Raw genomic sequence first — 107912 nt, 5'->3', positions numbered from 1 at the left:
TCCACTCTCCATTCACCAGAAATGCTTCTTGCCCGACCCCCCACACCCTTTTTTTTTTTTTTTTTTTATAAAGAACCTGCTAATCCTTAACAGATTGATCCGAGTTTTATACTTAGATGAAAGTTATCCATTGACAGAAAAGTTTGAAACTGTTGAGACAGGCCTGACAGCATTGAAGGCGGGTAGAAGTTAACAGGCAGCCTTTAGACCGAAATGTGTTTTTGTGGGTTTTTTTTTTTTTTTTTGAGGTGCACGGGGATCGTAAGTATCTGTTTTGGCAAATAGTTAACGCAGGGACACTGGGCCATCCTTAGGACGCTGGGACACCTTGAGACTCAGACCAGAACCCTGTGACCCACCTTTGCACTTCAGAGTTCGGCCTCAGGGAGTCTGAGCCTTTTAAAATTTCATTTCAATATATTTTTATTGATTTCAGAGAGAGGGAAGGAGAGGGGAGAGAGAGAGAAACATCAATGATGAGAGTCATGGATCGGCTGCCTCCTGCGCGCCCCCTGCTGGGGATCGAGGAGCCTGCACCCCGGGCATGTGCCCTGACCAGGAATCGAACCCGTGACCTCCTGGTTCATACACAGGTCAATGCTCAATCGCTGAGCCATGCCGGCCGGGCTGTTCATGCATCTTTAATGTGTGGTGCACGCAGGTGATTCGTTTCTGCAAAACTGTGTCTGGGGCAATTGGTAAGCTAGTCACTGTTGAGGAGGGACTAACCACCACCACAGCGGCAGTCCCCTCTCCTCCGAGTCTTTCCCTTAGCATGTAAACGTGCTCATATATGTATATATAAATCCCATTGAACAGCATCTCCCTTTGACCCAGTAGATATAAATCCACGACATGTTACCCCTGCCATGGGCCTTTCTGGGTTTATTCTAGTTGATGTGATATGATAGAGGCACCTTGGTACCCAAGCCGCGCAGCAGGGGTGAGGACGGGACCAGAGCACCCGTGCGTCTGGACCAAGCTGAGATCTAACTGTTCTTTCCCGTAAATCTGCTGCGTTCTCAACCGAAAAGACCCCGGGTAACTAAACTGCAGACTCTCAAATCGTGCTACCCAGGGCAGCATCTGAGGGGTTGTTCCCCGACATATGTCGTCAATTTGGCTCAAATAAATTCTTATTTAAAAAAAAAACACAAAAACACAAAAAACAACAGCAATGTACCCGGGATTTAAAACTCGCCATTTCGTCACCATCGTGGAAATAATTGTTTCAGGCAAAAATCATCAGCCCATGAGAGAACTGGCTGGTGGAGGTTTCACGAGGGAGAGGACAGTTACCCAGCCTCAAAGAATCTGCCCGTGAGATAGTCACGGATTTCAGAGGGAACCCAGCAGGCACCGTCGTAATCAAGGAATCACAGTGAACAGCACCAGTGATGGACAGAGGGACACATGACGCACTGAGGACACAGCATCTCTTCTGTGGTGTGCCTGCCGAAAATGCGTAGCCCGAACCTACCGTGGCAAAACGGCAGATACACCTAAAACAAAGAAAATCCTACAAAATAACTTGGGTGGCTGCGCCCCCAGCTAACACCCGGCTGCAAGAGAGTCTGAGCCGGAACTACCGAGCCAAGCTCCTGCCCAGCTCCCGACCCACAGAATTTGGGGGGGGGGGGGGGGCAACTTGTCCTGCAACAAATGTAACACAATGCTCTCCACTTCTGTACACATTGTGAATTCTCCACAATAAAATGTTTCAAAATCACAAGCCAGCTAATTACAGAGGATCCGTTGAACAGAATTCCTTTATTCTGGTCAGAACAGACAAGAGGTTAGAATGACAGAGAGGAAGGAAGAGCTTCCAAAAACTCACTGCTTTCTGTATGCCTCCCTGTCTCTTAGGAAAAGGTTATCGTACGTTACCTCAGGGAATCCTATTTTAAATACCTATCGGGCAGAAAGTATTATTCCTATTTTGCAGAATAAGAAAATCCAGAAAAGCGATGCTCGGAGAAATTACCGAGTGGCTCAAGCTACTCAGTGGTAGAGGCAGGACCTAGGGAGACTTTTCCTTCCACCGCATCTCAAAACCCTTTCTGGCCTTATAATTTCTCCGCCTAGCCCTTTGGGGACCAAAGCTGCCAAGGTCCAAATCTATATGTTCTGTGCATCAAGAGCATCTTCCATCTCTTGCAAAACGACTCCCCTTTTCCCACCGACAAATGCAGCGTCATTTCGCGCCACCGCGGACGCTAAGCAACCAGGCTTTGCTGCGGGAAGGCAACGCGACAGGCGTGCAGAGCTGCGGCTCGCATCCCACATCTCTGCGCAGCTCTGGATGGGGCTGCTCTTCGGGAACTATTACTCCAGTGGACAGCGGGCCAGACTCTCCAAAATCTCCACTCCTCTTGTTTCCAAAGCTGAATGGGCAGGTGCAGGGTTGTCCAAACCAGCAGAATGATACACTGTCTCCTTCCATGTTCCCAAGGGTGCAACTGTGCAACTGAGTATCGTATCATCATTTAAGTCACCCAAATGAACTCCCAGATACAGTGTTACAAAGAAAGCCCTAATAGACTTTTTTTTCCCCCCCAGTGTTTTAAATACTCCTTTTCTAACAACAAAACTGGACGTTCCATTTCACGTAATTATAATCTTTTAGGCATTTGAACAGACTGTCTTATGTTCGCAATTGAAACAAATTTTCACGGCTACCCTCATTTTGCAAACAAGACGCTGGGGCCCAGAGAGCTTATGTGACTTGCCAAAGGCCCAAAGGCAGGGAGCGGCAGGGCTGGGACTCGGACCACATGCCTGGCTTGATTCCGTCGGGTTAGGGTGGCAAATGAGAACATGCCATTTTCCCATATCTGGGCCAAAAAGACCCACTGAAGGGCGGAGACGGACGCGGACGACACATCCAGGACGCTCAGGAGTTTCGTGGGGAGGGCAGGGGTACAGGTGGCCGAGATGTCCATACCGCGGGAGGAAAAGGAACTAGGGACTCTGGAGCTAACTTCCAGGACATATTTCTCAGGCTTAAAACAGGCGTGACCTTAGAATTGTCCTGAGAAAAGGCAGAGCAAATGAAGTCACATATAAACTGTTTGTCCTCAAGAGCATGACTATTGGGCACAGAGCACAGCTTTGGGTTAAGGGACACTGACTGATTAGCTGACACTGCTCCGCTCCTCGGGCTGAGAAGCTTTTCTACGGGTCACACTTGAAGATCTATTAAAGTCACTACGTATTTTCTCAAAAACTGACCTCGCCCGGCCGGCGTGACTCAGTGGTTGAGCATCGAGCTAGGATCCAGGAGGTCGAGGTTCGATTCCGGGTCAGGGCACAGGCCCGGGTTGCAGGCTCCTCGATCCCCAGCAGGGGGCGTGCAGAACCCTTCATGCTCTTTCCCCTTCTGCAGGCTCATCTGTGCACGGTGACCTTGGACAAGACATGCACCATGACCTTGGACAAGACATGCACGGTGACCTTGGACAAGACATGCACCGTGACCTTGGACAAGACATGCACCGTGACCGTGGGAGCCATGTGCTGAAGACGGCAGAGCCACCAGCTAGAAGGAGCCCGAGTCCCTAAGTCTCCACTTCGAGAAGAATCCTCCACTGAGCGGGGACACTCATCTCAAACTTTACATGGCTGAGAAACTCTTACCAAGGCTGAGGCTTCTGTATCCTTTCGGGTTTGTTACAACAGTCAGCCTATCCTCACAGGAGAAGGAACTGACTTAGAACCATACCTGGCAGGCGGAAAGCATCCAGCACGTGATCCTTTTATTGTTACATCCACCTTAGCTGATTTCTAGGTTAGTGACCCATGTTTTAGTAGGTTACAGTATAACAAGCCAGAGGAAAATAAGTGTCTAGAGCCGATCCTAGAAAAGCATGTTTGTCCCACACAACCCGACGCTCGGCAGGGCACCGTCCAATGCAGACGCCCTTTCATCTGTAAGGAAAGGTAACCCATCTCCGCAGACTCCTTCCACGCTTAGCAAGGACGAGCTGAATCAGCCACCAGCACACTCCTCGGGTCCCCAGCATATCCATGCTCTGTTGGTATCACTTCTCCTTCAACACCCTGGGGCCTCAGGGCCACAGGGAAACACTGTCCCAGAGCACTACACAGGGACCTCACCATGCGTGACCTTCATAGTTGGAGCCCTGTGCCTTACCTTAATCTTTTATTTTTATTGGAATGAATTCCACAAACACAAAAATCTCAGGGCATTTGTTCCAGACATAAACTACTTCCTCCAACAGCTATCTACTTCCTTCTCCAAGCTCTACCTTCGCCAAGGTTCTTTAACTAATCCTGCTGACTCAGTTGGGAGAAATTCTCAGCAGCGTGTGCTTGTGAGGAAACTGCCCAGTCAGAAGTCCAGAGGGCACCCAGTCCCTGATGGGTGGGTGCTTGAGGTGTTCAGTGTGTCAGGCATGGGCCAAAGCTGGACAGGAGCTGGAGCCACATCAGGCTGGGATCTGCAAGCCAGGGCAAGGAGTCTGGACTTGGCAGTGGGGAGCTACAGAGGGCTCCGGGCAGAAGGCAGCATGACTGGGTTTGCATTGGGTCACTCTGCTCCCCGTCTCTGAGGCTCTGCTTGTAGAGCAGCAGATCTGGGCCTCTCTGCACGTGAGGACTGACTGCCTGGGAACTAAAGAAACGAAATCTGAAGATACGTTCTTCAGAACAGCAGCTCAGGGGGTGGGGCAGAAATTCCAGACATTGTTGTCATGAGGGAGAAAGCATCTGGTTGCACAGGTGCAGAGAAGGCTAAGGACACTGGGGAGAGTGGCACGGCCCTCACGCCACCATTTAGAAACTGCTCACTCCAGTCCGGTCGGCATGGCTCAGCAGTGGAACATCAGCCTATGAATCGGGAGATTGCGGTTCGATTCCCAGTCAGGGCGCAGGCCCGGGGTGCAGGCTCCTCGATCCCCAGCAGGGGGCGAGCAGGAGGCAGCTGATCAGTGACTCATCATTGATGTTTCTCTCTCTCTCCCTCTCCCTTCCTCTCTCTGAAATCAATAAAGACATATGTTTAAAAAAAAAAAAAGAAAAGAAACTGCTCACTCAAAGCAACCTGGAGGGGAGGAGCCTGCCTGCAACTCCAACTGACCAGCGCCTGCATCCTGGGAGGACAGGTTCGGGTCACTTAGCCCTGGCCAGAGAGACCCCCTCCAGCCAGCCTGCAGGAGTTGCCCCAGCAGTAACCAGACTCTCCCCACAGCAAAGCCAGCCCTAGAAACAGCTGAACCTAAACCCAAACCATGTGATTACCCAAGAGAGTCCCTGTGGGAGCTGAAGCTGTCCTACATGGCAGAAATATCCTTGGCCTCTCGAGACAAACACAGGCTTTTGGCACCAAGAACCGCCTTTTGGTTTACAGGCGGGCGAAGCAGTACACCCCTGTTTGTTTTTCCATCACCAGTATATTTAGCCGCACTGAAAGGGTTATAACTGAGCTTCCCTCTCCGACGAGCCGGTGGTGAGAAAGCAATTCTGATTAGTAAGCAAAAAAGGCAAAAAAAAAAGAAAAAAAAGCAGGGCGCCTGTCACTTCTAGGGCCCCTTCCCGCACCGTCTTGCATATGCTCATGTCACATGCCAGGAACCGGGGCTCTCGGGCAAGTTGCATGATTTGCCTCAGCTCACATTTAAACGATGCCAAGGCCTGGATTTGAACCCAAGTCTTCTGACTCTAACTCCCCTGCCCTCTTTGTACCACAGATTTCTGAATGGGCCCTGGAGAATCAGGGGGCAGGGAGACACTCACAATCAGAGGCAAGCCTACCGCCTAATGAGTGCATCCCCCGAAAAGAAGGCTGATCTTACATCTGCACGTTACTCACAAAAGCCAAGCGCAGCTCCCCGCCCGCAGTGAGCACCCACAAGCTGTCCACTTTAAGGCTTTGTACACTTTTCTAACTGCATTTTTATTTCAGTAAAAAATGTTTGCAGCCCTGGCCGGTGTGGCTCAGTGGTTAGAGCACCAGCCCGCAGACTGAAGGGTGTCGGGTTCGATTCCGGCCAAGGGCACACACCTCGGTTGCAGGCTCAATCTCCAGCCCCGGTCGGGGTGCGTGAGCAGGAGGCAACCCATCGATGTGTCTCTCTCACATCGATGCTTCTCTCTTTCTCTCTCCCTCCCTCTCTCTCTCTTCCTCCCTCTCTCTCTCCTTTCCCTTCTCTCTGAAAAGCAATGGGAAAAATATCCTCAGGTGAGGGTTTTAAAAAAAATGTTTTCAGTAAACAGCAATGAGAATAGGACTTTTTTTTTTTCCCCCACTTTTTTTTTTTAACATATCTTTATTGATTTCAGAGAAAGGAAAGGAGGGGGGAGAGAGAGAGACAGAAACACCAATGATGAGAGAGTCACTGATTGGCTGCCTAGCCCGCAAACCGGGCGTGTGCCCTGACCGGGAATCGAACCCCGATCGCCTAGATCCTAGGTCGATGCTCAACCGCTGAGCCACGCCCGGCTGGGTGAGAATAGGACTTTAAAGTGTACATAATTTATATCCTCAGCAAGGTAAGGGAGTTTGTTGCCACCAAAAAAAGCCACGAACAGGCCGTCATGAAGAAAACAGACCATCAATCTTGAGCACAAAACCTGTCCAGCTTTAAAACTCAGTGGGTTAGAGAGCTGAGCAGACCTTGAGGGATGAACCAGGGAGCTGGAAGACTGCACTGAAAACTGCCCCCTGGCTGGTGCAGAGAAGGGAAGCGAGAGGACAGCGAAGGGACATGGGGGGGAGACCAAGAAATGCCCAAACCCTGTCATTTGGAGGGAGCTGCAGAAGACAGAAAATGAAGAAATGGAAGAGCGACATTTGAGGAAACAGCAGCTAAGTGTTTCCTAGAACTAAACAACAAAACTATTTTAAAAAATCATTTTGAATGGCAGTTATTTAAAGCAATCTCCACAGCGGGAGGCAACACACCACCATGTGATGGGAAGCTCTCCCCCAAGTACGCCACTCAAGTAACTATGCAATTTAAATGATTCTGCTTCTTTTCGGTAGTTTTCACGTTTTCGACAACGAGCGTTACTGTTATAATGACGATAAGGAAAGTTTACTTTTATGAAATGGTTCCAGAGCCAGGAGACCAGAGAGGCGTTTTAAAGAAACCTCTCACCCCCCTCCTCTGGCGTCTGCACTCGGCTATTACAGGGAACCTGTTTCTGGAAGTGGTCACTACAGACTTGGGCAAGTCACTGGATCCCCTTAAATTTCTGCTCCTTTCGGTTTCCAAAAGGGAAAATAAAATCTGTCCTTTTTACCTCGAAGGCATTTGGGGAACATTAAATGAGATGATGTATAAAAACAGCACTTGGGCCTGGCCAGCGTGGCTCAGCGGTTGAGCATCAACCTATGAACCAGGAGGTCAGGGTTCGATTACCGGTCAGGGGACATGCAGGGGTTGCAGGCTCCTCCATCCCCAGCAGGGGGCGTACATGAGGCAGCCGATCAATGACTCATGGATTTTTCTCTCTCTCTCCCTGTCCCTTCCTCTTTCTGAAATCAATAAAAACATATTTAAATAATGATAATAATAATATTCCATAGTCATCTTCACGTGTGTCATGCTTTTTTTTTTTTTTTTTTTTAAAGCCAGGTAGGTGTGCTTAATGTACAAGCATTAGGCGGATGCGTAGAGCACCTTGGATTAATTAATAGTCTATAACCATTGCTGGTGCGCAACTTCCAAGAACCTATAGAAAGAGCCCAACTTCTGATCATGAGAAAAAAAGGTGGAGTTTTCCCGTGATGTGCGGGAGGGGCGGGGAAAACCTCTTCACCTACGTTTCGCAATACTGAAGCCTTCTCACTTGCATAGGGGCAAAGCATTATGACTCCTGATAGAGGTTTAACAGAGAAAGCGAACCAGACTATCGCTCTCAACCTTGGGAGGTCCAGCAGTCCTCAGTGAAAAACAGACGCAGGTTAGGTTTGTAAATGACAGTGAGAGGGATGATCTTCCACCGACTGCCTGTGGCCATTCAGACCTTTTGCCTTCCCTCATTTAGTAAAACATAAACAAGGCGTAAATTCCAGCTGTACTATCACAGATCCGAGAACTGGAAAACTGCCCCTGTGCGCCCTACTGAATATGCTTTCTCTTTTTTAAAAAAATGGTCGTCCTAAAAAAATAAATAAACACCAAAAAACAACTCAGCAAAGATTAAGCTCCAGAAACTTTGACAAAACGTAGCCAAGGCAATAGGCGCTGGAGAAGACATGCAATTAAAAAAAACAAAGTCACAATGTGTCTCACTAGTAAGAGCGCTTAATAAAAAAGTAACTTTGTTCTGGTCAATGTTTCAAACCCTGCGTTCCTGGTCTACTTTGTAATTACATGCACTTTAAGTGCATGTTTGCTAAGAAACGCGAACCTCAAACACACGTGCAATGAAGCAAAGCTGATGTGGCCGCAGATGACATGTTAATGGTCCCCAAGCAAAAGGAAAACCCAGCGGGACGGCGGGGTGCGCCCGCTGGCTGCGCGGGGCCGGCTCCCTCCCCGCCCCTTCCCGCCACCAAAAGAGCAAAGTCCACGCTGAGTTAAGGGGGGAAGGGGGCGTCCCGCTCCCTGGGAGGGACCTGACTCAAGCGCCTTCCCGAAGTTCACAGAGGACCCCGAGGCTCGGGATGTCGGATGGGTCCCGAACACTGTCGCCGCGGCTCGGAAGGACGCGTCCTTAACCAAACGGCACCATCAGAACCCGGGACCCTGTGGGTCCTCCCCGCACTGCCCCGCAGGACGCCCATCAAAGTCACCCCAAGCTGGGGCCCGGGCACCCCTGGGAAGTTCCCGCCCGGCCCGTGCCCTACCTCCTGGAGCTGTGCCCCGACGGCGCCGCCGATCATGGCCAGGCGGCGCGTGTCCGGGATGGGAGCGGCGCCCGGCGCGTCCTCGGCCTCCCTGCCGCCCGGGTACACGGTCCTGCTCTCGGAGATGTGGATGCTCGGGGCGCAGCCCATGCTGGCGGCGGCGGGGCGGACACGCTGGCGGGCGGCCGTTATCCGGTCAGCAAACGGTCAGCAAACGGCCCGCCCGGCGCCTCGCGGCCGCCGGGAGCGCGGTGGCATCGCCGCCTGGGCGCGCGGCGGGGGCGCCCCGCCGACCATGCCCTTCCCCGGGCGGTGCCCCCGCCCTTACATCGCCCGCTCGGGCCGCGCTTCCGGGGACTTCGGGGAGGAGACCTGCGCGCTCCCAGCCCCGGTCCCAGCCGCGCTCCAGCCGCCGGGCCACCGGCCCCAGGGACCGCCCCTGGCTGGACGCTCGCGCCCGGTGAGAGGCGGGGATCGCGGGTCCGCAGCCCGGGCCGCGCCGTCGGGAACCGCAGAGGCGGCCGCGCTCTGGGGGCCTGGGCGGCGGGGCTGTGGCTGGGGTTTGAAGGCCGCGCGCCACGCCCCGCGCCAGCGGGAGCCTCCTGTGGCCGGGGTCCCCGGGGGCACCTGGGGCGCCGCCCCCGCCCCCCCGCGCCGCCGCACTGGGCATGCGCGGCCCCGAGAGGCGGGGCGCCCGGCCGCAGCCTGCGGCAGGGACCAGACGCGCCCAAGGCCGGCCCGCGCGCGGCGAGGGTGGTGACCTCGGGCCGCCAAAACCCTGATTGTAACCGGGAAATGGTCCGTCCCTCTGACTCCAAATCGCTCCCCTGAGTTTTACAAAACAGCCCCTCCCGTTTCCCGTCGCCCCGACCTAAAAGAAGCCTGAATTCTCCTCTTAAGATGGATTTGAGGAGCGCCCGGGGCTCCCGCATTCTGGGCGCCTTCCCCACCCACAACCTCCCCTTACTCAGAACTCTGGTGGCCGGAGCCTGGCACACCCACTTCGGACCAGGGGCAAGACGAGCGGGCTTCACATCCCAGCTCTGTAGCTTAGCAGCTGCGCGACTTCCATTGGGGTCAAAGAGGCCGGTGGGAGGACCCCCCTTTGGGGTGGCGGTGAGAGGGCCATGAGGGTGCCCTGCGCACCACCCCTGGAGCCAACCTGGAGCACGAGCCTGGCCGCACCTGCAATGCTTAGCCGGGCCTCTGCTGTGCAGGGAGAGACCCGTGAAGACCCCAGACTGTACCTTCATTCACCCCTTGACCACCTTGCTGTGTGACCTTGGGCAAGTCACTTAACCTCTCTGTGCCTGGAGGGCCGCAACCCTAACGTCGCATCCCAGAGCGGCCCACCTCGGACCCACCCCCACTCCCGCCGCCCAGCCACTGGGGTCCACAGAGACCTCCACAGGGCCGGTCCCTTCCTTTCCCCTCCACGCCTTTCCTATCGCGGCCCTGGAGAGGCTCAGGTGCCAGCCGCGCTCTGGCCTCCCGCCAGCTGCTGTAACGACCCAACCCAGGGGCGTGCTCGGGGCTGGAGTCCCCGCTGCAGCGCTGGCGCTGCGGCACAGCTGGGTGCTGGTGGCTCGGGCTCCAGGGACCCCTAAGAGCCGCAGCGCCGGTGCCCCTCGAGCCTCAGTCTTGCAGCCGAGGTGGGAGGTGCGAGGTGCGAGGTGCGAGGTGCGCGGTGGCGGTTTCCCCACAGGGGCGGGGCAGCCTGCGTGGTCCACCTCGGTTACCAGCCGGGCCGGCTCCCGCCCGGCCCCGGCCTGCCCAGAAGCCTGGCCTTGAGGAGTCCACTGACCTTGCCTCCCCTGCGGCTCCGCGCGGCTCCAACCCTCTGGGCCCTCCCCCCGCGGCGCCCCGGCCTCGCCTTGGAAATCCTTGAGCCCTGCGCCAACTGGGGCGCGCGGCTGCTCGCCCCGCCCCCGCGCTGGCCACGCCCACACGCCGTGAACCCGCTGGGCACCTCGTGGGCACCCCGAAGCTCTGCTGCACACGGAACACAGCCCACTCCCCCCGTCCATTCCCGCTGGGCCTGGGAACCCCCCAAAACAGAGCGGCTTGACCCCCGCGCGGCTCGGAGCTGCAGCGGAGCGTTAGCTGCTTTCAGCGGGGGCTCGGGCCGGGTCGGCGGCGCTGGGAAGGGAGCAAACCTCCGCCCTCCCGCAGTGGCTCCCGCAGGCGCCTCAGCCCTCAGGGCGGCCTCCCAGCGCCCCGAGACTGGGAGATTCGGGCACCGCACAGCTCGGCTCACCTGTAAGCCCCAAACCTGGTCCCCCTCCACACCGCTCCCGCCTAAGCCGGCCTGGCTCCCGGGGGTCTACCCAGGGGTCAGCACTCAAGGACTGGGCGCCTGGCACCCCGTTTCCTACCCCTCCCCGTGCCTTCCCCACTGAGCTGGGCTGGCAGCACCCGACAGTGGGGGAGCACCTGCGTCCCGGGGTCTGAAGCCCTGCTTTCCTCCTCGTGAATAAACCTAGGATTCACCATCTCCCTCCCTCCCAGGGATTAAGCGGCCTAACTGCGGTCAAAGGCCTAGAAATAACCACTGAGCCGCGCACCTTAGCTCCCCTCCCCCCCGCCATTCCCCACCCCCTCCTCCAGGCTGGCCTCCGGGCGGGGAAGTGAAATCGCCACAGAGGAAATGAAAACATAGCGAGCCTGGCTGCGGGACTGAGAACCCCTGCCCCTGGCCCCCCCCCCCCCGACAAGGGGGACCTAACCAGGCGCAGGCGCAAGGCCTCTGCTGACCACCTCCACAGTCAGGGGCCTCCTAGCGCCACTGCTCTGGGCGCTCCCGAGCCTCTGGTGAAGTGTTTTCAATGGTCCAGCCCTGCTCAGACGAGGGAGGCGCTGGTGACCCCCTCAGGCCAGGACCCTAAGGAGAGGGCAGCGCCCCTGGGGCAGGTGGGAGGGGCGGGGAGCCGGTGGCAGCGCCGGCCTCAGCTGCGCACCGGCATTTCTCTCCTGCTTGGCTCCAGACCTTGGTACTTGTGGCTCACTTAGAGCCTGGGACTGACAAGCCAGTGTGGACCCCCTTCCTCAAAATGACCCTATTATCTGTAATCTCAGGCTCCCCCTGCTTCTGACAAACCGCTGAGGTCACATCGGCTGGATGGGCACAGCCAGGACCTCCCAGGTCCTCCAGCCCTCGGCCCTTCCCTTGGGCCTCCCCGGCCTACTGGGCCTCTCAGCCACTCAGCCTGTGGCCTCCAGCCACATGCCACCTGAAAGAGCATCTGGCTTCTGGGGAGCAGGGGAGAAACACAGGGTCCCCTGGTCTCCTGGGAGGAAGACAGCAGTGTGTCAAGACAGCTCCGAGAAGGGACCTGTGGCAGCGATGACTCCTGCCAGCCCGACCGTTAGGCTCTCTGCTACACACTATTCCTTACAACGGTCCCACGAAGTGGTTACTATACCCCCCACTCCTCTACCCCCGCCCCCATTTTACAGATGAACACACTGAGGTGTTCTGCAACCAGGGCTGATGCTGGGCTTTAATAAAGCCCAATACCCATCCCTTATAAAGACTCTTAAAAACAGAAGGGTGGTTCTTTAATACAATGAAACATATTTATTTCCCGCTTAGAGCTTTCTAGATATTTAAAAGGGAAGCCCTACAGCACAACCCAGGGCTGGGACTCAGCAGGTCTACATCAAGGAGTTTCCCAAGGCCAAGAAGCACTTGACGGGAGCATAACTAATGGACCCGGAGATAAGATATAGGGCAGCCCCTGTCGCTGCTGTGACCTGGGATGGTCTAGATGTTCTGAGGACAGTGAGACAGAACTGAGCAATTCAAGCACAGACAGTGGAACTGGAGATAAAATGTATCATTCTTGGCAAGTAACATAGTGTTGTATCCAAGACACTTGAAATCAACTCCAAAGTAATTGAGAGGAAAGATTTCTCTAAAGTACCCAGATTCAAAGTAAAAAAGTAACACTGTGGCCCTAGGTGGTTTGCTCGGTGGTTAGAGCATCGGCCTGCGAACTGAAGGGTCTCGGGTTTGATTCCCCGTCAAGGGCATGCACCTGGGTTGCAAGCCCGATCCCCGGCGCAGGTCGTCACCCGAGCAGAAGGCAACCGCTGGATGTGTCTCTCACATCAATGTTTCTCTCTGTTTCTCCCCCTCCCTCCCACTCTCTCTAAAAAAATCAGTAGAAAGAAACAGTTGAGGATTAGCAACAACAACAACAAAAAGTAGCACCATGGACCGTCTGTGACCAGTCAGAAAAGCCAACGACAATAGTGACACCAAGTGCCAGGCACTGGGTTGGCCCTTATGTGGAAGCCAACTTCCCCAGCCGGGATCTCCGTGGTAGTCACAACTCACATTTTGCCAACTCTCCCCCCTCCACTAATGCAGCCCTCCAGCCTCCTGCAAAGCTTCGCCCGGAGTGTCTGCAGGTGGCTATGAGGTGACGGGGGAAGATCACCCCACCACCGCCCTATCACTGGGCTCCTGGCTCTGCTTCCCGGGGCCCTGGGGTCCTCAGGGTGCTGAAACTCCTCTGAGCTCTAGGCACAAGTGGAAAAGACGCTCTGACAGGGTGACCAACTGTGTCTCTGTTTGCCCAGGACTCTCCCGGTTTTAACACTGAAAGTCTTCACTCCTGGGCAAACCAGGCTGGTTGGTGACTCTGCACATCCTTCATGATCCGCCCCCACACCCACATGCACACACACGATGTTTTACAGGGTAAATATCTGGGCAACGAGCCTTCCAGCTTCTGAACGTAGACTTTCTCTTGGGGACTCAAGCTCATGCCCACCTCTGGGCAGAATGGAGAGAGAACAGAGCCCTGTGGCTTCCCCATGCTTCTCCCTCCCACGACACACACGTCTCCTCCCACTCCTTCCACCATGCTGCCAAAGTTTAGGCGACACCTGGAGCTCCCTCTACCCAGAAATGGCCCCATTTACCCCCCCCCAAAGCCCTATGAGGTTGGCACTATTATCCCCACTTTACTGAAGAGGAAGTGGAGGCTCAGAGAGGTTAAGTAACTTGTTCGACGTCACACAGAAAGCAGAACCAGGGTGCAAACTGTGCCCTCTCTGACACCAAAGCCCAACTCATCTCTACTGGGCAACAGCTTCCATGAAAATAAGCCTTGGCAATAATGAGTTACATACGGGACACTGAGGAGCCGCCCATCGCTGGTGCTTAAAAATCGAAAAGCGAAACATGATATACCCCAGAGCCACTGAAGGCTGCTTCGTTCCCAGGACAAATGTGGTGCAAAATGCAAAGCAGCACCCGGGTGACCAAAAGCACACAGGGCCTTTTAAATGTCAGCCGCAGCGATCATGAGTCACTCATCTTAAAGTCCTTAATCCAGAGTCACCCTCCTCTCCCCCGGCTCCTCCTCTGATTCACCGCCTCATTTCCGCTGCCCTGAGTTGCCTGCCCAAAGTTCTGGGTCTCAGGCCGCCCCTGGGAAAACTGACATTCTCTTTTGGGGGAGTGCATCCTGTGTAAGTGTCCCCAAGCCTGCTGGCAGGGGGAGAAGACTTTGAAGGGAGGAGACTCTGACCTAAGTGGCAATATAGCTGGAAAGAGTCAAGGTTGCCCAGTCGGCGTGGCTTAGTGGTTGAGCATCAACCTGGGATCCAGACGGTCAGGGTTCGATTCCCGGTCAGGGCACATGCCCGGGGTGCAGGCTCCTCGATCCCCAGCAGGGGGCATGCAGGAGGCAGCTGATCAATGACTCTCATCATTGATGTTTCTCTCTCTCCCTGAAATCAATAAAATATATATATATTTATTTTTTAAAAGAAAAAAAAAGTCAAGGTACCAGGCTGGGCCACATGGTAGCCAGGGTCTCACACTCATCCCTTCCCAGACAGACTCTATTGAGCGTCTAGCATGTGTGGGCACTGGGCTGGGCCCTGAAGATGGGATGACGGCTGCCTCCCGCCCCCGAGTTCATAATGTGGGGCGGGAGACAGGCAGTGCTCAACTTCACAAGGGTGTAATTACAAGCTGATGAGTGCTGTGACGTGCCCGGAGCTCCGAGTGGGTGTCACAGCAGGAAATGACTTGATCATGGACAGAGGGCAGTGAGCACCAGCAAGTTCTGTCCTGACCTAAAACACAAGTCCACGGCTGTTTCTCATGCCCAGCACCCATCGATTCTTCTTATAAAGACAGATTTTCTTCTGGGAAGCCACAGTCACCCCTGGTATCCGCTCAAATTATTCGGGGGGTACATTCAGCCTGTGCCACTTCTCTGGCCACAGAAATTGATTTGCAGACGGGCCCGGGAGCCAATTCAGGGTTAACGAGTGTTGACAGTGACGCGTGAACCCCTGATCAAGCCGCACCTTAAGTAAGACCATGCTTGGACTTTACAGCCTTAATAACAAAAAACTTCCTTCCACGTAAGCCTCTTTGGGTGTAATTTTTTGTTTGTTGCAACTGAAAATGTCCTGGCTGAGCCAGGAGAGTGAGTCAGAAGCAGTGAGATAAAAATTCAGGAGAGAACATTCCAGGAGGAGCCAAGAGAAAGTACAGAGTACAAAGGCCTGGAGTGAGCACAAGGAGCAGGGTACGTGCAGGGATTGAGGCCCTTTTGAGCAGCTGGCCACTGTGCTGAAAGCTCTTTATTTTAATATATATATATAATGTCTTTATTGACTTTAGAAAGACAGGGAGGGAGAGGGAGAGAGAGAGAAACATCAATGATGAGAGTCATTGATCAGCTGCCTTCTACACGCCCCCTGGGGATCGAGGAGCCCACAACCTGGGCATGTGCCCTGACCGGGAATCGAACCCGTGACCTCCTGGTTCATAGGTCGACACTCAATCACTGAGCCACACCTGGCCGGGCTCCCTAGGACTGTTTTGAAGCCGGGCTCTCTTTCCCCTCACAGTGCTTGCTCTTGGATCCTAACCAGGTCAGACTCATGGGGCTCGAAGTGACAGCCCAAGAGCTCACATCCCCTCTCCCCTAAACAAGGCTTACAGCCCAGCTCACTACTCTGTGCGTCAGCCAAGGGGTTTCTGTTGTAAGTCAGAGAATCAACTCTGCTACCTTAAGCCAGAAAGGGGCTTTGGGGAAGAAAGACACAGATGCTTTGGGCTACACGTAACACAGCGGCAATAGGAAACACAATTATTACGCAGCAGGTCAGGCAACAGGTGGTCCAGGACTGGCTCAGCAGCCTGATGAAGTTATTTTGGCCCACCCTTGGAGATGGCCTCATGGTCCCCTCATCCCTGGACCGACAGCCCACCCTTAGTCTAACTCACAAACCCAGACAGCTCCTGGGTCGCAGGGGTGTGCCTGAGGCCAGTATTTCTAGGAACGGCAATATTTTGCTAGAAACAAGGCCCTGGGGGCCTGATGCAACCACCCCCCCCCCCCCCCGGGGTAGCTTCCCTTCCCAAGGTAACCTCTGAGGGTACCTGTGGCAGTAAGTCCCCTCCAGGGTTGCTCAGCGGCACCTCTGGTGCTAGCACTCTCCTGAGGGTTTAGGCTTATGCAACTTTTTCTAGGATTTAGCCGTTTTCTCTTTGGTCTCTATGCTCCGTGTCTGAATGGATTTTGTGCAGCTCATTTTAAGTGGATGAGAAATGGCGAAACAGCCAGGAGGGGAAGACCAGAGCAGGACAGAGGGCCAGGCTCTCACCACTCCTTTAAAAAGCAGCAGCTTTCAAATTGTATCACTTTGTAACTTGATAAATGTCTAACCACTAATACAACAGTGAATGTCAACTGTAATTGAAAAATAAAATAAATAAAAACAAACTGCTTTTTAGGAATTTGGTCAAAGGAAATGAGAGCAGGGAGCACTGTGCCGTTGGAGAGGTGAGATATGGCTGCCCCTCACTCCCAGGGCAGCCCTGAGGCTCCTCTATGGAAAACACTGGACATTTTCAGGACTAACCCCCCCAATGCGCGCAGTGGCCCAGTAACAAAAGGGTCTCTAGCGCCCCGGACACAGCCAGTGCACCCACCCCACCTGGTGGAGGGAGGGAAATTGCAGCCGGCGTTGTGGGAGCTTCTTGCAATAAGGACCCTGCTGGAAAGAGCTGCTACTTGGCTCCTTTGTTGATACAAGACAACCCTCAGTCTCACCTTTCTCTCCTTCCACGCGCTCCATGACCAGACATCTCTGATCCCTACTCTGGAGCTGCTTCAGGTGTCTGGTCCTGTGTAATAATAGCCCATCCCTAACCTGGTCGCCTCTGACAACCACCAGACTGGGTGGGGTGCCAGAGGGACGGGTGGCTTGTCTCTGTCCGTGATGTCTGAGGCCTCGGCTTGGGAGACTAGACTGGCAGGGGACTGGGACCACCTGGAGGCTCCTTCGCTCATACCTAGCATTTTGGCCGGATGCCCTGAGGGCTGGTCTCAGCTGGGATTATTGACTCCGTGCCTACCTGCTACCCTCCGTGTGACTCAGGTTTCTTCACGACTGGGCAGCCTCGGGGTGGTGATACCCCTTACACTGCGGATCAGGGAGCCAAAGTTGTCTGGTCTTTATGACCCAGTGCTATGGGCTGAGTACATGTGTCTCCCCAATTTCACATGCCACCTTCCAGGTCTTAATGGTTGGTCTGGGGGAGGGCACGTGACTCTGGAGAACCAATCACACTCTTGGGGATCTGCTGCTGCTGTTTTTTTCTCCCCTCTTCCTAACCCAAGGCTCCCCCATCCCCAGGGTGTTGCCAGGTGGCCTCACCTTCTCCTTTGTATTCTAACGCCAAGGAGCAGAGCTGGGAAATGGGAGGGGGGCCTGGAGGATGAGCCCCTTCACCCAAGGCAGGGGTCAGCAGACTGCAGCCTGGGGGCTGGCCACCTGCCTTCGTAAACTCAGCTTTTTCTGGAACATAGCCATTCTCATTTGCTTAAGAATTGTCTTAAGTTGAGTAGTTGCACAGAGATAATAGCATATGGCCAACAAACACCTAAACGATCTACTTTCTGGCGCTGTAAGAAAAAGCTTGCTGACACCTTCATCAAGGGCATGATGCAGATGCGGTGACTTAAAACAACAGAAATTTATTCACTCACAGTTCTGGAGGCCAGAAGTCCGAAATCTACAGGACACTCCCCGTCTGAGTCCTTGCCCATCCCCTCTGGCTTTTGGAAGCTCCAGACATCCCTTGGCTTGTCCCCATGGGGGGCTATGTTTTGGAGCTGATGGCTCCAGTCTCTGCTTCCATCTTTCCATGGCCTTCACTGTGTGTCTCTGTGCCTGTGTCTCAAATCACCCTCCCCTTTCTCTATAAATCACTGGATTTAGGGCTCACTCTATATTTAGCATAATCTCATCTTGAGATACTTCATTGAATTACACCTGTAAGACCCCATTTCCAAATACATTCACCCTCACAGGTACTGGGGTTAGGACTTGGACACATTTTTGGGGGGACATAATTCGACCCCCTGTAACATCACATTACGTTTAGTCCCCGACAGTGGTGACACACTGCTGGCTCTGAAAGGGTGCAATTCAACTCCACAGGGATTTGCCCAGCACATTTCATGGGCCCAGCACTGGCTGTATCCTGTGAGAGGAGACAGAGGTATTCAGCCCTGTACCCACAGGGCTTACAGTCTTCTAAGGACATCGGCCACATGCTGATAGAGCAAGGGGGTCCAGGGAAGGAGGGCAGGGAGCCCTCAGCCAGCTCAAGATCCAACAGTCATGCAAGGAAGGGATCAGGGTCCAACGCTGGGAGATGGCTGTGTAGTCTCATGGCGGGAAGGGGGCTAGGGAAGCCCGGGTGCTGTCAGATGTGAAGGGGAGCAAAGAGGAGGGGGAGGTGATCCTGAGAATTCACATTGGGGAGGCAGGAAATAGGGGAGCAGTGCGAGGGTAAGGACTGTCCTTCATTCACATACAGGCCCTCCCAGCTTCCACCCACTCACCCCACCACTCCTGCCCAGTGTGGCTCCCCGAGAAGAGGCCAGGAGAGGGAAAGGTGGGGGGTCAACTACCTCCTGAGGAAAAAGAGCAGCCAGGAGGCACAAAAGTGCGCTGTCCCCACTATGCACAGATCGTGTGGTTGTAAAATCGGCAGCAGTTGTCCAGGGCCTCTGGGCTGAACTCGGGGCTGGTGCTGGAAAAAAGCAAAGTCCTGAGCTCCAGGACTGGCTCTGGGGCCACTGAAGGCTGTGCAACCCTGGGAAAGTCTCCCCTGGCCACGCTGACCATAGCCACGCCACTTCTATCCCTTGCACGGCGCTCAAGGCCTCCCGCAGGCACTCACCTCTGGAAGGCCTCTTGGCAGCACTGATACACCTCAAAGCTGCTGCTGCTGAGGGTCGTGTTCAGGAGACTCGTGCAGTTGACCTCAGCCCCCCAGGGCACATAGAGGATCCCTATGCAGGGAAAGCAGCCCCTGAGCAGTGTCTCTCCCCCAACTTCCCACCCCCAGGGGCTTCCGAAGAGGCCAGAGCCCCATTGCCCAGCCCAGCTAGAAAACCCATCAGGGACTCACCTGCAATGCAGGCGTTCACCAGGGACACGCAGGCCCCAGTGAACAGTGCCCGCAGCACAATCTGGGAGAAGTCGCTCTTCCGTTTGGGGGCCATGGACGCTGCAAGAGGACAGGACTGCTCAGCGCCAGGAGGCCACGAACCTTCCTGCCCACATTCTGCACCTCTGGCTGCATGTGCTCCCTCCCCTTCCTCTTCAGGGTGGCTGGGGGGATGGGCGTTGTCCTCATGACACTGGCTGAGTTGGGGAACTCAGGGTTACCTCCTTGGCCTGACGTGGGCCGCTGAGTAGCACCCACAGCTCCCCACACACGTCCCCAGTGGCGGACGTAGGAAAAGAACATGAGTCTGGAGCCAGGCAGACCTGGGATTACGTACAGGCCCAGCCATTTACTGGGCGGGTGACTTAGGTCCTCATTTCACTTTTCTAAGAATCAGTGTCCTACTCGGCCATTGTGGCTCAGCGGTGGAGCATCGACCTAGGATCCAGGAGATCCTGTTTCGATTACCTGTCAGGGCACATGCCCGGGTTGCTGCTCGTCCAGACAGGGGGCGAGCAAGAGGCAGCTGATCAATGACTCTCTCATCATTGATGTTTCTCTCTCTCTCCCTCTCCCATCCTCTCTCTGAAATCAATATATATAAAAAAGGATCTGTGTCCTGCTCTGTAAAATGAGGTGGTTACACCCAGGCAGGGGGACTGCGGGGTGGAAATGGTTGCCGTGGAGAGCTGAGAGCTGGCGGAGCACTCCTCCCCAGGCCTGCCTGTCCACTGTGGGTGTGGGAAACGGCAGGCTAGAGTCTCAGGGGACAGGCCAGCACCACACCTCCTGTCCCTCCCCAGATCCCTGAGCCAGGCTTGGCTGGGCCATTCCCAGAGGCAGAGAAATCATGGAATTCCTGGGCTGGGAGGAACCTCCATGGTCACCTCACTCAGGCCTCAATTTATACAAGGGGGGCGATTGAGGTCTCCAGATCCCCGGGAAGCTGTTTCACAGCCAGGTATAGTGTCCAGGTCCCTGATGGTCCAGGAGCCCGGAGGTCCCCGTAAGACTCACTCAGGCCTCCCAGCATGATCCCAATGGAGCTGAGGTTGGCAAATCCACAGAGGGCGTAGGTCGTGAGGATTTCCGCTCTGACCTGGAATTATAGCAGATGAATGAGGAGAGGCTCCCTCCAATGGGATGGGAGCACCTTATACCACCCCACTCCCTGGCTTAATGTCATCCACTTGCTCTGCGGCTTTGACCTTGGGAGCACTTGGTGCTGCCCCTCCCAGGCCTTGCACATGCACCTCAGATGCCCTTCAAGCTGCTTAGCTTAACTACCAGCCTTTTGGGTGTGACCCAGGCTTGCTCATTCCTACCACGCTCTGCAACCAGGGGCACTTGGGTGAATGACTCTCCCAACACTCTGCAGTCTTGCATTTCTGTCCCCTGTGAGCCTCTCAGGCTGAGGGTGCCCTGACCTGGAATCGAACCCTGACCTCCTGGTTCATAGGTTGATGCTCAACCACAGCCCTGCCGGCCAGGCAAGCTTTTATGGTTTTAAAAATAAATTTTAACAGAAAGAAGCAACCCCTGAACTTAATGCAATATGACAGTTACTATGGTGGTGAGGTCTCCCTACCTCACTCTCGGGCTCACTGGAGGCTCACACCTATTCCTTTGGGGTTAGATATGGCAGGTGTTATCCCAGTTTTCCCATAGGAAGGGCAGGGGGCAGCAGCTGGCCCCAGGCCAAAGAGGATGGAGGCCCATCTCCAGCCACATCTCAGATCATCTCCAACTAGGCTCCTTCCCCGCACCTCAGCCTCCCGAGGTCTCCAGGTGATGGCCGAGAGGCCCGCAGCCAGCTTGAGCCCAGGGAGCAGGGAGAGCAGCCCTGTCATGCCCTCACCTCAGGGAGGGGACCAGGACACTTACGGAGATCCACTGCTTCTTGCCACCGACCCACTCCTCAACCCCTGCGAGGCGGCGCTCCTTGTACTGGGAGAGCTCCTGGTAGGCCACAAACTCATTCAGGAACAACTTGATCCCCAGCAGCTCCGCCACCACCGGGCAGTCCTCCCAGGACACGCCCATCAAGAAAGCCACAGGGCGTAGGAGGTAGGAGCAGAGGAGCTGAGTGAGGCACAGGGGAAGAGGCTCTGCTGGGACCTGGGGTCCCCTGGGCTCTGCTGGGTGTCCACCCACCACCCACTGCCCAGGACGTCCCCTCCACAGGCGAGTAGGCCGGCCGGCTGTACCTGGAAGCTGAGCCCCTGGATGTCCACCATGTTCCCCAGCCAGGAGAAGGCGGAGTTGATGAAGGCGAGCACCGCCAGGAAGGCGATCAGGTTGGCTGCGATGTTGGCAACAACCTTCACGGAGACAGCGGCTCCACTGCTGGCGGCTTCCAAGAGGTTCTGAGCATCTCTGTGGTTGGGATCAAGAGCCCTCTTATTGGCCTGTCCCCACACACAGAGAGGCCTCTCATCCTATGGGGGTCGGAAGAGAACCCTGGACAATGTATTTCAGAGCCCAAGGTCCTTGTTTTCCCTCTGACACTCAGGGAGGGGAGGGCTGGTCCTGGCACCAGGATGAGGCCCAGGCTTTCAGGGCAGAGCTGCCCAAGACAGGAGCCATTAGCCACGTGTGGCCTTTGAGCACTTGGAAGGAGACTGCTCAGAATTGAGACATGTTATGAGTGGAAACTACACACTAAGTTTTGGAGATTTAGTACAAAAAAATCAATATAAAAACAATCATTTTATACAAATGTTGAAATGATAATGTTTTGGATATACTGGGTTAAGTAAAATATTTTCATTAAAATCGCTTGTTCCTTGCCTGCTGGAGTGGCTCAGTGATTGAGCATTGGCCTATGAACCAGGAGGTTGCAGTTCGATTCCCAGTCAGGGCACATGCCTGGGTTGCAGGCTCCTCGATCCCCAATAGAGGGTGTGAAGGAGGCAGCCGATCAATAACTCTCATCATTGATGTTTCTCTCTCTCTCCCCTTCCTTCCTCTCTCTGAAATCAATAAAGACATATTTTAAAAAAGAACTGGAGTCCACGTTTCCTAAGCGAAGCCACAAAGAGAGTAATTTAAGGAGAGAGGTGGGCCTGGACCTGGTGGGAGGGCAGAGAAAATGGTACCGGGGCTGTCCCCCGCCCCTGCTCCTGCCCCCCCCCGCCCCTCCACCACTAGTCCCTCTTGCAGGCCCTCCCACTGTGCTCACCCGGAGCTCAGTTTCACTCCGTCCTCACTCCTGAACCTGGACTCCTGCACCTCTGGGTAGACCAGCTTGGAGAGGGCCAGAGCACAAGGGGCGGCCATGACAGAGGCGGCGATCAAGGAGGCGGCGTCAATCTGCGAGAGTGAGAGTGGGGGTCATGGGGGGGACATGTGGGGGTCGAGAATGCAGCCCAGGGCAGCAGGAGCACTGGACTCAGCCCCACTGGTGTGTTACCATCGTCAGAACTGCTGCCACCGTTATTAATTCCAACACCTCTCAGAAGCAGAGGCTCACAGGCTATCATGTGCAGGACCTCATATTGTCCCCAGTGGGTCTGTGAGTCAGGCAGGATGGGTGCAGCTGACCCTGAGCAAGCTGAGTGGGGTTAGGGGTACCGACCCCCCGCATAGTCAGAAATCTGCATATGCCTTTTGACTCCTCCAAACTTAACTACTAATAGCCTATTGCTGACCAGAGCCTTACCAACAGCATAGCCAGTTAACAGATATTTTGTATGTTGTATGCATTTTATGCTGTATCCTTACCATAGAGAAAAGGAAATATTAAGAAAATCATAAAAAAGGGAAAATGCGTGTACAGTATTTGTTGAAAAATCTCCGCATACAAGTAAGTGGACCAGTGCAGTTCAAACTCACGCTGTTCCAGGGCCAACTGTAGTGCTGGACAGCGCAGGTCTAGAAATACCCAGATATCAGCAATCGGAGGGTGCAGGGCAAAGGGAGTGAGCAGCTGAGCAACAAAGAGAAGGGAGGAGGAAGCAGGGGGACCTTCTGGAATCCAGGGGCTGAGGGCAGCGCCAGGGACAAGGTGAGCAGGTGCCTGGGGGGAGCGAAGGTCTAGAGGCTGCTGCAGTGGCGGCCAGAGGCCAGGTGGGGGCAGACGAGAGCTGCTTGGAAACCAGAGCTGCTCTGTTAGGAGCTTTTCGCTTGGGCCAGCTGCTGGTAGCCTTGGGGCTGCCAGACCCACCACAGGCTCTGGATAGAGACCCACGGCCACCTGGCTGATCCTGGCAGCGTCTGCACAGCCTGCAGAGCGACAGGGAAGTGGGCACAAAGGCCCCTCCAGTGGGGAGGCCCTGCTGCCTGGGGTGAGCTGGACTCCTGACTGGAGAGCAGGACCAGTTGCAGGCAGATTGTGGAAAAGGGACAGGGTTCCTCCAGGATTTCAGTCTTAAGCAGCAGCCACGCTCATCAGTAGAAAGAATAGCACCCCTTCCCCCCCCACCCCCATTGTTTTTCAGAGAGAGTGGGAGGGGGAGACACAGAGAGAGAAACATCGATGTGAGAGAGACACATCGACTGGTTGCCTCCTGCACTCGCCCCAGTCAGGGCCGGGGATCGAGCCTGCAACTGAAGCACGTGCCCTTGGCTGGAACCCAACCCAGGACCCTTCAGTCCTCAGGCCGACGCTCTAACCACTGAGCCACACCCACGAGGGCGAGAGGCCTTCTTGAAAAGCTGCGCAGACACCTCTCTGCCGGGCAGCTCTGTGGGATGTGGGGCTGAGCTCACTAGAGCAGCCCAGTGTCCTGAGGGAGGAAGCCCACCCCTCGGCCACCCTCTCGGACAGAGATGAGAAGTGGAATTTGGGACCTGAGAAGAGGACCGTGGGGGTCGTCCCGTCACGCCCTGACCCATACACATGCAACGTCAGGGACAGTGAAAGACAGGCCGTGTACCTCACTCGAGGTACTCAACGGCGTGGCACTGGACCGAGAGTCACTCAACTCACCCTTTACTGCTTGACATTTAGGGTGTTCCTTGTTTTGTTTTTCTAGTGCAAATAATAATGGACTTTTGCATTTTTTGACCACTTGGGGAAATATTTCTGTATCATAATATCCCTAACTGGATCAAAGGGAAGTATTTAAAAACAGACTGATAGATGTTTTCTGAGAGGGTTTCAGCAAATTACCCCCCCCCATCAGGTGTGTGTTCCTACCCCAAAGGAGATGTAGGCACCCAGCAGGGAGCCGGCAATGGTGGCGTAGCCTCCGGTCATGACAACGTGGATTTCAGAGAGGGTCATGTCTTCCAGGTAGGGCCGGATGAGCAGAGGAGCCTCGGTCTGCAAGCAGGAAAGATGTCAGATAAACAGAACTGGCCAGGCCGACACAGGTGCCTGGGGAGCTCCCTCCCAGGCCTCCCCAGGAGCGCGCAGGTCATAGCGAGTGCTGGGGGTTCCAGGGGGAAACAGCAGGTGGGGTGAGGACTGCGGTCAGTGCTTCACGGAACCTCTCTAAACATCAGTTTCGGCCTGGCTCTGTGCAAGGACACACACCTCCCCCTGCCACTGGGCCTGATAATGCTCCCGTGTCACCTGCCCACCACATTCAAGCACCCCACCACGCACCTCATGGTTGTCACTCACAACCTTCTGAGAAAGAAGAGATCACCCCCATTTCTCAGGAGAGCAAACAGAGGATGAGAGAAGTTCAAAGAATGACCCCTTTTCATGCAAAGGGCTTTTAATGAAGCCTGGGGGTTGCCGGAAAGAAAGGCACGTCTATCTTTTGGGGACTCAAATATTGGACAGATGAGCTGGGATCCTGGAAGGTCTGCAGAGATTCACCTCAGGAGGGCCAGGCCTCCTGAAAGGGACACAGGCCTGACGGTTCCTTCAGAGCAACCTTTACTTTGAAAAATACATTTTCAGAAAGAGGAAGGAAAAAAAGAAAAGAAAAAAATGTAGTGGAAAGAACCCTGGTCAGGAAGGAAAAATGGGACTCTAAGTCTTGGATCATCTTATGGGGTCTTAGTCATTCCCACCCCTGAGTCTCAGTTTCCTCATGTACAAAGGGAGCAAGTTGGGCTCCATCGCTAGGGTTTGTGTGTCTCTAAGCTGATGAAGGCAGCCTGGGCCTGGAGCAGTACGAGGTGCCAGACAGGCACCACCCTCCCTGGCACGGCCCAGATGTGCGTCTCTGGGGCAGCCGCCTTTGGTGGCCCTGGGAGAAGGCCCGAATGGCTCTCCCACCGCCTGAAGCAGAGCTCCAGGGACCCGGGGCAGCTGCCTCCTCGGGGGGCTGCCGATGAACACGGGGGTGGGAGGAGGCAGGACGCACCTGGCTCACAAAGATGTTTCCAGCCACACTCAGGGTCTCCGTGGCCGTGGTGCCCATGGTGACCTGCATCAGCCAGGCAATCTGGAAGCAAGCACAGTGCTCTCTGTGGGCCGGCATCAGCAAGCGCCAGAGGCAGACAGAGCCAGGGGTGGAATTACCTTACAAGTCTTCCAACTCCCACCCAGGTAGGCCCCCCTCACTTACGTTTCATCCAAAAGGCCCATTCAGCTTCCCCCCTCTAAACCTCCACTGATGGGGGCTTACCACCCATGAGAAAAGGGTTCCTCGTCAAATATATTAGAGAGTTACTGTACAGACACACCTTGGATAACTAATACATATTAGCTCAGGGAAGGCTCTGAGAAGTCCCACGCGAAACTCGTTTAAATTTGTTAGCTTCAGAAAATCATTTGACCGTGAGATCCCTTTACCGAGTCATGTTTATTAACCTGCTATGGAAATAGTGTTTCTTGCAAAAGGCTTTGGAAACACTGCATTAGAAAGTCTTGCTTTCAATCCAGGTGAAATCTGTTTCTCTGGAATTCCTCCTCGCTGCTGGTATCTCTCAGGCTGCCCCTTCCCTAATTTTCTGGAAGTGTTTGGAGACAGCTGTCCTACGCCACCCTGGCCTTGTCTTCCCCAGGCCCATCATTCCTGCAGCTGGTCTATGGAGGGTATGGTGTTCGGCCCTTTCACTCTCCCATAGATGGATCAGTTTGTCCCAGCCTCTGGTTAAATTCTCCAGATTTCGGTGTCATTGCCTCCCCCATGCCGCACTCTGGGAAGTCCCGGCATAACCACAGGCAGTTCTGCACTCCAGGCCCCCACCTTATGGGATGGGTTTATTCTGCGCTCAGTCAGCTAAAGCTCAGAATCCTTTGCCAGGTCCAATGCTGTCTCCTGAGTCCTGGTTTTGTGCAGCAGGTTTTATGGCGATAAGCACAGGATTTGGCATTTACAACGGCTAAGTCTGGCCAACGTCGCCCCCTGCTCCAGACTTGCGAGATCCTTTCGGTATAAACTATCTTTTCCTCTAACATTTCTTCTCAGTGCAGCCTCAATTCTACAAACTTCCTTCCCACCAAGATTCCCTTGGATTTGGGTGCCATTTCTGCTTAGTATCATGACAAGAGACTCTGTGAAAAGATGTTTGGTTAGCAGTAGATCTGAGAAAGTGTAGACCCTGGGAGCAGGGGATTCGGGGAGTGTCCAGGCTCTCAGAGCTGGGGCTTGGGGGAGGGTTTGCGCTCTGGGAGCAAGGCATTCTGGGAGAGGGCGAGCCCTGGGAGCAGGTGTCCCTGGGAGGGCCCAGGCCATGGCATTGGGACTCACCTTCAGGATCAGCCACTGCATGAGGCCCACGTGGTACAGAATCGACATGACACAGCTGAAGAAAACAATGATGGGCAGGACCTGCCAGGAAAGAGCAGGGGCCCCGGGTTAGAGGCAGGCGGGTGGCGGGGGACCAGGCAGGGCCCCAGAGACATGAGACAGCCCTCTCCCACCGAGGCTCTGCCACTCAGAGGCCTGGCAGGGTCAGGGAAGAGCTCAGAATTTGGGGCTCGTCTGCACAGAAGTACAGTCTAGGCTGAGGGGCGGGCGGATGCAATTCAAAGGAAACTGCCCTGAGTGAGAAGAGCAGTGACAAAGGCCAGGGCCCAGGGGTTATTGTCACTAAGAGGTGAGAGGGCAAGGAGCAGTGCATGGAGGAGGCAGAGGAGAAACAGGGAGGCTGGAGGGAGTCCAGGAGACCAGGGCAGCTGTGCCAGGTGCATGAGAGGTCTAGAAAAACAAGGACTGAGACTGGCCCTGGGCTCCTAGCGACTCAGCCTCCCTGGTGGCCTAGGTGAGAGAGTGTCAGACAAGGGGTGGGGACAGAGGCCGCGGTCAGTGAGCCACGGAGGAGTGGGACAGAAAGAAGTAGAAACAGCAGAGCAAAAGCACTGTGGAGAGGCCTGGCTGTGTGGGAAGGACGAGGGGCTGGAGCCGAGAGAGGAGGAGAAGGGCTGCTTTTGGTTTTAAGAAGAGAGACTAAAGCAAACCAATGTAGGCTCTGGTTTAAAATGCTTGGGGGTGACAGAACGGCCCCCCGTGAAAACAGAGACTGCCCCGGGCAGCTGCCCTGGAGATGAAGGCTGCGGGGTCTGTCTGGACCTGCTCCACTTGACATCTGTCACCCCCTTCGCTGCAGCGGGGGGTGTCACCTGACAGGGAACACGGGCACTGGCTGGACAAACGCTTTCCTGTCCCGTGACTCCCCCTGACTGCCTGGTGCTGGGCACGCCCCAAGCAGGAGGGGTGCTGACATCATTCCGCTGTCCCCTGGAGTAAAACGCACCGAGGGTCACGTACTGTCTAGATAGCGTGTCCAACGTATCCTGCGAGGGGATGGCTCCGCGGGCTGGCAGGGCCGCAGAGGAGGCCGGAGCCAGGGGGGGAGTGCCCGGGCGTTGGACCCGACTGCAGCAGCCAAGAGACATTTTCTCTCTGTGGGATGGGCATATGGTGGAAGGGAAGCTGTGTTTTGGATTAAATGGTGACTGTCTGGGGTGGGAAGATGGATGGAAGAGAAAAGAGGTGGCCCCGATTTTCTAAGGTGGGACATTTATTTATTTATTTATTTTAATCCTTACTCCAAGGGTATTTTTTCCGTTGCTTTTCAGAGAGAGTGGAAGGGTGAGAGAGAGAGAGACATCGATGTGAGAGAGACACACTGATTGGTTGCCTCCTGGGACCGGGGCCGGGGATCGAGCTTGCGACCGAGGTATGTGCCCTTGATAGGAATCGAACCTGGGACCCTTCAGTCCGCAGGCTGACGCTCTAATCACTGAGCAGTACCAGCCAGGGTGGGACATTTAATACTAAATAAGGCCCCTGAGGCCAGTACAATCTCCCAGCCAGGGAACTTCACTGCACAAATGGGGACACTGGGTTTGGGTGATGTTGGTTACCTGCCCAAGGGTCACAGACCTGCAAAGAGACAGAGCACCCCCTGCCTGGCTGCCAAGACCCTGCCATGACCCTGAGGAGCTCTGCTCTGTGCCAGCCCCGGGGCCTCACCTCTCTGTCTTCAGGGGCAGCATTCATCCCCTCCACGGGGCAGCCTGAGCCCAGGGTATAGCTGCCCCAGTAATCCTGACCACTGCTTTGTGGAAACTCAGAGCAGGCTGGGCTTGCTAGTAGCAATATTCACCTTTAACTCAGGGGAGATGTACCTTCTAGCTCCTCTCAGCCAGTGGTTCTCAGAGTGTGGTCCCTGGACCAGCAGTATCTCCCGAAAATTCATTAGAAGTGTAAAATTTGAGCCCCACCCCCAGTTTCAGATTCAGGATGTCCTGAGAATCTGGCCCCTCTAGATGCTGCTGCTGCTGCTGCTGGGCGGGACACCACACACTGAGAGCCACACCCGCCAAGCAGACCTCCCGTCCTCACCAGGAAACAGGTCCCAAAGGCAGGACTAAATCTATGTGGACAGGACCCTGCTGCTTCTGCTCCCTGGGGGGAGCTGAGCCAGGGCTGGTGATGACTTCCTGAGGCTGTCTGGGCAAATGCTCACCGCCCCAGCCTCCACAGCCCAAGCCCAAGCGCTGCAGACAGAGCCCTGTCACCAGCCCCAGGCAGCAAGGAACCGCAATGACCCAAAGCCAGAAGATTCCTGAGACGTAACTGCTGCGACACCACCAGCATTACAGAAAAGGGGGTAAACTGGACATGCCTCTGGACTTCCTGCTGACCTCACCTCCCAGCTCCTTAGGCCTGCCTCTGCCTGTCCTAGTCTCCTTCAGGGACCTCTGTGGGGGCCACGCTCTTACAAGATCTGTCCTAGCTCAGTTGTCCCATCTCCCTCCTTTTCCATTCCAACTTGGTCTTCATTTACTTCCCAGCCCTTCCCTTGAAAATGGTGCTGCCCAGGGGGTGTGGCTCAGTGGCTGAGCCTCGACCTAGGAACCAGGAGGTCGCGGTTCGATTCCCGATCAGGGCACAAGCCCGGGGTGCAGGCTCCTCGATCCCCAGCAGGGGGCGAGCAGGAGGCAGCTGGTCAATGACTCTCATCATTGATGTTTCTCTCTCTCCCTCTCCCTTCCTCTCTCTGGAATCAATAAACACATATTTTAAAATAATAATAAGAAAATGGTGCCAAGGTAACCAGTGGCCCCTTAATTACTAAATCCAATCTGACCTTTCAGTCCTTATCTTACTCGGTGTGTTTTCTGTCCTTATTTTACTTTTCTAATTTGATTTCTTTTTGCAAAGTGTGGCACCGTTGCCCGTTGGGGATTGAAGAGGCTGCCTGGGGCAGATACTCCGAAAGCCCTGGGAGATGAGCACACTTTCCCTCACCCCAGGGGTTCTTCAGGAAGGCGGTGTGAGCAGCACTGCAGAGCTGAGGAAGTGGCTGCATGTTGGCGAAGGAATGAGGGAACTCGAGCTCCAGGTCAGCCAGACCCGGGAAGGATGTGGGAGCCTGGGGTCGGGGAGGCCCTCGTGTGGGTGGAAAGTTACCAGGAGGGAGAGAGAGCCAAGGTGCAATGACTCATCAAAATGACACAGCCAGGAGGCAGCTGCCACATCAACTGTGCCGCACTCCAGGCTGGGGGGCGGGAGCTGAAGAAGCCTCCTTCAGAGACTCGGCTTCCTGGAGGAGCCATGAGCTGATTGCCGCCCAGCAGGAAGCCGCTTGGATTCTGAAAATCTGAGGGAGCTCGGAGGAGATTTCCCCCGGCTGACAGGGGCCAGAGGCCTTGGACTAGGGCCACATGATTCATGGAAAGAGGAAAAGAAAGCTCCGGAGTCCTCTCTGTGACTCAGCAACAAAGCCACTCCCACACTGAGGACAAGTCTCCAGCCTGGCCAGTGTGCGTGTGTGTGCGTGTGTATGTGTGCATGGGTGCATATATGTGTGTGTATGTGTGTGGGGGTATGTGTGCATGCGTGGGGGTATGTGTGCATGTGTGTGTGTGTGTGTGTCAGTGCATAATGCAGGGAGCGGAGCTGTGAATGAAAATTTGTGCTTAGTGTATCTTGTGAGAGAGCAAATTCTGTGGCCATGGAGCATTTGCCTTAAGTCTTCCCTTACCTGACCCATCTTTGCTCAGAAAGTCACTGGCTCATCCACTGACCAGGAGTTTGTCTATAGGATAGGGCCTCGCAGGGGCCAGGGAACAGTTAGTGTTTGGCGGGGAAATGCTGAGTCTGGTTAATGACAAACCCACCTCCCTTGTTTTTTCTCTCTTGACAGAACATCCGATCTCGAAATCTTTAGCATGGATGTGATTGAAATGCGTCCTGCCGCAGTTAGGTGTGCTCTCTGGAACGGAGGCATGATTTTACTGACTTCTACTTAGACTAGGAAAGGAAACATCACTTGACTGGAAGTTCAGTGACCCAGCTCTGGGCTTGGCTCTGCCCTCACTCACTGGGCCGTTGTGACCAGGTCACTGCTCCTCTCTTGGCTTAGTGTGACCACCAGGAACATAAAGGGGAGACCCAAGACTGCTGAGCAGCCTCATAGCCTGGCGGTGTATGAATTCATGGTTCTAAAGGGTGGTTAGGGGAGAGATGCAAGGGGCAGACGTGTGGGTGTTTTTCCAGAAAGGGAGAGAAGGTGAAGAGCGCAGTGAACGTAAGTGGAACCACACTGTGGAGCTGAGCAAGGCCACACCCCTCCCAGGGCCTGAGGCTGAAGCATCATTAGCTTCAAGGACTCCCCCACCCATGCCCAGGCCTGGCCCACACAACTTGCTCTGACTCCCCCGCTAGCTTAGCCAGAGGTATCTGGCCTGGCAGAGTTCAAGAAAGGCCTCATGGGCTGAGAGTCAGCTGACCTGAAAAGCGAACACATCCTTGACCAGAGTTTCCCCAAACACGAAGCTGGAGCCGGCCTCGGTGTAGCTCAAGAAGATCTGAAAGGATTGGAAACAAAGCAAAACAAAATCCACAGTGAGGCCAGGAAGGAAGGAGGGAGGAAACGGGCAGGAGGGGGGCTGGAGGGATCTCTGCGGCCTTCCCCACAGCCCGTGGGGAGAGAGGACACCGAGGCTATGAGCCTCCCGCCTCTGGACAGGTTGGTCCAAGGACTAGTCCCCCCCCCAGGCCTTGGCCTTATACGGGCTGGAGCAGCACCTGGCAGCATGTGGCGTTAAAGCCTCATTCACGGCCACTCTCTTATGCACACCCTTTTGATAAATTTTAAAGAAATGCTAGAAGATGAGAGTGGTTTCTCCATTCCCTGGTGCCCAAGATGCTGGGGGCCGCCCGGGCTCCATGCACACACCTGGATCTGGTTGCCCAGCCACTGGAATGCAATGAATCCAGGTTCTGTCCTGATGACAAGGAGTCCAAGTACAAACTGTAGCCCAAGACCCCAGGACACGGCTCGCCAAGATACCTGCCACCAACGTAGAAAGGTCCTAGTGAGCTTAGCTCCTGGGGGGCCCACAGGGAGCAGGGTGGGGTGAGAGCAGAGGGCATGGGACTGCTCTGAGGGGCTACCGGGCTTTGGCCTATGGGATGGGGGCTGGACCTGGCCAGAGGTCTGGACCTACTGCAGGTGGTCATATCCTTGGATTTCATCATAGGCCACGCTCTTGGCAGCAGTGAGCCTGGGGCAGTTAGCAGGAGTGGACGAGATCTAACCGAGGACCTGTGTCAGCCTCAGCCAGCCTTGAGCATGCCATGGCATTTGGTCCTGGGTCATTGCTGGGTGGGCAGAGTTGTGGCCTCAGGGTCTAGCCTCAGTGTAGCCTCTGTCTGCCTGGAGCCTCTCCCCATCCCTCCTCCATAGGCAGGGCCCTCAGCTGTCCTAACCCCACTCCATCAATGGCCCCACTCCAGCAGTGGGGAGCTGGACCCCTCTTAGGGGTGATCGCTGAACTCAGATGTGCATCAGGATCTCTGGGAGACCTGGGTGGAGCCTGGGGAAGGTATTGGCCACACTGTGAATATTGGGGTGGTTGCCCCACTGAGGATGCAGAGGGAGAGAAGGGGCTGAGACCCACTCATGCCTGACAACTAGGCACTCACTGCGCAGTGATGCTTTGAGCAGGCAAAGAGGATGCTGATAAACACACAGATTCCCGCAAAGGACACCAGCTGCTCGGGCCGCTGGGCGGTGTCCAGAGCCAGCCACAGGACTAGGCCCAGGATAGCAGTGAGGGCTAGACCCCTGCAGGGGAAAGGCAGGAGGACCTCACCCTCAGCATCTCCCCAGCCCCACGCAACAGATCACCAGGGAAAGCCCACCCAGAGCTGGCAGGAGTAGAGGGAGCTGTGTGACCTTAGGCAAACCACCTGCTCTCTCTGAGTCTAATCTCACTGGGAAAAGGAAGCCTAAGACTCCCCATTTCTCAAGGTTGGGAGACAATCTGTGGATTGTCTTTTCACCCTCTTGATGGTGTCCTTTGAATCAACAAATGTTTAGTTTGTATATAGTCTAATTCATCCGCATGTATTTTTAAAGAAAACGTTGTATCAAGGCCTCAAATAGAAACCAGTGCCAGTGATTTGTCATAACTAGAGGACGACGGTTAAAAATAAACCCTTTTGTAAATCTGCTTAATAAAGGGGAGGCAAAAGCAAACCTATTTGTAAATAAGACCAAAAATGTGTTCATCTAAGGAAACTGGTGTGAAAACCAAGGGATCCCAAACCGTTGTTCAGGGACTTACATCAAAATCCCTGGGGGCCACCTAGAAGTAAAGACACCTGGGCCCATCCAGCCTGCTGACTCGGACTCCAGGGGTGGTCCCCGCCGCCGTGTGTCTCACACGCGTCTCAGGGGATCTGACAGGAGGCACTGACATGGGCCCTCCCTGCTGGGCTGGGCTGGCATCTCTTACTTTGGGAAACTGCTGAGTCCTGTCCTCTGCTGTCTCAGTCACCTGTTGTAACTGGGGCGGAGAACCAGACAGGTACTGGCAAATCTCCAACGACTGCTGCCACCTTCGAAGCCACCCAGCAACGCTTGCCTTGGGGCTTTCAAAAGGCAAGCAGGGTGGGGTATGTTCCCCATGGCACAGGACCTGTCTGGCGGGACGGACTGAGGCCCTCCTCACCCAGCTTTGGCTGTGACCCCAGAGCTGACTCCATAGGCCCTCAGCCGATGTGCCCGGCTCCTTCCCACCCCGCCCCACCTGGGGGCTGTGAGCTCACTCACCTCTTAAACCAGAGGTTCAGGCGGGAATGCCTCAGAGGCCTGACACACCTCAGCAGTTTTGGCCCCAGCAGCCTCTTCAACAGGCTGTGGGCCAGGAAGGCCAGGACCACACAGGTGAGAACAAACAGAGCCAGGGCCCTCTGGAAATTCAGGAGGCAGGCAATCAGCAGGAAGGCGGCGTATGCTGGGAGTAGGTGGGGAAAGTACAGAGCGGGGTCAGTGATGATGGCATAGGCCCCTGCAGGCCCCTGCAGCTCCGCCTTCTGGCTCCGCCACTCCATCTGGAACTTGGAGGGTGGGGATTTCACCCAACACCTCTGAGCCTCGCTTTCCTTACCTGCAAAGGTCAGTCACCCCTCCCGTGCTGGGGGGTTGTTATAGTTAACGGACACGTGGTGTTTAAGGGCTCTACAGACTGTCCGCGCGAGCAAATGTGAGCGAGGGCATGTGTTAGGAGGAAGCCAGAGAGCAGGAATTTCCCAAGCATCAGAGGAGTGGCTGTGTGGCCCTCCCGGCCCACAGTGGCTGAGCATCAGAGTCCCGGACCTAACTAGGTTCCACGCAGGACAGAAAGGAGTAAGTCTGTTACGCCGGGAAGGTGTATGCTCGCTTGTGCCCAGATCCCATTCGGAAATATTGAGCACTGACCATTTTCTTCTTGGAATCTCCTTTCCCCACTTTGCCCTTCTCTCCTCAGGGAGCTAACCCAGCCTGTGCTACGCCCCAAGAAAGGAAAGTGATAGCAGGTAGCAGAGGGGGAAATCTCTCTTCCTGGCTTATGAATTTCAAAAGCCAGGGCCCAAGAACACTGGAAAGGACGTGCAGCCTTTCCATTAGATAAAAAGTGCAGGATCAGCCCAGCGGCGTGGCTCAGTGGTTGAGCATCGACCTATGAACCAGGAGACTGCAGTTTGATTCCAGGTCAGGGCACATGCCCAGGTTTCGGGCTCCTTGATCCCCAGCAGAGGGATGTAGGAGGCAGCCGATCAATGACTCATCATTGATGTTTCTCTCTCTCTCTCCCTCTCTCTCCTCTCTCTGAAATCAATAAAGATGTATTTTAAAAATGCAGAATGAAACATTGTAAGTGTGAGCTCTACATCACCCCCTCTGCTACCAGACTACTTGGAGGACACTAGTTGGAGGGTCCCTTGGCTTTCTCCCACCCTTATGTAAACTTCCTCATGTTTCCCTCTTTAATCTCAAATGCTGCAGACTATTGTGCTCAGAAGTTTTTTTCTCAGTCTCAACGAGCTCTTGCTTTCAGGTACATCCTCTGTTTGGCTCAAACAAAGTATAAAAATTCTCCACAGGTTCAGATGTTCTCACTTCAACACAGCATCAGCCCTTTCCCATCTGTCCAGCCTTGTCCTTTGGCTCCTGGTCTCGAGCATTAACCTCTGGACACACTAGACTGCTGACCAGCTCCCTGTCCACACCCTGCCCGTTTCCACCTTTGCTCCTGGGGTTCTTCTGCCCAGAGCACCCTCTCACTCCTTATCATAGTTCCCCTACACCTGGCTAACTCCTGCTCAACCTATGAGACTCAGGTGCCACCTCCTCCTGGAGGTCCTCCCTGATTACCCCATCCCTCCTTGGTGCTCCCAGAGGGCATGCTGCACGATGTGCACATAGTGGTTGCCCTCTCCCTTACTAATTAGAGTGCCCCCGGAACAAGATCTGGTCCACCTTCATTCTGATGACCCTGCTTCTGGCATGGGAGCAGCCCAAGTTGATACTCAACAAAGCTCTGCTGAATTATTGGGTAAGTGAATGACCCTGCCCTGAGACATGGATGGCTGGGCTGGAGGTGACTGAAATGGGGGTGGGGGTGGGAGGGGCTGGGGCAGGAGGGTCCCTGGTGGGGCTGGGCTCCAGGCTCACCAGTACAGAGCAGGCCTGTGCAGATCCATCGAAACAGTTGTCTGTGCTCCCTGCAGAAACGTCTCACTCTCAGGGCTGGCTGCAGGCTCTTCCTGGGGAGAAGACAGGAGGGTCCATGGGGGGGCCCCAGACTCCCATCCCCATGAAGATTCTCAACACCTCCAGGTGGAAGCCACCTGGGTAAAATGGGGACACAGAGTGAGCCAGGCACTGGCCTGGGCATCCCACAGGGCTGGAGAGCAACCCCAGCCCAGAGAAAACCAAGAAAGGGCTCAAGCCATTCGTGCCTTCCGGTGTCTCTGTGCCTCCGCCTAGAGCAGCAGCACCTCCCCGTGAGAGGGAACCACCTGCCATGAAAGGAAGGACTTTCCACAAACAGCAACCACACCACGTGCACAAACCCTGCTGGCTGCCTCCCTCCCCTGCCCCAGTCCCACCGGTCCAAGGAGCAAGGTGGAGAGGCTCCCGGCGCTGCATTTCCTTCCTGGGGACCTGGGACACTTGTTATGGAGTCGGCAGCTCCTCCCCGAGAAGGTGTGTGAACAGCCCAGCCTATGCCCAGCAGCTGTGGCCCCACTGCCTTTCAGGCCCAGTGCTAATGCCAGTTCTTGCCTGGTCATTTGGTTACTTGCTATCCTGGCTGCAAAGGCTAGAATCTGAATTGCCTCTGGGGTCCCACAGGCTGAGCACTCAGAGCTCATTAGGCATCAGCTGCTGTTTTAAGGACCCTCTCTCTGTCCCTACCTCCCACCTCCTAAGTGCCTCTTTCCCAATCTCTCCCCAAACCCAAGACAGACAGATGGAACCCCCCACCCCACACCACCCTTCCTGTTCTCCTCACCTCAGGACTGGCCAGTGAGGACCCCAGCGGGCCTAGGTATTGGGAGGCCGAGTTCTAGCCTCCTACTTGTTGCCTGTGTGACCCAGGCCCAGCCCTTTCCGTGTCTGGACCTCAGCCTTCCCAGGTGAAACGAGGGGCCTGGCCAAGTCCAGGGGTTTTCAAACTATGCCTCGAGGTTCCCCAAGAGGCCCAGAGACCGAATGTGGAGAAGGCACATGGGGAAGTTGAGAGGGAGGACCAGTCTGGTTTGGGGGTCCCATCCAACTTCAACCAGAGCAGCCCCACAGCGTATTTTGGAGATTCCAATGGCATCTCACTCTGGCTGCTCCCAAGCAGGTTGGGAGCCTCTGGCCTGGGTCACCTCTGAGGCAGAGGCGAACAGAGTGTGTTGATCGGCTAAAGCATGTCTCCTTTCTTCAGCAAAGCTTCAGGGAGTTGCCTTTCTACCTGGGGGAGGCCAGGCTCCCATCCTTGCTCCCCACCCCTGCTCCCCCTGGTAGCCTCCTCCCCAAGCCAGCCCACGTGCCCTCCTGGAGACCACCTACCATCCTGAGAAGGGCTCCTGGCCGGCTTTGTCACAACTCTTCCTGTCCTCTGCAGGGCTCAAGTTACTGTCCGGGGTTTGGCCTTCCTCCTAAAGCCACCAGAGAGTGACCACAGTGTATCTGCCATCCCAAGTGAGAACTAGAGCTGGGGACCGGGAGTGGGAGAGGCCCTGGCTACCACCAGGGTGCCCACAGGCACCTCAGGAGTGGGCGGAGGCTGGGCTTTTGCCCAGGAAGTAATTAAAGAGCAACTTAAACTCTGAAGAGCATGCATTGAGCACCTACTGTGTGCTGGGCTCTAAGCTAGACACATCCTGCCCTCAGGAGCTCATGGTCTGCGTGAGGGAGGGACACTCAGCAGTGCCTGAGCTGTGGCTGGTGGGGAGTCCCAGGCAGGGCCACCCGGTTGCACAGCCCCAGGACACCAATGACCCCACAGTCTGTGGAGTTGTGTTCTGATACCTAGTGGGGTTATTCTTGCAAATTACAATGTGAAAGGAGCACCCCGGGTTGCGCAGTTGGTGAAGGGGAGGGGATGTTGGGAGGGAGGAGTGTGACATTTTAGGCTCCGGAGCTCCAGGCGGCAGGCTCCGACCTGGCCATTCCTGAGCAAGGACAAGCCTGCTAGCTCCTCAAAGGCTGCGGCTTCCCCAGGGACCCCCTCCCACCCACCCCCATGTGGTTTCTCCTTCACATCTTTGAAATCAGAGCCCAATGGCTCTTCTTGTTGAGACCTCCCCTGCCTTTCAGACCAGGGCAGGCCCTGATGGCCCATCGTGGGTCCATAACAAATGTTTAATGAGTGAAATAAGGGGTGCTCTGTGCTGAGGAGGCCAGCACACTGGGAGCAGCAGGGGGGAGGGCTCAGTCCTAAAGTTTAAAGAGGTGAGCAGGGAGTGAATGAAGATGGTGAGCAAAGGTCCTTCCCACTAGGGGGCCAAACGGGAGTGGGGAAGGGCACAGACCAGGCTCTCCAAGACCTCGGCCCCCATGTTGTCCAGACCATTGGCCACGGATGCAAGAGAGATGGACTCTTTTGGTCTTGGCGTGTTGACCTCCATGGGCCAGGCCTTCCAGCTGAAAGACAAAGTCAGGGCCCAAAGCTGAAAAGGGGAAGCCAGGAAGGACCCAGGGAGGGGCCTGGAGAAGGAAGATGGGAAGGGAGAGGGGCTGGCCGGGGGGACCAGGCCCCTGGCACAGCTTATAGCTCCCCGGAGCGCTCATTGTGGCTGGCGGCCACGGCCGTGATTCCCCCGAGACAGAGGAAGGCTTCCCTTCCCGCACTCACTTCTGTGACAGGCGAGTTCTCAGAAATCTGAGAGGCCAGGTGGAAACAGGACAATTCTGCCCACTTCACAGAGAAGGAAGGATAGGAGTTCTGGCCCAGCTGGTGTGGCTCAGCGGTTGAGCATCAACCTATGAACCAGGAGGTCTCGGTTCGATTCCAAATCAGGCACATGCCTGGGTTGCAGGCTCCTCGATCCCCAGCAGGGGGCGTGCAGGAGGCAGCCCGTCAATGATTCCAACTCTCATCACTGATGACGTTTCCCTCTCTCTCCCTCTCCCTTCCTCTCTCTGAAATCAATAAACACATATTTTTAAAAAAAGAAAAGAAAGGAGTTCTGTGTTGCATGTATGTGTACCTGATTCGGGTATTTTTCTGAAGAGAGGCCCTAGCTTTCAACGCTCCCCACGATGCTTTAAAGCCGTTGCCATTAAGTGAGATCTTCACTGTATTGCATTGTTGTCCCACCGCTGAAAGCTGGAGACACAGTGTCTGGAAGACTTCATTCCAGTCCCCGTATCCAGCTGTACCTGAGATCAGTCCCAATCTTTCGACTGCGAGAGCCAGTACAAGCCTTTTTCTTTTCTTTTCTTTTCCTGAAGCTCAGTTCATAGGCTTAAACTCACCTGTAAATATAACCCCTAACCCCGGCCAGTCTGGCTCAGTGGTTAGAGCATTAGCCCGCAGACTGAAGGGTCCCGGGTTCAACTGCGGCCAAGAGCACGTACCTAGGTTGCAGGCTCGATCCCCGGCCCCGACTGGGGCTCATGTGGGAGGCAACCAGTTGATGTGTCTCTCTCACATCAGTGTTTCTCTTTCTCTCTCTCTCTCTCTCTCTCCCTTCCACTCTCTCAATGAAAAAATATCCTCAAGTGAGGACGAAAAATGAATAAATAAGTAAATGAGAGCCCTAAGACCCCATCTCTCCCCACTCCTGTCCCCTCTCTTTTTCTTTCCCTTGGGAAGCAACCTACACCATCCAAACACCAGCCTGGTTAAGCTCGCACACCCAGGGGCGTGCACACTTGCGCGCACCCAGGAGCAGAACAGGTGTGCAAGTGCACACACAGGTGGGGCCTGGGGAAGCCCAGCTGCCCCTGAACACACAAGCACACACACACGGCTGCACAGAGGGAGGCAGGGTCCCCTTCCTACTCACGTACGTTCAGTGAACGAGCCACTCTCAGGGACGGGTGGAAGCGAGTGTTTCTGTGAAGACAAGCTGGGTCTGACCTGCTTGCACTTTGGCCTGTGTTCTCATTTCAGTGGAAATTCCTGGGCAGAGTTCAGAGTTGATGCAGGATAAGCCTCCCACCCATCTTTATCACGGCATAGGCGGGGACCCCAACCTCTTTCGGGGAAAAGGGGAACAGGGCAAGAGGGTCCCACACTAGGCCTGGCCCACTGAGCTCTTGCCCTATCACTTAATCTGCCTTCCTCCTCTGAGATGCTCTCCTCTCCATTTTCCTCTGCTCCCAGATACAGCCACCGCTTCCAGGAAGTCTATCCTGATTATCCTCACCCTTCCCACTGCCCCTCCTGTGCCCTCCCTTTCCCCTTGCCTTCAGGGCTACTCTGCATCTCAGACAACACCTTTGACCTTGTATTTCACCTCTTATCCAGTTTCCGGTAATGATAACAGCAATTTATTTTCCTGAGCTTGAAGATAAAGGACAACAGGGTAGCTGTCACAAACAGTAAAGGCGTTTTAGGTCTAAGCATTCACGCAGTCCTGCCAACAAAACATAAACCACACGATTTGCCCTTTTGTTCCGTTTTTCTCTTTAATTGACACCTAAGCAACCACGTGCAAAGTCAAGGGACCAACCCTTTAGTGTTTCAGTCCTCGAACTAAACGTTAAACTTACCTGAGAGGATTAACAACATCTCTTTAATAATTAAACACACACACTCAGGGCATAAACACTTCCTGGTAACACAGGGTACAGAGCTACCTGCATGTGCTGGTTGTTTATTTTGTTTGTTTTGTTTTGTTTTTTTAACCCTCACCTGAGGATATTGTTTCCATTGCTTTTCAGAGAGAGTGGAAGAGAGAGAGAGAGAGAGAAACACTGATGTGAGAGAGACATATCCATTGGTTGCCTCCCGCACACGCCCCAACTGGGGCTGGGGATCAAGTCTGCAACTCAGGTACATGCCTTTGGATGGAATCGAACCCGGGACCCTTCAGTCTGCAGGCCAGCGCTCTAACCACTGAGCCACACCGGCCAGGGCAAGTTCTGGCCATTTTGAAAAATTGGAGAAAGATGGCTGGAGGGCGGGGATACCTCCTCTTTTTAAAAACGTTGTTTGGTGGTTTTTTTTTGGTCTGTCATTGTGATTACCAAAACATTACTTGAGCATTGTTAAACACTTAAATATTATAGAAATATACAAAACACAGGGAGTTAAAAACGCCTCTGATCTGGACCTCTGGAGATGACCACTATGGAGTTGGTGGCATTTTTGTCCAGGCTTTTTTCCTAAGTGAATATTATTTAACGTTAATCATTTTACAAAAGGAGCTTGGGCTATACTAGTTTACAACCTTGACATCTCCGTGTGCTCTGATCTCCAAAGCAAGGATTTAAGAGGCTGCGTGTCATGAGATAAAACCCTGAGCTTGGAGTGTAAAGGTCTAGATTCATTCCTGTCTCTCGAAATGAGCCTGTTTCCTCATCTGTAAAACGGCGGGGGTGGGCCATGGGTACCTACCTCTTACATAAATATTCATGAGGACTAAGTGAGCTAATTCTGGTGAGGTGTTTGGCAGACAGCCTGGCCCCAGCAGGCTGGCAGGTGTCATCACTTTCACAGGTCCCATCTCAGAGCTGTCCTGACACATTCCTCTCCTCCTTCAGGCCAGGAGACCCTGTGTTTCTCCTCTGTTGGCCCTGCTCAAGGAGGGATGACCAGTAGTGACCCTGGACCCCAGAAGCCAGATGCTCTTTCCAGGTGGCATTTGGCTGAGAGCCACAGTCAGGAGGCCCGGTAGGTTAAGGTGAGGCCACCAGGGAACAACTAAGAGCTGGAGGACCTCAGGGGTCCTGGCTCTGCCCTGTTCCTGGGCCCCCTGTGGCCTGTTTCCAGAGGAGGCTGCTCCTGGGAAGTTGAGCTCAGATGCCTGTCCCACCCACCGGATGGTAGAGTGAGGCCTAGGACTGAGCCAGGCAGGGTAATGGGTCCAGGACAGAGGGAGGGGAGGACCATATTTATATATATTTGCCACCAGGCCAGGGGAGTTTTCCCCAAGCAGTTCGGAGATCACTGTTTCCAAATAGTTAACTGGTTACTCCTTTGTGAAGGATAGTCCCCTTGTTATTTCATTTTCTATCCTTTGTGCCTCTCCATCTCTTATTAGCTCTTTAAATAATGAGAGACCGAGATGTTTCCTTTTCAGCTGGATCCAGGGTAAGATGTTCCACAAACCAAAGTAGTTAACTCATGTCACCCCACTGAGTTCAAAGATATCAGTGGTGGCTTTTATTTTTTATTTTTTAATATTCTTCTTTTAAATAGAGATTTGATATATATATATATAAATTTTTTTTATTGATTTCAGAAAGAGGAAGGGAGAGGGGAAAAAACATCAATGATGAGAGTCATTGATCGGCAGCCTCCTGCACGCCCCCTGCTGGGGATCGAGCCTGAAACCAGGGCCTGTGCCCTGACCGGGAATCAAACCGAGACCTCCTGGTTCATAGGCCGATAACCAATGAGTCACACTGGCCGGGCAGGACCTGCCTACTTTTCTCCAAATGGGAAGAGATAAAAACTCTCAAGATCACATGTGGTGCAATGGGCTACAGGAGGTGGTGCTCACACCGGCACAGATTGGATGGACTTGTCCTGTAAAGGGCTTGCGGTACACAGATTCTGTCAGAAGTGCTGTCTACATCATACAGCAGATAATATACAAGTGACAGCAGGCTGCTCTTGCTCTGGTAATGCCTCAGAACCGGAGCGGTGCCAGGGGGCGCCTTCGGGGACCCTGGCTGGGGAGTCAGTATGGTAACAGAACACTCCAAAGATCACTAGAAACCAGTAACCGGGACAAGCTTCGGAGGGGGCACCTTTCTGGGCTTGTGCAGTTTACTGACTGGCTGTGAAAGTTTTAAAGAGGCTCTTGAAATGGCACCCAAAGGTGACAACACCCGAGCTGACAAGCTGGTCCGTGAGTTATGGGGGAGACTGAGACAGACTTGGCCTGTGGGGTTGGGCTATGGCATCTAGATTTGGCGACACGATTTACAAGGAGAAACGAGGATCTGTCAGTAACGAAGGTCTAGCGAGAGCTGCTTGAGTTGCCATCACCAATGACACCGGATCTATGGCAGGAATGTGTGTTAGTAAGAAAATAAACAGAGCTGTTGCTGCTGGAAACGTTTCCCGAGTCGAAATTCTCTCAGTGAAACTTCTGGCATGTGTGTTGGATCACTGGTCAAAAGGTCACCTGAGAGCATTGTGTCCGGAGCATGAGGGATGCTTCAGAGCAGGTGGTGCACTTCTTGGGCTGCCAAATTTCAGCCAAAGCATCAGGTTTCTCTCTGCTAATAAATGTCACCCAGGAGGAACTGAAAACCAGAGGCGTTATTCCTGCACTATTTGTCACTGGGAACCAAAGGGTCAGAGGGCAGCACTATTCCTGTTGGTTTTTAAATGGTAAACTGCTAAGTTGTTGCCATATTGACAGTGAGAACTTGGTAACAGGTAAAGTGTTTCTAATTGAAATGCTTTCCCTTCTGGCCCTGGCTGGTTTGGTTCAGGGTTAGAGCGTCTGCCCTCAGACTGAAGGGTCCTGGGTTGGATTCTGGCCAAGGGCACGTACCTCTCGGTTGCAGGCCCAATCCCCAGCCCCCGGTCTGGGCACATGAGGCAGGCAACCAATCGATGGGTCTCTCCCTTCCACTCTCTGAAAAGCGATGGAAAAAATATCCTCACCTGAGGATTAAAAAAAAAAATGCTTTCCCTTCTGTATACAGCCAGCGTTAGATCCTTCAGTGCTATACAGCCTCTAATTACTGAGCTTGCTCACACACACAAAAGAAAGGAAAAAAAGAAATGTCAGCCTGTTTGAACCCACAGGGCATGTGCCATGCTGGGCCTGGATGCACTATTCAAATCATGAAAAAGCAGTGGCCAGAGGAGTTGACCAGACCATTACCTCAGCCCAGGAATCCACATATCATGTCCTGTTGTAACTCTACCATCCAGGTATATGCTGCAAGTGCCAGGGTCCTCCTCATGTGTGGTGTGTCCCCTGAGGCTGAGTGTCTGGCAGCTGCTGCCCCTCGACGCCCTTTGGAAATAAGAGGAAAGAGCCGTCTGAGAACCACATCGGTTCTGAGGTCAGAGGACAGTGCCTCTGACAGGCTCCAGACCTCTAGGTGTCAGTAGGTGCTCCCTACCCAGAGCTGGCTCCAGCCACATAGCCACAGCCTCCTGAGGACAGATGCTCCTGTCTGGCTGAGCTCCACCAATCTCGTGTTTGCCTTTGAGCTTTAACAACGGAGCTCAAGTTTGCCTGGTTGGATGGGACACACTCCAATCTCCAAGAGGCAGGTTCCTGAAGCTGTAGGAGTTGGGTATCTCTGTAGGACCTTCTGTCTCAAGTAAAATACAAACGAGTGACCAGCAATGGAGGCTGTGGGGCAGCCTCACAGAGACCAGAGCTGCAAGAGCCAGAGAGACCAGTGCCACGCCCCCAACCCCCTCCCCAGACAACTACAAACAAGCTGTTCTTGTTTTTCACTTCTGGTAATAACCTCTTTAAATAAATAGGTGAGAGACGGATAGGTGAACAGGTGGGTAGATGGATAGATGGACAGACAGACAGACAATACATATAGATACTATTCTTTATTTTCAACTTTGACACCACCTGTTGACTCTATAAAAAGAAAATTTAGTTGTCTGATGTTCAGCAACTGCGTCATTACTTTAGTTCTACTCATGACGTCACACGTGGGATCAGTCGTTTCTCCTGCTTGGGTTGACAGGACGGTGCAGAGGAGCCTAGGTTCTGACGCCATCCTAGGGCTGCCACGCCCACCCTGGATGGATCACGTCCAGGTCCACTGCCTACACACCTCTTTCTGAGGAAGAAATAACTTCCTCTTGCTTAAGACCCCCGTCATTTGAGGGCTTCTATCATTTCCAGTTGTACGTGCTCCTCACCGATGCGCCACTGCTTAGGGCTCAGTGCAAATGTCCTTCCATGGCCTGACCCGCCCCTCTCTGGCTGGACTTCCTCCTGCAATAGCACAGTCCTCGTTGGCCACACACAAGCTCCCACCCTGTCCTCCGCCATGACCTGACTCAGAGCCCTCTGCCTGGTACGCTCTTCCCCTGCCCCTGACCTACATCCTTCCGATCTCAGCTCAAGTACCACACCTTCGGATTACCCCCAAGACGCCCCCGTCTAGTTTGGGTCCGACCTCCTGCGGTGCTGCTTTGTGGCACTTGATAGTGTATTTGCCATTGTACGCTTACTGGTGTGTTGCTTAACGTCTGTAGCCCCCACTAGACTGTAAGCTCCACGAGGGAGGAATGTATGTGTTTTGGTCACTATTACATACCCAGGACATACAATTATCGCAGATACAGGAGATCTGTAAGTATTAGTGAAAGGATTATTTTATTTCATTATTTTTCAATTCTCAGCCGAGGATATTCTTTCCAGTGCTTTTCAGAGACAGTGGAAGGGGAAAGAGAGAGAGAGAAACATCGATATGAGAGACACATCGACTGGCTGCCTCCCGCATGAGCCCCGACCAGGGCTAATTGACCACTGGGTCCCAGGAATGAAAAAGACCAGACACCCCCTAAGATGTTACCTAGTTATTGCCATGACTAAAGACTTCTGGGTGGGCAAACATCTTAAGATGCCAAGTAGAGTCGAAATCTCCCACTTAATTTCCAGGCCTTCAATGGAGAGGAAGTCAGTATCTTTGAAGAGAAACCGTATTTTAAGACTTAGATCATACTGTAAACTTTCTTTGCAGCCTTCCCCAAAGGGATATGTTTGGTCACTTATCTGGGAACTATGGAAGGAAAGGGTCAGCACCCAAACCTGGGGAGAGGGGTGTCCTCTCGAGGGCACTGGCTCTAAGCTAAGTTCAATTTCTGGGAATAGAAAAGCACATGGCCTGCCAAATCCATGAGGATGATTCAGAGACCAAGTTTTATGCTACAGAGGAACCTCAGAGCCAACGAGGGGTTGAGTGTATAGTTGAAATGGATATATTTTGAAAAAGGCATGAACCCTACCATGGCTCTCAGGTCTGAGGGGTAAGAGCGACTATAGGGGGACAGGACAAGTACAAGCCACTAGAATACCCCTCTAGTGAAATGGTAAATCAAAAGTAATACCATGTTCCTGGGGAAACTGGAGACAACAGTGTTACTACCAAGGACTTGAGAGAAGTCAGAGTGATTCCTACCACAGTTCAGCTCAGCCAGGGCAAGACATAGGTCTTAGGACGGCTGCAAACTTTCTAGTCATGACTCCAACTGCAGGCGCTGATCCAGACGGTCTTCTTGCTAAAGCAAATTCATCCAGCTCCTGGCATCTGGTATAAATCCTCTGACCTAGTGAATTCATTTTCCTCTCTATTTTGAAGAACAGAACATCAAAAGCATTTCATCTTCATCTGGCAGGGCAGAGGTACTTAGCTGCTGACCTGGCTTAAACATACAGAGTACCTTAGCTGTCCAGCTGTGCGCCCCTGCCTGGCTCACAGGGACCTTGACCTCACCACCACTGAGTTCCATCACTGACAGCATCTCCAGTTTCCCTAGATGCCTTCGTAAGGCATTTGTGAGTCAGAGGTGGGAGAAAAGTGAGATTAAAATGCAAAGGCCTATCCCCGTGATAAGTCCCTGGGGCCGGAGGGGTCTGTTGAGGTCAGAATGTTTCCTCCATAATGTAGAACAAATTTTGAATCCCTTACCACTAAGGCCCAATTCTGGTAACAAGTGTCACTCTGGGGCATCTTGCTCCAACCCACTTACTGACTGACCTAGAAAGGCCACCATCTTTGGGTTGGGCCCAGAGCAAGTGAAGGCTCTTTAGTAGAAAGCCTTTAGAAGAAACGGTTCTGCCACCAGGCCACGTGGCCTGGCAGATTCAATGATGCTGAGGCATCCGTCTGTCCGAGGCATAGGGAGCCATTTGGAGCCTGTGGTGGAGCAGGGTGCTCTACAAAGCTGTGGCAAGTACTGACTAGAAAAACACAGCACGAGAACCCAGGGTTGTATGTGGAAGTCGCAGTACATCAGATGGGAGGAGCAGTGTGTGCGCATGTGTGTGTTGGGGAGTCCTTTGTCGTTGCCCACCAAGCCTTTTCTACCCTCCCACTCTCCACCTTTCTCTGGTAAGAATCCCCATCCTTTGGAAAACTGCCCTTCTCCTACTCCACAACGCCCTGAGCCCCAGGCCGGGAATCTGAAGCTTGAATGGAGGGAGACCCACTGGGACCAATGGCTGATTGGGGTTCATCTGACAACAGCAGTAGCTCCTGGGAGGCAAGCTCTGGAGCTCCCCTAGGTCCCCTCTTCTCAAGGCTAATTGTCCAGTATTCCTCTGTGAGCTTCCCCAGTGCTCTTCCCATGAATCCTTTTTTCTTAAGTTGGTCCAAGTCCACTTCTGTTGCTCAAAAGCCCAATGGAAAGGGTCTCTTTTGAGACTACATCATAATGTTTGATCCCCAACAGCTGTCAGTTCAGAGTCTGGCATAAAGTAGGGAGGTGCTTGCTGTATGTCTGCTGAATGCATGGATGAGTGAATATAGGATGGAAGGTATTCCAGCTCTAGTTCCCCAGGGCAATCTGGACAGGCAGGCTGGTGAGAAGGGGCACAAGAGGAGGTAGAGAAGTACACAGAAATGTCAGTGTGGAGGGACAAACGTCAGGCAAGGAAAAGCCCAGACCATGGGGGGAAGGGAATGGGCTGGGAATGAGAAGCCTCCTGCTGCTTGGGAGGCAGGAAGTGGTCAGTGAGTGGCTGAGAGGCAGACACTGGCTGTCCCCTGGCTAGTTTGGCTGCACTGGAAGAAGCCAGACAGTGGCGTTTCCCCGGAGCGCCCAGTTCTGCTTTACCCTCATGGGTTCCCTCTTCATGTCCCTCTCCCAAATGAAGGAACAATTCCAATCTGGCCCCAGGTCCACAGACACCCTGCTAAGGGGCACAAGCCATCAGCCCACTTGCACAAGCAGCACAGACTGTCCAGCTGTGGCCACAGAAGGCTCAGACTAAATGTCAATCTATGAGCCAAAACATGTATTCATTTTCCCAGTGGGCCCAGGGACTGACCGTAGGTGGCCCTTGGAGAATCTGCCTGGGGAAAGGACCCTGAGCCCATACACCTACAACACACCAGATGAGGGTGAGCAGGAAACACAGTTGCTGCCTTTATTGCATTCCACAGGGAGGGGCTAGCTCCAGACCCACCCCACCCAGGCCTCCAGGCTGGCTCTCAGGAAGGACATGGCAATTCCCTGGGAGCCCATATATGAGGTCCCAGGGCTGGAGCTTCAGGATCCAGAGCTAATGGTTGGGCAGGTGTCCTAAGTCCCAGGTACAGAGATACCCTGCATCCCAGCGGGTAGATGTTTACATTGTTCTTAGAACGCCCATGCCATTTCCCTGTGGAGAAGAGTCCCAGTCCTCCGTCCTGGCCAGGAGGGTACATGAAATTCACATGACCCCCCTCCCTTCAGTATGGAGGCATGAGGTCCCTCAGAGTCCACACTTTCCCTCTGGCAACAGCTGCTGACACAACCCTCACCTCATGGTCAGAGGAAGAGTGGACTGGAGTGGACTAGAGGCCAGAGGGTCTGGGTCCTGGTGGGTAGGTTGGTGGGGTCAGGCTAGAAAAGCCATCAGGCAAGAGGACAAGCAGAGTCAGTGCAGGGCAGGCAGCAGGCTGCAACTGGGCTGGAAGGCAGGGGTGTGGATGGGGTGCAGGAAAGCACGGAAGCAGGCAAGTGAGTGCCTGAGTGACAGGGAAAAGCAAGAACACGTCACAAAGACCACGGCCCAAGGACTGACCGGCCCATGGGGCTCGGGACAGGTGAGATGCAGGGTGAGCTGGATGAATGAGGCAGAGTAGCCTGAAGGAGGAGAGACCCTGAGAATCACATAGCAGGGGAAGCTTGGAACCCTGAGGTCAGGCAGCGATAAGGCTGAGCAAGGGCAGAGGGTTAGTGCTGGGCTGCATGCCCGGGGGACACTGCTCACGGCAGGGCCTGGCTGGGGCAAGGGTCAGGGTGCAGGACTCATGCAGAGGACTCAGGGAGCCTCCAGCAGTGGCCAGTGTAAACTTCAAGGAGGGCCTCAGCCCCTGGGGCACTTGGAGGTGGGGCCTGTGGGCCCTGGTGACATGGCACCAGGAGAGGCCACTGGGTTGTGTGCCATGCACCAAAGCCTTCTGATGAGGAGCTGAGAGAAGGCTGTGTAGAGAGGCCCCCAAGTGGTGCCTGCTCAGTGCGCCTTCTCCGGTTAGTCTGTATGGGGAAAGTCTCCATCGGTTCGAGCTGCTTCCTTGTTGGTTTGCTGCTGGGTGGAAGCCCCCAGCCTCCTGTAGGGGCTACCGCGTGCCCTGGGCTTTGGAACCCCCCTCTTGGATGGGAGGCTGTCCCAATAACTGGGTGGCAACTGCCCCTGAGGCCTGAGGAGTGGCTTTAGAGCTTGGGGTACTCTTCCGGATGCCCTGGGGACTGGGGAGGCCTTTCTTCTGGGGCTGAGGACTCAGTTGGGGGCCCTTCCTGCCGGCAGATGGACTCTTGGAGCCTTTGGCCTTGGCTTGGGAGTGGGCAGCCTCAGGGCCCTTGAGGGGTTTCAGCCCCAGCATCTCACAGAAGGTGTTGCACTGGTGGGAGGAAGCAAACTGGTCCAGCAGGGCAGGGAAACAGCTCTCCTTGAGGCCTTGGTATCTGCAGCCAAACAGTAAGAGCTGAGTTGGAGTCCCACCCAGGCTGCTGGACCTTGGAGGGCCAGCTTTGGGATGGCCATGGCCAGGGTGTTGTGGCCAAGGTACATACTACCCTCCCTGGGAGTGCTGGGGAGTCTACCCGGTGCCACTCCAGGTGGCAGGACCTAAAACCTCTATTCTAAACTGAGGTCGCAATAGGCCCTGGTGCATGGAACTCATCATGTGGGACACCGATTGTGTGAGGATGACCTGCCTTGTCAATATAGATTAGAGCAGACTCCAGGACACCACTGCTCACTGCCCTTGCTCATCTGTGCTGTGATGAGCTTTCCCAAGTGAGAAGAGGAGGAGCAGGTGCAGTCAGAGCCCAGAGCTGCAGGTGGCCCTATATGTGGGCGTTGGTGGCTGCTGGTCCAGATCTGGGGCAGGGGCACAGTGTGTGGGGGCCAGCAGCCCCTGGGATGCTACTACATGGCCATGGGAGCACTGGGAGCATTCGACCACAGGCCCAGCACCACGGGGATGAAGAAGCAGAACTCTGACATGTTAGACCCTAAGGAGGCTCTCAGAAGGCATGTGTCCTTAAGAAGTACTCACCCTCGCAGCTTGGTGGCAATCTGTACATCGGTCATCTTCCAGTCAACCCCTGAAGAGAGAGAATGTTGGGAGTTGAGTTGACGGCAGCCTGGGCTGGTCATGGGCCCCCGTGTCTCCTTTAGATGGAAACTTGCCAGGTCTCAGAGCACATCTTCAGGCTCCTCTCGCTGGGTCATCACCCCTGGTCTACCTCACAGGCAGTGTGGGCATGTCTGTGTTAGTAGTAGTACTAATGTTCCCATTTTTATAGGAGAGGAGCTAGGTTCAGAGCTGAGTAACTCAAGCAAAGTCACATCTATTCATTTATTCAGTAACTGAGCATTTTCAAATAGTCGGTTGGGTAGCATTCTTTTAGAAACCTGCCTCTCACTAACAGAACTGAGAACCACTGAGTGGCACAAATGTGGGCTTGAGAGTCAGACAGACCTGGGTTTGCATTTCAGCTCTGTCACTTGTGAGATGTTTGAACTTGGCAAGTCACTTACTATCTCCACTGAGGAAGTGGGAGTGACACTGCCCATCTCGCAGGGGTATTGAGAAGATTGCAGAGCATCTGGGACTCTAATTTAGTGTCTGAAACACAGTAATTATGCAATAGATCCTAATTTTGTGATGTCTCTTTCAGCATTTACCACATTCCGTTCTGCATTATAATGATGCTCCCTTACACCTGCACAGAATTTTAGTTTGCAGAAGGCAAATAAGTGAAAACAAATACACCTCAGTTAATCCTTGTAACAGTCTGAGAGCTAGGCAGGAACAATGTATTATTCCTGGACAGGGAAAGGGAACTGCAGCACAGAGGCATTAAATGACTAAACGTGTCCGAGCTCCAGTTCTCTACTCTGTACAACAGACCCAGCTAGAAAACAATGAGGCCTAGACTTAAATCTGATTTCTTTAACTCTCAAGTCTTTCTATTATATCATATGTCATCTCATTATAGAAACTAGTGTACTTATCACAGCTTCTTAAGGACAATGACCATTCCTAACTCACCTTTTATCTTTCCAATATTTGGTAAAGTTAAATGAATGGATGGAGAGACGGAAGGAAGGACCAATTTACAAGTTTACAAATAGAGTGAGTGACAATGGCTGAATGTGTTACTAGCCCCCCCCCAAATATATGGAGCTATAAAAACAATACTTATTGTACAGTTTAACCCTAGTGAAAAGCACATTTAAGCCAGTTTCTCTCTGGCTTTGGTTTCCTCACTTATTTACACCAAAGGCTGTATGTAATAATGTGGGATGTTCCCAGCAGTCCTCTCCTCCCACTGTAGACAGTTTTATCTGCTCCTCTCCCTGCCCAGTTCTGTAGAGAGTAGGTCTGGCGAGGATGGTCGGGGAAGGGAGGATTCCTGGCCTTTCTTTGCCAGGGAAGAATCTGAGTAATAGGAGAAACAGGAAGAAGCCAGACGGGCTGTGTTGATTACATGATATATAAAGCTAAGGAGGGTGGAGGGGGCGGAGGAGAGGGAGGAGGAAAGAGGGGGCGAGGGGACAATAAAGCTCTAAGCTGGGATGTAAGAAAGAGTTGGGGGAGTGTGGGGAGTAAAAGTCCAGAGCAAAACTGCAGGGAAGGGAGATTTTGAAAAGGTGGTTGGGGTTTTGATTAGGTCCCATGTAATGTTTTTGAAACAAATTCCTTTAAAATTTTAAGTGGAGCCTGGAGTGCATGCCTAGGCTATAGGAGGTATGAGGCTTGCACATGAAATAAAATGGTGCCTGTCTGATCTACTTCACAAGGCTACTGCCAACAGCACAGGAGAGTGAACACGCAAGCGGGCTGTAGACCAGTACACACGCGCCCTCCTCCGAACCCAGGCCTGTTTTCACACACGTGCGAGCACCCTCACACCCTCACACCTGTCAGGTCTGTGACCAGGAAGCTGCCATTCGTCCACAGATACAGCCAGTGCTGGAAGGTCTGGCACTTCTGCACGGCCTCTGAGCTGGCCAACGTAGGCCCTGCAGCAGAGTCCCACTCCCGGGAACAGTACGGCTCCAGGGGCTTGCCCAGGTCCTCCTCCAGCGTGGCATATGGGATATTGTTTGCAGGCCGGTAGATCAGATACAGTGGGACGATCCTAAACACAGTTTCACCCTGCAGTGAGCAGGAAGGAGGGTGGCAGAGAGCTCCCCCTCCATCTGTCCTGTACTCTTGGATCTAAAAGGCGGGCCCTTCTAAGGAGTTTCTAGCTCTGGACTGGAGGGCAACAAGCAAGGGGAGCTCTTCCCTGAGTTCAGTCACTAACTTCACAGTCCTGTCCATTCTCTGAGGTCAGGGGGAGTAGAAACTGAACCATGCTATGGTCCCAGGAGGACTCTGTGCTTAAGGGAGGGACTTCAGCCAGCATGTGTAAAACAGAAAGGATCCCTCTAGAGAACATTCAACTAGTCTGTGGCTCAGTGCCAGCCAGACCCCAATATTCAAGAATAGGCATTCAGGCATCAAAGTGGAAACAATGACCACTTGGAGCTGACTCCTACAAACCCACACACTCTGCCCTCTGCCAGCTACCACAGAGGAGTCCTAACCAGTGTGAGGAGGAGCTAAGCCTCGCTCACCACCTTCAGAGAGGCCCAGAGTCTGCTGTGCCCAAACCCTGCAAGTAGGAGAAACTGGACAAAGAGCTGTGAAACTGGGGTGGGTGAGAAGAGACTGAGACCAGGGCAGAGGCTTTCCTAAAGCAGGCAGTGAATCCTGGGGTCTTTGTTTCTAGATTTTGTGGGACCACCAAGCTGAGCACAGGGTTGGCTGTGGGCCCACGGGCACATGGCCATAACTCAGGATGCCCCTGAGAGGCTGTGAAATCACTGTGTGCCCCCTCCCTGTGCACTTACTCAGGCACCTCCCCAAAGCCAGGCGCAGCCCGGGCTTCAGCAGCAAAGATTTTGCAGTACTCCCGGCTCATGTTCTGGATTTTGCACCCCTGTGGATGACAGGGAACCTGAGCTGATCAGCAAGGACTGTCCCTGTCCTCTCACACCCAGTTCCAAGTGGGAGGGACATCTGCTAGAAGACAGCAGGGAGCCCTGGCGATAACTGCCAGTGCCCCAGGGCCACACTGTGGACAGCAAGGGGGATGCTGCATGGGCAGAGAGCAGACCAGTCCCTCTCCTCTTATCTCACACATAAGGCTTCTGTCAAGGTAATTTTAAGGGAAGCGGGAAAGGTTTCTGCTGCAAATATATAGCCTGAAAACTAAGGCCCCAAAGATGTAACTGGGCTACGCCTCAGGCCCTCCTCAAGGACCATCCCAGGACCCCCATAAGGCTGAGGCTGAGAGGGCTTCTGCCTCTGTACTGCGCTTTCCAACAGGACCCGGGGAAGGAAAAGGGAGGAGGGGAGAGAATGCAGGACAGGAGTGGGCCTGGGACACAGTACCTGAATGGTGACATCGTAGTTTCTGCCCAGAAGGGAAGTCTCACTGCTGGGCCCAAACACCAGCAGGCTGGACACCTTGATGACACAGGTGCGGCCCGACTCGAAGATAGGCTCCAGCCCGTAGATGACCTTGGCTTGGGAGGCCTTCCGAAGGCCGTACCTGTGTCCACCCCCTCGTAGCTCCTCACTCACCAGGCGCCCAAAGAGCTTGTCCCCCCAGCAGCCAGAGTCAGCCAGACCCTTAGCAAATACCATGGGAGTCATCTCTATCTCTTCTCCAACTGAAGGGAAACAGGAGAAATGTGGGAAACTAGAAGATCCTGCCTCATAGATGTGGGGACTATGGGGGAGGAAAAGACTGGATCAGTCTCCCACCTGCCACTTGGGTGTGCTCACTCTCTGTCATTACTGCTCTTTGGTGAACACCATGGGTCCCCTACCAGATTTTGAGCTCCTGAGGGCAGAAACTGTATCTGATACCCACCTGTCCTGTAACAGTGCTAAGAGTGCCCATCACAAAGTAAGAGCGTGATCAGTGTCTATGCAAGGCGGAGGTTGTCTGTGGGAGTGGCGATCCACACAGAATATTAGAATTACTTTGTTTTAGAATTAGGTGTTTGATCAAATGAATAAATGACTCCATCTCAACCAATATGTTTGCCTCCAACAAAAAGTTTGCAGGAACAATCCAGTAGCTATGAACTCCCCTAGTGCTCAGATTGTGGCCACTAAATACCATTTCCCACTAAAGGGACCAGAGCCCCTGAAGAAATCGTTCATTTCAGGGCTAGGGCAGGAAGTCTACCGGACGGACTTCCTGGATGGACCCACTCCTCCTCCGAGGGGCTCCGTACCTTCACCTTCTTCTCTGGAGATGAATCCTGACAACACTGTAGAGAAAACAAAGAGAAAGCAGCTGCCCTCATGCTGGATACCCAGAGAGAGCACCGTCCCTGCAGGTGATGCTGCCTCCCTCAGGGGTGAGGCAGGCAGAGGCCCCGGGCACACTCACCCTCGGGGCTGAGGCAGAAGTCAGTGGAGGCCGAGCCATGCTCGTTGCGGAGGGTGCATCGGTACACGCCACAGTCTACGGGGGACGCCTGCACGATGGCCAAGGCCGCTGGCCCTTCATCCCCCGCACTGCAGAGAGTGGAGACCCTCCCGTGAGGGCCACCACCACGCGCAGCCAGGGCCAGAAGGAGGTCCTGGGGCTGCTCATACCCGGCTCTCAGGGGCTGCTGGCAGCTCTGGGGCAGGCAGCAAGGCACTGTGGCCAAGAGCTTGTCCTGGCTCAATAGGTCTGGTTTGCAGTCCTGACACTCACTAGTGTGTGACTTTCTGCAAGTGACTAAATACCTCTGAGCTTCAATTTCCTCCTCTCTACCATGAGAATGCTGGAATCTCCCTCAGAGGGTTGCTGTGAAGATTAAGTGAGTGAATGACCCAAAGTGTGAGGACAATGCCCAGCATTATGATTGCTGTAATTAGGGAGCCAGGTCAGGGGAGCTGACCTCCAGCCAGCTTACCTCCTGCCCACCTCGCCCACTGGGCGCTGATCCTTGGCCCATGTCAAGACTGAGTCACTAAGAATGTTGAAAAACTGGCACCAGAGCTTCAGGCTGCCCGAGGCATCAGGAAACTGCTCCACCCGAATCTTGCGAATCACCTGTGGGGCTGGGAGCAGGGGCCCAGGTAAGAGGACTGAGCCCCTCCCCTCCATCTTGTGCCCTCTCTGGCCCTGCCCCTGGTTCCCTGGGTGTCTCTGGTGGAACAGGCGGAGAGAAAACAGAATTCAAGTCTCCACGCAAACCCATTTCTTCCTGGCTCCCAGCTGTGCCCCACCTGTATTTCTGAAGCATCTGCCCTGACCCCCAAGCACGTGTCCTAGCTAGAAAGAACCCACCCCTTTCCTGGGCCAGGGAGAGGCTCCAAGCTGAGGACACAGACAGCAGTCAAAAGAGGAACTTCCGCCCATCTCCCAGGCCCCTAACTCCAGGAACCTGCACTCAAACCTGTCCCAACCACTCTATGCTCATGGGCAAGGTCTGCATAGAGGGACGACAAGGCTAGGACGCCGTGGAGGCCAGTCCCTGTGCTAGCACCAGAGTTATTCTATCTTATTCAACCCTTGCGATGTTACAGAGTAGGTACCATTACCACTCCAAGTGGTGGAGCCAGGAGAAGCAGCCCTTCCGGATGCCAAAGCCTGGGGGAATCATGACTTAAGGACCCTGTAGGAGGTTCTCTAAATCCCCAGCAGGCACGCACAACCCAGGGGCTGCAGCCATGTCTTCTGCGGGGCAGCCCTCTCTCTGAAGCCACGCCCTGTCCCCATCATTGCTCACCTTTTAGTAGGTCTTTGGCTTTCCTCGGCTTGGCCGGAGTTTCCTGCTTGCCTTCATCCAGGGCCAGCTCTGCATCTGGCACACTGGCCTTGGGGCTGGAGCCCAGGTCTCCTGCTGCTTGCTCTTCCTCTGCCCGTGGTACCTCCAGCAGGCCTGCCTTTCGGCCCTGGGTAGGAGAACGTTTCTCCCGCCCAGGAGTCCCCGGGGACCCAGGTGAAAGGCCCTTTCTGGGTCCCCGGGGGGAAACCGTGGGGCTCTCCCTCTCTTCAGGCTTGGTTGCCTCCCCATCCCCTGCTGCTCTGAGCTTTGGGAGAAATCTCTTCCTCCGGGCCCCCAGAGCCAGTTCCTCAGGGGTGGCTGCGGGGAGACTTGTGGGCACCTCCTGTGGGAACTCCTCCTCTTGGGAGGGTTCCTGGGCTCTGCCCTCTGCTGAGAGAGGTCCCTGAACAGAGGCTGCCTGCCCACCTGCCTCCCCCAGTAGACCCCCCACGCTGCTCTCCTGGGAGGTTCCCAGAAGGCCAGGCCTCTCAAGGGGAACCTCTTCCTCACCCTTACTGGATCCTTCTGAGGTCGGTCCAGGGCCCTCCTCCTCGCCCACCACGATGGCAGGGACAGTGAGGAGGCTGGGGCCAGGGCTCTGGGCAGCAGCCAGGGCCTGCTGGCCAGCCTGCACCTCACGGTCCAGGAGGCCAGTGATGCGCCGGGAGGTACAGGGGCTGAGCAGCAGCGTCTGCGCGCTCTGCACCAGGTGGTCATTCTCCACATGCTCCAGGATGCGCCGTGATGTCTGTGGACTCAGACCAGCCACTTCCACAGTGGGGGCCAGTGAGGGTGATGGCGTCTGAACCCTGGGCGCAGCTCGCCCCTGGGACTTCGTGCCCCCCCCGCCCGTCTCTGTGCTGGAGAGCTTCAGCAGCAGAAGCAAGTAATTCTTCAGGGAATCTATGAGGCCAGGGTCGCAGCTCCCGGTGCCTGAGGGCCTCCCTTCCACATCTGACATCTTGGCGCAGGCCCCCTCATTGCTGGCTGCCACGGTTTCTGGTGGGTGACTATGGGTGGGGGTACCCAGCCCCAGGTGCAGCGGGGATACAGAACTTGGCAAGGCCTGCACCCCCTGCTGTGAGCTCTCAGTCAGGCTGGTGCCAGGTGGCAGAGTAGGCACCTCCGGGCTCAGGCCGGTGGGAGGACAGCCTCCCAGATCCACAGACAGTTGCTCTTCCTTGGGGCACTGGAACAGGCTATCCTCTGGTTTGTCCTTGACCGGGCCTAACTGCCCTGCCACCCAACATCTCTCTCTTCCCAGCGGCTCCAGACTACCCTTGGGAAGCAGTACTGGGAGTGTGAGGCCTCCTGACAGGGGGCCCAGCACAGTTTCCTCTTGGTTACCAGAGGCTGCTTCTGCTGCCTCCTCAGGTCTGAGCATGAAACGAGGTCTTTGTGGGACAGAGGGCCTTTCTGGGGTCTGCTTAAAACATTCAATAATCTGAGGAGTCCTGGGCCCCTCTGCAGGTGAGCATTCAGGGGCTCTGGACTGTGGGCCGAGGTTGGTCGCTGACTTCTCTGACTGAACTCTAATGGTTATGGGCACACTCCCCTCTGGTTGTGTCCCCCTGTCATCCTGTGTCCTTCTGTCTTCTTGTATCTTCTCACCTGCCTGTGTCTTTCTGACTTCCTGTGTCCTTTCCACCTGTGTCCCTGCCCTTCCCTGGGCTACCACATCCTCCTGGGAATCCCTGCCTGACTCTGTCCCCTCACTTCCTTGAGTCACGGTGCCCACCGGTGTCTTCCTGTCTGCCTGTGTGCTCCCATCCACCTGCATCTTCCCCTCTGCCTCCGTGTTCTTCTCGGCTCCCTGTCTCTGATCCGCATATGTTCGGCTCTCCTGGGTTTCTGTATCCATGGGCTCGGTGATGCCCTGCCTCCTGGGTGTGCTGCCACCAGTGCTCCTGGCCGGTACAGTGGGAGCCACGGTCACCTGGGACTCTGGGGCCTGAGAACACATGAACAAAAGCAAGAACTTAATGCACAGGCCTAGGACCTATATCCAATCTGGCATCCCAGCCTCCTCTGACCTTACTCAGAACTGCCTTGACAGGAGTCCTGCCACCTGGTTTCTGGGCGCCCGCAGGGTGTTCGGAGGCAAAGGGCACGTGACCAAGTGCCAAAGCTGCCCACCCAACCCCTCCCTGATCACAGACTCTAGACCAGGGAATACCCAGCACCCGGGTCCAGCCCCGGCCCTTCTCGCCTCTCCCTGAAGAAACCCTGCCTTCCTGAAAGACCCTGCCCATGTGCTGTCCCACCGCCCTGCTCACATGCCATCCCACCGCCCTGCCCACGTGCCATCCCACCGCCCTGCCCACATGCCATCCACCTGTCCTGCCCACATGCCATCCACCTGTCCTGCCCACGTGCCACCCCACCGCCCTGTCCACGTGCCATACCACCCGCCCTGCCCACGTGCCATCCCACCCTGCCCACGTGCCATCCACACGCCCTGCCCACGTGCCACCCCCCGCCCCCACCCACGTGCCATCCACCTCCCCCACCCACGTGCCATCTCCCCCGCCCTGCCCACGTGCTATCCCAGATGCGCAGGAGGGTCACCTCCCCAGGGCTTCTGAGCAATCCATCTGTCCCTCTTGTGGCACTAAGTGCCCTGGACAGAATTATTATGGGTGAAGTGTATATGTATGTGAATGTGTGTGTATGTGTGTGCGTGTGTCTGTGTATACGACCTCAATCTTCACAATATGAAATAGTTATGAGAGTATCTTTTAGAGATAAAAACACTGATGGGCTGATAAAAATACTGATTTGTCCATCATCGGATAGTAAGTATCAGAGTTTAGTTTAGAAGCCAGGTGTGTCCAGCCCCGAATCCTACGTTCTCTGCTGTTATACTATAATGCCACCATTTAAATTATAATTAAAGGACTTACTGTCTAACCATAGTGGTATAAGAGTAATTTGCCTTTTTTCCTCCTGGATGTAATCAAACCCAACAAAGTAAACAAGACAAAGGCAAACTCTACTGTTACTGAAACTAGAGGCAAATAAAACTCAGTCTCAAAAAATGGGTCAAGGCTGTAAAAAGCAGACAGATGCAACACTGGGGGGCTAAGCTGGAACAAAAGCTGTATGGGGGAAAATAGTGGAATAGCTCAGCAGGTGAACAGTGAAACTGTTCAGTAGGTCTCAGAATATGCCAGCAAAATAGTTACCGTACATCGAGGACTCACCCTAGGGTGACAAGCCCCAAAACTCCACCTACATGAGCTGTAGGATCCTGGAGGGCTGGGTGGAAATCAAGCAGAAGACACATAAGGGAGGTGTCCAAGGAAACAAGGAAAGTGGCAGATCTCAAAAAACACCATCAAAAGTATACTACTGAAGAAACCTCCTGAAAACTGCTAAGCTAAGAGGATTATTTTTGAACATACAAGGAGTTAAGGAATATTGTTTCCATGTGCCCTGCTTGAGGAAACTTCTAGAGAACAAAGTTCGGTCAACTAAAGGTGATTAGGGAAACCACCGCCAAAGAACTGACGGCATTGAATGTATAACTGTAGAGCCAAGACTAAAACCACAGGTGCTTAGAGGGGCAGATAGGAATGTTCCTGACAATGAAGGAACAATTCAACCAGCATGAAAGGGGAAGGGCAGGAGGTGACGAGTGGAGGAAGTTCCTTGATTATATCACCTACGCAAGCCCCCGTGGCCAATGTACTTGACTGCGTTCAGGCTGCAAGTTCCTTTCAGCCTCTGAGGTGGTGGTAGCTCAGCGTCAGTTGTTTTCAGAGCCTCTGCTGTGCTGTCAGATTTGTCCTGTGTGTATGCCATCCAGTGGCCAGTCTGGGACTTGGACGATGGTCTCAGTTCCATTCTCAACATTTCTAAGATGCTGTTCAGAACCAGATCCATGCGTGAACAGCTTGGGAACAAGCCCAGGGATTTATAAACAGCTCACGAAGTCACCTTCCCAAACTTCTCCCTCTCCATGATCTCCCCTGTACTTTCCGTGTCCTTCTGTCCACACAGCTCCACTCCCTTCAATGCTCTCAGAAGATACTTATATTCACGTATTCTCTAAAAACCAAAGAGCCATTATTAGGGGAGGAGAGTGCCTGCATCTTGGGACCATTATCCTCAGGACCTACAGGGTTTTTAAAGACACTCTGGCCCTGGCCAGGTAGCTCAGTTGGTTACAGCATCGTCCTGATACACCAAGGTTGTGGGTTTGATCCCTGGTCAGGGCACATACAAGAATCAACCAATGAATGCATAAATAAGTGGAATAACAAATCAGTGTTTCTCTCTCTCTCTAAAAGTAAATACATTTTTTTAAAAAGAAGAGACACTTTGGTGCTAGGAGGGTACTTGAATTATTGGGGCATCACTTTTGTAAATTATATAATTGTCTAACCACTTTGCTGTACACCTGAAACTAATATAAAATAATATTAAATGTTAACTGTAATTGAGAAATAAAAATTTTTAAAAAAGAAGGAACACTCAAGTCTCAAGGCAGTCAGTAGAGCTTCCCCACACCCACACTGTCCCCTCTGAGGTAAGATGTCCCCATACTCCTGCACCTCAGCTCCAGAGCCCTGAGGCAGTCTCAGGGAAGGCATCACGTGAGAGCACTAAAAAGCAGCCCTTGAGGACAGGGACAGCCAGTTCCCATTCACCAAGTACTTTTCGGCAAGGCGGGTTCTGCCCAGGGAGGGAGCTGTCGGAACAGCATGACTGTGCTTGGGGGGTCTCTGGACGTTCTCAGCAGCCCAAGAGGGCTCTGTCCTAGCACCTGCTCCACCTCCATGGCCAAGTGGGAGCCTAACTGAAGCTGCCAGAGATACCCCTTGTTTTCAGGAAAGGAAGTCAAAACAGACTGCAGGCGCTGGGGAGCGGGGGCCTCATATTCCAGAAGCAGAGACCCCGAAAGCACCCAATCCTAGCAGGAGACATGCTGGACCCACATGAAGGAGACAACAGGACTTTAAAAGAGATAAGAAGGTTTGAATAATTGAAATAAATACCATGCTCCCAAATGAGAAAGATAATTATTAAGATACAGATTTTTCCCAATTAATTCTTATATTTAATGCAGTCCCAATCAAAACACCAATCGCATAGGGACACAGAGCAGATCACGGACGCCTGGGCCTGGGAACAAGGGTTAACTGGGAAAGGAGCCAGGATCTTCTGACCGTGATGGGAATGTTCTGAAACTGGGCTGTGGCAAAGGCGCTGCAACTTCGAACCGTATACACTGAACTATACACTTTACACAAGTAAATGCTAGGGCATATAAGTTATACCTCAATAAAGCTATTTAGAAATATGTTACCTAGCAAGTTTTACTAAATAAGACTATGCAAATCTGACTTTTATTTTCCAGGAAAGTATTTAATAGGCTTTTGACATGGTTAAAAATAATTAATCACTTTTTCTTTCTTTTTTATGGGCTTAATTTCTTAGAGCAATTCATCACTTTTTAAAAAATGTGGTTTTTAGAAATGGTGACTATAAAAGATACAAGGTAGCCCAGCTGGGCGTAGCTCAGCGGTTGAGCGTCGACCTAGGATCCTGGAGATCAGGGTTCGATTCCCGGTCAGGGCACATGTCCGGGTTGCGGGCTGCAGCCGATCGACTCTCTCATCATTGATGTTTCTATCTCTCTCTCTCCATCTCCCTTCCTCTCTCTGAAATCAATAAAGATATATTAAATAAATAAATAAATAAAATGTTTAAAAAAAAAAGACACACGGTAAAAAAAACACACCCAATGATATCTGGGAGTTTGGAGAATTTCAAACGACGATTCTAATGTTTTTCTACAAAAATGAACAAGAGAGAAGCACTAGGAAAAATTTTTTAAAGAAGTATAAGGAGGCTGCTCTGCCAGAAATTGAAACTATAATAATTAAAACAAGATCATTCTGTTGTGAGAATCAACAAACAGATTAATGGATTACGACAGATGTGTGCGTATATAGGCTTTAGTGTTTATAAAAATTAGTATATAAAGAAAGAATCAGAAACTAATAAGTAAGAGTTAACTATTTCACAAATGACAATTGGGGAAATTACCTACTTATTAGCCAAAAATTGATCTAGAGACTGATGCTTTACTATACACCCAAATCAATTCCAGATTAATTTAAAAATCAAATGAAGTAATTCACACAATAAAATTATTTTAAAATGTAGATTAATATTTAACTAACCTTCAACTGGGAAGACAAGAGTAAACACCGTGGAAGACATGGTTAAAATACGCACAGTGTGGCGTCATACACAACCAACAAGAATGAAGTTCTTCAAATAATTTTTAGGAAGCATGAGAAAATGCTCACGAAATAATGAGGAGTAGAGTGCCATGCCCAGAGTAACAGCACAAATTAAATTAAAAAACTAATAAACTACATATGCAGAAAGACTGGTAGATACACCAAGATGTCTCTGTAGCATAGAATTATAGGTGAATTTTTAGGACTTCCCATATTTTCTACTATGACCACGTGTTTCTTTCACAATCCAAAAAATAAGGCGTTTTTAAAAAGATTTGGAACTGTGAAAATATGAAAAACCGGTCAAATCCAGCCACTAAGAAGCAACAGCTTCAAAACACACACAGATGTTAAATGCACTTTTCACATGTATGTTTCACAATTTTTTTTAAGTATAAAAATAAATGAAATAAAAGCCACACAGGCTTCCTGCAGGAGCAGAGCCACTGCAGCAGCCTCCCCGTGCCCACATCTTCAAGAGGCAAGGAGGCCCTGCCAGGACCCTGGATAGGTGCTCCCCACCCCCATGGGTGCAGAAGCCAGATTCACTCCCAGCCTTGGCCACCAGCCTGGTCACTTCCCAAACGAGCTCCCTTGGGCCCCATGAGGGCCATACCTACAGTACGTCCTGCTGCCCAGCCTGTGCCCTGTCAAGTACATGAAACAGCCTCATCTGGGCCATCAGAACTCAACAAATCAGCTGCTAAAATCTCCTGAGACCAAGCATGAGCGTCATAAACGGATTCCAGAGACACTGGTTTGAAGTTCACCCCACTCCAGCGCCCTGTGAATGACTGTCCACAGACTAGCCTCAGCACCACTGAAATGAAACCAATTCCCCTGTTCACCCTTGAAGCTGGTCTCTCCCTCCTTCCCCTATGGAAGTTCTCCCCATGGGAAAGTAGCCCCTCGGCCCTTCATGGAGCATCCTTCCCCCCAGCCCTCCCTCCAGGAGGCGCTGTGGCAGCTTGGCCCTCAGGTGATCCCTTCAGGGTTTCAAGAAGCATCTGCCCTCTGCCAGACTCCTGTGAAGCACTGATCTCAGCAGCTCCTCCTGTTTCCTGGGGCCCAGGCTCCTGCTCCCTCCATCCCAAGAAAGAGTCTTATCATAGTTCCCGCCAAAATGCTGTCTCCACTTAGGGTTGCCAGATTTAGCAAAAAGAAACATAGGGCACCTGGTTAAATTTGAATTTCAGATAAACAACGAATAATTTCTCAGTATCAGTATATCCTGTCTCTCTCATCCACCCTGCCACTCTTGAAACACTTTTTCTTTCTGTCCCACTATAAAACATGCACTGTTTCCCTAAACTCCTGTGAAATACTGCCTGCCCTCTGCCCCCAAAACATGAAACAGCCGTTAAACAGGACAAACTCCTTTTGCTCTGTCCATCCTCTCAATCCCAGCCCACCCACCCTTTCCCCCAACCCCATAAAATTCCTTAAGACTCTCATCCTTCTGCCTCTTTCTTTGAAGAGTAGAGACTCCCAACCAGTCTCCACACAAAACATCACCTTTTCTCTGTTGGCTGGCTACCTAGTCCCCAGAAAGCGATGACACTCCTGTTCCCAGGTAAAGCAGTCTACCTCTGTCTTCCACCATAGTACTCTCTTATACCTACCACCATTTATTTAGTTCTTAACATGCACCAAGCCCTGTGCTAAGCACTCTAATTCTTGCAACAGCCCTGTGAAGTAGGTTTTATTATTATCCTGACGTTACAACTTGCTCAAGATCATACAATGCTAAGGATAGTCAGATTTGCACACAGGTACACCGACTCCAAAGTCTTAGATAAAAACCCAGGTTAAACCAGAATTTCCTGGATATCTGGTATTTTAAAATCTTCTAATGAGCACCCAGGCTGAGATATGCTGCACACGACAGCACACTCCTGCTCCTGTCCCCCATGAAACTGCTGTCTTAGGAGAGCCCACAGAAAACTCTCCACTGGCTTCTTCCTCAACACAGAATGTTGTCTTCCTCCAGCTCCCTCTGGGGCACAGGCCCCTTGGCTGCGAACTACCACACTGTCAGAGCAGAGGGTCACAGTCAGGCTGTGTTGGCCACATGCCTGGCATCTGGAGATTGGCTGGGGCAAGGGCCACGCCTGTGGTCCCCTGCTCCAGGTTGGCACTCCATCCCCACCCCACCCCGTCTATAAATATCCCACTGTTCACTGGCTGCCGAACCGCTGCAGCAAGAGTTTCCATGAAGTCAGCTTCCCAGAGCGACCCCTAGGCACCCAGCACCCACTTACCTCCCCTGGAGTCCTATGGCCTGCTGGCCCCTGCAAGGGGCTGTCCCGTGTGCTGTGTCTCTGCCGGGCAGGGGGTGTAGGCACCTGGGCAGAAGCCTGGGGTGGAGCCTTTCCTAAGCTCTGGGCTCCGGGTTCTGGAGTCTGGCTCAGGGAAGAATCGGGCTTGCTGTTCGTGGTGGGCTCTTCTTTGGGCTTCGGAGGGGCAAATCTCTTCCTGTTGAAAGGCCTAGTTGGCTGGGGGGCTGAGGGCATGGGCTGGCCAGGGGCAACAGGCCCCTTCTCACCTTTCCCCTCGCTGGGCCCCTTCCCTGAGGGCCTCTCTCCAGGTTCTCTGCCACTTTGTGTGTGGCACCCCTCATCCCCCCAAGGCCCAACTGCCCGGGTGCTCTCCAGATACATGTCCTTCAGGGAGAAATACACTTCCTGGTCTGGGGCTGGGACAGGGGCTGGGGCACTCTGGGCCTGGTCTGGAGAGCCCACGGCTGGGGCTGGCTTCCTGGTGCTGTCTACTCCTGTGGGCCCAGGCCCCTGCGCAGCCCTGCCTCTGGGCCAGGTCTGAATTTTCTCTGCATCCATGGGCCCCTGTGTCCCACAGGAGTCAGGCTTGTCTGAACTGGGGACACAGTTTTCAGAACAGTGGCCTCGAGCTGCCTTCTCTGACTCTGGCTTCCGCAGGCCTGGCTTAGGTTCGTCTTTCTTTTTCTTCTTGGCCCCAGACTCCTTTTGGGGGGCTCTCTGAGGCTCCAGCTCCATGGCCTCACGGATGTGTGTTAACAGGCCACGGTCTCTGTCCTCCCCACTCTCAGGGGCAGCATCCCCGTTGGCGGTCACCTCTCCAGGGGCAAAACTGTCGATCAGGCTCAAACCTGGGTGCTGACCAGGCTCAGTCTTCCCCTCCTGCCAAGCTGCTGAGGTCCTGTCCTCAGCCTCCCTGGTGGGGGCCGAGGGGACTGGCAGCTCAGCCCCACTCAGCCGCCTCTTTCTCTGGAAGCGGTCGGGGCTGAGCTTGCGCAAGGTGTCGGTCTCTCCCGCCACCTCCTTCCCGTGCTTCCAGCTCTGCTCAATCTCACGCATCTTTGCCGCAGCCTTGCTCTTCAGCTTGGCGAACCAGCGCTGGTGGATCTTGTACTCAGTCATGGTGCCCACCTCCAGAACCCCTGAGCAGGACACGATGCCCTTGGTGTTCCGGGCAGAGGCCTGGTAGATGGCAGCATCTTCTTCTTGACACCTAGAGGCAGGAGCATTGGATGCCAACTCTTCCCCCTGGGAGGTGAGAGGCCCTCACTCCCCACAGCCAGAGCCTCTCAGAGTTGAGCATGCGGTCCCAGTCCCTACAAGTCCACCCCGAGGGCTACGCCTAGCTCAGACAGCACCACATCCATCACTCTTCATTACAGTTGAGGAAACTGAGGCTAGCAAGAATGTGGAAGCTGGTCAAGATCATGCTGTTCCAGGGGGATTAGACTTGGGGCACAGGAGAGTTCCCTTCAGAAGCAAGTGACCCACACGGCCCTTGTGAAGGATGACACAGGAGCTTTTTTTGGCAGCAGACCTCATGGAAAATGTTTCTGAGGGTCAGGACCTCCTCTGGTTGCACTCAGCTCTCTGGCTGTCAAAAACACTCCCACCCTGGCCTTAGGAGATCCCAGACACTGGCAGCAGACACGGTTCACCAGGTGGTTCAACTCAACAACAGAACCCCGGTCTCCATCCTGAGACCTACCTGGGCATCTTCATCCAGCTGACTCTATTGCTGAGGGTGGGCTTGGGCCAGAGAACCCTCAGAGGACAGACAGGGCAGAGAAGGCCCCTCTCCCTTACCTGTAGAGCTGCAGTGTGTGGCGATTGCCCTGGTGTGTGATCTCATATTTTGGCAAGCCACAGTAGCGGTCCAGCTCCGTGTCATCCTTGTACCAGGTCACCTCTGGCTCTGGGTATCCTAAGAAGGAAACAGGAGACTGGGTTGCAGGAAGATTAGTTCCAAAGAGTGAGAGGAGAGAACAGGATGCCATGGCTCCCCCACACCACCTGAAGAGACTGACTGTCCCACCTGCCCAGGCTTGCTGGGAAAGCAGGGCTATCATATGGCTCGGCTTATTTTTAGAAGCTAGGCCCTGTCAAAGGAAAACTGCTCCTCTTCAGCAGCTGGAAGGCAAATATGGAGGAGAAATTTCCCAGCTTCCTGGTAAGAAGAGAAGGAAGAAGTTTCTAGAAAGCCTTGGCTGGTAGTAATGAGCTTCCTTTCTCCAGTGGCCTATTCCCATCCTTGACTGTAATGACAGCTCTGTCCTCAGAGGTCACCCCCAGCACCTCAACACCAGCACCATTGCCAAGAGCCCTCCTTCCTTCATTCCAGGTTCCTGAGCTATTATTTGACGACATGGCTAAAACATCCATTCATCCACCATCACCTCCCTCCCTCCCTCACATTCATGCTATAAGGAGGACTGAAGTGTCTTCCTAATGCCCCCTCTCTGGGGACTCCCAGCTCTACCCACAAGGAGAAATTCCAACTATTGGAGTGGCATGTTCCCTGCCTCCCTGGCCACACAGCTGACTGGTCCAGTAACAGATACCCAGTAAGCTAATCTAATCCAAATCATTGATCTAGGATTGGGGAATTAGGACCAAGAGAGAGCCTACCCTTGCTGTCTAGAAATATAACTTCAAAGGGGTACAACCATGTTCTGCCACATGGACTGAGAAGGAGACAAAGGTGGTCTACAGCGAGATGGAAAAATGAAGTTGATGTTCAGGACAGAATAAGAGCTGGGAACTAGAGAGAATCCCAACATCCTTCCAAATGCTGGCTCTGTTCCTTGCCTGGGCTGGGCTGCACTCCTGTCAATGTCATAAAAAGCCTGTTTAGCCTCACCAATGAATTCAGCTAACTCCAGCTGATTTGTAACACTTGTTAGAAATCTAAGACTCCTAACATACATCCCCTCAAATATATATATTGTGTGCTGACTGCCAAGCGAGGGTACGAAGACAGAGAAGCTGGACAGACAGGGTGTCTGCTCCCAGGGAACCTACTGCACAGCAAAATAGATGAGACAGGTGCCCACATCCCTGCATTTGTCACACCTGCTCTCCCTTCCCTACTGGCTATGGATAAACTGCCCACACACCTAGCTAAAGCTGCTGACGTTGGACCGCACCTCCTCTTGTCTCATCTGGGACATCTCTCCAATAACTGGTCCTGTTCTCCCCTGCATCACCAAACTTGTCCTCTCTACTTTACACTGCCATCAGCACACAAGCCTGCTGCACTGTCCCCTTTCTTTAAAATGAACTTCATTGGATCCCCATCCTCTTCTAGCTCCTGCCCCCCGTTTCTCTGTTCCCTCCTTTACCGTAAAAAAATTAGAAAGCCTTGTCTGTACTCGCTGTCTTCATTTCTCCTCCAATCAGGCCATGGCGCTCCTTCTTTCAAAACACCCCAACAGCTCCCATTTCATTAAGGCCTCCTGATCTGGAGGCCCCATTAGCAACTGGCCTCACTCCTACAACTCTGCTTTGCCCACTGCACCCCAGCCACAGGATCCTGTGGGCTCTCTTCTCACACACCATGTGAACATCACACTGCAATTCCTTGTTCGCCTTCGCGGCACCTCCTCAGAGAAGCCTGTCTCCCTGCCCTTCCTAACCCTCTCACCACGTTTCTCTTTATTCACAGAATGCATGGCTACCCGATATCTTATACTACAAGCTTCTTAGTTTGTGTCCATCCTCTCCAACTGCCTGTAGAAATATCAGTTGCAGGACTTATCAGTGTTAGTCACTGTTGTGCCACCAGTTTCTAGAATAGTGCCTAGTGTGGAATCAACACTCATTAAACGTCTATAGATGAATGAATGAAGCAACGCAATGAGTGCTCCCTGAGAGAAGGGAGCAAGCACCCTGGCTGGGGAACCAGGAAAGGCTTCATGGCAGGGGTAGCTGTTGAACTGGCCTTGAAGGGTGGACCAGTGCCTGCACTCCCCCTTCATAGCACTATAACTGTTTCCTTGTCTGCTCCCCTCCCAGACTTATGTCCCAAGGGGGCAGGAGTCCTACCTTCCTTACTGCTATATCTCCACCACCTAGACAGGGCCTGGTACATAGTAGTTACTTAATAAAACCTGCTGGATGAGTGAGTATATGAGTAAGTGAGGGAATGAGTGAACAAACAAACCAGAGGTGACGGGAAGGGCATGCCTGACAAAGGAACACAACAGGAGAGTTGGGGGTGGAAGCACAGGGCACACTGGGAAACTGTGTACAGAGCAGGGAGCAAGAGGCAAGGCTGCAGCCAGGTCGGCCAGGAACATACTCTGGGCAGCCCTGACTGTAAAGTGAACCCCATGTTTCCACTGTGAGCTAAAGCCCCTGGTTACATCACTGCGTGTATGGCCAGGACCAGCACGGGGGCCCTCACCATCCTGTAGGATGATCTCATCCCTACAAGGGCCCGGCTCAGAGCCTCGCTACCCCATGACCTGCCTAGTAGGGCTTCGGCATCAGGGCATCTGAGTCCAGCCAGGCTGCAGCGAGGGGGCAGGAATGGGGAAGGAGTTGACACTGACTGAACCCCATAGCCTCAAGACTGGGGCCAAAGCCCTACATCGCCCATGGTGCCTCCTCGCAAAACAGGGCCCTGACAGCCTCGGGCCCCAGCAAAAGTGGGTTTTGGAAACAGCTTTATTTGGGGAGAAAACATTGCCTTGTTCCCTGGATAATATGAATTGCATTCTAAAACACACAAAAGCAGGAGAGGTCCTTCACTCCCTGATACACACACTTGCACGTCCGAACCACCCATGCCCAGCCTTGGCCAGGAGAGCCTCCAGCAGCACTGGAGCCTGTGGTCTTTCTTTTTTCTGTCACCCTGCTACCTCTGGCTCACAGCCAGCAGGCCTGAGCCTGGAACCCAACTTGGAACTTGCAGCCTCCTCCCAACAACCATGCCCAGTTTGGAGAAGCTCAGATTCAAGAGAAGAGTCATAATGAATGTAAATCTCGAGTTTTCAAAGAGCTTTCAAATACAGTGTTTCATTTGGCTCTCATGACAATCCTGTGAAAACAAATGCTAACATTTACTGATGGCTTACTATGTGCCAAACACTGAGCTGAACATTTTCCATGTATTATCTCATCTAATCCTCACAAAAATCCTGTGAAGAATGTTATTAATTCCCAATTTGAGGAAGAGGAAATCCAGGCCCATGAAATTAAGGCTCCTACCCAAATTCGTCCAGCTGGTAAATAGATATCTAAGGAAAGCTTGTAAATAGAAGATTATGGACTAAAACAAATAGAAGAAAAGCCAACTGGAAGAAACACAAGCTATAGAAACTATCATTGGTCATCTCAGAGAGTAAAGAGGAGATAATACATTCTCGAAAAGAACAGGATGCTGCCGAAAAGGATTCAAAAAGATCTTAGAGATTAAAAATTCATTAGGAGAGTTGAAAGATAACACTGAGGAAACGTCCCAGAAAGCAGAGCAGAAAGACAAACAGACGGAAGGGGAAGAAAGGATCGGAAAATAAGAGAATGAGTCCCTGGGAGCAGACGTCCACATGACAGACGCTCCAGGGAGAAAGAACAGAGGAGACGAAGGAAGATCAACATCAAAATAATCTCAAGTTTCCCAGAACTGAAGGCATTCAGTTTCCAGATTGAAAGTGCCCAAGCATGCCCCAGGATGAAGAGAGACCCGTATCAAGATACACCATTATGAAATAGCAGAACATTCTTACAAGCTTCCAGAGAAGGGGAAAAATTGTCTCATGCAAAGAATTAGGAACCAAACTCTCCTCCTGCTCCAAACAGCAACATGAGGAGCGAGAAGGCAATGGAACAATCTCTTCGAAATTCTGAAGGAAAATTATTTTTAACCTCAACTTCTATATCCAGCCAAACTATCAAGAGTAAAGCAGAGAAAGAGACATTTTCAGACACAAGCTGTCTAACATCTACTTCCCACAGACTCTCCCTAGGAAGCTACCAAAACAAAAATGTAATCAAGAAAGAAAAATGTGAAAGAAAAAAAGAAAGAAAAAGAAACGTGAAATACAAAACACAGGAAATCCATCACAGGAGAGAAACAAAGGGAGCCTACAGGGTGACAGTGCCGTGAGGTCCCAGGATGTCAACATGGACTGGATGCAGAAAGCAGCAAAATCATACTGGAGCAGAAAGACTCAGAGGAGACATACGTTGAGAGCTGGTCACCACAATGCCTCCTGCTATTGTATCACCTTTAGGACCCGCTTAAGCGATGGAAGGATGTCATTCAACAAAGCTATACAGGAAACCGAGAAAAAGGAAGGCGTGAGATTTGGGGACACAGAATCGACCCAGGAGGAAGGCAAAGGGAAGACCCAGGAGAATAGCTGTGGGTCAGGCCTAAGAGTCCACCAGTTCAGACAGAAGAATAGAGATCAACAAGAGGGATGGCTCCAAAGAAGTAACTGACAGCAAGGATCAGCAAAAAATTGTACTAAAAGGCTATTAGGCCCTGGCCAGTGTGGCTCAGTTGGTTGAGTGTTGTCTCGTGCCCCAGAAGGTGGCAGATTCAATTCCCAGTAAGGGCACATACCTAGGTTGTGGGATCATCTCCGATTGGGATGCATTCAGAAGGCAACCAATCCCTGTAGTATCTTTCTCACATCAATGTCTCTCTCCCTCCCTCCCTCCTTCCCTCTCTAAACTCAACTTTTAAAAAAAGGCTATTAGAATGTGTAAGAAAAATCAGCAATACCAAAAACTAATTAAATGAAAAACTAGAGTACTAACTTTAGAAAAACAGAAGAAATACATCATAGTACACTACAATGTCAGTTACAAGTAATATTGCACAGGCATCAAAAGGTAAACAGTAAGTATTAACATAGGCAAAAATCATGATATAACTATATTGAGAAAATAAGTGAAGCAGAGGAAATTATGTTAAAGAGCTAATTCCCCACCTACTGTAACAGGAAGACTAGAGAGCATCTAAACCTGAAGATTCGGAAGCTAGCAGTGCTCACATATTACTCAGTACTATGGAGATGTAGATAAACCAGAAGCAGCAGCAGCTAAGGGCTGAAACAGTTGCTTCTAGGAAGATAAGTTGGTGGGAGGGGTGAACTGCTGTATTCTGATAAAATTACCTTTTAGTATAATTTGATGTCTTAAACGATGTGCATGTGTTAGTTTTATTTTGGTAAAATAAAATTTAATTTTCTTTAAAAAGAAGGATTAAGGATTTTCTATATAGGGGAAATAGCATATGCAAAAGCATGGCGTGGTGAAAGAGCCGCATTTAACCGTCAGTGCCACAGGAAGGTAGACCCAGGCATAAGCAGACAGCATCAGACTGCAGGGCAAAGGCTGTATCTCCTCCTCACCAGCTCTGTGGGCTCTGGCAAGTCACCTGAACTATTCCAGTTCCCTTCTCTGTAAAATTTGACTAATAATAGCACTTACTTCACTGGGTTTTGTAAGAATTCAATGACAACGGAAACAGTGTTATGCAAAATGTGTTATGCTGTACAAAGGTAAGGGATATAGGCACATCTCTGTGCCCCCTGGAATAGATGGGGTTCTCAGACTGGAACTCAGAGGGTTCTGGGTAAGGATGAGGACTGCCCAGGGGGACCTAATCCCAGAGAAGCGGTTTAGCTGGCTAGAGCAGACAAGGCCCCCCCAGAATCAGGACAACTCACAGCTAGAAACCACCAATCGCCCCGATATAAAATATGGGCTTGTAGAGGAAAACTTGACCTAGAACCCTTGAACTACTGGCTGCACAGGCGGGAGGGGTAGGCACCCATTGCAGGACCTGAGGTGGGTCAGGTTGGTACAGTGGGAGACTCCTGGGAGTTCTGAGGGAGGGGCAATGCCTGGGTCCAGCTTTCCAGTCTCTCACTCCTCTACCGCCCCTTCCAAGGAACATCACTTTGCTTCCTACTCTACCAACCTGTGGCTCCAAATTCTACCATGGAGCTCAGTGAAATACAAGTAATAATGGCCTTCATTTCTAACACTTATATGGTACTTACTGTATGACAGGTACTATTCCAAATGCTTTGCAGGTATTTAATGCATTCAGTTTCACAGCAACCCTATGACATTCATACTATGTTCATTCCCCACTTTACAGATGAGGTACTGAGAGGTTATGTAACCTACTCAGTACCACATAACTGAAAAGGAGACAAGCCAGCATTCCAAGCCAGGCAGTCTGTCTCCAGGGTCTGCAGTCAGAATCACTGTACATCAGTCTCTAGGCTGAAGACTCCCAAGCCTCAAACTACTCAACTCTCAAATAGGAATTTTGGGGGAGATGGCTTCAAAAATTCAACTGAATTTCTTTTCTTGGAACTAAGATTCATCCGTAGTATAAGTATATGCCTGAAGGTGAGAAACCTTTATTGAAGACAGGCTCTGAAGAAGGACAGGGTGTGTATATGGCTCCAGAATGGGAGGTGAAAGGAACCCCAGCTTACACAGGGTGATTAAACTAGAGAGAAAACTAAGAAAACAAATGTCAACTTGCACAGTTTTGTGCACACAGTCAATCTCCCTCCATGCCCATCCCACAGCCCCCTTGGACCTTGCTCTGTGGAACATGGAGATGGCCTCATTACCTGTGATGATACAGGTGAACTTGACGTCGCTGTCCTCGGACACAGCCTGGGACTTGAGTGTGGTCTCGAATACTGGCTGGGTCTCCTCTGTTAGCTGAGCAATGATGGAGCAGAAGGTGCTTCTAGGAAAGGCAAAGAACTATTCAGAGCAGCCTTCCCCAATATACCACAGCCTGCGCTGCCCAAGGCAGCTTAGATCTTACCATGTCCATCTGTCATCCCAGGGCATGGCCAGCACTTGACTAAGTCTTTCTTCAAGGAAGCCTAGGCATCTTGGCCAGGTGGGAGCAGCCATGGTACCAAGGGGCTGAATGGAATCTTGACCCAGATCCATTACAATAGCAAGGCTTCTGACCACAGGCCAGACTCCTGACCATGCCAGACACCAGCCTGGCATCCCATCCCATCCTTATTAGGGGCCTTGCTTCACCCTCCACCTTTCACCTCCAGGAAAGTTCGTGCATGGACAGACCCAGCCTCAGAGAGGGAGCCCCCAGCATAGCAGAGCCTCCACTCATGCCAAAGAGGGAAAAGCTGGCCAACCCTTAAGGACACGTAAGTCCTAAGAGCGCAAGAGCCTATCCTAAAGCTTGGGCTCAGGAAAAAATCCTGCATTTGCGAGCACAGACCCATAGCAGACAAAGAATAAGCCAGCCAATGGCGGGGTCTAGACCTAAGATCCTAGGGGTACTGGAAAAGAGAGACTCAAGTGAATTCTGACCCTAAACAGGGCTATGGACCTGCCATGGGAAGCCAGCCATGGCTGCCTGCTCCATCCCTGGAGACCACATGCTCAGGTGAACACATGGCTGGCAGCTCCAGGACCAACCAGCAGGACTGCTAAACAACAAATGGGACTTTAGGCTCCCTGTGAAGGTCCATCTCCCAGAATTCAGAGGCATTTGTGGGCTCACTGAGTCCAGCACAGACTCACCAACACTGTTCAGCATTTATAGTTCTCCCCTTCCTGGGCACAGGAAGCAAACCACCGTGCCAAACCTTTTCATGGGCCAGCAGAGATTCAAGGCATCCCTAGGCGTGAAGCGTAACCACATAGCCAGGTTGTATGGTGCACAAGCTGTGCCCAGCCCTCCTCCCCCTCCAAATTCACATACCCTATTACGAGCAGCAGGGAGGACTGTGAGGGGTAAAGTGAAGAGAAGCAGTAAGAACTGTGATGAAAGACAAATCATTCAAAGCTGCCTTTCTCTGTGCCTCGCGGAGCAGGGGGTGGTCACCCACAGGCAGTGTGTGTCTGCCAGTGATCTCTCCACCAGGAGTGGGCAGGGTGAGAATCTGTGGGATCTACAACCCTATGCCTTCCACATTCAATTTGTCATCTCCATGGATATCGTTCTGGACTTGAGTTTGAAGAGAAAGGCTGCATCCCAAGAAGAGCATCTGGAATCAAGTAAGACTTCTAGACTGACGGGTACAGCCATGGCTCCTCTACAGGAATGCAGATGTCTGGGCCTTTGGGTATGACGGGTGTCCTCTCCCAGACTACCTAGAAAGGGGAACCTGACCTCTCCCCAAACTGAACACCTGAGGGGACAAACACTCCCTGCAACCCTCTTACCTACAACTCGTCTCCTTCAGTCAGTGTCTTTTCCTTTCCCTTTAACCTGCTGAGAAGCAGAGGGTCCTTCAGGACCCAGACTATCAACTCCCTGACACTCAGGAAATAAAACATCTGAAAACATTTCCTGCTGCTCTCATACTAACAGCAATTTCTGACTTTGGGGAATATTAAATCCCAGCCAAAGTTTCTAGAGGAAGCTGCCATGCCAAAAGCAATCAGATTTCTACGATTTTGCAACTAATTCAAAACATTCCTAATTATGCCCTCCCTACTTGGTTTGAATCCTACTTTACTCATGAACGTGAGCCTGGACCTAATATTCAGCTTAGGCTCTTAAGGATAAAGCTGCTTGAGCAAGTCTAAGAAAATAATTTCAACTTCTGGGTAAATAAGAAAACATGAAAATCAAGCTTCAAGAAAATTTGCAGAGACAAGTGCTCATGCTCAATATTCAACAACAGGTAGTTATTTTATTTCACTACTTTTTTTTGGACAGGAAAGAACACTTATCTTCTCAAACTTTCCACACTAGGTCTTAAGCTATATTCTAAAAAAAAAATGTTTAAATGGGAAAATCATAGTAACTGCTGAAAGGCATGTGTGGATGAGGCCCTCTGGGGAATGGGTCTGGGGTGCACGTCAGGAGCAGTAACTGCAGACACGGTCCTGTTCTGCTGCATGTCACGTGCTTCTGGTCCCCATCCTCCTAACCACTCCGACGTGGGGTGGAGTCAGCGTGCTGCTTGCCTCCAGTCCCCTGGAAAGCCAGGAAGTCCACACATCTGGAAGTGGTCTGTTCCCACCCTGACACCTCCAAATCCTTCCAACTCTGTGACCTCATAAGCCTATCACAGCCTAATCATGTGTTCTCTGGAGAACACCAGAATCAGCAGTTTACATAATGTTCAAAGGACCCTAAGCTTGCCCTTCGGTTTGGTTATTTTACCTCGCTTGAAACAAACTTCCAAGATCGTCTCTCTCTCAGCAGTGACCATGCTCCTCTTTGAACTAGTTGTAATACCCTTTCTTCCATCTAGAACAGGGTTCCTCACTGTCCTCTCCACCAAAGGAAACTTATGTGGTAGGTGTTAATCACGTCTGTAGACATTATTAGCTACTGAGACCAGTTAGCTACTTAAAAATACTTCTCTGTGTAAAGAAATTATAGCCAACTCTCCCCAAATCTATCAGTCTGAGATGAGGTCCAGGTGGTGGGAATAGCCAGGAAATGCTCCCAATTTTTATTATAATAGTTGGTTCAGTCAGGAGTAAAGAGCTATCCCCAGCTCAGGGGGCAAGAGGACAGTCATTCAATGGGCAAACCCCACCTGTGGCCTGCTCAGGTCCTGCCTTGGCTCTGTGGCAGAATCAGAGAACAAGCTAATGCAGGAAGACACCAACACAGTGTTCCCTGACCTGACAGAGTTCACAGTCTGCAGGGGAGGAGAGGAGCCAAAGAAAAGGGAAATTCAGAGTGTGAGGTGGTAGAACTTAAGGGACTGAAGGGAAAAAAATGAAGGCAGTAGCCACAGTTAGGAGATAGACAATGAGGTGTCAAACCTAGATATGTGGTTACAGAAACCATGAAAACCTAGGATGAGGCAGTGGGTCATATGACCGGTGGCTCCCTGTTCCAGTCCCATGATGCCTCTCCCAGGTGCACAGAGATAGTGCCGGCATCTCAGAACCCTGGCCTGTTTCTGGGTCCCTGCACCCCTTTCAAATGGTCCATGCAAGCATGTGTGGCCCCTGTGAGACCCATGCTCACGTGAGTACCTCTCACACTCTCCGCCACCCACCCTCCAGCCCTCCCCTCACCCCATGCAGCCTGGTTAGTGCACAAGCAGTCACCCAAAGGCCCCTCAGTGTCCATACCCAAGAGAAAAAGCAGTCAGAAATGTAATGCAATGTGCATTTACCTTCCAGAGCTGGGGAGAGACAACCGGCTGCTTGATAAGCTAAGCAAAAACAGCAAATGGAATCATTAGGCCAAAAAAGCAAGGAGAGGAGGCGGCGAAATCAACAACAGTCTGCAAAGTATTAACCGGCCATCACCTAGAGCCCAGAGGTCTTTCTATTAAAAGGGACCAGCTGTCTTAGTTGGCCTGTTCCAGTTAGCAAGTGGCCTCACCATGAAACACCAGTCTATCTGAAACCAAGAGCTCGTTAAATGCAGCAGAGTCCGGGGAAACGGTTAGGCAGAAAGGGAGCCCATTAGGGCTGCAGTCTGAGAAAGGTGTGTCCCTGGCACGTCAGTGACTACCCCAAGGGAGGCCTAGAGCTGACGCACTGCACGGCTCTCCAGCCCGCAGCGCACCAGCCTGGGGGCAGCTCCTGCTTCAACCGCAGCCTTTTGAGGGAAAAGAGCCCCCATCCCTGGAAACCCCCTACCAGGCTAGGAGGACACAGGTAGCTTGAAGAACACCGATTAATGTGTTAAAGTTTGGTTAAAGGGGCCACACAAGGCAAACCAGCTGGGACAGTGGAGAGGAGGAAGAAACAAAGCAGTTAATTCAGCAGGAGCCAGGCGGTGCCCAGCTCCGTCAGACGAGCACAGGGCCGTTATGCCTAGAGTCCTGACCGTCCCTTCTGCCCGAGGCAGCTGAGGGTGGACGCTAGCTAGGGGCTGTGTAGGCCACTGGGGGGTGCGGAGGACCCCCTAGGGCTGCCCCTTAGTGGAGATCCAGCCCACTTGGTATGAGCCAACTTTTACCTCTCTTTCCACCTTCCTAACACAAATATCTCCAGTGAAGTCTGCGGCCACCACCTCCCATGGCTCTTTGGGAGACCTCAGGGGCCACCCCACCCACACTCACTCCTTGCAGCTGTCCTACCATGGGAACAGCTCTCCCTTCATTGCCAGCAGCCCAGCCTGCTCGATGTTTCTGCATCTCTACCGACAAGAAAGCTCCACTGACAGCCTCTCTCTTTATAACCAAAAAATCAAACTCATCCTCTACCCAAAATCATGGCTTCCGCTCCCGTGGGTCTGCGGATACCACCAGCACTTGCCCAAACTCCGAAGCTCTAAACCTGCCATTCTCGCTCCTCTCTGTCCCCTCCAACCCCCAGGTTCAGTCCATCAACACTCCTTGGCCCTTCTTTCTCCCTCTCTCTCCTCCTGCTGTTGTGTTCTGATCTAGACCCTCATGACTCCTTATCTGATGACCACCTCAACCCCCTCCTCTGAAAAAAAAGTGCTGCAGTCCCCCCACCACATATTATACCGAGTCTCTACTCCTTGACTGGGCCGTTAAGGCCCTCCCTGACCTACTCACACCCCCACAACATGGTTCTGCTTCCCGACACTCAGGTTCTACTGTAACCAGCCTATTCCTTACTGGCACAACACATCTGTTCCTGGACTCGAGGCCCTTATGTTTGTCCCCCCTGCCTGGAAAGCCCTCCGTCTTTCCTTCTGCTCAACTAAGTCCTGCCCACCCAGTCTTCAAACCTAGCTCTTTCTGTGGCTTCTACAGCCCCTAGCACGGCGCTAGGCATACGGTGGGCATTCAACAACTGTTTCATGGAAGGAATGAAGAAACAGAAAGAGGAGAGAAAGAGGGAGGGAAGGACGGGAAGTGCATTGTTCAAACAGGAAGGGTCCTGCCTCCCAGAAGGACCTGCTGCTCCAGGAAAGATGGGAAGAAAGCAAGAGTGCAGCTGCCTTTGCTCAGAGCTTTAAGAATCCTCTCGAGGCAGCGTGGGAGGAACCTCCCATGGTTCCAAGGCACTGGCCAACTCCATCCTTTCCTGACCATGAACTTCCTTTGCCTTTCTCCTCAGAATCGAGAGATTTCTCCTCTGTTGGGTCTGGATTTCTTCCCTGGGAAGTAGAGGGAGAGAATCAGCTACTTCGGAGAGAAAAACGAAGGTTCCACAGCTTCCACCTGCAAGTGGGCAAGGTGCTGAGCTGGGAGCGGCCCCTCCCGGGCTCTCTCTCCGGGGCTGGTGGGATGCTCTGCTCCCTGGTCCCATTGTCCATTCTCTGGGCCCCACCCTTCAATGTCGGCCAGGTCTGGAGGAATCCTGGGCGATGGAGGCACTGTGTCTTCAGAAGATAGAAGATATGACTATGCTCTGCTGACTGGGCCAGAACTGGGCTCGGTCACAGGCAGGGAACTCCCCATTTACTGACTCTGAAGGGCTCAGGATCAGAGGTGTCAAGTGTTGGGGCAGAAAGGCCTAAAAGAGTTCTCAGTGCCACCCCAACTTTACAGAATGGAAATAGAAGGCTCGGGAAGGAAACGCCTCTCCACAAAGGACAGAAGCGGGCCTGGGGAGAGCCAGGACTAGCCACGGAAGCTGGAGGCCTCCCAATCTTCCTGGCTTTCATATATTCTGGGCTGTAAAAGGCCCTTGGAAAATGCTGACCCGATGCCTCAGTTTCCCTCAAAGCCCTAGACAGCTTCCTGGCCTAAGCAAAACAGGTGTTACAAAGTCTTCTGTAGCAAACATCATAGGGGTTCTGCTGCTCCTCTGCGCTCCCTTGATCGGACCAGGGCCTCCAAGAAAGGAGGAGGCAGGAACTTCTGAGTGTTCCTCAGAAACTGTAATTGCACCCACCCCACCGTGGTTTCTTAGCTGACTCTAGCCTACCCACGCCCCACCTGCCCGCAGGGGTGCAGTCCCAGAGGCTGGGCTCCCTAGGGGGCTGGGCCTACAGTTTGGCGGGACAATTTATATGTTGGATCTCTGACCCCAGGGCTGACTATGGCCGAGAGACCCCTCCAGGGCCCACTATGGACAAGAGACCCCTCCAGGGCCACGGGTGAGGGGCGCGGTGTGTGCTGGGAGACAGGCTCTAGACCTGGGCCCACACTCCCCTCAGCCGGGCAGCTGGGTAGTGAGCGCGGAGTCCACTCTCCAGCCTTTCTCCTAACAGCCTGTATCCCTGGCCCTCCCCATTCTGCCTGGTTTCCAAACCGCCCTCCCTTCTCTCCCTCCCTCTGACGCTGTCTCCGAGAAAGGCCCTGCTTCTCTCTCCACTCGTCCGGGGCACCCACAGAGGCCAGACATGGGAGGCAACGCTCGGGGAAGGCACAGTGACAAGTGTCAGACAAGTGCGAGGCTCCCGCGAGGCAGCCCCGGGCGGCATGTCCCCCGGTTTTGTGTGTGTGTGTTTCCCCGTGGAGCCGGGCGTGGGGAGCAGGGGGAATTCTTCCCTGGCAGCCGGGGGCGGGATGTCCCCTGTTTTGTGTGTGTGTGTGTGTGTGTGTGTGTGTGTGTGTGTGTGTGTGTGTGTTTCCCGGTGGAGCTGGGAGTGGGGAGCAGGGGACATTCTTCCCCAGCAGCTGGGGGCGGGATGTCCCCTGTTTTGTGTGTGTGTGTGTTTCCCAGTGGAGCTGGGAGTGGGGAGCAGGGGACATTCTTCCCCGGCAGCTGGGGGCTGGATGTCCCCTGTTTTGTGTGTGTGTGTGTTTCCCCGTGGAGCCGGGAGTGGGGAGCAGGGGACATTCGTCCGGGGCCCGCGGGGGGCCTCCTCCCGTCTGACCCGGTCACGGGCACAGGCCCTCGGCCCTGCCCCAGGCATGTGACACCATTTGACGAGTTTTGTGCAGAAACAGGTTCCGGTTACACTTGAACTTTTCCGACTCCAAGGTCAAGAGAACTGGGCCAGTCCCGGGGAAGGGCCGGGGCTCTTCCCGCGTGTCCTTGGTGCCCGTCCCCGAGGCGCGGGCGCTGCGGACGGGGGGCACCAGACAGCTTGGGGGGGGCGCTAGACAGCTTGTGGGGGGGGGCGCTGCCCTGCCCCGCACCCCGGCCGCGCCTCACGACGCCCTTTGGGAAAAGCGCGAGGGGGAGGGCAGCCGAGCGCCCGAGGGGTCAGCAGGGGTCATCTCCATGGCAATGCGCGCGGCCCTGCGCGCTCGGGGCGCCCATCCGCTCCTCCACCGCCTGGGCGTCTACGCTTGGGGTGACCTGGGCCCCCAGACACAGCACCCCCACCCGTGACTCCCGGACACGACGAAAGGGGACATCGCTCGGCCCCTCCCTCGGCACCGCGCCGCGTCCCCCCGACTGGCTCCCTCAGAGCCGCCCCCGGGAATCTTCTGACGGCGCCAACCCGCACCCCAGCCTCACCCCGTCGCCCCGTCGCCGCACCAGCGCCCCCAAAGGCCCCGGGGAGACCGGAGCGCCGGGCGCGGAGGGAGAACCCCGCTGTGGGAGATCTCCCTCCCCCGGGCCCCCGCCCCATCCGGGGCCCCGCAGCTCCCCAGGCCCCGCTCCCCGCCGCGCGCCCGCCCCGTCCGTCCGCCCGGAGGAATTCCAGGCGCTCGCTCGCTGCCTTATCGCTCCCTGTGGAATCCGCGGCCCGCCCGCGGGGGCGGCGGGGGCCGGGGGCCGGGCGGGGCGCTGAGGGCCTGAGAAGTCGCCCCGCGGGGCCCCTTTCTCCTCAGCGGCCGCGAGCAGCGCGAGGCCTGAGGCCCGTGGGCGCGGAGGGGCCGTGAGGGGCCCGCGGGCGCGGAGGGGCCGTGAGGGGCGCGGCCTCCGGGGGTCGGGTCCCGTCTCCCCCCCCCTCCCCCGGGCCTCGGTCCTCCCGCCGCCCGCCCGCCCGCCCCCGGGGCGCCGCTCACCTGGTCTCGGGCCGCACGCCCAGCAGGTAGCTGCGGCTGGTGGGGCTGGGCGTCCACACGGGGCCGTCGTCCTCGCGGTCGCCCCGCGCCCAGGCCCGGCCCCCCGCGCCCCAGGCCCGGCTGGGGGCCCTCCGCGAGCCCATGCCGCCCGCCTGCCGCCCGCCCGCCGGCCCGCCGGCCGCTGACTGACGCGCGCCCCTATTTATAGCCCGCGGCCGTCACCTGCCGCTGTCCCTCCCCCGCCGCGCCCCTCCCCCCGCCGCGCGGCCTCCCAGGCTCCGGGGGCGCCCGGCCCGGCCCGAGGGGCCCCTGCGGCGTCGGCGGCGGCGACGGCTCCCTCAGCGACGCCCGACGTGCGACGTGCGACGTGTGTGCAGCGTCCAGGCGCGGGGCCGCCCGGCGTCGGGGCCAGGGGCGCGGGAGCCGACCCCCGGCTGCTGCCCGCCCTGCGGACCCGCGGGCTCGGGCTCCTGGCGGGGCGGGAGGGGCGAGGAGCTGCGTGCAGGGTGCGCAGGGTGCGAGGAGCTGCGTGCAGGGCGCGGAGGGTGCGAGGAGCTGCGTGCAGGGCGCTCGGGGTGCGAGGAGCTGCGTGCAGGGCGCGGAGGGTGCGAGGAGCTGCGTGCAGGGCGCTCGGGGTGCGAGGAGCTGCGTGCAGGGCGCGGAGGGTGCGAGGAGCTGCGTGCAGGGTGCGCGGGGTGCGAGGAGCTGCGTGCAGGGTGCGCGGAGTTCAAGGCCCCCCAAGGGGCCTCGGCGATGCTGCTCCCACGGGGCTGCGGGGGCTGTGGGTCCAGCGCGTGGGCCTCAGCCCCTCTAGGCACCCGCACGCCCCCGGCGGCATCTCCCCTCCACCAGGGGGCGCAGGGTAGGGGCCCCCATCACTGAGCCCCTATGCTCACCCCTCCGGCCCGCACTTCCCAGCATCCGATGGGGGAACCGAACTGAGTCCTAAAGTTTGCCCAGCAAGACGGACATGGCCTTTGTCTGGGGCGGGGGGGGGGGGGGGGGGCGAGGGCCTTGACCCCAGGACCCCGCACCTGCCCTCTCCCTCCCCCCACTTAGAAAAGCCATATTGCATGTGCTGCTCGGGGTAGACACGCTTGCAGCTCCCTCCTTGGGCAGAGGCGCCTTGGACAGCAGGGCGCGCCCCCAGCACGTGGGTCTCAGGGTAGGAAACACGGGAGGAAAACAGGGAGAGCTTGGCCTGGGCCCAGGGCCTGGAAAGGGGGGGGCCTCCCGGGTTCAGTGGAAGCCAGGGCGAGGCAGCTTCATGCCCGTCCTCCAATGTCCCGAGGCAAGGTCAAGGCGCCGCGCCCAGGAACCTGGAGGTCTGGGTTCAAGTTCAGGTCAGGGCGCAGGCCCGGGCTGTGGGCTGGATCCCCAGTAGGGGGCGTGCGAGAGGCAGCCGATCCGTGACTCTCTCCCCCTTCTTCTCTGAAATCAATAAAATAACATATTTTTTTAAAAAGAGAGGCAAAGGCTACGGGGTTTAGGTTTTAGAAGATCCAGTAGATTTTAGACTATTTCTCTACATAGGTATAGATAGATATAATTCTCATGCTGGCCCATTAAATGAGATGGTGCTACTGATCCACAGGATGGGGAGAGGGGCTTTTCCCGGTTAGGAGAGACTTAAATGGCTTTATCACACCCTTTTGTCTCATTTCCCATGTAGCCAGTTACACACTGGTTGATTGGTTAGTATCCGCGCGCTAAAAACTCCCATTTGCAGATAACATTAATTTTTAAAAATAGAGCCTTTTCAAAGGCCAAGGCGTGACACACTCAGCTAGCTCAAGAATTCATCTGGACCTAGGTCCCTACTGAAAGGAGACCTGGGTAGCAGAAGGATTTGACGATGTTTGGGAATTACCAAGTAAACAGATAGTTTATATTTGGAAATTATATTCGGAAAGTTTTGACAAAAGCCAAAAGAAATAGGTGCTCACAGAAGAGCTAGGAACTTCTATCCGAAGAAGCATAAATCTGATGCAAACTGAAATATAAATAAAAGGGATACTGCCTTGAGGGGAAGGGGGCAGAGTAGGACGGAGCTTTTCCATTTTGGGATGTAGCTAGGCCAAGAAAAATAAATAAATAAATAAAGAAGACAAACGAAAAAGGGAAATTCGGTAAGAGTCCTGGCCTTTGAGAAGGTGTCGTCTATTTTGCCATAAACATATACAAGAACTAGAAGATAAAATCTAGCCAGGCTCAAGATCCCCAGAGATTTAAAACCAACCAACCAAGCAACCAATCCCCCCCCCCCCCCATTTGACAGATGCAGGAACTGAGGCCAAGTCAGATCAAATGACTTAGTTACAGAGCCCAGACTGGAACGTAGCTTCTGATTTCATCATTCTATCACACCACCAGTGAGTTTAGTCAAGAGAAATAGGTATAAATACTGAGGAATACTTCTTCAGAAGTAAAAGGCTATACATGCTCAGCACTATTCCTTGCAGTGATGAAGTTGGACGTTTCCATGTCAACTGGAAATGGGTAAGTGAATTACGTTGATTTGACAATGATTACAGGTATTGAAAATGATGATGGAGAAACATGAAAATGTCCCAGACATAATGTCAGGTAGGAAAAAAAAAAGCAGAGTACAAAATCCGGGGCAGTGCAGTGAGTGGAATTCATTCACACCTGAGTGAATCCCAGCTCTGCCCCTTTCTCGCTGTGTGGCTTTCGGGAAATTACTCAACCACTCTGAACCTCCAAAGTAATAATAGTAGTATCTGTCTCATAGGATTGTTAGGACGCTAAATAAGAGAATGCACGTAAGAGTGTTTGTCATACAGAAACGTTCAATGTTAACTGTTGTTACAGTTACAGCTATGAACTGAACAAGGATTGACAAGTGATATTCAAAAATGAAAACATTGCAAAGGTAACATGGGACTATAGATATGCAAGTGTTTTTGTTTTGTTTTTAATTTTCTCTAATAATTCTATATCATTCCCAAAAGGAAGAAGTAATTTTAAATAAGGACCTCAAAGAAACCCCATACTTGGGGACCTGGGACCCGTGCTCCCAGTTCCTAAGGCTGCTGTCAGATGGCAGAAAGGGTCAACAATGACCTGAATCCCTCAGAGATGGAGCTGGGGTGGGGGGCATGTTCTAGAACCTAGAAGATCTGTCTTGCTCAGATCAGACCGTCAGAAAAATCTGATTTTTCCACTCATGCATTCACTTACTCAAACACTCTTTGAACCACTACTGCAAGGAACTGTGCTAAGAACTTTTAAAGAATTAGAATGACCCAGTGGATGAGTTTGGGACAATCTGTGAAAAAAGCAAGCCTCAGAACACTTCGTGTAAGAATGCTACCATTTGTATTAAAAATAGATATGTAAAAATACATATTTACAAACGTGTAGATTCATAGAATTGCTCAGAAGGGATACACAAGATACAGACGACAGCGATTAACTCCGGAGAGGGTCTGGGGCACTGAAGGCTGACCTTCCTCAGGAAGCTTACTTTTTTCCATTGCATATTCCCTTTGTTTGAATGTCTTACCATGTATATGTATTAATTTTTCAAAACACACAAAAAATTTTAGAACAGGTAAAATAAGGTATGCTCTGTGCGGACTGTGCAGCGGAGGAAGGGCAGGCGGGGGTGTGGGTAGGGTCCTCGGGGTCGGGGGAGGCAACGTGTGTTGAACTTTGCTGAGCCACAAGTGTTCAGTTTTCAGAACCCGGACTGTTTATATAAGTTAAGGGAACAGTTCTTTCTACACACTCCAAGAGCTTACAGTCACTCAGCGTATCATTTTACAGAGATAAAGCGGTTGTAAAATAAATACTAGTCATTCGTCGAGCCTGGACATGTATGAAACTGTAGTTTCTATGAGGGTGGGGATTTTATCTGTTTAACTGGATCAGGAGAGCCCTCCAGCTAATGTGCGGATAAGTGCTTCTTACAGCAAGAGTTTTCTGATAAAAATGATAGTGCGGCCATTAAAAACACCTTAAAGAGGAAAAGATCAGAAGATATTGGACCCTGAGGGAACCATGTTCCCTGTGAGGGCTAGGCAGTCTTTTCTGGGATGCCATCCCCTCCCGCCCCAAAAAAGGATGGCCTTCGTTAAGTCCCCTTGAGAATCAAAGGTCAGAGAGACATTTGCTTTGGCCGCAAGCAGATGTGGTGTGCAGGGCCCTCCTTGGGGTGACAAGGCACGGGCCGATGCCAAAGAGAACCTGGCAGTCCGGCCTCAGGGGAGGTAGGAACGCGGATGTCTGGACGGCTGCAAACCCGACAAGCTGGCCGCCGGCCAAAGCAGCTGGGTCACTAAGGCACGGGGGCTGACACCGTGGACTTTAGAACCAGACAAGCTTGACTCAGCACCCTCGAGTACAGGTGGCCCAGCAGGTTTCTTAACCTCTCTGGGCCTCAGCTTTCTCCTCTGTAAAACCAAGGATGACTGTTGACATCATGGTGAGGAATCACTAGAAAGTATTGAGCGGCAAGCTGGGCACGGGAGCAGGGCTTAAAGTGCTGTTGTGCTCGGGATTGCTGAATAGCAATGGAGAGGTGTCCCCGATGGTCCTGACGGATCACTGGCATCCACGTGTGAACGGCAGGCGAGGTGCCCTGAAGTCACAATAAGAATCCCTCGCTTTGCCCTGGCTGGTGTGTTCAGCGGTCAGAGCGCTGGCCCGCGGACGGACGGGTGTCTGGTTCGATTCTGGCCAAGGGCACGTCCCTCGGTTGCAGGCTCACTCCCTGGCCCCGGTTGGGGTGGGAGCGGGAGGCAACCAGTCTGTGTTTCTCTCTCCCAACCTTCCACTCTCTCTGAAAAGCAGTGGGGAAAATCCTCAGGTGAGGACTGAAAAAAAATAAAATGCTTCCATGCTCACCGCCTCACAGAAGCCAGAGAAGCGAGGTGGGTGGGAATGACCACCTCTGTTTGGAAGGGGTGGGGCCAGTGAAGTTAGGGGCTCTGTCAGGAGCTGGTAAAGGGCAGACTCCAGCCTGTGACCCTTCGCTCCACACACCATTCCCAGGAAGGAGAGATGGACCTGGCTGAGTCAGGACGGGTGGTCAGACCTGGTATTTCCCCTGCCCCCCTGCCCTCCTCCAGTTACCGCTACTCTGGACAGGAGGAGACTCAGCCGTCCATTCCAAACCTATCTGCCCCCTCTATGATTTCCTGTGAATGGAACTGGGGTGCAGGGTGGGTGCCCTGCAGGTGGAATTAGGAAAGGGGTGACGTCGGAGCTGGCGCTGGCTCTGGTTGTGAGTGGCAGGAGTCAGGAGTCAGGCCCGGCCTGCGCTCACCGCCGCCTTGGGAAGTGGGCATGGTGGGGGAGTCTCTGAAACGGAGGCAGGCACCAACCTTTCCAGGCTCTGTTAGCATTTCCACTAAAAAGGTGGCATTTGATGAAGAAAACCATTTTTGTTTTCAACTGTGAAAAGGTCAAGCGTGTTTATCTGGCTTAATTATCATCGAGAGTCAAGGCCTCCCTAGAAAAGACCATCTCTAAGAACTCGGACAGCACTCGCTGCACTTGGTTGCACTAGATCCCCCCAGGTGGGTCCCATGGGTCAGAGGTCAGAGGACCCCCCTCACAGCGCCTGCTCCTTGTGCTGGGTCAGCGAAACTTTGCCATCAGTGAAAAGACAGCGCAGCCTTGAACACAGCTAAGTTCTCCGTGGCAGTGGCAATACCAGGCCTCTTGAAAACTGCGTGAAAATCGCAGATTTCCTCCCTCCAGCAAAGGGGTCTCTCAGGTCAAAATTCCATCTGGAGGAGAGATGGAGGTGCCCAGGAAACTTCAATAGGCCCTAAAAGCTGATGCCACTAGCCAGGGGAGACCTCGGAGGTGACTGTTGACTAGCGGTAAGCCCTCCCCTCACCCCTTCAGCAGGTCCCTAAAGAAGCAAGAAGTCCCAGGTTCCCGGTCTCCTAACCACAGCTCCAAAATCGAGAGGACCTTCCTGGACGTGGGAACACTGCTCCCCTTTAGAAATGGGACAGTGAGGGACGGCTCAGGGACCCTCGGGTGGAGCCAGGCTCACTGGACGAGGAATACAAGAGCCCACCTGCGTGGTAAGAAGAATACTTTTATTTGAAATATAGTCTGAGCAACATGAGTGTAGCCAAGAGTTGGAGGGGCCGGCCTGCCTGGGCAGCAGCCTCTCTAATGGCACAGGAGCAAGAATACAAATACCCAGCGTCTGTGTGCGCCAAGCCCCCCGTCAGGGGAGGCAGGGCAGCCGCAGGGCAAGGGCGCGCCCTCCTTCTGAGGGGCCTGCCTCTTGGCGCCCAGCTGCCCGCCTGGGCCGCGCTCTGCTTCCTGGGCCCCACGGAGAGGCGCTGCAGGAGTTTCTCCCGCCCACACAGGATGACCCAGTGCGATAACCCTCTGGCACTATTCTGGGGGGAAAGAACCAGAGAAGACAGGAAGGAAGGGCAAGGTGACCAACGCCCGGGCAAGGTGACCAAGGCCCGGGCCAGGCTAGGCTAGGCAGAGCTCTCCAAGAGGGACTGCACCAGCCCCCCTTTTCCCCCTTCTCGGGCTCTGAGCACCCAGAGAGCTCGGAGAAGCCCCCCGGCAGCAGGTGGGGAGCCTCCCATCAGGGCACAGCTGCTGAGGGGTTTCAAGCAGAGTGGGCGGCACTGGGACTGGGCCGCGGAAGCAGCCTGGGGCCGGAAGGATACAGACAGGAGTTGGGGTACTGAGAAGCAGCACAAAGCCATAAATAAGTAAATTCAGATCTGCAAGGGTCCTGGGCGACCCCACATCTCCGGGTCTGGGGCACGCCCAGCTCCCGCAGCTCAGGGCAGACACTGCTCCAGGGCACGGCCGCCACACTCACACCACCGGGCAGAGCCGCTCACTTTCCGCTGTCCACGCGGCAGGTGCAGCGCGCCACAGCACCTGACCACACGCACGGCCACGCCTCCGGTCACACCCGAGGGGACTGTACGTGGCTGTCCTGATCCTGAGAGGCCAGTGGATGACTCTGAGCGTCCTGGGCACTGTCCTCCGGGGGGGCCGGGCCCGGTGATCTCCTGGCCTCTGGGTGGCCTGACAAAGGCTCACTGGTACATTCTTCCAGTCCGTTTTCCCTGGTCTCCGTGGACACCTCCTCCCCGGAGCCCCCGTCCGGCCCCGCGGCCTCCGCCGCCTCCTCCTCCTGGTCTCTCACCTTGTGCACAATGAAAAGGTGACGGCTGAGGGAGCCGGCTGAGGTGTAGCACAGGCCACAGAGGAGACACTGGGCCGTGGAGCTGTCCGCCTGGTGCTGAGGTATGTGGCTCTGGAACTCGAGCCCTGAGTCTGTGGCAAAGCTGCATTTCGCGCACTGGAAAAGGGACTTGTGCCTCTTGACGGAGGAGACGGTCGCGCCGTTCCCGGTGCCTGGAGCATCCGCTGCCCCGCTGACCCGTCTCTTCAGATGGTTCACCTGAAGGGGACACAGCATGAGCTGAGTCGAGGCCGAGCCAAGCCAAGCCCAAGGCAGGAGCCCCCAGACGTGACCAGGGTAGCCCAAGGTCTTGTAGGATCTCCGCCCAGGCTAGGGTCACCCCAGCCCTGAACGCTGGCTTAGCGTGGCTTTGTCTGCGGTTTTGACTGCTTTTGTTAACGTGATGTACACTATGGACACCCTGAAGATACAGCAGGAACAAGAGGGCGGTGGGCTGCCTCCCGGGTCTTTGTCCCTGTCTTTTACTTGTGTGTAGCCCCAGGTGGTCACACAGGGCTCGAGGGTGACGCACTTTGAGGGGAGTTGTCACTGCTGCTGTGGCACTGGCCACAAGGAGAAACGGGCACCCTGTGGCCTTCCCGGTGCCCCTCCAGCTCCAGGCCTCACCGAGCAAACAGCTCCGGTGGGCAAGGACCCCACACTCACCTGAGGGGAATGTCCACCCGGAGGTCTGACTTTGGACGTCTGGCTCAAATCAGGGTTTCTGATACCATGCATAAGGCTAATGTGGCTCTCCAGGAGGGAGGGCCGGGGAAAGCTGGGGCTGTCCTCTGTGCAATACCTGCAAAAGGACGGCCGAGGAAATCGTGTAAAAGGACAGGCCGCCACTCCCCATAAACACAGGGCCCTTCACCACTGCCTGGCAGTGCAGCCCGGGGTGAGGGAGGCGGGGAGGGGAAGCCTCAGAAGCCCAGGTTCTGGACGCTGGCTCCTACCCTGCCCTGATTTCTGACCTGGCCACAGCATTTTTCCATTTGGAAACATGCTTAGTCTTGCCTTTGACCCCTGACCTCAGGGCAGAAAAAAGCCCTGAGGTGCCGCAGGCAGAGTCTTTTTGGGTTTCGGGCCTCCTGGCTCCCTCTCCAGACTCACCCGCACGTGTAGACTTTCTTGACAGTGTCGTGGTTGTTGCGGATGTGTTTGCGCAGGCTGCTGGGGGTGTGGAAGGACTGCTCACACTGCCGACATGGGTACCGCTTCAGCGTCTGCAAGTGGCCACAGAAAGCAAAGCGTCAGGCTGTAGGACAGCCCTGGGTGCACCTTTTTCCTCACAGACCTCAAAATCTGCAGCACTGCGACCCTGGGACTGCACTTACCCGACCGTGGCTCTTTTTCATGTGGGACACATAGCTCTCCCGATCAGGAACCCACTCCTGGCACTCCTGGCAGGTCCAGCCAGTGCTCCTCAGCCGGGGCTTGCCCTCAGCCCTGCGATGGGCCTCGGACCTGCCCCAGCGGCCAGATGACAGGGAGCTGCCCCGAGCAGCCACGCTAGTAGCAGGGGGTTCAGTGGAAACTCGAGAACCAGGGCGGCTTGTGGACGTGTCCACTGAAGACTGGAGGCTCGACAGCTCATCCACGTTTCGGGGGACACCGTGCTTGCTCTGGGGGTGGGAGAGCAATTAGTGACTGGGCAGGGGGAGAGAGGCACAGAGTCAAAGCCCCCGGCCTGAAGCACTCGCCCTGCTCACGGCCGCCTCCCCTGGGGCCACTTACCTTGACGTGTTGCATCAGCTCCGGCTTCTGCAGGAACAAGAGCGGGCACTCGGGGCACTTGAAGACGCCCACCTGTGCCTTGCTGGCATTCTGGTAAAAATGCTGCTGAATGTGCCTCTTCTTGTTGAAGACCATCTCACAGGAGCACTTGTACATGAGCCTGTGGACAAGCCCCAGGGCATGAGGTGGCCACGGCTCTGCTGAGAGAACCCCATAGCCCTCTGCCCGCTCTGCTCTCAACCAGGATGGGGCTTAGGAAAAAGGACTCTGAGCCAGGGCGGATACTCCCCAGCCTCAGGGTGTCTTCGGGAGACTCCAGACATGTCTGCCATTAGCCCCGGCTCCTGGTTCAACCTGACACCTCCCCCAACAGCACCCAGGCCACTGGGCTCTGCCCCACAGGCCGGCTGCCCCTGAAGTTGCACTCACTGGGAGGGCTTGTGGGGCTGGGTGGGGTGCTGGGTGGCGCTGTGGTCCGCGGTGCTGCTGGCAGTCTTGAAGGCCATGGGGCAGAAAGCACATTTGTGGAAAACCTGGCAGTGTCTCTCCTGGATGTGGCTTTTCAGTAAGGCCAACGTCAGGTGAACAACCCCGCAGTGGATGCACCTGAATGACAGACAGGGGTGGAGATGAGACCCAGAGGTGGTCCTGGGGAAACAGGGATGGGGCCGGAACAGAGCCACGTTGGGACGCTCCCTCGGGCACTTAGTCTTCCATCCTGAGAGCCTGCCTACTGCAGTGCGGTCGCCCAGGGCCCCCCAAGCCCAAGGCCACACCTGGTGGAGAAGGTGGGAGAAAGCCTCCCCTCCCCTCACTGGCCAGAGGATATTCTTCTGCAAACCAAAACCTTGAGCCCAACTGAGAGAAGTTGGTGGGACTGGAGAGGGAAGCAAGTGGTCCAAGAATGGCACATCCCCCTGCCACAGGAGAGCCAGGAACCCGGCGCATGCGAGGGAGGAGAGAGATGCCCTGGCTGGTTTGGCTCAGCGGTTAGAGCATCGGCCTGCAGACTAAAGGGTCTCGGGTTCGATTCCAGCCAAGGGCATGTACCTCGGTTGTAGGCTCGATCCCCGGCCCCAGTTGGGGCGCGTGCGTGCGGGAGGCAACCAATCTCTGTGTCTCTCTCACATCCGTGTTTCTCTCTCTCTCTGTCTCTCCCCCTCCATTCCATTCTCTCTCTAAAAAAAAAAAAAAAAATCAATGGAAAAAACATCCTTGGGTGAGGCTTAACAACAGCAACAAAAAGTACAGGCTTTTTACAATGTCTTCAAGAAATAGCAAAAATAATATAAAACAAAATAATACTGTGAAACTGTAGTAAAGCTCAATGAAGTGGAACACAGGCGCTTTCTGAGAATTTATTCTAAAATGTTAATACCTACAGAACAAGAGAAAATATTTGCGAGTCACGAATCTGACAAGGGACGTGTATCCGGAATATATAAAGTACGCTTACAACTCTCTCTTTCTCCCTCTCTGGATTTAAAGTTAAACTTAAGAGTTACCCTGTGACCTAGCTATTCCGCTGCTGGGTATGAACTCACAAGAACTGAAAACATATATCCACACAAGAACGCGTACATAAGTATCCATCAGCAGCATTTTCCCCGATAGCCAACCGGTGCCCGCCAGCTGAGGCGTGGACAGACCACACGCGGCACACGCACAGCGGGGGGTCATTCGGCCACAGAACAGAGCGAAAGGCTGCTGCTGTGTGTTACAACCTGGATGCAACCTCGAAAACGTTATGCTCAGAGCACATGCTACGTGATCCGTTTATAGGAAACGTCCAGGAGCCAAATCTGTAAGACGGAGAGTAAGTCGGTGGTCGTTTACAGACCGGGGGGATGAGAGGGTAGTGAATACAGGGGCTGTTTTTTTGGGGGGGGTGATGCAAATGTTCTAAAATTGCTTGTGGTGCCTGACTGTCCACCGCTGGACTGCACACAGCAAACGGGTGAACTGCACAGTATGTAGATTATACCTGAATAAAGCTGTTACCGAAAAACATAATGACAGAAGATCTGAACTGTAATGAATGGTGTGTTAGAGTGTGTGTCTTCCGACCTCAAAGACCGATCATTGGGGATTTTAACATCTGTTACCTTCGGTGACCCCTCTGTGGCTGCTGAGTCACAGCACATTTTAGCTGACATTCCTTACAAAAAGGCCCGGAAAACTAAACTGCTTTTGAAACACTGTTTCTTTTTACTCTTATATAAGAAAGTAAAATAATTAGAAAACAAACCAAAAAAAAAAACCTATTAACCCGTCGGCGTTACTGGAAATTTCTTGGGTTCGAGATTCAAAGACAAAAATCTAAGTGTTGACTGCATGTCTGTTGGACTGGACTGGATCTTGGAAGAAGCGGCACACGCTTAAGTCAAAGTTAGAAAGGTATTCATGTCACAGGATACTGTAAGAACACTCGTCAGGTGTTTGGTTTAAAAACGTAGCCTGGGGGGCTGCCAGCCCCGGCTCTTCTGCAACATGGTGGTCAAGGGCTTTACACAACCCCGCCGCTGGTTGTTTCGTTTCTCACGCGCTTTAGATTCTCTGTTCTCCATACCACGTGAAGAAATTAGTCTGCATTTGGAAATGTTTATAGCCAGACGGGAACCTGGGAGTCATCACTATCCCCTCCCCATCCTCACACCCGTCCACAAGCTACCATCGAGCACCGACGCTTGTACTTCCCGAATCTCTCCCGGCTCTACCTTCCCTCCGTCCCAAGCCCTCGGCATCTCATCTGGACCATCACACTTGCCTCTCAAACCGTCTCCAGTCTCCACCCTCCTTAATGTAACATGTCAACGACCTAGCGGCATCCTGCCCTGCTGCAAGTCTTTCTGTAGCTTCTCACTGTCCGCAGGGTAAAAGACCAAATGACTGCCACGGAATACAAGCTTGTGCAAGGCCTGGGCTCTACCAGCGCCACAGAGGGGGCACTGACCACTAAGTTACAATTTCCACGCACACGTTTATAACCTACCAGGCCGGGGCCCCCTCCCCTTGAGCGCAGGGGCTGTGTTTTAATCGCTTTTATATCCTAGCCCAGTGCTAAGGGGAATAACACATAGTCAAAAAAAGTTCAATGAACTAAATAAATTTTTTAAAATACCAAAGAGAAGAAAACCTTACTAAATCTGGGCAAAACCAAGTTTCAGAAGTGAACCCCGAGATGCAGAAACTCCCAAATGCAGTAAAACCAGCACAGGGGACCTGAGGGGGTCGGCGTGAAGGTTACAGATCAGTGAGCTCTGGAGGGAGTCTCCCCTATTTCTTTTTCCTGAAGACGACTTCTTGCTCTTGTATGTTTGACACAACGGAGGAGATTCGGTCTAAAGGACTTTTCTTGTTTTTACTAGGAGGCCGATCATTTTTTCCATTCTCGGGTTTCGCTTGCTTCTCACAAACTGACTAAGACTAATCAACATGAAGACACCAGAGCCCTCGCGGTCTGACATCTGGCAGCTCCATTTCTTAATGAGAACTGGGAACATGTAAAAGTGCTGCAGTTAAGTAAATTTATCACTGAAACAGTACTTTAAATTTAATACCCCAGACACAATAACTGTGAGCAAACTGAATTTATGTATTTTTAAAAACCAAGCTGGCAGAGTGAATGTTATATAGATATCCTAATCTCCCTATTTTTGCCAATGTTTAATTTTTTTTAACTCCTTACTCTCGCTCTCTAGAAAATAAGAACGTCTGTCCACATACCAATCCACGTGCTTGTCTTACGAGGCTGGAGCCCGGGACTCTGAAGACCCAGGTCCATCTGAAACAAGTTCCGGCCCAGGAGAAGGGCGGGCCACTGGGCGACCCCGGGGCCGGACGGCGGGACAAGCAGCACCCACCTGTAGCCCACCTTGCGGGCATAGTGCAGGCAGTTCTCCTTCACGTGGGTCTGGAAGTAGGCAGAGCGGCAGAGGGCTCCGCACTCCGGACAGCAGTAAGGGGACTTGTGTGTGTGGATCCGCTGATGGGCACAGAAGCTGCACTGGTTGGGCAGAAGCATCTGGCACACCTGGCAAGTCTAGGGAAGAAAACCGAGGAAACGGTTCACGCAGGTGCCGCAGGCCCGTGGCTCTCCAATCGCAGCTGCCTGGCTTTCTTAGGACAAGGGTCAGAATAAACTGTCCCGCTCCCTGACCCCCAAACCCCGCACGACCATTCTCTCTTCCAGCTCTCTTAGGGTACTGGGACACCCCAGGCCTCACTGAAGGTGTTGGTACTGACACCCAAGCAAGCTTTACCTCTTATCTTAATCAGAGACAGACCTGACCCAGTTTTCCCAAAGATCAGTCCTGCTCTAGGACTGAGTGTTTCTTCCTTGGGCTTAGCAGAGGACCAGCTTTTCCTCTCCAAAGGCCTCAGGCGCCTCTTGAATTCACTGCCAGACTCCCCAGGGCCTCACCCTAGCTTGGCAGAGGTGGTTCCTACTCAACACCTTGTCAGATGGTTCGGCGACTTCCTCAGGGGACTGGAGCCTACCCTGACTGGCTGCAGAAGCCCCAAGTGCAGGCAGACGGAGTGGTCTTGCCAGTTTCCATTCCCTCAGCCCTGCCTGTCCACTCTGGGTGGGTATGGGTGGATCCGAGGGAACACGAGTCCTGCAGCCAGACTCACCGGAGCGCTAACGGGCGGAACCCAGGCACCCGGAGGGGGAGCAACGGGCTGAGCGGGTGCCCACATCTGCAGAAGCCCTTCTTAGCAAAGAGGAGGCAACTACACTGCTTCCTGGGGCGGCCTGACCTGGGTCCGAGGAGCTGTGCAGGGGGACAAGCTGTTACGGAGGACAGGAAAGGAGCTCTGCTTTTATCAGCAAAATCCAGAACGTGGGGCCTCTGCAGGACAAACCCAGCTCTTTCCACAAATAAATTGCAAGGCGAAAAAAGAGAGGGGAGGGGAGCTCACAGATATAGGAGAAACTCTGAACAACTGCGACGCATAGCACTTATTTGGGAAATGATTCAAGCCAGCCAAGTGTAAAAAGGAATGAGAGTAACTTAATCATCTTATGTTTAATACTAACTGGGAACACTATGTAAACCAGGACTGTCTAACCTCTAAGCTGTATACCTCAAACCAACACAAAATAAAATTGAGCCCTAGATGGTTTGGCTCAGCGGCTAGAGCGCTGGCCGGGGGACTGAAGGGTCCCGAGTTCGATTCCGGCCAAGGGCACGTACTTGGTTGCAGGCTCCATCCCAGGCCCTGGTCAGGGTGTGTGCGGGAGGCAGCCAGTCCATGTCTCTCTCTCACATCCGTGTTTCTCTCTCTTTCTCCCCCTTCTGAGGGGTATTTAAAAAAACAAAACACATAATAAAAAAAAGGGGGGGTCCGATCGGGTGGAGTTGGACAAGAAATTTAAAACACTTCCCTAGAGTGGAGGCCCACCCCTCCCACCCCCTACCCTAGACATGACCTGAAGCCAGGGTACTGCTCCGGGAAACCCAAGTCCAACAGCTTTCAAGGCAGGGTTTTGATCCCAGAGCTCAAGCCTCATCCTCTCTCGGAGACTCGGAGTCCACTTTTACGGGCAGGAGATTGAGAGCGGTTAGTTGGGCCGAGGCCGAGAGAGGCCTGACAGTGCTCCTGGGTACTCCCACCCTTCCTGTCTGGGGGGTCCTGGTGTCCAGCTCCCACTAGAGGAGATGACCCAGAGAAGACGCAGGATGAGAGGGGTGCCAGCCTGGGATCCTACACCCAGACTTCCGCTCGCACTTTAGAAGAAGGGTGAGGAACAGTGTAGGAAAAAACCAGAGGCCCAGGCATCAGACCACCCCTGGCAATGGTCCTGCTCACATGACTCAGAAGACTGACCTGGGACCAAGTCATCCCTGCTGGTACATGAAGCCCCCTGAGGAAAGGGCCGGAGGGGCCATACTCCGCCTGACCCATTGGAAGGAAAACACAAACAGAAAAGGAGGTGAACATGCAGGCAACAGCGGCCCTGCGGCACCTCGCTGGCCCCTTTGGAACTGCAGAAGCCCCGCGGTCCCACCGAATTCCTCCGCCTCTCCCCCAGTACCCGAGGCTGGCCACACTTCTGACGACGCCCTGATCTTACAAACACAGGCGATTTCACGTACCTGCCTCCCTCTACCTGAATCCCCTGCCTCTCCCCCTCCTCCACGCTTAAAAGTCACCTGTGGCGTCACGGTGAGCTAGGTCCTAGGAGGCACTCTCTGCAACTATGTTGACGAGCCTGTTTCAGCCCTGCTCTGAGTCTGCACACAGGGCAGCTGTTTGGGTGGTGAGCCGAGGGCGACGCCCTCCGCCGGCACCCCCCCCCGCGCTCAGCTCGGAGCCCCATGCGCGCCAGGGGCGCTCGGAACAGCACAAAACTCAAGGGCCGCCAGCAGGTGTACAGGGCCCTGCTGAACCGAAGTAAGAAGAGCTGCTGTGCATGCTCTCGTCCCAGGCTCTGCAGCACTGGCTGCGGGAGGCTGGTGCAGGGGCATGGCTGGTCATGGAGAGACTCCTTCCCCGGGCAGGACACTGACACAGAGGGCGCCAAAGGGTATTCTCAGCACAGATGCCTTTTTTAAAAAACAAATAAAGCCAGATCCCGTCAAACATAACCAAGAATGGGAAGCGGGGAAGCACAGCTGCTTTCCTAGAGGGGTGAGAACAGAGGGAAGGAAGGGCCCGCAGGTCTGTCTGCTCTCCTTCCGCCCACATCACCCTGAGGCTGGCCCGGCTGCAGTTTCCCCAAAGGATTCTGCACAAAGAGCTGTGTCCACTGTGGGCAGAACGTGGTAAAGGCATGGTGCTCAGAAGGACAGGCCCAGGCGTGGAGCAGTGTCATCTACCTCTGCCCTGAGCCCGGGCACCTGTGAAGACTGCACTGACACCTGCCAGAGACGACGGCACTGTCCGGTCCAGGCCTAGCCCAGGCCTGATGAGCGGCCCTGACAGCCCACTGGGTGGGAGCTGAGTGGACCATGGGGCTTATTCACTCAAGCAGGCCGTGAACCGTTGAGACAAACATCTTCTAGCTCTCCTGCCCCCACGGATGAGCCTCTCTCTCCCCGCCCGACACGGAGCCAGTGGGGAGTCGGGGCGTGACGTCGGCCGCAGGAAGGGCCACTTACCAGCCCCTCGGTTTTCTCCGCGGTCCTCTGGAAATGTGCCGCCATGACCGTGTGGTCGCGGATCTGCTTGTGACACTCGAGACACTTGATTCCGTGCCGGATGAGCCTCACGGGGTCTGGGTAGAGCGGCAAGGCCGGGATGGTGGAGCTGGCACTGTCCGAGGCGGGGCTGTGCTTGGGGGACGGAGGGGCCGGGGGCGCGGGGGCCGGGGCCGCCGCTGGGGCAGAGGGATTCGCAGAGGAGTTCGCGGGGACCGGCGCAAACATCTGGTCCGTGGAGATGGGCTTCACGAGCAGTTGCGAGCACTGCATGACGAGCCCCTTGCTCTTGTGGTCGCGGGCGTGCCGCAGCAGGCTGCACTTGTTGAAGAAGAGTAGCGTCTGGGCACAGAGCGTGCACAGCACCTCGATGTGGACGCTCCGCCGGCCGTAGTGCTGGCTCAGGCTCTTCTCTAAGGCAAACGCGTCCCCGCACTCCAGGCAGCAGTACCCGCTGGCTGGCACGTGGATCCTGCTGTCGGCGGGAGGGGTGAGATTTGGCGCGTAGAGGGGCACGGGGTTGGAGCTGTGGAGGACCTTGTTGAAGACCTCCACGGCCAGCGGGGCGGCCTTCTTGACCTGGTGGACCAGGGGCACTGACATCTGCGTGACCTGCGGCTGGCCCCGCCTCTGCGCAGACGACTTGGCCGTCACTGAGGCGGCGACGCTGTGGGGCACCAGGTTCAGGTTGGCCAGGTGCACGGCCTTGGGCAGGAGGGTGGCAGAGGCCGGGGCGGACGCCTGCAGCGCAGTGCTCTGCTGTTGCTTCTTGCCCACCTGTGCGCTGGGGGCAGCTCCCTTCGAGACCCGAGACCCAGAGCTGCAGCTGGGAGACGAAGATTCACTGGCCTTCGTCACGCTCTCGGCCCCTTTCCTATCACCCTGGGGGCTCCCTGCCCCTGTGCCCCCATCAGGAAAGTGCTCCGCTGCAGGCAGGGTGGCGGCCTCGTCCTCTGGCACCTCACTGGGGGCCTCGGCACCGGCACTCCCCAGAGGCGACCCGGCAGGGGACTTACTGGGATCGTCGGGGTCTGGCAGGATCCTTGTGACAGTCCGTTTGATTTGCCCTGACGATGTCTTGATGGTTTTGATCCTGACTCTGGGGATGGCCGGTGGGGAGCTGGCAGCCACAGAGGGGGAGCCTTTGCTGCTGCTATCACTGCAGATGCTCCGAGGGCTGTCCGATGGCTTCATGCTTTTTCTAGTGGCCTCCAGGGGGCTCCGGGGACTCTTTGGTGACTTGGGCATTTTGGGGCTGCCTTTGGAGCCCTCTTTCGTGGACCCTGGGGTATCCTTTGTGTGGCCGGGCTGATCCTCCTTGGCAACACTGGCCACCCTCTTGGCCTGCAGGGCCACCAAGGCCGCAACGCAGGAGGACAGCTTGGAATGAGCTGGCTTAAGGCGTTGCCTCGGGGGCACCGATGAGCAGGAGCCGAGCTCCGCAGGGCGCCCCTTGGGCTCTGCAGTACTGTTGCTGGGGTGGCTGTTGAACTCCAAAGCTTCCCCAAAGAAGCGACTGGCATCCAGCTCCTTGTGGGGCTCCCCCACCTTCTGCGCCCCTCGTTCATGCTCCTGCTGACTCCCCAAGGGCAGGGGCTCTGGCTTGGGTTCTTTCTTACAAAAGTGATCGAAAATGTGCAGCTCGGGGACCGGGAACTTAGCCAGAGCCTCCAGGACAGGGCCCCCGACAGGCCCGCACCCGGGAGGGGGCGGGAAGTAACTGTCAGAGTGCTTGGGCTTCAGCCCAAACCCGTTATCTCTGATGGCATCCTCGGGCTCTGGGCTGGAGATCGGACTGAACTGGTTGAAGGTCGGTATTGGCTCTGACTTGCAAGGCTCCAGCTTGCCCGGGAAACTCCTGGCGCTGTCTCCATTCATGAAAGGGGAATCAAACTTCCCACAGTTGTGGCCCAGGCCGTGGGCCTCCGGGGGCAGGTCCGAGCCCCGGAATCCATTGTGTAGGAGGCTGGGAGCAATGTGGTCTTTCTCGGCCTCGAACGACTCCTGGCGGCTGGTGTTCTTGACAATGACACTCACGGCCGGCACGTCTGAGGCTGACCCTGAGTGAGACAAGGACACACTCTCATCCATGCACAGGCCTGGGGGTTTGAGGGGATTCTCGCTCTCCTCGCTGGGCGTCTGGATGGCCTCCTTGGCATCGAGGCTGGTGGGGTCTGGGATGTCAAAGGCAGCCAGAAGGTCATCAAAATCTGGAGTTTTCATATCCCCCATGGCTGGATGCTGGCAAGGGCTACAACAGAAACAGAGAACAGAATCTATCACCAGGGTCCTGCTGGGCTCTACCCAAGCGTCACCTTCCACACACACCCGTCCCACGGACACACTCGCAGCTGACACACCCGTGCATAGACCCCTGCACTGTGGGAAGTCACGCACTTGTGTTTTACCCCGACGGGCTTCCAAAATGCTAAGGACACAGCGAGAAGGGGGCGGGGGCGGGGGGGGGAGTTTATATGTAGTGACAAGCCTGGCAGGCCTTACACCTCAGCACCTAGACATTCCTGGCTGGTCGCACAGCCAAGAGGGCACAGGCACAGCACCCTCCCTCCACCTGTCAGGGAGCATCACTGAGCCACGGTCACGTGCACTGGCACAAACACCCAGTCACTCGCCCCTGAAGAAAAGGCATGGCTCAGCGCCTCCCTTCTTTAGAAAACGTCTGGTTCATATATGTGACTTGGTATACGTTCTGCTAGTGGACTCTTAGCAATCATTAACTTCGCATAACTCTGGTTTTCTGCAGCATAAAATTGAATCAAATTCTAAATGATTTGCTGCTGCCAGAATGTATGGTGTCTCACGAGTACATGCTAAAAAACTATATTATCCCCTTGGTATTTTTTATTCTAGCCAGCATCTGCTTAATTCCTTAATTTTCACTCTAAAACTGTTACTGGTTGGTGAGTAGACCACTGAATCTGAGGGGCAGGGTGACTCAAAGCACGTACCACGTAGTTATCAAATCGTCCAGGAACAGTTGTGGAGATGCCCTCAATTTTATTTTTAACTTAATGCAGAAAGAAAAGAAAATCCACCTGTTTCCTTCATGATCTACAGAGTCAGAGCTACTGGACTATCACAGCAGGGGAAACCCGAGGCCCAGGGGCAGGCCTTCCCTTAGGAAATTACTACGATACTCACACCTAGTGGGGCTTGAAGCTGGCTGGCTTAAACCTGCCAGGCAGGGGAAGGAAAACCCAACATCTCCTTTGTTGCTGAACTTAGTAGAGCTAAGAAAAACATGGCCATCTCCCTTGTTTGACCCAGAAACCCTGCATCTGCTTCATCGTCCCAGAGCCTTACCAGCTTGGTAGCTGACATCAAGGGGGCAGAGGCACTCAAGGAGCATTAAGGAAAACCTGATCTGTACTGAACATACTGTTTACTGAGCTGGGAGCAAACAGCATGTGGCACGCGGATTTACCGGGTGAAAGCGAAAGCAGAAAGCCGTGGGGTGGAGGAGCGCTGGGCTAGCAGAGACAACGCAAGCGAGGTTCCCTGAACTTGCGACTGTTTGCTGGTTCAGGACCAGAAGAAGGGACGTGTGTGTGTTTTACGACCTGTGGGTGAACTCTTTACCCTGCTCCCCCGCTGATAGGGCTTACATATTGATATAATCTGGGTTCAACGGTTAAGGGTTTAAAAACAGGCAAATGAAAGTTGCCCTCAGATTTGCATTTTAAGAAAAAAGAGCATAGCGGGGGCAAGGAAGTAAAAGACAGAGAGATGGGGGGAAGGGGAAGATTACTTAGCAGAAGCTGGGACCAGAAGGAAATGCTCGAATGGGCTGCCAGGTAGGGGAGTGTCTTCCACACCAGGAATGGAAGCTGGTGAGGGCCCAGAGGCCGAGTGAGTGAGCAGGGGTGTGAGCCACTGCCCCTGGGACCTGCAGGGGCTTCCGCCTGGACTGTGGCTGTGACACTGGTCAGAGAGAGACATGTGCACCCATGGGTGGTGGAGAAGGGAGAAACTTTAGCTGGATCAAAGGAAATAGAAAAAGAAAAACAAAGAAAAAAACAGAGTCCCACGTTCCTCCCAGGTCCATGCCTGATGCCTCTCAAACCCTTAGCTGATGCCCCTGCCCCTGGTCCCTGCACCTTCACCCAGAGAGAGGCAGCTTCTCCTCTCCCTGCCCAGGCCCTTCCGCCCCAACCAAAAGCCCCATTTCCCGAGAATGGAGTGGTATTGCAAGCACTCTAACAAGACTCACAGGACGTCAGAGCCAGAGGGGACACCTCAGGAGTTATCTGGTCCAGTGGCTCCCCGAGTCTCGCCTGCGGACTGCAGCTGGACTGGCTGAAAGAGAGTAACGTGCGGCTGAAATACAGAGTCCCAGCTCCCAGTCTGAAGATTCTGATTCAGCGGGTCTGGAATGGAACCCTGCATTTTAAGTTTTCCAGCTGATCCCAGTGCACTGGCCTAATCGGGCCTCTTGGAAAGGAAGGGTCACTCATCAGATGTTTACCAAGTGCCAAGACCGATGCCTGGCACTGAGGGCTCCCCCAGGGCACAGGCATCCTACAGGCAGGGAGGGGGAGGGCTCCTCTGCCTGCCCGTCACAAGCCACCTCGCCCTCCCTTGTGCTTGTTTCACTTGTCCCTCCTTATGGCATGATTTTCTACCTTTACTGCAGTTCAGTAAAATCCAGCCTCTACCACGACCCACCTGGCAAGGTGACCTAACTGCCTTCCAGCCTCCCCCATCACCCCATCTGCTCCAGGCGTGCACGGGCCTCCTTGCTGCTCCCCAGGCACTCTGGGCACCCTCCTGCTCAGAGCCTTTGCATTTAATATTCCCTCTGCTTGGAATGCCTTTCCCCTCCGATCTCACGGGCTCCCTCCTTGTCTCCTTTGGGTCTTTACTCAAATATCACTTTGTCAGGGAGGCTTCTGTGAGCACCGTGCAGAAGACAGCAATCCCCACCCCCACTGCCAATCTCTGCCCCTTCAGTCGGCCTTCTCTTCACAGCACCTATTACATATGGGGGGGGGAAGCAGGTTTACAGGTGTTTGCATGGAAAAGGCGGGCAGGTTTTGACTATTACGACAGCTTTGTAACTCAGAAGATCATCACAATGGCACAGTGCACGCAGGTACAATCTTGTAAGTGCTCCAACAAACAACGCAATCGTTAATAAATAATAATACAACAATAAACTCTGTGTTTCGAGTACTCGTGACTGTGACCCTGCTCTTGCCCCTGTAACTGCTCCTTCCTTCGTCTGTTTGTGAGCTCCTGTGCGTTCACTGGAAGGGAACCCACCCCGTTAGAAAGGGAGAGAGATTGGATTGGACGGGCTCATCTGTCCAGAACTATGATTGTTCGAGGTTAGTCATGGGTTTCTAAGCAGGTTTACGACTGGTCAGGCAGCTGGAAAATTTGCAGTTATTTGCGTTTTGCCTTTAAAATGTTGCTATAAATGAAGAGACGTCTAGAGATGATGGGACCTTGCCAGTGGGAAGGGGACTACGTGCAGGGTGATTAAGCCAAATATTTCATTGGTGGGAGGTGCCCACCGGCTATCTGTCCTGAGGACGGGCCGAGTGTGACGCCAGTGGAAAGAAGGCCAGCTCTGAGAACCACAGCAAGAGGGGACAAGGAGCGTGCTACGAGTCCAGGGGTATCCCTGTGGTCCCCTTAGATGATGTGGGGAGTTTAGGAGCTGGTGAATCGGGGCCTGGTAAAGAGTCTCTCTCCCAGGTGTTCTGTCCCTCACCCCTCTCCTCTTTGCCTCTCTCATGCCTCCACACACACATACATACACTCATCTCCTTCCCACCCCTGTGCCCTGTCCCTCCCCCCTCCTGCTCTCCCAGGCTCTCCCTCCCCCTTCCCCCCCTTCCCCTCTCCACTGAGATCTAGGTGGGCTCAGACCTCGGGGCAGTCGGCCTCCTGCGGGAAAGCAGGGCCCCAGCCACGGGAGCCTTTCACCAAGAGCCCAGAGGGGTGGCCGGGGCCCACGCGTGTGCTCACGATATACGTCCCTCGTGACCCAAGGGAATGACGGAATTATGTCCCAAGGAACACCCATCCCTACGTGACCTTCTACCATCAGACGAAACGAAATGTTAAAGCCCTTGTGTTTTTCAGACACACGGTGAAATGTTTACAGATAAAATAATGTGATGTCTGGGATCTGCCTCAAAATAACACAGGACGAGAGGAAGAGAGCAGGGGAGGGGGTGTATAAATGAAGCAGGACTGGCCGTGGATGGACAACTGGGAACCTGCGTGAGGAGCACAGGGAGGTTTATCGTATGATTTTCTCTCCCTTGGTACATTTAGACACAACAGGCACCAGATCCTGGTTTAGTGGGCTCCGTGGGTCCAGCCAGATAATCACCAAGGTCCCACCCATTAGGATGACTATTATTATTTTTTTTTAAATGAAAGAATCCGACAAGTGTCAGTGAGGTTGTGGAAAACTGGAATCCCTGTTCATTGCCGCTGGGAACGTTAAATGGTGCAGACACTACGGAAAATGGCACGGCGGTTCCTCAAAAAAAAAAAAAAAAAAAATATGTTTTACGACAATTTAAAGTAATAACTACCAGGGAACAGCTACAACAGAAAATCGCCTGCATCCGAACTCTCAGTCCCCGAAGGCCAGCCAGGGTCAGCCAGACATCATACCTCAGGAAGGATCTCAAAGCACAGGCGTGGCGGGCGTTGCTGGGGGCGTGGAGCTGTGCAGAGAGGAGCAGCTTCTGTCTAGGCACATAGTCTAGTGTCCAAACACCACCTACGGAAAGGGGAGAAAAATGTCTTTTAATGGGCCTGGAGGTAAATGTTAAAGATTAATAATAATAATAATAGTGTAAGTCAAACCCTGAGAAAAATCTCAAACATACATTCAATGCAGGCCCCAAATATAGCCAAAGACAAAACTTGTCTCAGCCCCACACCTTCCCCATCACTGTGTGGGGGTTTGGGCTGAGGACTCAACCTGGGCCCACCGACCTGGGGAGTGGCTGGGCCCCAGGAATCCGAAGCTGCGACAGCCGCCCAGTGGTTAGAGAGCAAAGGCACTGAGTGAGTCTCGGAAGTCACACACGTGCTCCCGCTGGCCCTGGGGCCTGGGTGGCCCGAGCAGCTGGCCTGGGGAAGGCTCCCAGATGATCCCGCCTCTCGAGGCCCACTCTTAGCTGAGAGCTGAGCCCCACAGCCTCCACCGCCGCCGGCAGCCGGGGCAACCCTCCCAAGCGAGGCACAGCCCCTCACGCCCGGTCTCACTGACGCTCAGGGCCCCGCCAGGACTTACAGGCCCCGGGGGATCGCGGGCTCCTCTCCCGACCTTTCCCCTCCTCGCTCAGGCCCCAGCCACGCTGATTTCCTGGCTGTTCCGTAAACTCTCCAGCATTCTCGGGCCTCAAGGACTCGGTCTCTCGCTTGTCTGGCCCCTCTGAGGGCTCCTCCCTCGGACATCTGCTCAGAGGTCTTCTAATCAGTCAGGCTTCTCTGACTTCCCTCCTGCCGAGCCTCCCTGGCCTTCCACCCCTGCTTTGATTTTCTCCAAAATACTTTTCACCGTCTCTCACCCTTTATATTTTACTTACTGTCTGTAAGCGCCCCCCCCCACTCGAACAGGAGCTCCGTGAAGGTAGATTTTTTTCCTTTATTTTGTTCCCCGTTACACACCCCAATGCCTAAAATAGTGCGTGGCACGTAGCGGACACTCAGATATTTACTCTACAAATGACTACATCAGAAACACCAGTCTCAAAACACAACTTGTACCGAAAGATCCTAAGAACCCGATCTTGTCAAAATCGCTCCACTAATCTCAGCTTGGCAAAAGCCTTTCTAAAAAACGGGCTAGAAGCCTAACGAAATGTAAACCGTTTGGAAATAAGTATTTCCAAGTCAATTAATCCAATCCAAGCGGGTCTGTGAGTCAAAGACAATTTGTCCAAAGAAACAGATAAAACTCTGGAGGCAGGAAAGGAGGTGACTGAACGCACACGTTTCGGGTGCCATCCTGCGTGTGCAGGTTCGGGAGGAAGCTCCCAGAGCCCAGGAAGAACAGGCAGGCTCCTGGCCTGGGTGCGGTCCGAGACACCCGCAGGCCGGGTACAGGACCCCACCGCACAGGACCCCACCGCACGCTCATCGCCAGAGCCGAGGCCCTGAGGAGGCCCTCCCTCCCTTTCTCCTACCTGTGCCCCACCTGAAGCCCCGGAAAATACTTCAAGCTCCCCCAGGTTGGGAGCACCGGTTGGGGAGCATCCGCCTTGACCAAGTCTTGCGGATGTCATCTGTCCCACTCCGTGGCTGTGTCCCTGTCCTTGCTACCCTTTCCCTCGCCGCCTCCGGTCTCCCCACGGTCACCCTAAGACCAATCTTCCCGAAGCACCGCTTCCATCTCGTCACTCCCTCTGCTCACAAACCTGAACCAGTTTTCCTCGGGCTCACGCATCAGCTCCAACCCGAGGGACAGGCTCTGAAGAGCCTCTGTAACCTAGGCCTGGACCACTCCCCTATCACTAGGTATACAATCATGAGGGGGTTTTTTTCTTGAATGCTCCACAAACTTCTAAACTGAGCATATAAAAACAATCTCCCCGACCCTTTAAGAGTCAGCTCAACCCCCCCTCTCTGCCTCAAAGCCCCGGGTACCAGTGCTGTACCCTACATAACACCCAGCAGCACCCGCCAACAACCACCGACGGGCACGGGAGTTTCTCTTGCTGCTCTCACTTCTCCCCTGCCCGGCAGGAGCGTGTCCCTTCGGGCACTTTTGCCCACAAGTGCCTGCCGGGGTCCCGGTTTTCCTCCCCGTGGACTTAATTAATTCCTGGTAATTAAAGCTACTGTTTGGTGATGAACTGCTAAGAGTCTGACCTCTCCCAGGAGGTGTCAATATTTTAAAAGGGGACCCTAAATGGAAACGCAAAAGCCTTAGACTCGGAGGAACGGAGCTACAATGACACCATGACAGGCCCTGGGGCTCATGCGCGTGGACAGGTGGCTGCACCTTCTCTTAATGGGTACAGACGCTCCAAGCAGCAGTGTCGAAGGGAGGCAGGAGAGGGAAGATGAGATTACATCGTTGCCGCCCCCTCCCTCCTCCCAAATGGCCACTCAATCCATTCTGAGCACCAGAGACAGCTCCCTAGAGGTAACCCCAGCCATCTCAGGGGGTGGCCTGTGTGAAAGCAACCACCACCCGCAGAAAGAAAAGCCCCCTGAAGACCCTTCTGGTCTGGAAGCCAAGTGTTCTCTAATTGCTTTCTGTGGGGGGACCCCCTTGGGAGCAAAGTTCATCTCCCATGACTCTCTCATCATGTCCCACAGGTCACCCTGTGGGAGGGGAGGGCCCAGGGTGGGCCTTTCACAAGCAACTGTGGGCTATTGGTCAGTGACGGCCCAGCTGCTAACAAGCTCCACAGAATCTCAAATACAAGTAAACACTCTAATTAAAAATAACAGTATGGCCCGGCCGGGTGTGGCTCAGCGGTTGAGCGTTGACCTAGGATCCAGGCGATCAGGGTTCGATTCCCGGTCAGGGCACATGGCTGGGTTGCGGGCTGCAGCCGATCAATGACTCTCTTGTCGTTGATGTTTCTATCTCTCTCTCTCCCTCTCCTTTCCTCTCTCTGAAATCAATAAAGATATATATTTTTAAAAATAAAATAAAAATAACAGTATGAACCAGGAGGTCACGGTTGGATTCCGGGTCAGGGCACGTGCCCGGGTTTCAGGCTCGATCCCCAGTAGGGGGCGTGCAGGAGGCAGCCGATCAACGGCTCTCTCATCATTGGTGTTTCTCTCGCTCCCTCTCCCTTCCTCTCTGAAATCAATAAAGACATATTTTAAAAATGACAATATTAACAGTAGCATTAATCGCACCCCTAATGTTTTTAAGTGCCTGAAGACGTACAAAGTATCGGGCAGTGCAGCAGTGTTGACGACCTCAGCCTCAGGCCGGGTTTGCAGTCTGTCCACAGAGGCAAAGGCAGAGATCAGCCCCTGCCCACACAGACCAGAGCCCTGGCTGCACCAACCCCCAGAAGAATCCCAACAGCTGCTCGCGGCCCACCCCTGGGCTCCCTTCTCCTCTCAAAATGGCAAAGCTCTGTGTCGGTCACATGTGTTTGCAGGCCCTGGAATAGCCCTGACACCCACCTCCAAGCCCCCTCCCGCCCCCCTCCCCCCGGCCGGGTCTCACTCTGCTCTTCAGCTGGCTGAAGGAAGAACCTCAACCTCAGGAACTGAACTGGCAGGAGGAGGTAGAACGCTGTCAACAGCAGCAAACCTGGGCGGCAAAAGTGGAGCAGGAGTCACTCCTCTGGTCCACATGCAGCTCTAGCCTGCCAAGGGCAATGTGGCAAAGTGCTCCTGTGTCCAAGGACTGGGTGGGTATGAGGGAGAAACCGCCTCCCTCCTGCCTCAGCCCCAAGAAAGGCCGAGCCCCCGGTAGGGAGAAATCCCAGGGATACACGTGAGGCTTACACACGAGAACCCCATCCCTTTGGAGTCCAGTGGTCCCCAGGTCGTAACGCCAGGGCCTCCAGCATCTTCCTTGTTGACGTGCAGACTGAGCCCTGTGGTCCGAGGAGAAGGCCCGGGACCACACCCAAAAGGAGTGATTTCTTTAAAAGCACTCTTACAGAAAACAGCCAACAAATGAAGCTAGAAGCCAAGTCATTCCGATGACGGATTTAACTATTCAACTGCTGAATGAAAAAAAAAAGCAGCAGCCAAGTCAGACTCTACTCATCGGCTCCTCCCAGGTGGGTGCAGCCCTGCTCTCCAAACTCAGGGCCTACCTCAGTCAGAGGTCCTAGCCTAATCCCCCTGCCTGGAAGAGCCGTGTCCACTGCGTCTCTAAAGAAGGCATCTTCTTTGAGATGTGACCAAATCGGGGGTGGCCAGCTGCAAAAGCACATCTTCCACAGGGACACAGTTCTGGGAA

At 53.9% G+C, this 107912-nt stretch overlaps 3 protein-coding genes and 1 pseudogene across 4 annotated transcripts; 1 reads left to right on the top strand and 3 right to left on the bottom strand.

Annotated features, from left to right (window-relative positions):
- Positions 1 to 18623: 18623 nt before the first annotated feature.
- SLC28A1 (solute carrier family 28 member 1) lies at positions 18624 to 38129 on the bottom strand. The gene is made up of 17 exons (XM_016215668.2): positions 37967 to 38129; positions 37002 to 37090; positions 35616 to 35707; positions 33732 to 33915; positions 32600 to 32741; positions 31851 to 31964; positions 31402 to 31479; positions 26909 to 26989; positions 25577 to 25657; positions 24454 to 24579; positions 22495 to 22625; positions 21521 to 21689; positions 21198 to 21395; positions 20331 to 20412; positions 19275 to 19373; positions 19044 to 19155; positions 18624 to 18893 (listed from the first exon to the last, which is right to left on the bottom strand). Exons 1-17 carry the CDS (start codon positions 38060 to 38062, stop codon positions 18821 to 18823), a joined length of 1947 nt encoding a protein of 648 aa, XP_016071154.1. The 5' UTR covers positions 38063 to 38129; the 3' UTR covers positions 18624 to 18820.
- A 3945-nt stretch (positions 38130 to 42074) lies between these two features.
- LOC107539228 (pantothenate kinase 3 pseudogene) lies at positions 42075 to 42952 on the top strand (annotated as a pseudogene).
- Positions 42953 to 47420: 4468 nt separating this feature from the next.
- ALPK3 (alpha kinase 3) lies at positions 47421 to 81033 on the bottom strand. Its single transcript, XM_087829260.1, has 14 exons — positions 80891 to 81033; positions 79853 to 79994; positions 72731 to 72869; positions 65931 to 66048; positions 64095 to 65337; positions 55556 to 57530; positions 54737 to 54884; positions 54223 to 54350; positions 54065 to 54100; positions 53211 to 53491; positions 52667 to 52755; positions 51689 to 51909; positions 49818 to 49866; positions 47421 to 49221 (listed from the first exon to the last, which is right to left on the bottom strand). The coding sequence occupies exons 1-14, from the start codon at positions 81031 to 81033 to the stop codon at positions 48876 to 48878; spliced, it is 5058 nt and encodes a 1685-aa protein (XP_087685386.1). The 3' UTR covers positions 47421 to 48875.
- A 5915-nt stretch (positions 81034 to 86948) lies between these two features.
- On the bottom strand, positions 86949 to 101630 carry ZNF592 (zinc finger protein 592). 2 transcript variants are annotated; one of them, XM_087829250.1, is made up of 9 exons: positions 101208 to 101630; positions 96938 to 99227; positions 93695 to 93873; positions 90261 to 90437; positions 89832 to 89991; positions 89432 to 89719; positions 89208 to 89320; positions 88761 to 88896; positions 86949 to 88313 (listed from the first exon to the last, which is right to left on the bottom strand). In XM_087829250.1, exons 2-9 carry the CDS (start codon positions 99206 to 99208, stop codon positions 87813 to 87815), a joined length of 3825 nt encoding a protein of 1274 aa, XP_087685376.1. In that variant the 5' UTR covers positions 99209 to 99227; positions 101208 to 101630; the 3' UTR covers positions 86949 to 87812. The 2 variants fall into 2 exon arrangements, with proteins under 2 accessions (XP_087685376.1, XP_087685377.1); XM_087829251.1 differs by lacking the exon at positions 88761 to 88896 and having other exon boundaries at positions 88240 to 88313.
- Between the last annotated feature and the right edge of the window lie 6282 nt (positions 101631 to 107912).

This window comes from Miniopterus natalensis, chromosome 22 (assembly GCF_054644295.1).
Source record: "Miniopterus natalensis isolate mMinNat1 chromosome 22, mMinNat1.hap1, whole genome shotgun sequence".
In the NCBI taxonomy this organism is placed as follows: Eukaryota; Metazoa; Chordata; class Mammalia; order Chiroptera; family Miniopteridae; genus Miniopterus; species Miniopterus natalensis.
The sequence above is the reverse complement of the archived record's forward strand: the minus strand, read 5'-3'. Positions and strand labels throughout refer to the sequence as shown.

Bases quoted from the DNA above. Each gene is read 5' to 3' on its own strand.
- SLC28A1 (XM_016215668.2), bottom strand. From the start codon at position 38,062: ATGGAGGTCAACACGCCAAGACCAAAAGAGTCCATCTCTCTTGCATCC. The intron at 21,690-22,494 runs GTGAGCACAGTG...TCCCAACCACAG, and splicing joins GGAGTGAAACTGAGCTCCGG to AGATGCTCAGAACCTCTTGG. The intron at 18,894-19,043 runs GTGAGTGCCTGC...GCTTTTTTCCAG, and splicing joins TGCCAAGAGGCCTTCCAGAG to CACCAGCCCCGAGTTCAGCC.
- ALPK3 (XM_087829260.1), bottom strand. From the start codon at position 81,033: ATGGGCTCGCGGAGGGCCCCCAGCCGGGCCTGGGGCGCGGGGGGCCGG. The intron at 66,049-72,730 runs GTAATGAGGCCA...TTTCCTTCTTAG, and splicing joins GTTCACCTGTATCATCACAG to GATACCCAGAGCCAGAGGTG. The intron at 49,222-49,817 runs GTGAGTACTTCT...GTTTGGCTGCAG, and splicing joins ATTGCCACCAAGCTGCGAGG to ATACCAAGGCCTCAAGGAGA.
- ZNF592 (XM_087829250.1), bottom strand. From the start codon at position 99,208: ATGGGGGATATGAAAACTCCAGATTTTGATGACCTTCTGGCTGCCTTT. The intron at 93,874-96,937 runs GTAAGTGGCCCT...TTTCTTCCCTAG, and splicing joins CGGAGAAAACCGAGGGGCTG to ACTTGCCAGGTGTGCCAGAT. The intron at 88,314-88,760 runs GTGAGTGTGGGG...TGTCCCCTTCAG, and splicing joins CGGGTGGACATTCCCCTCAG to GTGAACCATCTGAAGAGACG.